The sequence below is a fragment of the Epinephelus fuscoguttatus genome, linkage group LG18, assembly GCF_011397635.1.
Source record: "Epinephelus fuscoguttatus linkage group LG18, E.fuscoguttatus.final_Chr_v1".
Taxonomy (NCBI): Eukaryota; Metazoa; Chordata; class Actinopteri; order Perciformes; family Serranidae; genus Epinephelus; species Epinephelus fuscoguttatus.
Genome location: NC_064769.1, coordinates 29,683,557 through 29,827,735, shown reverse-complemented (window position 1 = coordinate 29,827,735; position 144,179 = coordinate 29,683,557). Strand labels below are relative to the sequence as shown.

General features: G+C 42.4%; 2 protein-coding genes and 1 long non-coding RNA gene across 3 annotated transcripts; 2 read left to right on the top strand and 1 right to left on the bottom strand.

Moving 5' to 3' along the window:
* The first annotated feature begins 41,492 nt into the window (after nt 1-41,492).
* On the top strand, nt 41,493-47,972 carry barhl1b (BarH-like homeobox 1b). Its single transcript, XM_049603522.1, has 3 exons — nt 41,493-42,784; nt 45,219-45,441; nt 46,720-47,972. Exons 1-3 carry the CDS (start codon nt 42,334-42,336, stop codon nt 47,018-47,020), a joined length of 975 nt encoding a protein of 324 aa, XP_049459479.1. The 5' UTR covers nt 41,493-42,333; the 3' UTR covers nt 47,021-47,972.
* Nucleotides 47,973-89,938: 41,966 nt separating this feature from the next.
* On the top strand, nt 89,939-102,722 carry gtf3c4 (general transcription factor IIIC, polypeptide 4). The gene is made up of 5 exons (XM_049603493.1): nt 89,939-90,280; nt 94,628-96,358; nt 97,853-97,983; nt 98,415-98,503; nt 102,521-102,722. Exons 1-5 carry the CDS (start codon nt 89,966-89,968, stop codon nt 102,583-102,585), a joined length of 2,331 nt encoding a protein of 776 aa, XP_049459450.1. The 5' UTR covers nt 89,939-89,965; the 3' UTR covers nt 102,586-102,722.
* Nucleotides 98,513-120,643, bottom strand: LOC125905530 (uncharacterized). The gene is made up of 6 exons (XR_007451665.1): nt 120,569-120,643; nt 119,537-119,618; nt 118,786-118,905; nt 116,330-116,391; nt 105,644-105,738; nt 98,513-98,660 (listed from the first exon to the last, which is right to left on the bottom strand). It is a non-coding gene; the product is annotated as an uncharacterized LOC125905530 (long non-coding RNA).
* Nucleotides 120,644-144,179: the final 23,536 nt, after the last annotated feature.

Genomic DNA, 144,179 nt, shown 5'->3' with positions numbered 1-144,179 from the left:
CTAAAGTACAAGCACTTAAATAGCCCGTGGACTTTCATTCAACATTATTTTGTCAACTTTATAAGAACGTTCCTGACATTAATGTCATCAAAGTTTTTACTATGCTAAAAACAATAATATACTACTTGGAGACACACTCCTCTCCTGCTAATGAAGAAGATGATACCTCCACAAGAAACATTTATCCAGTGCTTGGAGCTTTATTGATACACTGAAAAAAGTGTTCTCCCATGTTCGGTTTGTGCTGCAGTCTGGATAATCATGTCCAGAATAAATCTGACTGGCAATTCAAGTTGCCAATGAGCTTGACACGACTGTAGTCTTGATCTGTCTCTGAGCTATTGTCCTGGGTGGGGGTCAGGGTCTTAGAGGTCGATTTTTAAAGGCGTCCCCAGATACCAACATTGCTGTGCGGTGGGGCTGTCTTCTCTGCGGCAGCTGGTGTCTAAATTAGCCAGAACTTTAAACTAGCCAATCTCAGCTGGCTATTTTCGGCCACGGTGCAGAATTAGTAAACAGCTGAAAGCAGCTTCCATTAATAAACTTCCAAACTAACAATCTGGGGCTGGGCCTGTTTCTTTACAGCTAATTTGAGAAAATTTAAAAAAAAAGCCTTTTAGTTTTTTACTTGACTTGTGGTAAGTGAAGCTTTGAAGATTTGAAGTGGCTCGATAAGAAAGACACCTATGAGGATGGCAGCAGAAGACATGTATTAGATAGCTCTAGATAACTGGTATTCCATTATAGTGGGTAGAAAGAAAAAACAAGAGCAAAGACTCGTATTTAAAGCATCAATAAATAGCATTAAGAACACAACGAGCACCTTAGTAATAGGAGTGAGTGACAACCGAATGGTGCAGAAATGAGTCTTGAAACCTGATAAAGTGAGCTAGCATTTTAAGCACTCTTGATTCCCCTTGTCTTGAAGTCATTACGGTTTTTAAATGGGTTTTCGGTTAGATGCCTCAAATAAGGTCTGTGGTTACAGGCTTAAGAGATTCTTCCCTTTCATTCTACGGCATAAAACACACCAGTAAATACCCCACTTGTGAATTTTGAAGCTTTCATGTGTGAAAATGGGAAGTATTTGGTTGGAAATCCAGCTATAGTGACGATTGGTGTCTGTACAGTCTGTCTGCAGCTGCCTATTGGGCTGGTCCCACTCAGGCTGCCTGCTGCCTTTAAGTGTCCGCGAAGGGCAAAAAATGCCCAAGAACATACCAGTCACGCCTTTTTGTTCACTGAAAGACACATGTTTGTAGGTTGATGCCTGTTTACTCAGTTGTAGTTCAACTGGTGTTGTTTTCTTTAGTTTATATGTTAGTTTACATTTTTATTAATTGAAACAGAAACTGCAGTTTAATGTAAGGTATTGTGAGGAGTGACATGATCAGACTGTGGAAATGTTACGACCTGGGCACCTTCAAAAATGAAATAAACAGACCACTGTAATTTAAATCACTTAAGATACTCCCATGTTATATGCACATTTTATGTTAAAAATATGAATATAAAGCCATCAGTATTTAACTTATAATTCTTATTTATCACACTCATATTATCTTATTATTCATAAATTATGAAATACACCATTGAAAGCAGATTTGCAGTCTATACATGCTGATACCAGTTTCAACAGTTTGGGAATTGCTACAGTGTTTTGCTGTTTTTTGACCAATCTATATCTGTAAGCCTCTAAAGTCTTAACACCAACTATCTCAGTGACAGAGCCATTGGCAGTGTTCAGGTGGCGGCCTGCACAGAAAATCCAGGCAATTCCAGTAAGTGTGATTATCCCGGGAAAGCGAAGGGACAGTGGTGGCTCTGCATGTTGGAGTGGCCTAGAGCTCCATCCCATCTAATCCTCTTTTAATTAGGGTGAGAGAAAATGCGGGACCCCTCCTGGATTAGTCACAGCACATTGACAAAGCACCAAGCTGGGACCAGTGTACAGGACTGGTGGCCAGTGTGGCCAGTTAGGTACAGCGAGGACCCTCTCAAGCGTGAAAAAATGCCCTCTCGTCTCCCTGCGGCTACCTGGAGCCTGGCCTGCCTGCTTCCATAAACCAAAGTGTCTCTGGTCTCTGGTGAACTGGGAGGATAAGTTACAGCGTATGATTCACTCATCTCCAGTCCTCCCCCCACTTTTCACTCTCACTTGATAGGCTACTGTATCTACGGTCACACTTGCTCCCTATTATCCACCCTTTTTGCTAATCCTACAGGGTACTTTGCCCTGCTCGTTATCTCTCCCCATCCCTAACTATCTCTCTTCACGCTCTATCTGTCCATTTCTCCATCTCTCCTTCTTTTCTTGGTCAATAATGGAGGCTCAGCCTCATGCTGATGGGGATTGTGGTGAACAAAAGAATCAATTAAGAGCCAAATAGTCTGTGCTGCCTGCTCAGATCTTTGAACATGTACAGATACGACTTACACTAGCCGGTTTAATGTATCAAAGTAATACAGTAAATACTAGATTACAACATGCAAAAGCATCTAGATGCATGTAAATGTAAAAGAAGACACAACACTGGAAAGATTTTGGGTTCACAGATTTGCTCATTAACAATAAATGAGCATTAAAAAATCAATTCTTTGGTGCTAATTGAAAAATAGACAAGTGTAGCTAGCATGCATATCCTGATTCTGTTAATATGGAATTTGATGTCACTGTGGGCGCTGTTTTCTGCAAATGCACATAGATGTTTGATAAGTGATGGGATAAATGACCTCTGGGAGTCACTGAAGTGATTCCAGTGAGTTCTCTGCTTGTAGTGCAACTAGTAGCAGACTTAAAGGGATAGTTCAGTTTCTGAAGTGAGGCTGAATGAGGTACTTATCCGCAGTACATGGGGGCTGGCACACCGTCAGTTTGGAGAAGTTCGACAAAGAAGCTCACCAATGTACTAGGCTTGGCTGGTATCAGTGGATAAATGTATACTTTGGTATTTAGAAATCTCAAAAGGTATGGCTTATACCGTCAAATATACAGATGCTCCTATTTCTATTAAACTGATACAGAGATGCTGTATTGAGCTAATGTGTTGTAGTGCACTACATGCACCACCAGAGGTCAGTCTGCACTTGTGGAAGAGGCAGCTGAGCTGAGAAAGAAGTAGTGGGGTTAACATTACAGGACTAGTAAATAAGTAAATGCCTCTGCCCCTGTTTGGGAGTACTGCCACACATAACTTTATCTTGAGATGATTTCTTCCAACTATAAAAGCAGTTTATTAGCCACATGATTTTATTCAACACATCATCATGTGCCAATATCTGCCACAGCAACAGGAGTCACCAGGTCCTCCAGCAAGAAGGGCGATTTTCAATCTATTTTTACTCTATTGGCTATATTTTTTGTCTTTTAAATTGTATGCCCTGCTTTCATTTTGTTTTTTTGTGTTGTTTGTTTTTGTGCTCAGGGAGACTGAACAGGCCAAAAGAGAGAGATGTGTAGGCATACTGAAGTTCTAGGGGTGAGCAAATGCAGTGCCAAAAGGAAAACGCTGTCTGACAGCGAGGTAAAGTGATCAATATATTCTCAATATAGCATCCATTCGAACTGATGTTGAGTTTTGGGTTTGTTTTTTTTTTAAAGTGTTTAAAATATGTTTTGCAGCTGCCCCCATCCACAGCAGCGCTCTGCTTAAGACTAGCATACTTTCCTCAAACTAGCAAATAAATTACAGCCATACTCCGTGAAAACAGATGTGACCACAAGTGGGCCTAGAAACAAATGATTAAGTAATAGAGCATGTAGCCTATGCCATGGGGACTGTTCTGGGTTTCATTCTACTGTGGTTATCACTCCATTATGGACAGTTGTGAAGATGTGTACATGTAAATAATACTGATAAATTGAAGGTGTCAGGAGCTACATAGCTGCAGGTGATGCTGCAAGGTTTGTGAATTGATAACATGACGAGACAGCAGTCAGCATATAAATTCATTCAGTTCATTTCTCCATGAATAATAACAGTCCAAGACAATCCATATAAACTATATCACCTTATTTCCAGCTGTTTATTTCCCTACAGGGCCAGCAGGTGTCATTCTGAATGTGTGAATGCAGGAGTGAGATGCAGCAGTTCCCAATAGGTTGTCAGTGTTTTTCAGTGGCACATAAATGACTTTGACCAGTAAGTGTAACATTAAAAACAAGAGATCCAGGTGTAGCAATGATCATTCAGCCAAGTTTTAGGCATATATTTCTTTCCAGAATTTGGTGAAAATCTCATCAGCATCATTTAAAATAAACAAAGTGTGATGTACAGAAAATATGACCTGTAGATCAGTGTAGATGTGAAAATCTTGGAATAAAGCAGCAGGCACATGCAATTTTAAAGTCAATATCATAATGTGTATAAAATACGTAAACATAGCCACTGTGACAACACTTATTGGTTTTCGGACTACCATTTTGAAGCATAGAGGCTAGCATTTTGGCTGTTTTTTTGCAGCCAGAAGTGACCATATTTGGATGAGAGGGTTGAACTGTGAAGGAGCGCGGGGTGGATCTGACTGAGAACCCCAGGACACCGACTTGTCAATCAAACCCCATAAAACCTACCCTGCATTATCGTCTATTTTACTTTAAATGGGACCTAGCAAAACTAGCAATTGAGACCAATAACTCATTAGAAAAATGTTTTTTGAGGTAATAAATACAGTGAGAGAAGGGTGATTCATGCATAGACTTTGCCCCCTGCTGGCCATTAGGCAGAATGCAAGCTTAAGGCACTTTCGATTTTGGCTTCACTTTTCAGACTGAAAGATAAAGGCGTGCAAGAAAAACAAAGTTTTCACAAATCCAAAGTGACGTTGTGAGTAATTAATATGCAAATAGTCATTTGTGAGTGAAGTATTCTTTTAAAAATGTGGTTATTTAGGTTAAAATTTGAATTTTCATGAAATCATTTGGTTTCTTATAAGAGCAACAGTCTAAGTGGTTCCTAATCGCTGTACCAGATACATATATAACATTATCATCTGCATATATCCTAAAACCTGCTCAATGGCATGTTTCTGGTAAATTATTTAAATATTATCTAAAAAAGAAGTGGGTCAAAGACAAAACCCTGTGGAGCTCCTGTTTTACTTTTAAAATAATAATAATAATAATAACACACTTTTTATGGTTACAAAGATAAGAGTTGAAAAATCAGAGTGTTTTGTCACAAAAGTAAAATTTGGAGAGTTTACGATGAGATTATTATGGATTAAAATGTCAAAGGCCGTTTTATAATGCAGAAAAACTGCCCCCGCAACAGTTGCTTCTTTGCTTTCTTGCTGATAATTATATGAAAAGATCAATACCTCGCTCATGTCTGTATACTAAATGCAGCTAGAACCAGCAGGAGGTTATCTCAGCATAAAGACTGGAAATGGGTTAAAAACAACTACATTGGCGCCACCAAAGTTTGTTTGTTTTTTTTTTAAATCAACCTATCAGCACTTCTAAAACTCTCAAATTAACAATTTATAATATATTTGTTTCATCCGTATCAAATCCAAAATGTAAAAGTTGTTGTCAGTTGACACCGAGAGGTCCCTCTGGTCTTTATGCTAAGCTAACCTAATCACCAGCTAAGGTGAGAAATGAGTGGTTACCAATTTTCTCATTAAACTATAGTGTATTTCCCCAAATTTTAAAACGTTTCTTTAAGTTGTTCTATTAAAAGTAATTAACACGCCTGTAGAATAATTAGGACAAATACCAAACTGTTACAGATGGAAATAATTACTTGATTTTAGATGATTTAACAACTGGTGAGCCACATTTTTCAAGGCCCCCAGGAAGTGTGCTGGGCTTTGAAGCCAATTTTTGTAGAGGACAAACTGTGGAATAACAACTTCTGGGTCTGTCACGTGAAGCCATGGGGCCCAAAAGACATTTCCCCATAGACTTATATTGTGAAAGAGAGATGTACAAATCAGTGGATAATTTTTTTGAGTGTCACAACCCTCACAAAATGATTAGTTTCACTATCCGTTCCATCCAATGACATTTTGAAAGTCTAAAAGAGCAATATGATTAAATAATTTTTGTCCCATTTAAGTTAGTGGAAGGCTAAACTGGAATTTAGCTGCTTGGCCAGCAAAGCCTGTAGTGCACTTGCTCTGTGGGCCCATGGATGAAGAAGATCTTAGTAATTTCATACACTGGAAGTCAAACTTTTTTGCCATTGTGCGCTAAGCAACTTTCATAGGAATGAACGCGGCTCTGCCTCAAACAATGATCCAATGATCCAATGATTCAACATCTGGTTCTCTTAATACATCCATTATTTTGTCAAATCACTACAGGTCAACTTCCTCCCCATTTTCATCCTGAGTGCTGCCCACTGTATGATAAAAGGAAATGTGGCAGGCTATAATGCTGTGTGTAAGAGCATCACAGGCTGATAGTGATTCTCATGTTGTTTTGGTCTGAAGGTCAAGAGAGATTTGTATATGCCCAATGAGCTTATTATCTGAACTCTTGGCCTGGAGCTTAAATGCCTGTAGTGAACAAAGTGAGGCTCCCTGAGCAGAGTATTACACTCAGGAGTCTTTCATTTCCCTGTGAATATTTAGCTCACAGTGGTGGATACATCTCACCATCAGTTTCTCTGGACTACATTAGCATCAGACAGCGTCATTAATGCCGAGAAGGATGATGTCTGGTATCAGAAATGGACAAACTTCAGTATACTTCAGCTCTTCCTGCCTCTCAACCTGTAACACTGGGTGGCAGTGTGTCCCTCTAAACCAAAAATCTTTCACCTTCTGTCTCCAGCAGAGGAGCTCAGTCTGTGAGTAGACAGTCTCTGAGGTTCCTTTAGAGGATTTCTCAGCCAGGTCTGACCAGTCTGAAGATTAATGGGAGTGAAATATCCTTAAAAAAAAATAAAAAGGACTTTACCACTGTGTAAACCACGGGTGAATATTTTTATTCACTGATGTGCATTCAGATAAGAGTTGTGCATCAAACTGAGCCCTCTGGATGGACTCAGACAGGTGCAAAATATAAAATTAAGTGTCCATGCATTTTTTAAAAAAATGACTGAGACCACATGATTACATAAAAATGAAAATTTAAAGTCAGTCACTATAAAGTTTTGTTTGCTTTAATGTACCAAAAAAAAAGGAAAAATAAATATAAATTCTTTGCTAATTGCTTTGAAATGAAAGTGGTGTACTCACTATATAAATATCATTTTTGTAAAGCTGCAGTGGGTTCTGTTTATTAATTTAAAAATATTTTATATAGACAAAAAAATCTGATTATTTGTAGTTTGCCTTCTTTAAAAAAAATTCTGAAAGAGTTCATACACTACACTTTGTAGATTTTTAATCTTAATTTAAATTCAAATAATAAAATATGCTGTAAACTCAAAAACCTGACATTTAAACTGCTTAAAAAATAATTTTAAACACCTTTAGCTTTCAGTGTTTGACCCTAAAATCTAACTAGACAAAATGCTAGTGGGTACTTTTTATTTAGTCGTTTTTACTGACCCTTGATTAGCATTAGCAGCAAGCTAAAGTATTAACATTACATTTTGTATTGATGGCACATACACTTCTTCACAATGCAGCTGTTGCTCTGTTCACAGTGTCTTCCATATATGCTGTGTTTTATAATCCAACAGGCTGACAGTCTGAAGGATTTATCAACTCTGTATGAAGGACCAAGTAGGGTCAATTATAAAATCACACAATATATTTTTTTTGTCTTGATCCAAGCGCAGCTCCACAGTAACCAAATGCAACATGAAAAAAAAAATCAATTTCCATTATTATATATAATACCAGATTATCCTGGAAAAGTCTGCAACAACTGCGAATAAGCCTCCAGCATATGATTTTACTCCAAAAGTTGACAGTGAAGATTGAGGTCACGGAGGTCACGGAGAAGATAAGCTGAGAACTTGTAAATCCTGTCAATCTGTTTTCAAATTACTGCAGTAACAGCATGCGAGGTGTTGTTTCCGTGTATTATGGTAATGTAATAGCTGAGGCAGGCCTTGGTCTGCAGCTCCTGTTTGTTCGCAGGTACTGCGCTCGCTGCGTTTGGCATTCTGCTCCACTTCTCCCACTGAAATGAGTTCTCTCTCTCCCTCTAAACTTACAGAGGATGCGGCGCCCACACAGCTGTTCTCCCCTGAGCTGGCGTACATAAAACATAAAAGGCGAGCCTATATGAAAAATGCACAGAGCGCTGGAATATAATGTGCTTGATACCCTGCTGCTGTCGGGCAGGCGAGAGATAAAGAGAGAGGCCTGCCCTGGATAGATTCCTTTTCTGCAGAATTCGTTTGACTGCAGGCTTGGATGGCTGCCTGTGCAAACATTTACTCACCGCGCTCAATCCGTGGATCACATTACAAAGATTGATTGTTCACTTGCCTCTCACCCTCCACTGTTTCATTGGCCAATATGAAATCAAATGGGACTCTTGAAAGAGGAGAATCTGAGGGGTAGAGTTGTTATGCACAGAATAAGTGACTGTGCTTCTCAGGCAGACGTGAACGAGCCGAATGTGTGTGTGAGTGTGAGCGAGTGTTTCGAGCAAATTCCTCCCATTGTTCTTGTGTATTCGAGATGAATTGAAATGCTGAGTGCCAGGCAGTGAAAACAAATCAAAATGATTGTTACAGTTGAAAGAGTGGCACATTGCGGCGTGTCTCTCTCCCTCATATCGCCATGTAAATTAGCAGAGCTGCCGTGTGAACTTGCAAGGCAATTAATTCGCGACACACAGGTGCCTCGCTACCTACCGCCGTGTAATTGCAAAGTTCACAAAAAGCAAAATTAAACAAGGGAAACACTGGATTGCGTGCGCTCTCTTTGGAGAATTTGTAGTCCAATTAAAGTGGTGGGTTTGAATTGTGGTGGCGCAGACACGGCATCCTGTGGTCGTGCCAAACCTTGGCTCATAATCATCATTTCAGCTCGAGCAATTGCCAAATATTTACTCAGTTGTTTTTAGGGCCTCTGGGTACTGTATCTAGAAGCCTAACTAAGAAAACAATTGTTCAGAAGGCAGAGCGAGGAGCGAAAACTCATAACGAAACAATCCCAGTCCCTCGGTGCGCCGCCGAGAGCCAGATCGAAACAGACATTACTCTCAGTTCAAGGTGACCCACAGCTTTTACCCCAGGCTTTTCCGGCCAACTACACCAGCCAAAGCGAATCACATCTGCAACATGTAATTCTTTGCAGCAGGCAGCTCGCGTTTTAATCAATAGAGAAGTGAAAGCAGGTAAAATAAGCACGGATAAGGACGGGAGATGTTGGTGTTGGTGTGTCGAAACTGCTCACGTGGAAGTAAAGAGGCAAGATCAGGTGCTTTGACCTCAGGGACAGAGGGTCAGCACACGGGACGCTGGTGCTTTCTCCTCAGCTAACCTGCTTTCAAAATAACCAAACTGCCCCTGGAGACCCCGAGCAACAACAGATTAGCCCCCCTCTGCTGCATCTTGTCCTCTCCTGCCAACACGCTCGCGCTCTCTTTCCCATTTCCCCTCGGTGTCTTCCTCCCATCATCATTTTCCTCCTCTCCTCTCCTCCCCTCCCCTCTCTCGCCCCCTCACATCGTTAGCATTTAGATAGTTGAGAGCAGAGGAGCTTGGGTAATAGGCTTTTCCCTTCCCTCCATCCCTCTCTCCCATCTTGCTCAAATCAGCTGAAGTAAGAGGGATTAAATCAAAAGAACAACAATGATGATGAGAGCGACAGCGAGGGAGAGAAAGGGAGAACCAGGGGGTGGCGGGGGTGCTGGTGCATAACGCTTGATCGGCTGTGAGCTCATTAACCCGGGCCTTGGCAGAATTGATGTTAGAGGTGATTGGAGATTATCACATTTAGGAGATACTTCATCCCCTTATCTCACTCAGCCCCCCCACCCCCCCCCACCCCCCCCGTCCTCCTCCTTCTCCTTCTCGCCTTCACTCTTTTTCTCTCTCTCCGCAGTTCTCTTTCTCTTGATTTCATCCAGGTCAGCTGTCCCCCGGTTCGATTCCCCAAGCGCAGGGGGCCTTGCGGATACCATCAGCAGCAGCTCCTGTGTCTGCTTGATCTCCTAATTCTGCTTCATTTAAACTTCATCAACTGTTCCACTGGACCGGAAGCGGAGAAGAATGAAAACAGCTTATGTGGAAACAGCTTTCTCTCCCCCGTTCCTCTTTTGTTGTTCGATCTGATATGATATCCCCAAAGCTGCTGCTGCACCCCAACCAACGCCCACACACACACACTCCAACTCCCACTTTTGCACATGTATACACACTTGCACTGCAAAAAATGTCCACTGACATTGAGGTTTTTTTTATTTGGCAAAGTCCTAAAAGTTATGTTTTCTTAAAACATGTGAACAAATCTGCCACAGCACACTGACATATTTCAAGAATGTGTGTGTTGGTATCATGAAACAAGACAGAATAAGACACTTAACCCTTGATAGTGATGTAGTACTCCAGACAAGTCTTGGTCTCAAGACCAACTTTTGAAGGTCTTGGTCTCGTCTCAGATTTGACCACATTTTTTACTCTGTCTTGACTTGGTCTCAGATAAACTCTGGATTTTACTTCAAGACCAGTCAAGAACACAACTGCAGGGATTTCACTAAACTGGCTGTGCAAAAAAGGAGCGTTGAACAAAGGTGGTTGAGTGGATTTCAGTTCCTCAGTGTTAGTTTTCTTTTTGTTTGCCCGTAGAATACAAAGAAAAATTCCCACACATAAAATTCACCTCTGAAATTCCTTCTGATCATTATTTATAAGGAAATTCTCATGGTACACCTACACATACACTCACATATACAGTATGGCAATGAAAGAGGCAAATGAAGAGGAATCTTTGTTTTCTGTGTGTGCTTGTATGGGACTGTGAATATTGCAGATCAGTTTGAGGAGAGCCTGTGGTTTGCATGTTCCACTTTTCATTATATGTGTCACGCAGTGCAAGACAGCACAGGTCTTGGTCATGACTTGGTCTTGGTTTAGTTGTTCCTGACTACAACACTGATTTGTGAATCAGTCTCTTGAAACAAGACAGAATAAGATACTCAACACTTGATGCAGAGGCTTTCCAATGAAAACATACTATTGAGTTGCATTATGGGAACTGTGGTAGCCAACATTTTTTGGAGTTTGACCCATACTCGCAGCTAAAAGTCAGGATATATGGATCGTAATAGTGATTTGCTGAAGTGGTCCTTTATTTGATATCGGTGGTTCTAGCCTCTCATATCTTTGGGTCACTAGGCCATTGGCTGGACAAGACAAGTCAAGACAGGACATTTCGAGACGTCAACTTACATTTTTTACAGATGCAATGATTACTGGATTGATTAGGGGAAAATTAACATATCGACTGGTGTGAAAGTACCCATTAATTGTAGCCTGAATTCATTTTAAAAAATGAAAATAAGTTGATTTGTATTGGGAGCACATTAAAATGACTTAACTTACTACACTTGCAGCTTTTTTCATGTTTTTTATAAGATAACAGGGCAAAAGACCTGAGAGGTCAGACAATCAGACACGTGAAAAATTCCTTCAGCCAGTTTATCTAAACCACTTTATTTGGACGTCAAACTGAAAGTGAGCACACCTGAAATGTTGGGAATAGTCCCTTGTTGTCCAGGAAAACTGTGTGCGCACAACTATGCCAAGTATGGTGGGTCAAATTTGAATCAGGGTCAGGCACATGCACAGATAGACCCCTGCCCTTTTACCCTCTGACTAGACCATTTTTTCTGTTTCTTACTAGTTTATGACTGCTGGCAGACACATAGAAACCTCCTGGCAGGGCATGATTTGCAAGTGGATAACAAAACAAACATTCCGCCTGGCCGCATGCAAAACATTTTTATGGAAGGGATGCCCTTTTTTTCAGTTGAGCACCTGCCGCACAAAATGTCTGTGCACGGCACTGATCAGGGTATTATACTGTGCAAAGGTGTAGATTTCGGGGGGGGACAACAAGGGACACTACCTCCTCAGTACTTGCAATAAAAACATGAAAGTGGTAGAGGACTTTAACGTTGATTAAATTAAAAACATTCATTCATTCATTCATTCATTCATTCATCCTCTTGAGGGTCGCGGGGGGGCTGGAGCCTATCCCAGCTACATCGGGAGAGAGGCAGGGTACACCCTGGACAGGTCGCCAGACTATCGCAGGGCTGACACATAGAGACAAACAACCATTCACGCTCACATTCACACCTACGGACAATTTAGAGTCACCAATTAACCTAGTCCCCAATCTGCATGTCTTTGGACTGTGGGAGGAAGCCGGAGTGCCCGGAGAGAACCCACGCTGACACGGGGAGAACATGCAAACTCCGCACAGAAGGGCTCCCACGCCCGGGATCGAACCAGCAACCCTCTTGCTGTGAGGCGAGAGTGCTAACCACCACACCACCGTGCCGCCCTAAATTAAAAACATTTCCATTATAAAGTGATGTAAAAAAAATCATTAAAAAGCCGGAAATTGTGGAAGCAGGAAGTGTCTGACGCTCAAAATTTCCTCAGGTAGGATCCCAAACCCCCAGTTTCACATGTCCCTTTAAACGTTGAAAAACAACCTACACCTTCAGGTCTATAAACAGACATTTTGGGCACTAATTAAACTGTTAGCGTTTATTTCCTCTTCCATACAAGTTTTTTTACAACCCATCTGATTGCCCAACTGCTTGTGTTTGTTGACCCTTCTGATTTCTTCTTCATTAAGTCACTGCATTTCAACTGAGTGAGTAAATCATAACCAAATGAATGATGGCCTTAACTATGAAATTAACACCAAAATTGTAATTAACCTTGGTCAAACTTTAAGGAATCATTAGCGACAAAATTACTTGATAAAATGGACTCTTTTTTTTTTTTTTTTTTTTTGCAGTGTGCCACCACTACAACCCAACAAACTCAGACACGCACGCAAGTCACTAATCCTGCATGCCCTGGACGCCATGCACCCCCCTCCCTCCTCCCTTCACACTGGGAAATTTAGCATGCCCCCTCGGCTGAGGCAGAAAATGAGATTACTGTATTTAAATGACTATGGTAATGGCGAGCATGCTGCCGGGCCCCTGTAGGATAAGGGATTTCTCCTGTGCTCATTGTTAGCAGTTTTGCAAAGTGCCATCGTCCTGCTCGGGCTCACAATGGGGATGTCATTTAAAAGACATTTCTCTTTCTCTCTTGCTCCCCCCTCGGTTCTTTTTATGCCCCTCTGTTCCCCTGTCAGTCCCGTGTACTAGTCCCCAGGAGGGCCAGTCAGTGTGTGTGTGTGTGTGTGTGTGTGTGTGTGTGTCAGTCTTCCCAACCCACCAGTCCAGACATAAGGTGAATATTCTTCATTCAAAGCCGCACTAGAGTGATTGGACACGGTCAGTCTGTTTGGGAAGACATAATCCAATCTATGTTTGTAATGAAGTGTACTCTCTGAGGACTGACACCATGTGTCCGCTGTAGAACGCACAGGCCAGGTGGCCAGCAGGTCAAGTGTTTGGCCGTACCTGCACGACTCTGAACGCCAAGGTCAAGAATTACTCCATTGTCTTACACGTCAATTATGGCTGCAACTAACGATTATTTTTATTATCGATTAATTTGTTAATTATATTCTCAATTAATTGATTAGTTGTTTTGTTTATAAAATGTCAGAAAATGGTGAAAACGGCAATCAGTGTTTCCCAGAGACACAGATGACATCCTCAGATGTTTTGGTTTTGTCCTCAACCCAAAGATATTCAGTTTATTGTCACAGAGGTGTAAAGAAATGAGAAAATACTCACATTTCACACGCTGGAATCAGAATTATGACTTTTTCTTCTTAACAGATGACTCCAACTGATAAATCAATTATCAAATTAGTTGCCAATTAATTTAAAAGATGACAACTAATCGGTTAATTGCTGTAGCTGTGATGTCCACCACTGGATGGAGAGGTTTGGTGTAAATATTTTGGAATCTCACAACTTAGTGTGATAAACACTACACTTACAGTAGCTTTCACAAAGCTGGAATGAAAACAAACTGGGACTTCTTCGCATTATTTAGTTCAAGTTACATTAGTGTTGAAAGAATTAGTTGATAAATCAATTAGTTGATAAGGGGAAACCATGAAAAAGCATTTGGATGATCAATAAATGGATGTTCATGTGTGCGTTGTCTCAATGTTTTTCATTTATCAAACACATTTTTGCTAGCCTCTGGATAGTTTACACAACATCGATATCCAGTGAAGGTCATTAAGTCTGGAAACATGGTAAATCTCTCTTTATTCTCTAGTTTTAGCCTCTGAAATGTGGAGATTTGTTTTAATGCTTTGTAAAATCTTAAGAGTTTTTGGACTGTTGGTACATGTGATAGTCACAATTTTACACCTATTTTTATAGGTTTAAGAGCGAAATTCAAATAATGTAATTGCTTGCGGTCATAAAGGTGAACAAACACTGTCTCACAGACCAGTTTAAACATCTTAATACAAAGTGATTTACACAGTGTCAGTGGATGGCAACTGTTAGATATTGTTCATTTTCATCGATGTCCATAAAATGCATCAGCCTCACTTGGTCACATTTCTATATTGTTAATCAACAAATTTAAAGTTGGCTGTAAAATATAACCTTCAATGTTGAAACAAAAACACTGTGTCCAAAGAGTCGCCACATTAAGAAAAAGACATGCAGAGCTATAACAGCTATAACATGTCCACATCTCTTCATTCCACCACCTTGCATTGTGGCATTTTGCTTTCATTGGTACACCGACCTCTCCACCTCAACCTAGCATAGAATCTGTTTTCCAATGTCCTGTGTTTTCACTGAGACACACTTCATGTTTTGACCCTTGCTCAGTTACTGCTCAATATGTGTTAACTTAAGAATTTAGCCTGAATATAATACAGTCTGAAGTTAGAAAAGTTTACAGCAAGTTCTGTCTGCAAAGGGACAACATAAATAACTTATTTTCTGGCTATGAGTGTTCTACAGTAATGTAATACTACATGGTACAAGTTTGTCCCCCACTTTAAAGTCAAAACTGCTCCGCCAAATGAAAATCTGCTCAAAGATTGTTGGTCAACCCCTGGAGAAACTCCACGTATCAGCCTACCATAATAACGCATTAAGACTGGCCAGCAGCTTTGTCTCTGACCCCAATCATGTCCTGAACAGTGAAGATACAGGGTCCCATATTATGATAAGGTTAGACTGAAGCAGTCAATTCTAAAACTAAATATGGATCTTAATTGCAGATCAATTGCACACTGAAGTGTCTTGAATGTTGTCAGAGGCATCTGTGTTTCTTGTCTTAAATGTTTGTTTTTTGATGATGATGCTGTGAGGCAAGAAAAAGTTCTGACCTGATTTTAATCTGTCGATAGTCCAACAAATCTGAATTTCGCTGTTTGTATTTGCCCTCCAGGGTGAAACATAAAACCGTTTTCTGCAGCCCAGTCACCAGAAGAAAATGTTGGCATTGTACGTTTCTGCAAACCACAGATACATTTGCACATTTTATATGTATCATATCAACATTTCTAAAATGACATAGTATATGAGATTATTAATTTTTCATCTGGAGGTGGTGGAGAGAGGATGGTGGACAACACAGCCATCTAGCCTTTGTAGTCATCTGACCACTCAAAGCACTTTTTACACTGAGTCACATTCACCCATTCATACACACATTCACACACTGGTGGCCGAGGCTACCATACAAGGTGCCACCTGCTACTTTTTTAACACACTCACATGCTGGGGTTCAGTATCTTGCTCAAGGATACTTTGACATGCGGACTGGAGGAACCGGGGATTGAACAGCAGATCTTCCGAAAACTGGACGATCCGCTCTACCTCTGAACCACAGCTGCCCCAGCAAGACCACTGCACTGCTGCAGACCACTGTACGACACCAACAAACAGCAAAACCAGTTGTGTTTTTCACCGCTTTTCCAGCAGCCCACAAAACGTGGTCGTTTTTAGTGACCTGTTTTTCTACCGGAGATAGTACCATCTCTGCTGCCAAGACACTTGCCATGCTCCAGACCAGTGTAGGGGACAACAAACAACAAAACCAGCTGTGTTTTAGTGACCAACGCTGCCTTTCCTGTGGCTTTTTAGGCACCAATCACGCATGTTTTTCCACTGGGGATAGTGCCATGTACTGCTTTTTTTTTTACAGAGACATTGCTGCATTTACTGTCAGGATAATGCCAAAAGTGGATATTTTAAGCCAAAGCATTATATTTTCCTGGCCAAAACTAAATGTTTTTTTTCTGCCTAAATCCAACCACATGTTCACATCTACAAGGTTAACTGTTGAAAAATAAAGAAACGTCAAGTTTCATCCACTCGATAATAATAACGTACATGTGTAACTTATCTGTGCATTCTGGCAATACATCAGTATGGTTCAGGTTTGGTCAGGATAGGGGGCAAAAATAACTTGGTTCGGTTAGGAAATGATCCTGTTAGTGGTTGAGAGAAGGGAGCTTTCACTGTTGGTAGGAAACAGGAAGTGAACGGTGGTCTACAATGATCAGTGGTTGATGTTTTGCTGACCCATCAAACCACCTCAACTTCTTCCCTCTGCGGCCTTTGTGGCTCTAAAACAATGTCTGACTATGTCGTCCTTTGCTCCCGACAGACAAGAGCAACTGGGTAGGAGTTATACTCATGACTTACTTCTGAATTCCTGGCTACAGCCCTGCTCCATTTCAGAGCTCACTGAGGCTGCTGATCCGAGCTAATTGTGGAAATTATCCCTGTGCTAATGTTAAAATCCAGTCCTTCCGGAGTAACAGGGAAGAGCTTTAACAAGAGAAGGGGCTATTCATAAAGAAAAAAGATGAGAGTAACAGAGACTCAGAGGAGGACACTGGAGCGAGGGCTGCACAGAGATGGAATAAAGGAAGAAAGAGGAATGCGCTCAGAGGGACGGCAGGACACCGACTGCGAGCTGTAATGTTGCTGTTGCTTTTCCTTTGCGTCACAGAGCACTTCATCATAGGTGGGTTTTTCTCCAGGTCCCCTCCCCTCCCATCCCATCCGGCCCCCCTACCACCATTCCCATCCCCTGTCCCTCTCTGCCTCCCGGGCCCCCCGCCGCAAGCCTGATCTATTGGTTTTCAGCAGCGCGCGGAGCGATAAATCATGGGAATGGGGGCCGGCGATGATTAGGTTGCGGGGTGCAGAGAGAGAGGGAGAAGAGAAAAGAGGGGACGGATGTATTGGAGGAGGAGGAGGGGTGAAGGTGGGCCCAGCAGCCTCGTGTACAGCAGACAGGTTACTGATGGTGTTTGTTTCTCCCAGGCCTGTACCTGTGCAGGGGGCAGATTCTCCTGGGTGTTACATAAAGGAGCTATGGGTCTGCCGGGGCCCGACGCAGCCTGGAGGACACATAAACTGAGCTGGAATTACCCAGGCACTGAGATATATATACAGGCACCGCAGCATTGCTTATTCTGGCCAAGCCCATTATATCAGCCCTGCTCCTGAGATGAAGAGCAAGAAGAGGAGGAGGAGGAGGGAGGAGGGAGATGCAGAGCGAGATGAGCCCATGGGAGCGAAAAATGTAGATTAATACTGTTGCATATTTTACCACAATTAAAACTTCATTTGTCTAAATGTGTGGACTTTAGCCTCATTTAAGCCTTGGTGGCTCAGTAGTTTTTTAACGGGAGAAATTAAGAGGTTGACCAGAAAACATTTACAGCTCACCAGGAAGAAATACTTCTGTTTTCCTTCTGTGACATTTTAAAAATGGATAGTTACACCTTATTCTGCCCAGCTAGCGGAAATTGAGCTCCCTGTCAATTATTGATACCCCCACCACATCGGATTATATAAATACTGGGAGGAATGTTGATGAGATTTGTCTGGAACTTGAGCAAAACTTGACTTTATTGCCTCATTGACAGAGATTTGCCAGTCAAGCACCCTTTAGCCTGTCACCTTTTCTCAAGTAACAAATCCTCCACAATGCACCCAGCCGCCATGTCTGGGGCTGAGGAGTCAGAGGAACACAAACACGAGCAGGGATGATAATGAACAAGCATCGTGTGTGCGACTGAGAGCGGGATGTGCCACAACAAGCCCCCCTCAACATTGTACAACTCGGTTTCACCGCTCGCCCATTTAATGGCTGTTCTCTGTTACTGTATGTTTCATCAGCGGCGCAGGGTGGCAGGTGGGAGGGATCCTGCCTTTGGAGGAGCGGAGAGGGGCTTTGTTTGCTTTAGTTTACACGTTCGCTCTTTGTTTGTTGCATGTTGGCGCGCCAGCTCTCTGCCGTCAGCCTCGCTATCATCGAGTCTGACAGCTCCGCGGCCATGTTTTGAAGGGAGAGGAGGAATTAAAAAATAGAGATGGGTGGGAGAAAGGAAGAAAGGATCCAGGTGCTCACCTGCTAAGATCTTACTAAACTGATTCTCTTTTTAGGATCTCTGGTTTGAGGTTCAGGGCGAGGCTACAGAAGGCACCTTTACAGCTAATGTGGGTGATTCTCTTCTTTTTCTTGGGTGCAGGAGGAGAGGAGGGGGGCCCGGGATTACAGAGATGATCCTGCCATTCATCCTAGCTCTAAACAGAGCCCCGTCTTCCCTCCCCAAACCCTGCTAATTCCCTTTTGATGAGGCGTGCTAAATAAATCCTATTTCCACGCCTTTATTCCCCACCGACTCCTGGAGCGTAGATCAGGGACGCAGATTTTAGGGGCTTCTGCCGCCGTTTGGGACCCACAATGGAGCCCGTCTGCATGGCGGCCCACTCTGTCCAGTCAGCCTCATTATGCTTTCACCCCAACACATGCCCAGTGGCCCACAAACACACACACACACACACACACACACACACAGACACACACACACACACAAACACGGGCAGACTGACACATTTACACATGTAGTTTCACACAAATACGCCATGATGGCTTTGTGCAATTGCTGGGACAAATGCCGGACATCATGTCATGTATCTCAAATTTGTGGTTGGAGTATAAGAGGATACTCCAGGTGACTCTGTGTGTGTGTGTGTGTGTGTGTGTGTGTGTGTGTGTGTGTACTGTACATCTCCCTCCTGTCCTGTCGGCCCTTCCACTCTCACATGCTGAGCCCCTGCGCTCGGCTATGACGCTAACAAGCTCCTCCGTCTCTCCTGCTCTGTCTACACCGGGGCCCTGTTATTAATGGGGACCAGCTGGGAGTGGTGAAGGTACATGCACAGCCAGACAAAGCCCCATATATAATCATAAAGTCATAACAAACGACCTGATGTAAATGAGGATGGGGGTGTTTTGAGGGAGGCTGCGTTTGGAGAGAATAGGGCCACGGATGCTGGGGTGCAGTAAATAAAGAACCGAGGTGTCATCTGCCATCTAAATGGCCAGTGCCCTCTTGGATGGCTGGCAAAGACCTGCCAGCCTGACCTTTGACCTCCCCCTGGACATAGCAGACTCGGGGTCAAGCCTCAAGAGGCAGTGCTGAGTGCCTCTCCGACGTCTCTGCTGATGGGGCAGTTAGCCTGAGAAAAATGCTGCCTCCGTACGTGTCCAGGCAAACAAAAGACAGCTTTCCAGACTCTCTACGCTGATAGCTCGGCCTCTTTGACATATGGCACCTTTATAACACACGCCTTAGGACCCAGCCAGCTTGCACAGTCTTGCAATAATTTTCATTCTGAGATGAAATGATGATTATGACGTTACGTTGCAAGCGGTGGAGAATCCCGGGCCTGCTCATCTGCGGTGTGTCTGCATTGGCGAGGCTTACCCAGACACATGCTTCCAATTAGCTGGGCTTCTTCATGTAAATGCTTCATAAATTATCCCCCCTGCCCCGGGATTAGGTGCTCATAAAGAGAGTTAGCATCTCAATAAACAACAAAGGTTGTGTATGGAGAGCAAATTAGAGGGACAGTGGGAGGGTAAAGAAAGAGGTGGAAAAAAGGAGGGAGGGTGATACTGTGAGCTGGCAGTAGGTGTTGTTGGAGTCAGGGTGGGGGCGAACTCTAAACAGTCCAAACTGTATCTATAAAAACTGCAGGAGGCTGTGCTCCATCACAGCAATTTAAAGGTGTCATGTTACAGAAAAGTATCTCCTGGAGTCCAAACTCCTCATATTGTTTCAAATTTGTGGCAGCGGTTTGGTGCAGCGGGGTGACCTGCTGGTCAAAGATACTTAGACAAAAAGGAAAGGTCCTAATATTCCATCTTTTAATACTATTAATAATATCTATAATTGAATAATATTCAACAATTAAGTCAGCATAAATAAGACGTAGTTGAAGTGCTCAGAAATAAATGGAAATCTGACAAATTACATCTGCTGATGAAAATCACACAAGAGCTACTAAACAGATGTGGTGAGAATCCTGTGTCGATATTCAAATAATATAATGATTATCATTAATATTCCAAAAATAATCTAATGAGACTAATTAATGACAATAATTGAATCATAATAAAGACATATTATCAATATTATTTTACACACAATAGCAGTGTTTTCACCCAGTGTTCGTACTTACACATACAAAAAGTAATGCACTATAATTTGCATACAACACGTGATGATGAGTCTAGACGCTGTGATCATGTGACCTACGCGCTGTAGGCCATCAGGAGCAAAGGACGAAGTCAGGTGACAAAGTATGAAGACCGACACAGTCCATGTGAGGAGCGGGTCAGGTTGGATGGATGGGTTAAACAAGCACAGGACTTTGACCCAGGAGATCTCATCCCGTGTAAAACCAAAAGTCAACAATGAGTTACTAGTTGGTACATAATGTCACGTTGTCACATTATGTTAGGTACGTATCATGATGACAGCCAACCATGATTCTTTTCCTAAACTTTACTTCAGTGGTAGCCAATTTGCTTTACCTAGGGTGGCGAAGGCATGACTCATTCTACTTTGCCTCCGATGCCTAAACCTATCCAACCCAACCGACAAAGGCAATGAGCATCATCCAGTCAGAGGGAGAATGGGGCGAGTCAGGCCTTCGCCATCCTAGGAAGCACAAATTTGCTAATGCAGTAAGGGCACTGATTCGTAAGACGTCAAACCATTGTATGAGAATACATTGCATACAAAGGTACATGTAAGTATACACTGCATATTTCAATTGGTAATATGAAGAATATATTTGTAATATACTGTACATAACATAATATTTGGCTCCGTGTGCTAAGGAAGCTTGGAAAAGCCAGTAAGTGGACTTCAAAACTTACTTTCTGTTGTATGTACTGTCCCTGTGGGTCCCTAAGATTACATTTTATATGGGTTCATTTGTACACAGAGGTGCATAATGTGTATTCTACAGTATATGTGTGTATTTAAGTTGTTTATATTCATAAATTAATGGTATACTTGTAAATAACTAAACAATAAATAAAAAATCTTATCATTATTTAACTTTATTATCATATGCTCTGAGTTACTTTCAAAGCAGTGTCAGGTTGTAAAGTTAGAAATAAGATTTTAAGAGAAAAACTTAAGACATCAGGCCTCATCTAACAGTTCATTTGTGAATATAATAATGTGTTGATTATCGTTATGAATAGATTTTCTTCACAGTCCATAAAATGTCAGAAAATAACATCACTATTTCCCAGAGCCTGAGGTGACATCTTCAAATTGGCTGACAAACTGTCTAAAAACCCAAAGATATTGAATTTACAGTGACATTAAAAATGAGCTAAATTGTTGTTGATTACTGTAACCCTCTGACTGTCTGTCTGACAACTCACTTTAGTCAGACACAAATTTGATGTCTGTCATTTCCAAGCTGAGGCTAAACGTCTCAGTGCTCAGATATATAACAATAATGACACCAAAGCGCCAAACTGCCCACATTTTCGAGAAAATAGTGATGCAGAGCAACTCTCTCCTGATACAGGCGTGATGAGTCAATACATCCCCACTGCGTAAAACCACAACTTCTGCTAAATGGCAGCGGCTGTGTGTGAAATACGTGACAGGATCATTTGATAAAGCAGCGCGCCTTCGTTCAATCTTAACAGATAATAGCCAGGGCATTACGCGAATTAGGCCGTGTGGTTTGTGCGAAGGTGTGGGGTGAGCAAGGGCTTTTTGAAATCTGCCGGGAACGTAAAGCGTCTGTAAACACAAATCACAAAGAGCCTTAACGCACTAAACCTCGGGCCACACTGGCCACACAATGGACTGTCATATTGAATTGGCCCGGAGCTGTGGGAGAGAGGCTGTTTAAGAAAGACGCAGGGTGGGAGTTAAGCTGAGAGAGAGCCCAGCGTGACAGACACTTGTCCATGTAACAGCTCTGCAGAAACTCACACCGGGCTCTCAACAACACTCTGCTTTACTGTCGATCACCAAGACACTCAGCAACACCGGCTGTCACCTATACATGTAATATAAATGCAATCTCACTTTTTCTCTGTGATATATATCGACCATCTCTGAGGGGCAGACAGAGACTGACACACATGCACACACACACACTCACTTTTGAGTACAGCACCATACAGACAGTCAATAACAGAATGGGGTGTGAGATTAAGCCTAAGCCCACCTTCTTTTCATGTGGCAGAGCAGCCGCTGCCCCGAGATCTGGCACCAGATGGCGCTGTGCTGGTCGGTGCCAGGAGATAATCGGGACAGATCGGGCCGCATTACTACCCATTATCTTCTAATTATTCTTGTGTGGAGCGCTGATCCTGCCGTTTGTGTAAGTGGATGGCACAGAGAGCCTGTCGCCCCCGGCAGCACGAAAATCCTCCCCACTCTCCTCACCCCCTCTGGGGATGGAGGGAGAGATCAGCCGGGGGAGGGAGGGAGGGAGGAGCTGGTGGGTAAGGCAGCCAACCTGATAGAGGAGAGATATGCCTTTGTGAGATGTCCAATTTTCATAAAGCGACACCAGTGATGTCAGACTGAGGAGATCCCGCTGACCTTTGACCTTTGTGTTGGTGTCACGTAACACAACATCTTGTTCCCCGACAAAAGCTGAACGTTAACAGCGTCTTTCTCCTCTGATGACTCTATAAAAGTGTGATAAGGATACAGTTCAAGTCTCCCAGGCTTCATTTGTACAGTGCCTGTGTGGAAACGGGCCCCAACCCCCCTACCCCAAAGGATAGCGCTTACTGCGCAGAGGCATATGGCTTACCATGTGCTGGGTCCCACGTGCACACTCTTAAGCGCGATTCTACCCAGAACATCTTCGCTTAATTATCAGCATTTTGTTCAGCATCCTCCTATTTTGCATATTAATATCTGTCAGCTCAGTATGTAGTATGAGGAGATGAAGGCTTAGGCTACGCTAAAATACCACCGTAAACACAGGCTTCACTGAGCGAGAATATACATGCTCAGTCCCGCAGGGTGCGGAGTCCAAGATGATGTGTGTGTGTTTTCAATACCTTTTAACCAGGTCTCAAGTGTGCACATATGCATATATGTTTGTAAAGTGTCAAAATCTGCAGGCGACGCAGGAGCTACGTGCCTGTTTTGTTTGTGTGTGTGTACCCGCGGTGTGCGCGTCACAACCAACACGTTTACCCACCGGTATACTTGTTCACATGTGCTAACACACATGTGTGCCCATGGCGTGTGGTAACCAGCCCTTCCGACTGACACGTAATAAAACACGGCATTGTTGATCAATCTCGCCAGCCCACGGGCCGCACAGCGAGGGCATGTACATGCAAATGAGAATAGCTAAATGCCACTGAGGGGGCGGGAGAGGGAGGCAATCACTTCAGCTGACAAACTGCGCAGGAAGGGGGGATGCAGTTGGAAGGAGGGAGGGAGGGAGGGCGGAGGGGGGGTGCTTGATATCCAGGGGGAAATTTTTAATGCAAGGTGATCCAAGAGAAATAAAGACAGCAGGCTTAATTACAGGAGGCGCTGCGAGAGATGAGTTTATCTTCACCGCAGTTTAAAAGTACAGGTTAAAGAGAATCATCATAGCATCCACTGCGCTGATCATTTTGGCGAGTGAGAGAGAAAAAGTGCAGTGTGTGTTTCTGTGTGTGTGGTGGCGACAGAAAACCACAGCGCTGTGATTAAAATGTAAGAGAGGCTGCGGCTAAGACCCGAACCATTCTCCGCCAAGCTGGGGTCAGGGCAACTGATCTGGGGGCCACTTGGGCAAATCCCAAACACAAACACAGCAGAAGAAAGGCACAGAAAGCATGAGGAGGCTGGTGGTAAAAAGACTGATAGAACGCGTCCATGGGAAGATGAACAACCAGGGAGATCATGAAGGGAGAGCTGATTAACTGGCTTTTAGATCTCTGGGAAATATCCGAAGGATTGTGCCTCCAGCTCCACAAATCCTGACCCTTAATGCTGAATCTATCAACCCTGGGAGCCCCTGTGCAACAATGAGAAGTCTATAAGCTGGTCCAAGCTGTTCCATTGACGGTTCATTAAGCAACAATGAGGACAGATAACCACTGCATTGCTGTATTGGTGGCTTTCGCTTTACACCCAGAAAGAGGTTTTTAGCTTACGTCAACCCAGCTTTGAAGCAGGGGGCATTCCCCTCATGCTAAGCTGGGGTGGCGCATTCAAGACATGAGAGGCAAAGACTGAAGCAGGTGTTTTTCTTCTCAACATGTGGATGCTGCGTTGCATGTTATAACTGTCAAACGCGCCACCGTCAATCTGTTTTTATCTCCCCATGGCGATGAAATGGACTGGACGACATCAAGAGGAGAGAGAAGGAGGGAAGTTGGATATTAAAGCCGGAGCCGCGGGCTTCATCCCACTTCAGAGGGCCTTTCCCCGATCAAAGATAGAGCAGTAGGTCAAAGATGACAGAGCAGCTGGGTGGAATACTGGTTACAGAGAGATTGTCCAGTAAATGAAGGCTGCAGGTTTGATCCCTGTAGTAGCCAGCATACCAACACTGCTGTTGAAGTATCCCTGACGTGCAGAACTGTCAGTGTTGTTAAGCATCAGCTGCTAATAGCTGCCATAGTTTTGGTGATGTGTCCGGTACTGTTGGCCTGTATCGACATCTCTTCAAATGAACTGGTTTTAGAGGTAACTGGTGGCCCTGTGCGCAGGCATTTGCAACTGATTGCAAGACGCAAGGTTCCTTTTGTGCACTGATATGGCTGGAAAGAATATAGTTCCTACATAAAGCTGCTCACACCAAGGTTTGTAGATTATCTTGAGTAACCAGGTCATGATTTCTGGAAAGAGACACTGCTGTTGAGTTTTTCAAATATATTTTCCTGGTACTTTAGGCACCACAAGCGAGTGCCATCTAGTTTCATCATATTTAAGAGAAGGCAGCAATCTCCACTGCTGATAACTCGAACACTCGGCAACTCTCACTATAACAATCTAGATTGATGAATAGCACTACAGGTAAAAAAGGGAAAATGTGTCTTTTTGATTTGGGGGACAACTGTCCCTTTAAGGTTAGACCATAATTGGCTGGCGGCATTTCTGCAAGCAGCAACACAAGTCAAAGCATTTGGGTTTTGCGAGGCAAAGCTGATTTCTTTTTAATTATTTAATTATTCTGTATGAGTGACGATTGATGATTTAATTCGCAAATGTCTGTGCATAATGTGGACGAGCTCTCAGACTGGCTGTTCAGCTTAGTTCACCTATGACTTCACCCATATAGCTCAGTTTCTCCTCCTTTTTTTTTTTTTTTGCCTCTGCCGTTTCCTTTATTCCACAAGCTGAGGACCGCAGGCTGACATCACCAGAGTAAAGTTAGGTAAAACTTTGCAGTGCCAGTAGCAACTTTTTTTTTTTTTTTTTTTTTTTAAAAATGACATATTTCTCAATTTGTACTTGGAACACATGACAACACTGTGGTACATAGTGGCATGGAGATCGTCATCAAGTTTGTTTTGTTTATCTCTCTGTGGTATTCTTTAGAGCACAAGTGCAGATTACTTATATTACTAGTTGTTTTCTCTTACTGAGGATCAGAACGGACACGCATGTTGGTGGTCAGATGGTCGCTAGCAGCAACAAGTGCAAATTCAGACACATGACGTGAGTTGATGTGAGCCAGAGCAACAGTTTGTCTTTGTTGGTATTCGCTCTTTAAGGTAGCTTGGTGTGCAAAACGCTACAACCTGTACGTGCTCATCCTGTTCTTATTCCCAGGGTGTCAAGCTGGCAGCTTGGTCAGTGGCTGTCGGAGTCTGATTTTGACGCATAGGACATCCTTTAGCATCTGTATGAGATGCATTGGACTTTCAGCTAACTCCAGTGTAAACCCTTCAATGGCAATGATGTAATGTAAGAGCGAGCAAGTCCAAGTATGGTGGGAGGTAGGGAGGGCTGGTGGATGGTTTAAACCAGTGATTCCCAGATTTCTCCGTAGTCATTAGTTCAAAGTCCCACAGTTTAATACATTCAGCACCATACTAGCGTTTGGCCATGTCGCTGAGCTAGTATGCCCTCTCTGTCAAGTAGCTGTTTGTCACTCATTCTACAGAAGAAAATGGCACTTCATAATAAAAGCTCTATGCTGGAAATTAACTCAACTTAGAAGTGTTTTTTTTTTTTTTTACATATAAAGTTGACACACTTTCGAGTCACAGAATGGGTTCACAACCGACTTTTGCACCGTGACCCACCACTTGGGAACCACTGGTTTAAACAAAAAAAGGATTTTCACCCAGGAGACTGGTGTTTGCATCCCATGTGAAACAAACATTACTATGTTATGTAGTTTACATAACATGGCATATGTGATACATGACGTCACGTAACATAGTCGCAAACTTATTGAAGTTACATTACAAAAATACTTATTTTAACCCAAACTATGATCTTTTTTCTAAACCTTACGAAGTACTTTCAGTGATGTGAACATGGAAGTTTCTTTTTTAAAAAAAAACCAAAACAACAACAACAAAACACTATGTATGTAACTAGTGGAAACTGACATGCCGTCCCTAAGTGTCCAAAACTGATGCTAGAGGAGTAAAAGGCCACTGAACAAACTGTCGTATTTGACAAGTTGGGAATGAGAGCATGTTGACCTGCTTACACACTCTTAAGTAGGATTTAACAAAATGTATTTGTTGCAGCCAATCAGTATCTAAAACTTGGTCTCACTAGCAACCCATCGAATACAGACGCTTGGTCAGTGGTCCTCGGTATCAAACTTCAGACTTTCACTCAGGAGATGGCTGTTCATGTTCAATGTGAAACCAAAAGTCAATCAAGAGGGGGGATGACATGCAGCAAAGAGCCACAGGCTGGATTTGAACCCGGGCGACAGCCTTGTACATGGGGCGCCTGCTCTACCACTAAGCCACCGACGCCCCAAGCATACTTATTTTAAACCAAACTGTGACATTTTTTTTTAAACTGTAACCCAAATTTTGTTGTTGCCTAAACCTAAGGAATTAAACCTGTAAACAAAGTTTGTAACGTATATCCTGAGTTTATTCTGAAAAGGTACTGTATGCATTTAACAAGCGGACACTGTATATTTTCTGTGAAAATGGAAGTTTATTTTGAAAAAACACTGTATGTAACAAGCGGAAATTGACACACCATCCCTGAGAGTCCAAAACTGATGCTGGAGGGCATCACAGTTTGACATGTAGGGCCACTGATCAAGCGTCAGTATTTGATGAGTTGGGAGTGAGAATGTGTTTAAAATGCTCACTCAGATTTGTGATCTTGTTCACTTATTCTTTGTCCACATAGTAAAAATTTAATTCAGAATGCTGCCAAATTTTTTTAAGGCAAAAGTTCTTGAACAGCTGCTGGTGTTTAGACAACATTTAACATTAAGAATATTTGCCTTCTTCTGTTGTTTTTGTTGCAAAAACATGTTTAATATCTTATCTTCAGATATCATAAAACATATTCCTTTGGTATTTGAGCACAAATGTACACAAGAAATTTTAAACAATACATCGCCTGCTAAGCCTTTCAAAATAAAAGCACTATAAATGCAAAAAAGTGAGCTATTCCTATGTGTACGTGCACTCATTTGTGGCCCTGCCATACATTACACACTCCACTCTTTGATTTCAGGACCCTGACCCCAACTCAACACCACACAATCGTTCACCAGACACCTGTGCGTTCACCTTCAGCAAAGGAGGTCAACCTTCCCATGAGGCTTTGTGTTCACTCTAAAGATCAGGGTTCAGTGGGAGCGTCGGGGTCCACCTCGAAACAAGAAGTCACCGCTTTCTCCCTCTTTTTTCCCGCCTGTGAGTGTCAATCAGTGGCGAGTCACGACCCGTGTGACAGTAATCAAAGTGAATAGAAGAGTGAGCCAGGTGGTAATTGTGTATTATTCAACTTGCGGGGAGCATGCCACGCTGCTTTAGCCTGTTGATTGCTTATGTATAATTTAACGCAATCTGTGCATGTATTATAAATGAACAGGGTTTGCGAAGTGGCAAATAGAGTGCAATTAATGTCTCAGAGCTCAGAGTGCGCAGATTGACTGTCTTTAGCCTATTTTTCCATTGCTCATTTCTCTCCTTTCGTCCTTTTTATCTCCCTCCCTTCTCTTTCACTTCCCTCTTTCTCTCCCCTGTTCCCCAACCTCTGCTGTCTCCCTCTTTCTCTGGGAGTCAACTTTATAAAGGAGTATGAGTGAGAGTGAGTGAGTGAGCACTCTGGAGGCAGTCAATACCTTATCAACTCCTGCCGAACGCTGACACCTTGACGTCCTTGACAGCAAATTATTACTTTTTCATGACGCAACCAGGTGCAATTACAGCAACATCTTTGCGCTGTATCCTGCTGCTCCTGCAACTGTCAAAAGGCGTTCCTGGTGGGATCCTGGAGGAGCTGAGACATCAGTCTCTCAGTCCCTCCCAGATCTCTGCAAAGACAGACTGACAGACAGGAGCGAGGCAGGGGGACGAAGTGCAAAGAGAAAATAGAGGGAGCCATTCAAACATGCCCAAAGATTCAGTAAATAGTTGCATTCGACTCAAATTCCTTTTCTGGGAACACTAAGAGGTTTGTTTAGAGGGCTGTTGACTGACAGCGAGAACGTGGCAGAGTTTTGTTGTTGTTGTTCGCTAGATGCAGGTAGCGAGCTAGCTGCTGCTGCTGCTGCTGCTAGCAGCCCGGTAAACAACCGTGTTTGTAATGTCATCACACGCTCCTCGCTCTCCTCGCTTCACACTGTAGACCCTGTAGGCTTGATTATAAAGTTTAACCACACTTTAACACACAACAACAGTGAGGAAAAAACACCAGGTAAACCTCAATTAAGACTTCAGAGTGTCACTTTCTCCCCGTAGCGCAGCAGCAGAAGAAGAGAACACAAAGAGCCCACAAGCCTGTGATGCCACCCCTGTGAATATGGGGATGCTGGGGTGGTGGGGGAGAAACTTTGCCATCCTGGAGGTGGATGTTGCCTCATGTCTCTTTGTGTGTTTGGTGTGTCCCCTGGTTGGGAGCAGAGGGGGGAGACATGAGGGTGGCGGTGGCAATAGTGTGTGTATGAGTGTGTGTGTGTGTGTGTGTGTGTGTTTGTTGCTGTATTATGTGTGGAGAAGAAGGACAGGTAAGAGGAACAGAACAAACCCTGAACGTGCTACAGAGACACCTGAGTCTCCTCTTTCATCTCAGACTCATCATCCACTGATCCTCACCCCTTTTCCTTCCTTCCTCCCCCACTCAGCCAATTTCCTCAGTTTCCTTTAATACTCCATGTGCCTAGCAGATATTTTTTTTCAAACACACACACACATCTGACTTATGTAGGTAATGACACCTCAGTGAGCTATTGGTTTTCCTCGGCCCTCTGTATGTTTTTTCTCTCCTCCTGTCGCCCTCCCTCCCTTCCTCCCTCCCGTCTCTCTTCAAGCGCTGCCTTCTCTCCTTTACTCCCTCAGGCCTCCCCACTCCTCCCCTCTCTTTTTTTCCTGTGGTGTCAGACACAGATTTATTCTGCCTGTGATGCGTGTAGAGCAGAGGAGTGTGAGTGAGCGGGGAGGTGGGGGGGGGCAGGGTCAACAGAGGAGGGGGGGAGGTGTGTGTGTACAATAAGAGATAAGATCATGGCTCCCCAGGGGCTTGTTTGGCCCTGTACTCGATCCATCAAACGCCGGCTCCAAGTGCCAAGGTCAACTCTAATGAGCATTTTCTGGGGTCTTATTCTCCACGCTGAACACCAACACACACACACACACACACACACACACAAGAACATGAGCACACACTTTCTAAACACACCTCGGACATACCTGCTTAGCTGTAGGATGGATGGCTGTGACAGGAAATGTAACATGCTTGCATGCATCCCAACAGGTATTTTACTCAGAAATCAGACATCACTGCAGGAGAGCAGGTGCTGAAGAAAGCCGGCCAAGGTGAGTGATCCGTGTCAGGTGTGAACGGTGGCAGGTGCCGGGATGAGAACCCAGCCTCAGTATTTTTTAACCACAATGTGTCTGCAGCATCACCTGAAAGCTTGGTCAACTGCTCACATTTTAAGTCTTGTCTACTTATTATTTCAGCAGATGTTTCCTGATCTAAATCACAACTTTGCTATTTTTCTCCATGCAGGTGATGTGTTAAGACAACATTAATAAAGAAAACAGGCAGGTGTGTGAATAGCTGTTACACTGATGCATGCAGGTTTTTAAAATATAGAAAAGGCTTTGTAAAGAAACTAAACTCAAATATCAAATTGGCAGTAGTATAAAAAACTTCAAATAATACCCAGGCTGAGGCAGGTCATCTCATCTACTGTTGGATTCCAGGTGTGACACCCAGAAAAACCTTCCCACCAGCTCACCCAGCTGTTCCCCCTACTTTCTGTATCACCAGGTTAGGAAGCACACTCGGACAAAAATGGGCCACAGCGCCAGGTAGGTGGGCTTTTAGCAGAAAGAGTCCCTCATCATCCCCTCATCACGCACTGATCTGCCAAAAGTTGTTAGGGTTCGCGGAGCGTGGGTGTGCGGCGGAGCATGTGGAGCATACTAATGAAGCAATAAAAGTCACTGCGGGAGGGGCGAGGGCGGGGGGTGAAGGCATGTTGGAGGGGAAGGTAGCGGCGAGCAGAGGATTGGGAGCCTCTGACAGGAGGTGTGATAATTGAGATGTTGCGACCCCACATATTACCTGCATATTGGCCAAATTAGGAAGCGGGGAGTTTAAGGCCAGGATGGAACACTGGAGCCCCCCTGCCATGATCCACGCTGTGTGTGTGCATGGGTGTGTGTGTGTGTGTGTGCGTGTGTGAGACAAAACTAGAACAAGGCCTGACATTTTTTTCTGTAACAACTGCTCAGTTTGGTGTATATAAATACAAGTGGAAAAAGTCTGTGGTAGTGATGAAAATAAAAATTCACAGTGACGTATGCACTGTAAATATAAATATAACTGTTAGCCGCTGCCCTAGAGGAGCCAAGGCCATCATACTAAGGGAGGACACTGGTTTATTAACAGTTTTCCGCAGCATCTTGTCAAACATTGACTACGTTTATATGCACAAAATATTCTGTTTTTTTCGCCTTTATTTTGAAATAAACAATATCCCAACTAAACTTTTTACATGGCTGAAGAAAATGAATATTCTTCTAACATTCCTGTTTAAATGTAACCGTGTATATTCCGATTAATGTGCCCTAACATCGCGTTTATCACTGCAAATATCTAAAAACCTGTTGATATCCAAGTCTTTCATAATGTTTGAAAGTAGGTGTGTCTTTTGGGCATGTATCTCTGCACCAGCCTTGCAAACTGTTGGTTAGTTGGTGTATGTACAGCACATCCATGAGACACACAGAGCTGACAGTGAACAGGCAGGAGGCCGTGTGTCACAAAATGCCGTAAAAATCCCAATTGAGACGCATATTCCCAAAGCTCTGTGCTGCTAAAACCAAAAACTTTGAGCATATCTCACTTAATCAGAAAATACTACTTTTGGAAAAGAGCCTAATAAAGAATATCCAAACAGAATATGCTGTTTATATGACCCGTATCAAATTCAGAATATTGTGAATAGTAGAGGAATATTAGCTCATGTAAACATAGTCAGTGCTTTCATTACTCTTGCACATATGTGTGTGTGGGCGTGTGTGTGTCCTGAGTGACACTGCTGATGTGATTCATGGACGTAAGCACGGCCTCTTCCATGCCCCCACTTCCCCACATGGAGGGAGAAGGCCAAGGGCCCGGCCCGCCTCGGCCTCCCCTGGCAGGGTAGAGGGTAGGGGGCGAACCTGGACCCTGTGCCCTCCCCTTCTGGAGGAGCAGGAGCTGGAGGGGAAGTCTCCACGCCGTCTACCAGCTTGTGTGCGTCTCCCTGTGGCAGCTGCAGGGGACCCCCCGCCCAATGTGAGCCCACCAATACACCATCACTCAGGGGGAGTCTACATGACAGGTTAACATTGAACTATGACACCTTGCGTGAGGAAAACGACTCTTATCTTGCACTGGTTTGGCTGCTGAAATACAGCTATCACTGGGTCCAGCTTCTCAAACGGAAAAAATGGCTATTTTTTTGTCTTAGAAAATTGAAAATCTTTTTTTTTTTGTTAACTAAACAAGCTCTTTGAGGAAGCCATCTTGTGTAAACTTTTGATGGGGTTTTTTCAGATTCTCAATATATAGAATAAATGCCTAAAAGAAATATTTGACAGACTCATGAATAATGAACTGCTACTTGCAGCCCTATTCTCAAGTAATACTAAGCATTGGATAGCCAGATTTTATCTAATTCATTTTTTAAACTTATTTTCTAATTACATATTTTGTGACTGAACTTGTAGTTTTTCTATTTAGATAGTATTTTGTTTAGAAAATGTTATTGAACAGCTGTTTGTGTTAAGACAGCAGTAACATTTTGAACCTTTAAGACGTGTGGCTTATTTTGCTGGATGAAAACAAAAAAAATGTGTTTACATTTCTTAAAGCAGAAGACTAAAAAATATATGGATAATTTAGGTATGGTATTGGCCAACTGGTCCTCCAAACGAAACAACAAAATACGCTGCCATCCAAAATTACTTAAATACATCAGTCGCTTCCATATGTATAACAGATGACCTGTGTTGTGCAAGGAAATGTAAACAATTACTTGTTAAAAATGTAAAAGTGTTTTAGTCAAGACCACCTACACCGAGAGGGAGGAGTGACATGCAGAGTCCTCTCCGTCTGAGACCGAAACAAGATGAAATAAAAATGTGATCAAGTCCATAATGAAACTGCCAAAAAGTAGTCTTAAGGTCTTGAGACTGAGAACAACACTGCTAACAACAATCAACAGCAAAAGTAATTAGTACGTTACTTGATAGATTACTTTTGTTACTCAGACCAGTTTTGATGTAGGAGTTTCTCAACAACTCCAGAGCCAAAACTCATGCTGTTATCTTAGCCCCAGTTACTGACCACATGCAAGACTGATTTCCCATCGTCTACTGCAGACAAAGTTACCAGTGGTTAGCTAGCAGCTATGGAGACACAACATGTTAACAAGACAGCTCCTCTGTCATAGACAGGCACATTTCTTCTCTTTTGGTAGAGGCTGACTAACAGCTCACTACAACTGCAGCTTTTGTCGTCTGTCAAATAGCTGTCATCTGTCTGCAGCATCACATGACACTACCCACAGCTTGGATTAATTTTTTACAAAAAAACATTTCATTCTTTTTTCAGTGGACCCTTACTGACTAAGGAAAGGTAAATAATCGAGAAATGAACACATACTTGGACTTTGGAAACACTTCAGAGGTAGGGAGTCACCATTGTTTCTTCATCTCTTGTTTACCATGCCAATGTTGTATCGAAGACTGTTAACCTATCGATATGTGTTTCCCCCTACCTAAACCTGAACAAAACCCTGTCCCTATGTCTGACCACTGAGGGGGGCGCTACGTATTAACAGGAGGGAAACACAGTTCCGTCGGAGAGAAGACTTAAGTATAATACCAGTAAATCGCTGCTTGTCATTGTGCCTTTACAAGCTTCAAAACTGTATTTATCATCTAAATTTTGTGGTAAAAATTTCATATTGTGAAAGCCAAGAGTTTATCTAAAATCAAGCAAAACCTAAAAATGACCAAAAATGGACATGTTGTCTGAAATAGGTTAAGAAGGAAATGAACCATGAGTGGTGAAAGACCCCCCATATAGGCTGAGTTCTTGGCAGCGGCTCCAGTTTGATTCTGACCTGTGGCCCTTTGCTATGTGGCATACCAAACCGTATGGTGATATAGGTTTTGGAACATACTGATGATATCAACCATCCATGAAACTGCTGGTAAGGAAGCAAACAAATTAACCCCCCAAACTGTTCTAAGTTACTAGGTTGGAAATCAGCACCAGCCATGAGCCAAATGCTGGTAATGTATGCAAGTGGCTGCTAGATTTTCTTCTCATCAGCCAAAAGAACAATGGTAAATTTTGGAATCCACCAGCAACAGTGGCAGGTGGCCATTTCCAACCATGAACTTACCCCTACTTATGAACTTACATTTATACATGTGTCGTTTTGAGGCATTTGAACTACTGGGATGACAGTGTTGCATTGGGAATAATTCAACTAATTGGTAATTAAAATAACAATCACTTAAAGCCCTGCTGCTAACTAAAACACCTAAAACTAAACCCACAAATCACTTAAAGCCATACGCCCTCCATCTCACTCCTGATGGCTCTAATCATCCTCTTGATTTAAGCCCAAGGGGTCAAAGGTCAGAGAAAGTAGCGTTGGCCCTAGTTTGAAGGAGCTGGCATATCTCATGAGATACGGTTATGATGGATGGTTGTAGGTCCTCATCCTCCCCCCTGCCCACACCCCTCTCCATTGGCTCCTCACTCACCTCTCCGCCTCTTGGCACCGTCCCTCCATCCCCTCTTATCCTCTGACCAGATGTGTTCGCTGAACTCTGTCAAGAATAATAAAACACTGGCTGCAAGGGGCACGCACGCCGGGGCCGACAGCGCAGGACGGGAGGGTAGGCGCATATTCAGACCTGCAATTATAAAATACACACACATTAGTCAAGAGGGCCAACAGAGGCATCTTAATCATTATAACTATTAATTAATTCTGGTCTTTACTGCTTCAGTGTTTAATGGTGAAATAGTGAAAAGAGGTGACATAATGAATCTTATCAAACTACTGAATGGCTGATGGTGCTTTGTACAGTGCCATCTAGTTCCATTATATTGGAGAGAAGGCAGACATCTTTACAACGGATATCTCCAACACTCTGCAACTCACGCCACAACAATCCAGACTGATAAATAGAGCTATGTATTTTTGATTTAAGGGTGAACTGATCCTTTAACATCATTAAAAGTGCTACATGTCTACAGTATATTGTGTCGTTTACACAATAAGACACATCAGGACAGTACACTCATTAACAGCTGTAGATATTTCAGTCACATGACATTTGGTTGACATTTCAATCCAAACACACTGTAGCACCACGAGTGCAAATATTTGCTAAAAGGTGTAAGTGGCCCCGAGGGAATCCAAATGTGGGGCGTTAATGAGCTTCACAAGCTGAAAACTGCCACGAAACACTGGGATCAGGTGCTGTTTTGGATCCAGTTCCACAGTACGTTGACTTTTTCAGTTCCAGAGTCAAACTCCCTCTGTTTTCCACATAGAAATTATCAAAACACTGAGGTAATCAGTGTTTTGATAATTTCTATGTGGAAACACTGAGGTAATCATTTTGCCATAAATTACACTCCTATGTGATAGCTGAACATGTCATTCAAAGACCATGAGCATGAATCTCTCATCTGGTTTCATGCTTTCCACCAGATGTTAGAGCCTGGCTGCAGGGATTTGCTTCCATTAGAGCATTATTGAGGTGCAACACTGATGCTGGGTGATAAGGCTCACAGTCAGTGTTACACTTAATCCCAAAGGTGTTGGACAAGGTTGAGGTCAGAGCTCTGTGCAGGACAGTCAGGTTCTTCGACACCAAACTAGGGAAACTATTTCTTTATGGACCTGACTTTGTGCACAGTGACATCGTCGTAATGACATAGGAGATAGTCTGGTGCCACAAAGATGGGGGTGCAGTATTGTGTTACATATAATTGTGTGCTGTAGCATTTAGACTTCCTTTCAGTGGAGCTAAGGGGCCAAAACCACAAGAAACAGACCCAAATGCATTCCACAGCTCTCCCCATTCTCTAAAAAAATTGTAACAACCATCATAATCTTCAAAAAACGTTCTTACTAAAATTTCTGCTTTGACTTGTAGGAACAAACATTTCTGGTGTAAATACCCTTGTATATAACAACGACATGTTTCCGGCCCAGTTCAAATGAACCAAAATAAAAAATAAACGGGTGGCTACACGAGAAAGATTTCAAGAGTTGGATTTAGATTCAATAAACTACTCCTGAACCCAAACCTGCTTTCTGTCTTTATTCGTGCTTTATCAGTCCATCCATAATTTTGGCTTTTGGGGGGAATGTTGTGGCCTAAAATGCCTCATTTCATAGCAGCTCTTCTAAAAAGTTGTGATGCATGTTGCAACGTTTTTGGGCTTTTGTTTGTTTTTTGGGGGGAGTTGTTTGGCAATGAAATTGTTGAGAAAGTCCAAAAATTGTAAAAAAAAATAAAATAAATAAATAAATAGTTGCAATTTTTAAAATATAATTCATTTAAAATCAAAGGCAACTTGTTCCAGGGAGAATGAAACAACACTGTTTATTCAAGGGGTGTGTTTTGCAGTTGAGAAATTGTCGTCAATCGATGCCTTTTTGTTTGTTTTACCACAACATTGCACACAGTGCGAAATGCGACGCATCAAGGAGTTGCCTTCCACGGTCTTGAGCAATTTTTGTTAGTAAATCGAAGACATTCACATCGCACATGTCTGTAGCTTCACAACCAGAAACAAAGAAGTGAGTTTGGTGACGTTGTGCGAGAGACTGCTATGATTAGTCAAATTTGCGGAAAAGTTGTGATGATTGCATAAAGTTGCAAGGTTGGTTGCATTAGCGTTATTTGTTGCAATCCCAACATCCTGGAGGAGCTGCGTTAAACTCCATTTGCACCTTAGCATCAATTATTTTCAACTCCACCATCATCCAGCAGATCCATCTCTAACGAGCACAGCTACATGGACATAAACCAAAAGATACAATAGCCTCAGTGTGACATTTGCTCTCATGGACAGAAAAGTTTAGGATTCACTGTTTCCTCTGGTCGTATGAGTCTCAGTCGACAGAGGAGCATGAGAAATGTCAAACATTGCTCATCCTGTTTTGAAAGGCTGGCATCTGCGGCAAGAAGCCAACTCTGTTGATGGAGGATAAAGAAAAGGGGAAAGATGAAGAAGATTGAGAAACTGTTCTCCGCTCTGATGCCGCTGCTCATGAAGGCCTCCTGGGATGGAATCAAAACCTGCCTCCCCTGAAACCCTCTCACCACGGGCGGCCGGTGACCACTGGCCCCCGAAGAGCCGCCGCATGAGAGGCAGCGTGAGGAGTGATGGCAGAGATGGAGGCAGGGCGAGCACATTGATGGCAAGAGTGATGATTTCCTTCACACACACAGACACAAATGCCCCCACTCATCCTCACACCTCCTCCCACCTCCCCCTGGCCCTGGCCCTGCAGGCAACACACACACACACACACACACACACACACACACACACACTTTCTACCTCACACACACACACACACACACCATGGTTAGGCCTCCAATTAAATCAAAAGTGGTTTGTTTTTATTGGTCTTTTGCGCTGACAAGTGGGCTATCATTCTGACGGCTCTACCTGTCAGTGAGCAGCTGAAAATCCTCCGTTGACAATGCCCAATGCTTCCAATTAGGGGAGAATCAGACTCCTGGCGCGCTAGCCATCTTTCCACCCTCCCCCCCAGGCCCACCTTCCCTCCCTTTTTCCTCTGCACTCGCTCCGCGATCCTCTACCATTCCCCTCTTTCCCTCTCACTCTTGCTCTCCTCCTTAGTATCTCCCTCCTCCTCCTTCTTCCTCTCCTCCTCCTCCTCCTCCTTTCCTCTCTCTCTCTCCAGGAGAAGGGGGTCTGTCTCCGCTGCAAATTACCGACACAAAACGAAGGTGGTGGCGGCGCTGGCGCTGGGAGCTGCCGGTCCAGGGCCCTGTCAGCATTAATGAGACGATGAAGGTTTATTTCGCCCGCATGCATGTGCTAAATTCTTTCTTGTGTGACAGCTGACTGGGAAATGTGAGTGTTAACCTTATAAAAGATTCAGCGGGTTCTCATTATTTTCTGTCAACTCCAGTACCTGATGGTGTTAAGGTGCATCATTTGCATCCCTGACTGGTCCAGGGTGCAGCACCAGCTCCAGAGCAAGCGCCTTTTTCCTTTTCTTTTTTTTTTCTTCTCCTCTTCGCCTGCCTTTTTTTAATGCTGTTTGTTTGTTGAGAGGAGTCATCTTTTTACATATATCCCCCTCGAAAGACACGCTTTACTCGATGTTCCAAAACGATAGAGATGCCAAAGTTTATTCAAAGGCGACACACATTTTTACAAAACATATCTAGATATATATTTAACACACCTGCTCAATCGAGCAAGTAAATAAAATGTTTTCTCTTTTTTTCCTCTCGCCCACAAAAGCTGAGGAAGCTGAGGAAGCCCAGCAGGCATTATTAGTAGTGAAGCTTATGGACAGGATTCCAATAATGCAGAGAAACAAAATAAAAACTAAATAAAGCAGCACACATAGATTATTAACACTGACAGGTCAGTATGGACTATTATGATGAAACTTCACCTGGAGCCAGTTAGACTTGTTTGGGCTTTAGATTATTGATATTTTAGCAAATATCCAAAGAGTAGTAGCCTGATCAGAATAGAACATTATTATAAATATTGCCCTTTTAATACATTAAATTAAACTGCACAGCTGTCAGCACAACCACGGGGAAAAACAGGCAACTTTTCGTTGAAATGGCCCAATGGTGTCAACTTTGTTTTGGTAAAAATGTGAGTGGAAGGTGTGAGGCTTTTTAATGTGGATCAATAATGAAGTGTGATTTCGTCATGTGATAAAAAAACAGGCAGAGAGACAGACATCCGCTGACCATTTCCTGAAAACATCCCTGTTTCCTCTCTTTAACATGGATCAATAGCGTCCTCCCACAACACCAGTGTGTGTGTGTGTGTGTGTGTTTGTGAGGGAGAAAGAGACAGAGAGTGTGTGGATTTCATCATCATCGGGGTAACAGTTGCACTGGCCCTCAAATTCAGAGCACTTCCTGGGGAAAAAAAAGAAAAAAAAAAAAAAATCAAGCCTCGCTTGACCAGAGGGACACTTGTCCAAAATCAGCAGCAGCATGAGCCAAATCATTACACTACACTACACACTATACACACATGTACACACAGCTATAGTCTAGCTGAGTACTATACTGTCTTCTGCCAAGAAAAAGAAATTTCTCAGATTTTAAAAGGGTTTTTAAATTTCAGCAGGAGCCCATATAGTTATGTTTAATTGCGCAAAAACATTTTTAATACAACTGCACAATCAATTTATATTGGTGTTAAAACAATTCGTTTAATCTCTCTTTTTTTTCGCAACACAACTAAATATTTTAGTGAGTTAACGAGGAAAAATGATTCACAAATTCTCCAGTATGAGGATTTGCTATTTTTATTTTTATTTGCTATTTTTATCATTTTGAACATTTGGCTTTTCAGCTATTGGTTGAAGGAAGCAATTTGAGGACGTCACTGTAGATTCTGAAATTTGGAAATTTTCTTCTTGTTTTTCTTAATTTTTCTGACATTTTAAAGACTTTTAAAAATTATCACAAACTTATTTAATGTTTAAAATAACCCCATATAATGTGAAATTAGCTCGATTCCCAAATCTGCTATGTAAGTAAGTGTACTATGGCATGGTGTTTTTTGAAAACTCTTGACATTTAATAATAATTACTTTTAGCTTATTTTTTCCAATTATCTACTAGTTGTAAAAAACAAAATAAAATCGTTGTTGGTGTAGTTATTGCAATGTCAGAATTTTTGGTAAAATAAAGACACAAACTCGCAGCAGCTTGGGTGATAAAGAGTTAAAATTAAAATCGAATAAATTAGGGACTTTTAAGAAACAAATCAAAATAATTAAAGAGTCTGTATAAGTTTCTCAGGCCATGTGATGATCACAAAGAGGAAGTTTAATCACCTTATGATTTATTTACTGCGATGGAGCTGGAGCTGTGGACACGCGGCACAGTGAGGATAAAGAGAAGAAGACAAAAAAAAACTGTGAGAGCATCAAACCACTGCTCCTTTTCATGCACCAGCAGAGGAGAAAGAAACAGCTAAGTCAGGGTGGGTGTGTGTTGCCTTATATCTGTGTTGTCCCCGCCTCATATGTGACAGCTTGCAGCCGTGATGGGACCCCATGGGAGCGGGGAGCGGATTCACTAACCTGCCGGTGTCTGAGACCGACGCGCGCCTCCAATCTGGTGGTCACATGGGGTGGAAGAGTAGGAGGAGGAGGAGGTGGTGGTGGAGATGGAGGGGGTGTCGATGATGATGAGAGGGGGGTTAGTTAGATTATTAGGGGCTGTCGGGGCCGTCGCGCGGGGCAAACTGTTGTGCAGAGTGGGAGCTAGGACTGCGCACAATGGTATTTCACGCGTGTTAGAGGTGAAAAGTGCGCACGGTGGCACTTCACGCGCCTTGAAGTTTTGCGTCACGCTGCTCGGACTATTGTGTCCAATTAACAGGGACTATTAGATAGTTGTTATGGTCTGAATGATGGATGTTCAACCTCCAGACAGTGTTCCTGCTAAGAAACAATACCTATATTTTATTACACTTTTCACCCTTTGTTTTTCTCATTTTAAATTGATATTAAATTATCTTTTGAAAGTGGCCACAGTGTGTTTTGACTGAAGATTCAATGTTGAACTAAAAATAAAAATTTAAGAGTTTAATTGTGGTAATATTTTTGCAACAATACAAAAAAATAGAGGCCTCTAACAAATTAAAATTATTTGTAGGCTAACAAAAAAATCACCACCACAAATACGGAGACATAAAAAATTCTATTATAATTTTAAAATAATAATAATTATTGCTAATTTCTGATTTTGTCAGATTTGTCATTTAATTTTGCAACATAATTGCAGCATTAAAAATGTTACATTTAATACACCAATAATTTTTAAAAAAAATGATATTATTGATTATAATAAAAAGTAAAATGTTTTTTTTAAAAAAAGGAAAAAAAGGGAGCTGTGGAGGTGGGAAATAAATCCAGTCAAAGAAAGGGAGTGGAGAAGAAAAACACGGAGCCGCTCCACATAATAACCCCATTATAAGCCTCATCAATGATGTAATGAAAGCAAACAGTGTGAAAATTGCCTGTAAACAGTTGGATCTGAGTCTCCTGATGAATTCAGTGTCTCTTTTATCAAAGTGAGGATGAGCCAGGGAGGAAGAGGGGGAGGATGGGAGAGGCAGGGAGGGAGGCAGAGTGAGTGGGCGTGTAGGGAGGTCCACTTCCAGCTCCCCTCAGCCAATGAAGGCTTGTCACAGGGGACTCACGTGGACGAGGCGCTCTTAAAACCTAGCTCCTGACTTTTCCTCAAGTTCAATTTTTTGGGATTCCCTCCCACCCCCATCGCATCTCGTCCTTTTACTTGCCAGTTGTGACTATTTAACCCAGTTTACCTCTCCTTTTTTTCGCTTCTGCGGCGCGCATCGCATCGTCCCGCGTCTTCCTCCTCTGCTGCAGCTCTCCACTCGGACTCCTCTCTCTCTATCTCTCTCTGCTTTTATCTAAGGTTTTATTGTTCTACTTTAAAGAATGCGAACATTTTTCATCTGTCGCCTGTGTGGCCACATGACGAGCTGCTCCTGAACATTTTGCTTCGGTCTCTCTCAGGTCTGACGCGCCTGAACCTGTCCATGGTGCTGAAACCGGTGCGCTGCTGCTCCCAAATTTCCACAAATACTTTTTTATTTGTGCGTATTTTCGCGCTCTGCAGACAATTTCAGCAATAGCTGCTTCATCTTCCCGGCGAGGCTTGTGAACTCAAAACAAAAGGAGTTGGTCCTAAAGGAAGCAGAAAGAAGAGACTACAGCGGCCGCATCGATTTTCAGGAGGACTCATCTTCCTAGACTTGACACACACACAAAAAAAATCGGATGCATGGACGATTGTTGTAACGCAACTTAGCCTGGAGATATTTGCTCTCTAGTTGCGGAGCTGGAAATAGCGGATCTTCATTTGTAGCGTATCCAGAAACATTTCTCTTGGTGCGGGGAGGGGGGTTGAGTCTTCCTGTCTCCTCTGCTGGATCAACTTCGACTTAAACAACCCCCCCTCCCTCCCTAAAATAAAACTTGTCCTGAATACCAAATGGTAGTTTGAGGAGGCCTCGATCGAGACAATGGAGGCGTCCGCCAACGGGTCCAGTTTTGGCATCGACTCGCTGCTGTCCCACAGGCCTGGAAGTCCGGTGTCCAAGGGGGACAGCCTGGTCGGGGAGTGCCGCTCGCCTCTGGAATTCAGCCCGCGATCAGACGTGGAGAGCGGCTGTTCGTCGCCTCCGTCGCCGAGGAGGGAGTGCGTGGACGAGGTGGCCCAGAGGCAAGGTCACGGCGTCGGCCTGCCGCCGCACCTGCAGCACGCGCAGATCTCGGCGGGGTCGCAGCAGAGGACCGTGACCTCGTCGTTCCTCATCAGAGATATTCTCGCGGACTGTAAGCCTCTGGCCGCGTGCGCGCCTTACTCCAGCAATGGACAGCCGACTCAGGAGGCGGGGAGGCTGGCGTCGAAGATAGCGGAAGACTTTATGGAGAAAATCCACAGCAACTCGTCGTCAGACAGTGAATACAAAGGTAAGGATGGAGAAGTGTGTGAGGGAGCTGCTCTGCTTTGGAGATTGGAGGTGAAACTGATTTGGCCTTCTGCTTTCATGCTGGACTTTTGGCTCCTTATTAAAAATTACCTTTTAAAAAATGTGCCAATAATTATATCTGCAGCTCGTCCTTTTTGTTTTTATGTTTTGATTTCTAGAGTTGCATTTTTGCATGTTACTCAGCTGCAGCTTCTCTGCTTTGGTGCTTCTTTTTATGTCTTTAAAAATTCATTTAAAATGTCTAATAACCTCAATAAATAATAAATAAAAGCATCATAGACAGGTGTGGCACAAAATTAACGGTGCAACCTAGAAACATGAAATAGGGCATTAAGTTGTGACAATAAGCATTTAATTAACTTTTAATGTAAGCCGAACTGGTATTTAAAATATCATTTAGCCATTTAATAGCAATATGTGATGATGCAAAAATTTAAAACCTAAAGACGTGTAAATATAATTAAAATAGGTCATTTTTTTTAAATGTGTTTAGGCCTTTTTAGATTTTTTTTCTAATAGTAATATTTAGATTTATTGTTTGAAAATAATATTTTGTAACTCGGCCTGCATAATTTGGGGCAAAGTAAAATAAAAACAGTTTCATAAATAAACTGACACGTCATTTCATTAGCAGCAGGCCACCGGAAGCCATCAATGAGGCAAAATCTACCCGATCCTCTGCTGCTGTATCACGGTGGAGGAAACCTGAGATTTGCCCCTCGCACGGTGTCAGGCTAATGAGTTCATTTTCATTAAGTTTCTACATTTAAAATCAGCGGCTGTCTGCACACATGCGTGCATGCGCGGCGCGTTTCAAGCTTCAGGATATCCAGAAAGCATCTGTTGATGTCAGGGAGGCAAGGATGGGAGAGATGACAGGGTCGCCTCCAGATAAATGCCATCAAGGGCCTCTCTGTTTCCAATCATGTCAGCCATAACAGACATGTCACCTCCATTGACAGTTTAATGAAGCGGTGCCTGGAAAGACCGCTGTAGGCTATGAGGGGAGATATAGAATGAAATCATATTTAATATATCTAAAATAAAGTTTATTTTGTTCACTTACAGGCTCACCCTCCACATTCACTTTTCTTGCAGGCTATTGATACAGCGTCACGTCATCAATCCGTGCGTGCGTGTGTCCGCTCACGTGTCACAGTGTGGATGGAGATGCTCATCGACGCGCTGATTGATTGAGGGAGCCGCGGGGCCCACAGAGCGCCTGCACGGCGGCTTTGATTTCCACGAAGCCGCCTCCTATAATATTTCAGGGATTTGATGCAATTTGTCCCCGGCGCTAATCAGATTTGTAACCACGCAAGGCCGCCCGGCTCTTGATTTCCACTCATTTCCACGGTCCTGTGAAGTTTCTCCGGTCGCGGTTGAAAGGCTCGTCCTTCCCTTGTGGCTCAATTAGGCGGATTATTGTGCTTCTTGAGACGATTCAACTATTCAACTACCAAAGATCTCTCGCCTCGCGCGCTTCTCCCCCCTTTTTGCCTCTTTTCTTTCCTTTCTTTTTTTTTGTGTGCAGAGAATTGACTATAAGGACTGTATATCAATGCTCGCCCTGACATGACACCACGCAGAAAGAAGAACAAAGACAGCGGGTCTGCTGACGGGAGAAATATCAGATTGGATGTGCGGATATATTGGAGGAGCTTTTCATAACAATTTAAGACCAAATCAAATAGATCCGTATCGCCCATAGGCACTGTTTCCATCGCACACAACACTCACTGCCTCTCAGATGCACATAAATAGTTATAAAACAGCAAAAATCTGACGTGTTGAAAAACCAAACACTTTGTTTTAAGCTTTAAAAATCGCTTCAAACAAATAATGTGCGTTTTATTAAGCTGGTGATTTGAAAATATTCAAAATTAAATTTCCGGTTTTATTTTGTGTGGCAACACTGATGTAAAACTTTGTCAAATTAGATTTAAAAAGCAAATTAAATGCTGTATAGCTCCAAAACTGGGCTTTAGAGAGGGACGGCAATATTTATTAAATTATTGTTACTATAATAAAATATTTTTATTGCACATTTAGCACAGGATGTGCAGCTAAGAGTGTTTTCCATTAAAATCAAATTTTAAAAAATGCCATTTAATGTTATTAAAATTGTTTCCCTTATTGATGTTTTGCCTTGCGCCAGCTAATTTATTTTTTATTTTCTCCTGAATGGGATCTGGTTTAAATAAGCAGCCTCACACTAATGAAAAGCTGCAAGGCCATAAAAGTAACCATTTGTGATCTATTTTTACATTTTACTTGACAGTGATATTAGTTTTCCTCTCATGATGCTGCTGCACTGATTTCTTTGCGCCTCCGTGTACCGAGCGTCCACACACAGATGGATGTCTGAGGCCTTCTCTGTTTTCACCTTCCTCTCATCTTTTTGTCTTCCTCAGTGAAAGAGGAGGGGGACCGGGAGATCTCCAGCAGTAGAGACAGCCCTCAGGTCCGGCTGAAGAAGCCCAGGAAGGCCCGGACGGCCTTCACGGACCACCAGCTGGCGCAGCTGGAGCGCAGCTTCGAGCGGCAGAAGTACCTGAGCGTCCAGGACCGCATGGAGCTGGCGGCCTCCCTCAACCTCACCGACACACAGGTCAAGACCTGGTACCAGAACCGGAGGTAAAGACTCTGCTGCTGCTGGTGGTGGTGCTACTTAAGAGGGAGGCGAGGGGAGGGGGGGATAATCTGGTTTCTCACGGCTGGCTCATGACTGCATGGACCCAGGGACGCCATGTTTTCCTTTCACCCTAAAGGTGGCATGAGTTCACTTCACTTAGCTTCACATGAGTCACTGCCACTAGGACTGAAACCAAACGCTGGTTTAATTATTGATTAATGTGCCGAATCTCTCTCGATTAATTGATTCATTGTTTGGTCCACAAATTGCAATATTATGGGGGACAAACCTCCAGCACAGTTTGACTGACCCAAAGAAATTTAGGCAACAGTAAATACTGACAGTGATGACGTGGAACATTTTGGCATTTTATCTTCTAATATTAGATTAATTATCATAGTAATTTCTTATGGAATTGTCAATCAACTACTCGATTAACCTTCAGTTAGTTCCAGCTTAATCTGTTACTCAAAAATGCGTTAAATCTCGGAGCAAGTATTGATTGACAGCTGATTAATTGGACATATATATTATTTTAAGCGACACCAACTTGTCTGGGAACTCCTCCATGTTTTAATTTGTATTCTATTATTTTATGCACCGTTATTTATTTCGATTTTTGAGAAAAACCAACACTACACGATCATATTTTCCATCCATCACCACAAATCTGAGACGCTTGTCAGCCCTGACTTTATTTCCTCACTTTGCAGCATCCTCATGCAACAACATTACTTTTTTTTAAAGACTAGCATCCGATTTAATCGCAAACAACGACCCTGCAAATAGCTTGAAACCCGAGGCGTCGATGTTTTGTAAATAAATAAAGCTCCACGCAGTGGTAAGAGGAACCGTCAGTGTTAAAAACCAGATTTCTGCAGTCTTCGGCTGAATTAACTTGAGCATTTATTTGTCTGCAGCTTTGACTCTCAGGCAGCTAAATGACATAAATAAATATAAAAACAACACTTTGGAGTATGAATAATGCATTGTTGCATGTGTGCATATCAATAATTCAAACAAACCACTATATCTACTCAATTATCTTTATTATGAATTATTCACCTGCGTGGAGTGCACACTGGCAATCTAGCAGGCATCGTTGGGTGTGAATACAAATGGCAGGTTGGAGATTTGGGTGATTTAAAAAAAAAAAAAAAGCAGATGTACTCCTGACTTCTAATTGGACCCCAGGTAAACATATGGGAGTTATTTTGGTGTCATGTATTTATCGATACACGCGTGCTGAAGGCTAAACCAGCGTCTTTTCTGTCCTCCAGGACAAAGTGGAAGAGGCAGACGGCGGTGGGACTGGAGCTGCTGGCGGAAGCTGGAAACTACTCCGCCCTGCAGAGGATGTTCCCGTCCCCGTACTTCTACCCGCAGAGCCTGGTGTCCAACCTGGACCCCGGAGCGGCCCTCTACCTGTACAGAGGCCCCTCGGCGCCGCCGCCGGCCCTGCAGAGACCCCTGGTCCCGCGGATCCTGCTGCACGGCCTGCAGGGGGGCAGCGAGCCGCCGCCTCCGCCGCCTCTGCCCCCCATGTCCGGCGTGCTTCCCCGGCCAGCTCAGCAGCGGTGAGCCGGCCCCTGCAGATTTTTTTTTTTTTAAGTTGTTTTTTTTTTGTACGCCGACCCTGGCAGCTCGGGACTCACGAGGAGAAAGAAAGACAGACAAAATAAAAACGGTGACGAACAAGAATAATAAAATAAAAAACTGCTCGAGGCCTTTATATGGTGTGTAATGGCCGGTGTGGGCTGAACTCTGTGGACGCAGCTTTGTGACTGAACCTGTCTGTGTGGAGGGACTTTTTTCTGTTCTTTTGGGACATGAGCTTTATTTATAACTTATTTATTTTTCAATATGAATCAAAGCATCTAAGTTATGTATTTATTTGATCCAAGCTTCAGTATTTTCAGTGTTCTCCACAACAAAAGACGCAAGTGTTGGTGGCACTTTGACCTAGAGTTGAATGCCAATTACACCCCCTGTTGGCATCATTATTATTATTATCATTATTATTATCATTATTATTATGTGGACATCCTTCCATGTAATATTAACATAATGTACTTAGTGGATCCAAAGGAACAATTTTTCTTTCCTAAACCTGTCATTGATTTTTGTTTACACGTGAACAACAAGATGATCAGCAGTCATAAACCTGTAAATAAGAATATTTTGCATTTTATTCGAAAGAGACTGTTTTAAAGATTTTCTTTTGTTTTGTTGGTTGGTTGGTTTGATCTACGAGTGCGTCTTTCTCAGACCACGGTGATCCAGTTTAACATAATAGGCTAGATTAGCCATCAGAAACTTATACAGGCGACGAGTCAAAAATGAAAAATAAACCTTAAAAAAAAATGTGAGGAAAGAATGCCTGGACCCACATATAGGCACAAACACGAGAGCTACGGAAAGAAAGAAATCTATATAAAGTCTTTTTCTTGTTCTTAGTTGAAGTTTTAGCGGAGTAAAAAAAATGTCAAGTAATTTATAAAAAAAAAAAAAGCAGTTTTATCCCCGCAGAGGGGGACATGGGGGACGCAATCACCTCAGTAATGTTTTCATTTTAATTTTAATTTTATTTGATTTTATCTTCCAACAAACAAAGCGATCGGACTCGGGTCCACGTGCAGGTGTAACTGCCTGTTGATCTGTTATAGATGTATTTGAAACAGACGTTGTGCATTATACTTATGTTCCTTCATATGAAGCCGTGATAAACCCTTAATTGTTATACTCTCCTTTTTGGTGAAAAATGTATATTGCAGATATCAAACTTGTGGAGTGGTTCTCGTATATTTCCTGGATCGTTTTTTTATTTTTCAATTTTTATTTTTTATTTTTTTTTTTTCGTTCTTCTAGCTTCCCCCAAACTCTCTTCGTGAAGTTTTATTTATTTATTTTTTTTTTGTGAAATTCACAGCAACAGTTGGACAGAAAAGGGGGGGGATTTGATGTAAAAGAGAATTACTTTTATAAATGTGGAAATAAAAGTCTTTCATTTAATCACGTGGCTGCTTGAGTGTGTGTGGAAATGCCACGGGGGGCTTGTCAGGTGGAATCAACACGTGGGTTTAAAGTGTGATAGGTGGACAAAACAGCTGCAGCACCTGGGAGTGTGGTGCAAACGATATCTCTGCAACAAATGCGATATTTTAGAAATGTAGATGTATCTTAAAGTAGTTTCTGAAGCTGCAGTTTGTCGTGTTGCATCACATTATTACACATATTTAGTCTTAAAGCAACAAAAATAAAATATAATGGCACAATTTTGACCAAAAAAAGCACCAAAAAATGGAGAAAATTTTATATTTTAATTGTGGTTTAGTGCGAAAATACATGCAAATCAAAAGTGTTCATATCAAATACAGAAAGTAAATTTAAAGTATACACAGAGGCCTGATTTTGTGTCAGAGTGCTCGACTGCCCACCGTGTTTTTATCATGACGTGATATGAACACGTCAGTGTCAATGAGCAAAGGTTGAGGACATGGCTGGTGTCGCTTTAATTAAAACATCCCCACTTTCCCGGAAGCAGCTGGAAAATAAACACAATTTTAAAGGCTCGCGGGGTTTCTATTAGAGGAAAACGTGTTTGAGTGAATTTAACATGTCTGTCAAACGACTCTCCCCTCCTCTGTTTGGTTTGGTGTCGTTGATTTAATTTGTTTAATGTTGAGATGAGGGCGTGATAAAAAAAAAAAGAAGTTAATAAGAGTGTCACCAGTGGAGCAGGTACTTTAACATCCCGTTTTCTTAACCTTTTCAAAAAGAAGAGCGGAGATTTGCATAAAGATTTTCACAACTAAGTTCAATTTAGACAAATATTAATGATATGCTGTGATAATTACTGTTTACTTTTGTCCCTTTTCAAAAAGACATAAATGCGCGAGCACAGGTTTGATTGGAAAATAAGGAAAAGTGGGAAAAGTTGGACTGGAAATTAAGCGCGCACACGCACGATTAACCATCCTCTCTCTGTCTCTCTCTCTCTCTCACACACACACACACACACAAAAGTGCAATCAAAGATCAATTCCAGCTAATGTCTTTAGAGAAGGGCCAACAAAGCAGAAGGGTGTTCTGTCCAAAATGGAGCCCCTGTCCTGCTCACCCCTCCTCCTTCCCTTTCTTCCCCATTCCCCTTTCCTAAATTAACAGCAGCAACTCCAATTCGTTTTCCATAAACAATGCAGGAGATGAAATATTAATGTTATGTGCGCAATTGTTTAAGTGCCCTAAATGATCCCATTTGGAAATTGATTGTTTCCATCCTTCTTTTCCTTGAGGGTGCTGGATGTGCGCTCCTCTGCCAAACGGCTCCAACAGCTGGTGACCGGGCTGGAGCTGACTGCAGACCGGGGATCAGCGTGGGGACAGCTGGTCAGCGGCTCCACCAACCACCACCACCACCACCACCACCACCCCCCTCCTTCCTCCATACAAATTTCACCCATGCACCAACCCTCAGTCTCCCCTCCTCCAAAGTCTGCGAGGATCCCAAGTTATCCGGCCGTGGCGCGTTGGGGGTTAAAGGAGTTCAGGCTGACGGACACGACTTGGCGTGTAGGATGTTAACGATTAGACAAAAGACTTTAATAGGTTTTAATTGAAAGTCGATAATGGGTTTGATAGCCAGCTCCCCCTGCTGTCATCCACGCATGGCACCTGTTATCTGGGGCCTCCACTTAGTGGCTGACCATGCCGTGAAATATCAGACTGACGGCCTGATAACTGGCGCGTTTATGATGCGTAAAATTGCATTAAAAATACAGTGGGTCGAGTTTTGGGAAAGTGAAGAAGAGGAAGAAAAAAATCAAACACCTCCTATAAGTTGCCAAAAGATCATTATAGTCCCATCATGAGGATCCGTGACTGATTCAGATAACGACGACCCTCTTTATGAGAAGGGGGTTATTCTTGCAAAGTGCACAGCTGATTATATAAGGACAAGCCCCGTGTGTCTTGTTGGGTGACTCGGAGAGCTTTTTTTTTCTGTCTTTGCATGTGAAAGGCTGGTGGTAAATCCCCCGGCTCTTACCGTGGATTGTCCCCGGCTCAGGGTTAATGAAGTGCGGATGGAGTCTCGTTGAGCTCCCGACAGACAAAAAAAAAAAAAAAAAAAAGGCTTAGACCCAGAGGATCAGTGACTCTGCTTAATCCCATGGACTCCTAATAATAATAATAATTCAAAAGGGGGGAAAACTAAACAAAAAACAACCTTTTGATGAAATTAAGAGTGAATCAAAGCGTCATTTGCATTGTGCTCGTGGTGTGAAAGCTTTTATATTTGCTTTCATTCCTTCCAGTGGACCAATGAGGCAAATCTGCAGCCTGCATTAAGATGGTTTCAATACACTTGCAGCGTTTTGCTTATATAAAAAAAAAAAATCCGCGGGGGAAGATGAAAAATAGATCAATTAAAATGTTCAAGAAACTCATGGCCTATTTTTCCTCAACAATGGCCATAAACGAAAAGAACTAATTTTACAGTTTCATGCGCATAAGCGAAATGCGCCTTTATATGGGCTATTATATCTGCTGTTTGTCAGAGAAGGAATTACAGCAATTTATTCCCACATGCCTATAGCCTCTATATCCTACATGTATTTAGGGCATTTTGGAATAACCTTTGAAGCCATCATAGCACACACAAGTGTTTCAAAACGGAGCAAAACTATTTTATTACACACATACCCTCATGTGTAATGCTCCAAACAAAGTGTTTGACTTTGACTCTTTGAAATATGGCTGTCTGTTTTAAATAGGATCATGATGCTTCAGCATATACGGTAAATATAGGCTGCAGTTGGATGCACTTATGTTCAGTTTGCTGTATTTAGAGTCAGTGCAGCAGGCGGGGGGGAAAGTAGGACAAATTGTGTGTACTGACCCTGGCAGAGTCATCATTTTCCCAAATTTATTTTTCATATTAAAATCTAAAATTAAAAAGTCAAACAGATTCATGCTCATAACCAACATTTGTATGGTTTTGGAAATGAGGAGGAGAAGAGAGAGGCTGGTGTTAAAATGAATCTGACTCAGCAATGAACAGAGACATTTAGAGAGATGAAGTACGTGATGAAGTATCAGCAAATGTAAAAGGGGGGGAGAGTGTAAAGGAGCAAGCAGCCTCCCGGTTAGAGATCCGCTCCTTGCCTGGAGGTACGGGGGGCCGCAAGGAGGAATGAAAGCCTCGTGGAGTGGAGGGGAGATAACCCCACTAATCATTTCCCCAATATGACGGGGGAGAACTACAAACTTGGGTCAGGGGCGCAGGGATTGACATCCCAATCTCAGCAAATAATGAAAGCTTTCCTCTCGGATCAGAAGGAGGGTTAGGGAGGAAGACAGGAAAGGAGAGGAGAGGAGAGTGGGAGAAGGGGGGATAGAGACAGGGAAGAGAGAGGTGGGGCTGCTGCTTCACAACCACACACAGAGCCTGCACTTGAAACCTCTCATGCTTTCATTTCTGCTGGACTGCAGAGGACGGTGAACGTCCTGATTGACTGACTGATATTAGCATGTGACAGCTTTCAGATGACCCACACAGGCACCCTTAAAACAGCCAAAAAACTCACATAAAATAAATAAGCAACAGTACTTTGAGTAAAGTTTTCCAGAAACAACAAAACTGTCTTTTGAGGCCTAAGGTCAAATTAATAAATAAATAAAATCACTACACACTATTTTATTTCATTTATTCAGATGGCATAGCTGAGCTAGTTAAGCTAACAATGCTAACATTAGCGGGCTAACTAATGCTGAATTCAATTTTAAATTTTAAACATAGTGAACGCACATTTCCAGTTACCCCTGTATTAGCAAAAAAAATATGACCATACAGGCTAAATTAGAAGCATTTGTAATGGCAAGTTAACAAAAACAGTAAAAAGTGTAGCTTTAACTGCTTTTAAATTAGCCACATTGAGCACACTAGTGTTTATACTAGGTTTTATTTACATGTAACTGCCAGTGATGATGGCTTGCACCATTTTTTTTGACATTTTAAACATCATAGCTGATAGAAATATATAGTATATCCCACTCTGGATTGGTACAAGGAAGCTGCAGTGGACAGTTTTCAACACCTGGCGGCTCGTAAACATTGTCGTAACTATAACATGAATGCTACTTTTTAAAAAAAACTTTGAATTGTTTACCAGTAAAAAGGACATAGCAGCACAGTTTCATATTTCTGAGTCTATAATCGCCAATACTGAATCAAAGAAGAGGTGAAAAAGAATTTGACCAAGCATTTGGTGCTAACTTTTGGTACTAAATTTTGACAGGCCTATTTGGTACTAAAGGCACACGTCAGCTGATGTCCATAAAATACTGACATTCAATACCCTGTTCTGAAAATGCCACGATAAATCACAGCAACAAGAAATCCATGATCCCCGATAAATTGTGGCTCCACTCTCGAGAGCTTGGCTTCTGCAACCTCACATTGTGCAGGGAGAAGGGAGGCAAGTGTGTGGGAATCACCAGAGGCCCCATGATACAATATTATCACGATACTTAAGTCACAATACTATTACGATATGCAGAGTATTGCGATAAGCAATATCTTACAATTTATTCCCTTTGTTCAACTGCAAATAATGCCCCCAAAGGAAAACTATGTCAACATCTGTTTTATCTAACAAGATAATTTCAGTCTGTTCATCTCTCAGTCATTTTTACTGCAGCAAAATGTTCATAGTGGACTGAAAAAGCAATTGATTTTATTATTCTAGTCGGCAACAAAAAGTTTGATTTGTATTTGCAATATTCAGAATTTATTGAACAATAAAAAATAAATACTTGGCATCTGTGTATCGATACATACTGACACAGAAAATATCGCAATACCATATTGTTTCTATTTTTTGCCCATTCTCTAGAGGCACTGTTGTAAATATTAGCACCACAAGTAATTTATTAATTCATTATTCAAAGCCATGATTGTTTATAGGGCTGATCGTTCAGTAGAATTGCCAAATAGTACATTTAGAGCACATTTAAATATAAGAAATATAAATCAGTCGACTGCCGTTACTAAGAGAGTTGCAGTTGAGGTGGCCGGCTGGTGAAGGGGAGTATTATGTGGTATACAATGAATATAATCCCGAGGGGAATTTATACTATATATAATTATTTTTTCTATAAGTGCTATGAATTACACTCAGAAATAATTAAGCACAACAGCAACTCATTTATTGACAAACAAACTGCTAATTCCCTATTCATATGATTCGCCTCGTCTTTTCCCAGGGAGAGATGAAAGCTGTGTGGCTCGCAGCAGGGGGTCTGTGTAAGCCACATTACTATCAGATGACACAGAGATTATTCAATCAATACCTTGTTGTGTTATAGCAGGCGTCGCCGCCTGCCTCACTGCGCTCTCTAAGCAGCCACTTTGGCCACATGACATAGCAAAAAAGGAAAAAAAAAAAAAACACCCCGAGGCCCTGACCCCCACCGGCCAATCAGGCCTGGAAATGCCTCTGGGACCAAACGACAACGTTGAGCAATGAGTACATCTCACACTGATCTGTAAATGACTTCCAGACATTCATTCACTTCCAGACAAGACATTTGCAGAGATGGCCATAGCTGCAAGATCCCAACACAAACAGGCCATTTATTTCAGAATGAAAATGCAAAGTTATTCATCTGTGGTAGACACAACGTGATAAATTCAGCGAGAGCAAAACAAGAGACGGACTGCACAGACTGAAAAATAACCCTTCTGTGTGAAGACACAGACTGTTTGATGTACAGATATGAGCTGCTATCTTGTGATTCACACTGATGATAAATGCATCTGACGGACGATGAGAGGCATTGCACGACTGCATATTAATTGACGTTTTTGTGATTTTCACATTTCTATAAACTGAAAGGTGACACGGCCTTTAATGGATGGAAATAAGTGGTTGGACTATTTAAACACACATTTTAATCCCATTATACATCCAAGGTCAACAACCTCATAACAATTCTGACTCTCCAAACACTGAAAAAGCAGACTCCTCTTGAAACTACACAGTTTTCAACACAACAGCAATTTACTATTTATAAGTGATCCCTGCATACAGCTTATAAATGTGGAAGAGCGTCCGTGATCTGGTCTCATTTGAAAGCCGGCTAAATTAAAGGGAACAGGCAGTTTCTTGGACATCCCGGCGGACCCTGGGGGTCACTGACCAGGGCCACAGGGAGGCCTCTCACCTCATAAACATAAAGGGAGGAGAGGCCATCAATAAATGATGAGGAGTGGTATACATGTATTTTTAACGGTGCTTCCGTGTGATGTCTGGCAGCTCTCTCACACTCGGTCTCCTGGTGGAGGGCAGAGAGCAGAGAAGGACCACGCATTTTTTGAATTAGGCCTTCCTCCCTCCCTCTCTGGGTGTTGGTTGGGGTGAGGAAGAGGAGGGGGCTGAGTGTGGGGGGCCAGGTGGTCTTTTTAACAAAAATGGGAATACAAAAAAAAAATTAAAAAGGTATTGATGGCTAACAGGTTCCAGCCAGCAGAGTCATTGTTGTCAGTGTGCACGTCAGCGTAACATGAAGTAAAAATGGGGTTCAATCATAAAGCCATTAATTATGGGCATCATGCAAACACTTGACCAAGACGAATGTTAGTCGGTCTGGGTGACACATAGGGCTGCATGTAGCAATTGCTGTCATTGTTGATTAATCTGATGATTATTTTCTCGATTAATTGATTAGTTATTTGTCTATAAAATGTCAGAAAATGGTGAAAAATGTTGTTCATTGGCTCGAGAAGCCCAAGACGACGCCCTCAAATGTCTTGTTTAATCCACAACCCAAAAATGTTCAGTTTATTGCCATAGAGGAGTAAATAAACTAGAAAATATTCACATTTTAGAAACTGTAATCAGAGTATTTTGACTTTTTTACTTAAAAAAATCACAATTAATCTATTAAAACGATTAATCAGTTAACAATTTAGTTGGCAATTATTTAATAGTTCACAACTAATCGATTAATCGTTGCAGCTCTGGTGTTATGACTGAAATCAAGATCACTGTATCAGTATTCTCCTGACATCCATATACATCATATTGTGGCAAATATGTGACACACATCAGACAACCTCCTTCCCGTGTAACAGAAACCTTAGGGCTGCAGCTAATAATAATTTTCAATATGGATTGTCAAAAAATAGAAAATAAAAGCAGCAAAAACTCACAATTGAACAGTTAGAACCAGAGAATATCGGCCATTTCTATTGGATCAATAACCTACATGATTACTAATCAATTAATCACTTTATTGACTTATTGTTGTAGCACTAAGAAACTTAAATAACTTTTTGAAATTATTTGTTTGGAATCTAATTACTCCAACTAGATGGTAGGACAAAAAAGGTTTAGTTAAATTGTAAGAGAACGTAATCATAAATATCACGATTCAGTCAGAGCTGCAACAATCAGTCAATTGATTGACAAGTTGATTGAAAGAGACAAAATCGTTTCAGTGACTTTCCAAGCAAAACTGTCAAACACTTGCTGCTTTCAGCTTCTTAAATTTGAGAAATTTGCTGCTTTTCTTTGTCACTTATGACAGTAAGTGAGGAGTCTTTGGGTTTTGGATTGTTGCTTGGACAAAAGAAGCAATCTGAAGGGCACTGGGAAATTGTGTCACAATTTTTTGACATTTTATAGACAAAACAATTAATGGATTAATCATGACAGCAGTCGTTAATTGATCATGACAATAATTGTTAGCTGCAGTCCTATATTCAATGCAAATAAAAGCTATTATCACCCAGCTCCACATGTTAGAGAGGACGTGTGATGCTTTCATTCATGGAGGTCGAGTATTACACAAATAACACACTGATATCCGAGGCCTGTATTATAGCATTCAACATGTCAACACGCGTAGTTTTTACAAGCTGCCAAAAATAAAATAAACTGTTGATTTTCTTTTTACAATTTGGTTGTACTGAGTGTTCGAGTCTCAGCATCGGATAAATTATGGGAAAGTTGCAGAAATGCCAAGGGAGCAGCGCTGTGGTTTCTGGCAGGAAGGAAATGATTGATGTTGCTTGTAGCCTACGGGGGAGCAAGGCAAGCACACGACAATCGATTCAATCAGCCATGGCAGGCAGGAATAACAACACAGCCTCGGTTTGATTTACATGTACGAGATTTCACAGAGTTATTGTCATTATCAAAGTATGGGCAGGCTTTAGACTACTAATGTACAGTAGACTCTACCAGCACATGCTACCATATTAACACCTGGGAGTGCATACAAATTAACACAATGTCCGTTTTTATATCAGTTCACAGCTACTGGAGGATTTGAGAATCGTGATTGGACAAGCAACTCGCTAATCAAGTCTGGTCAACTGCAAATAATGGTCAGAAAAATCAAAACTTATTGTGGTATTGCTAATTAGCCTCTGCAGCTGCAGGCTCTGCATACTGAGCGATGCACCAGACTTTGAACCCGACGACTCGGATGCACCAGAGTGAGGTATTACTTCAAACAACGGTTCAGCTAGGGCTGATTATTGTCATTAGAGATTTCTCTGTTAATTGTTTTTATCATTAAATAGTTCACTGTTCAGTCTATGAGTCATATAATACTTATAACAAGCCCAAGGTGACATCTTTAAATTAAAAACCTGAAGATATTCCATTTATATGAAACAGAAAAGCAGTAAATCTTCACATTGAGAAGCTAAAACTAGTGAATGTTTGGACATTTTGGTTGTTAAATAACCTAAAAGACCAACCAATTATCTAGATTTCAACACAAGGTATAACTCACATATAATTTTACATGGTTTAATTTGGTAGTTTACATAATTATTATTACATAAACACATACACAGCTATGTCCATAAACTACTAATTCATGTGCATCAGTGCCTACATGCATACACTGACAAGAACACTGCTATTTTGTGTGTGTGTTTGAGCTTGTTTGCCCACACACAATATTTATGTGTACCTGTGCTCTCGCAGGGTGTCAGGTGTGTTCATCTGGGGGCCAGAGATGTTGGAGTATCAGTCAAGAGTGGACGAGTTGGGGACTTAAAGGGGGGCCAAAAAGCCCCTAATTGGACAAGTGAGACTGGTGGCAGTGAGGCTGACTGTGGGGAAGACAATCTACCTCAGTGACCACTCCTTGACATGCCATTTGCCTCCAAGGACCCCCAGGGCTGGCCGAGCAGCTGCCCGACAGAGCCATAACTCCAGGCCAAGGCGAGGACCTCGGGCTAACAAGCCGATAACGAAAGACTGGTGGAGTGTGAGAGGGAGAGACAGCAGAGAGCGGTAGAGCAAAAGTAGGAATAGACCGAGAAGTCAAGAGGAAACACAGATGTGCTACGACACTTTTCTGCTTGCAGAAACTTTATTCTCTAACACGCACAGAAGCCGGAGATCTCACGCTGCCGAGAGGATGGCTTTAATCGCAAAAGAAGCGGTGTGGTTTCCCTGCCTTGCTCCGGATCCTAATGCTCATTTCATCATCAGACAAACTGACACCGATATATTTACATGGAGCAGGAACGGCAGAGGAATTTGGAGGCATGTTGCCTGGGAGATCAGAGGCCTGGTTTATAGAATGGAGGCAGCACAAACAAACAACAGTAAAGGCCCCTGGCTCTGCGCGCACACACACACACACACACACACACACACACACACACACACATATAAACACAGACGCCCACAGACACCCACACCTTATATACACCTGAGTGGAGGAAAACACACTCTCCCAGGTTTGAAGTTTGTCTGGAGTGGCAAGCCGAATAAAGCGTGTGAAGCGTGATGCCAGGTAGGAGAGAAAACCAGCTTCAAACGGTTATCAATACAATTGGCTGTGCCAGGCGCAGCAGTTTAACCTCTTTAGCGCGCCGGATGTCTGCTAACTGGATGTGACGCTTTCTCTGGAAGGCGCCTTCTGTGGTGTCGTCTTCACAAAGACTCACAGGGGCCTGATGGGTACTGAGAGTCCCAGTTTAACTGTGCGGCGCCTCGTCCCTTTGACAGTCCCCAAACTCAACCATAATAACACCCCAAGAAAACACAACAAATTCTCCCACTTGCCAGAGAATAATAATAATAAAAAAAGGGAAAACACAGGTTGTGATGTGCAGTGGAAATTTGCAAAACAGTAAATAGTGATTCAAGTGCTTCTCACAACAGATGTCTCAAGTTAGCCTGTTTATGGGAATCAACTTTTCCTGACTGCTCTCATAACACTTTTTCCTAAGAATATCAACATCCTCTTACACACAGTAAAGGACAAACACCATGAGCCATACAAAATAATTCTAACATATTTGTAAACATTGACACGAGTACAAAGATAAACAGGCTCCCTATAAAAATCCACCACATCAAACATTTTTCTACACAGCACTGCAGCATGATTTACAATCTGCATCTCCATCTTGCTTGTCGGCTTTTATACATTATGCAATTACTTCCAGTGTAATTACCCATAAACACACGGTTTTAGCAGATTTAAAGGCTGAGCGGAAATCACGTCTAATCGCATGCCCACTGGTCAAACACCATCATCTGATGGCATTAATGTATGTCGCATATCCTGAGGCGTGAAGAGGAAGAAGCAGGAATAAAATAAATTCAGAAGTGGAAGCCTCCGGTTTTTGCCAAGACGAAGAGCTGGGAGCGAAAAGGGCAGGGGCGCCGCCTGCCAAGGATGTGGCGGAGGCATTAGGGATTGCAGCTGGCGTGCAATCAGGCTGGCTGGGCGCGGCAGCAGCCCCTGCACCCCTTGATCCTACGCAGAGGCAGGTCTCAGCAGACCTGCGGGTGCCAAGACACCGCCATCCAAACCTGGAACCATCAGCCTCCACATGGACACATGAAAACAGAAAAAAAAAAAAAAAAATGCACAGAGCGCACAGGCGTCTGCAGTATGTATATGCATGCAGGCACACAAACATGTCCTCCTTCGCTTTGCACACACACACACGCACGCATACACACACACCTCTGACAGGCCGTACACAGATGTTCCCGTGATAACTATGACAATGTCAACACATACTGCTGCCTAACTCACATCCTAAGTCATAATGAACTAGAGCCACTGAGCCTACATTTCTTCTTCTGGGCTTCTCTCTGACAATTTGTAGACTGCTCCTGGCTCCAGGTTGCATTCTGACCCCCAGGAGGAGAAAGAGGAGCAGAGGGAGAAATAGAAAAGAGGCTCAGACAATAACAGCAGCTGGGTATATATGTTCATGTATATATGGCGAGCTGATCAGGATGGAGCGATGTGTCACTCGGTACCTGGGCTCTCCATTTTAACGCCACGTTGGCGTGTGACCCTGCGGAGCGGCTGTCCCCTTCAATTAGGCCTGGAAGAGGATTAGCAGCGAGGGGAGGCAGTGGGACAGGTGAAGGAGCGGGGGGAGATGGCTCGCAGAGATAGAGTAACTGGTGCAGCTAACTGAGTATTAAAGAAAGGGGAGGTTGAGTCATAAGATGCAGCGGAGGGAAAGGTGAGGAGTCAGCGGGAGGTGGGGAAGATAGACCGGCTGATATGAGGACCCAGGCGGAGCGCGGTGCGGAGGCGCACACGCACACAAACAATACAGAGGAGTAACTATAGCTCAGCTGCATCATGTTCTGCCGAGGCTCCTATAGGAAAGTGACACACAATCATCAGTGTGTGACTGCAGAGGGACAGGCTGGATGTGCAGCGGAGGAGTCTGTCCCTCTGATGCTTCGCTTCCAAAATTAGACAGTTTAGAAAGAAGACTTTTTCAAAATGCATAAAAACAGACACTTTTGAATAGGGAAGTCCTGCGGTGGAAAAGTAGCGTACAGGCAAGAGATATTTGATCCATACCTGCCCAAATGTTAAATGATACATTGTGTAAATTCCTATAATGCTGATAAATCACACATTTTATTTTATAAGACAGAACATACATCTATTTTGGACGTCACTACGCATCTGTGTTTGTGTTTTTTCTCCATTTCATCAAGCAGGATCTAAAGTTCAGAGGACATGGTCAATAAAACTGCTGTTATTTCATCAAAAAAGGATCCCACTGCATCTTCAAACTGAATTTTTTATTAGTTTATTGGGGGGTTTTTTCACACAAGATATAAATAAAGATATAAAAGAATCATTTTTTCACCCCCCAAAACCTTGTTGATGTTTCCAGATTTGGTGTCAAAGCAAATTAGTGATTTGATTTCACTCAGTTCTAGGAGTAATTTTTCTTTTTCATTAGCAATTTCCCTTTTAATTACCCTGTGCCCAATATCTGAAAGTCAAATGAGATTTAATCACCACTTAAAAGATTTGACAAACAAAAAAAGGCTATTTGTTGGATGTTTGAGAATTTTGTTGACAAACAAGTGTGAGGTTTCAAGCATGCATCAGGTGATATTTTTAATATTTTATAATGAAAGCCATGATGTACTATTTGAGCTCGACCTGACCTTTGCCCTTTATTCGAGCCACGATCGATAAAAGGGGCACCTCCACCCTGCAAACCCAACTAAACAACAACACACTGTGCTGCTTTCCTGCTGCTCATCTCCATTACAGCAAGCCTCGACCACGATTACCAACAAGGGAGCACTGCGAGCCCTCCACGCTGAGAAAAACTGGTCTGACAGCTCTACTAAACGAGACGGAGGGGATGACGAAGCGAGAGAAAGCTGCAAAGAACTATTGCGCGGCTTCCAGCATCTACGCACACACAGTTAAATCAACTGCTGGTTTTTATTTTGGATGCTTTTATCACTTTGGATCGCTCACCTGAGCTCCCCTCGAAGCTATTAATTTTAAGCCACAAAGTTTACTGCCAGTGCATCGCCTTACATTTCCGCCTCCGCTAAAAGAGGGGAGGGTTGAGGAGAGGAGGGAAGAGAGAAAAAAAGGCAAAGAGTAACTTATTGTTTTTATATGAGATCTATTCCCCCGGTGTTCTGGTCAATAATGACTTGATATATCAGTGACTGCCTTGCTATTTGCACTGTTTTCGGCATGTTTTCTCTGCCTGTGATTGAGCGGAGCTATTTTCACGCGTGGAGAGAGGTGGTTGAGGACCAGGGAGGCTAACGTCTGTTTGATCAAAGTTTATGTGAAATTTCCCAGGGCCGCCGGGGGAAGTCGCTGTTTATGAACTGTAATAAAAAGAGTCATTTTGACGGCGTGACCCCGGTGCACAGGCGGGAGAGGGGGGGGATTTGGTTATGTCTCTGTTTGCAGGGAGGAGGTGATCTCACAGGCTTTGGAGAAAGAGGAGGAAAAGATAAAGGGAAAGCGAAGCAAGAAGTGAGGAGGATTTTTCTTCCAGGGGTGAGGGGCTGAAAGGACAAAATGCAAGAGGGTGTGAGTGAAAGAGAGATGAAAATGAATAAAAAAAAATTAAAAGTGACGGTATGAGGGGGGGATTACACCCCCATGTTGTCTTAGCAGCCAGCCAACAGCTCTTAATGAAACACTTTGGTTCAATTTCTCATTCATCTCACACAGCGTGATCAGCTTTGTCCCCAACAATCCCCCTCTCATCTGAATTTAATGCATCGTAAATGAGAAATTAGAATGCACACATTTCCTGCAGACAGCTCTCAAACAAGACAAAGAAAAGAAAATGAATGTATGCGCCGTTCCCGCGCCCTTAAGTATGTTATGAGAAAACGGCAGTCGATAAATACGTATAAATAGTAACCTTTGAGAAAATCAAATAATGTTGACCTTTCTCTAAGTCGATAGTGTAATCCTCTGTGCCCCTGGCTGCCTGTGGAGACACTTGAACAGTATCACACTTTTAATGAAGAGATGATTGGTCTCCAGGTTGAAGAGCTTACAGCTGGACTTGGACAGATGCTCTCCAAAAGCATACTAAATGATAGGTTAACGTCACATCCCCCTCGTAGGATGAAATCAAGCCTTAACTCATTCTTTTTTTCTTCTGTACTTGCCTGCTCATACATGGCGATCAAGAGCTATTGCAAGGGTCTTTCTCTTTTTCCTGCACTTTCAATTCAAGAAATCAGTAAAAATTCTAATTGGATTGATCACTACCCTCTCCAATCTTTCAGCTCACATTCAGTGGAGGTTAAATTTAAATATTTAGCAGCAGATGTAATTAAAAAACTAACAGACGTCACCTTACAGTGCCACTCTGCACTGCTTCTCTAAATAAACCTTCCCAGGTCAGCGGAACTGCAGGAGAAATCACGGCGTGATCCAGGGAAGCTTTGCTGTGACAACACTCCTGTCTAGTTCCTGTCTGAGATTTATCAGAGGTTTCGCAAAATCAATGCAGCTCGCTGTAAGAAAGATCACAGCAAACACTAGAGACCCATCAGCAGTAATAGCCATCTCGACACGGACGGGGAAAGAAAGAAAAAAAAACGTGTTTGTCAGAAGTAGCGAATTACATGAAAACACACAAGACAATGAGTTGAAATGTACAACGTGTCATTTTATGACACTTCTATCAATGTATTAAGGTCTTATCTGTGCAAAAAGAGATAAACTCCTGGATTTCAGAGCCAGCAGAAGATTGTGTTTGTGCATCTATATGTTGCACACGCGTGATAGAGAAATTTGTGTAATGTGTCCTGGACTTCCTGCCAGCCCAAACACAAGCACACACATCCATCACACAGCACACCTATGGGTCTGTGGCTGCATGCCACACACACCCACACACACACACACACACACACACACACACACACACAGGCAGGCAGAGGATTATTGAGGTAGTATCAAACAGGAATAATAAAGCAGGTTCTTAAGATTTTAATAAGAATAAAATGAAACAGTAACCACCGAGGGGCCAGCAGGGTTAATCCCTTCTATATTACTGAAAATAAAAAAAGGATAAAAACAGACAGGAGGGCAGAGCTGGAGCCGGAGGAGAGAGAGAGACAGGGAGGGAAGAAGAAGAAGAGGAAGGAGAGGGGGCTGCGGAGATGAAATATAAGAATAGTGGTCGGCTGGTATCAAAAGTAGAGCCAGTTAAAAGGGATTGAAATTAACAAGCGGGTTTAAAATAGCACAAACAGGCTTATAATTTCCTGCTCTTGCTTCTATTACATTCCCTGACACACACATGCAGTCACGCTGACACACACATACACAAAGATGACACTGTTTGACTGTGTTTAGACTTGATGAAAGCTCGGTTCATTCCCTATGCGTTGAAACACCCGTGTCGGTTCAGCAGCATATTTCCAATGTCAAAGCACGTGCGCCGGCAGCAGATGGCATGAAACAGTTGGCAAGAGTGAGCGAGCGTGAATATCTGTTTACTAATAACCCTTTAATTACTTCAGATGGGCAATGGGATCAAACATCCAGACCCACACAGGAATTAGCCTTAAATGAGACTGGACTGAAAATCTAGGCTAACCCCTTATGTTGCCATAAAGACCTTTGCTGGGAGGATTGGCGCTTAGAAAAACCCTTACAGACAGAAAGTAGAGACACTTTGAATATTCTCTTTTCCACTTAGAGGGTTTTTATTTATAATTTATTTATATATAATTTATTATCAAACAACATGGCAGATGCTTTTATGTAAATTTAAGAGGGTGGAAGAGGAGAAACATTCACATCGAGCTGAATTCAATGATTGTTTTCATTATTGATAGATTTGTCTGTTTTTTTTTTATTCATCAGTTAAAGGTGAATTATGCAGGATTTCCCTTAAAGACAATGTATCGACTCATACAGAAGTCATCCTGCTCAATCGTCACTTGTGACCTGCTAGAAGTGTGTGGCAGTGTATGTATCTGCAGAGTCTCTGCCCTCCGCCTGTATTTTCCTCTTATTTTGCCATGTTTGGGATGTTCCTGAACACAGCGCACAGGTGAGGTACGGGACTTTTTATAGATCTAAAAAAATAGTGACAAGGTGCCAGACCTTTCGCAGCAGAAATCCAAGAGGAAGCTACAAAAATCGTGGAACCAGCACAGAAAAAAACGCAAAGATAGTGGGGGGAAACGCCAAGTGGACAAAACTCAATCCAAACCAAGAGTTAATCTGAGGTTGGCTTTCACTTTCACTGGTGATGCCGCTTACCAACAATAACCAACAATTCCTGGATAGTATACCTTCAATTATTTAATATATAAAATGTCAGAAAAAAAGGGAAAAAATGTCTTTCACATGTTCCCCAAGCCCAGCGTCTTTAAATCTTTTGTCCAACTAGCCAAAACACAGATAATATAACACAAAAGAAAAGCAGTAAATCTTCACATGTAACAGGCTGGATCACATTTTGCTTCACAGATGACTTCAGACCTGCATCTAACAATTACTTCAATCATAGATTCATCTGTTAATTATTTTCTGAATTAATCAACAGATCATCTGGCCGGTGAAATACTGAATAACACTCATATTTTCCTGAAGCAAGGTGACATCTTAAAATGGCTTATCTTGTAAGACAAACAGTCCAGAAACAAAAATATCCATGATCACTATCACACAAGACAAACAGAAGCAGCAAATTCCCACAACTGAGAACCTGGAGGCAGAAGTCACGTTGACAGAATACGGTCCTTCATTAACTTAATTATTTTCAATAACAACAGAAAATCTGAGGGCCGTCAGTCATTTTGACAGATTGGAACAGTGAAGATGATCTGCACTGATTTAAAGTCATTAATACACATGTTAAGTTGATGGCATGTGCATATTATTAACTATTGTCTTGTCTCGTCTTTGATCTCACTTTCATGACCTTGTTGTCTAGCTGGTTTAAGCTTGCACACTCAAAACCACTCCCATCTGGGTGAAACCCAAGCTCCCAGGAACAGCACCAACAATTTGACATAGTGGCTAAATGTGGAATTACAACTTCTGTGTCTGTCACATGATGCCATTAGAACGAAAGGACTTTTTCCGTAGACTTACATTGTGAGAGAGACGTCTGTGAACCAGTGGATACATTTTTATGAGCGTCACAACCCCTGTGACTCGTTTCACGATCAGAATTTAATCCAGTTGGTCTGATAACATTTCAAAAGCCTAGAATAAATCACTTTATCCCCATTCAAATTAGCGTAGAGCTGAAGTGGAAGTTAGCCGCTCAGCTATGCTCAGTTGCACTCGGCCACACTCAGCCGCTGTGAGTCTCTAGTGCGCTTGCTCTATGGGCCCCACAGAGCAGAAGATCTGGTTAATTTTACAAGCAGCAAATCAAGGGTTTTTTGGCTTTGTGCACTTATGAGCATACATTAGTGCACGTATCACAAAACAGCATTGCAAAAATGTCAGGGCAGCTGAGTGTCCGAAGATTCTTTAAAAAGCCTAATAATGGTGATGGTGTTGATAAACCAAGTTTAAAAAAAAAGGTACTGATGCGGTAGATTACGAAGGACAAGCAAATGATACTGATAATATTTATCAGTCAGTGGCAGCTGATGTTACAAGTCAGTGTCTCTATTCATCTTACATCTCCATGACTTTATAATTGCGCTATCTATAAGCTTGGTCTGTGCTATTTCATGTCTTACAATTAAAAAAAAAAAAAAGGAATCAAAATGACAAGTAGATGGAATTTTTATAACCCTTATCCGTAAAAATGATGGTCAACGTGAATATCTAATGCAATATCTACCTGGAACAAGTGAATTTTTGGTATTTCTGTATGAAACTGACAAATAACTGATAATTGTTGCTGATTAATTTTCTCACTGACGATCAACTAATTATTTTAGTGCTGTTAGATTCTGTTTGTCACAGTTAAAATCAGAAAGGACACTTTTCTCTTCCGCAATCTATTCCAACAAATCCAACTGATAAAATCACCTATTTCTCTATATCACTAATATATATGCAGTTTGGTTGTAAATATAGATACATGACAAAAACAGTACGGATTTCTTCAGGTCTATTATTTGGTTGTGTTTGGTTATTGTGACCAAAATATGCACTGAGCGGCACATTTAACAGTTGAAAAATGAACTTGTCAGTGCTCTCTGGTGGACAAACTGCGTCTGCGCTACAGTTTCTCATTACTCACTGGCCAATATGTACACAGATACCAAATTATCTGTGATATTCCAAAAACAACTGATTCGTCAGACAGCAAGCTGTATCTTAAAAACTTAAAATCTTTTTCGTTAACCATTTCCCACACACATCTCTGGCTCAATTGGCGCAAATTGGGCAAATTACATCAATAAAAATGTGTATCGTTTCTTTTGAGTATGTGCTTCCTGGAACAAGGAGGCACTTTTAATATTTTGTATGCCTAATGCATATGCCACTGCTCATATGCTGCGTAGCCGAGTGTTATGAGGGTGCTCCCAGGGAGAAAATCCCTGCTGTGTGTAAATGTCATGAAAAATTCCTTCATCTGCCAGAATAACGTTAACCTTCTCCATTTTGTTCCACTGAACCCACCTCTCGGGCAAATGTGTTACAAAGACGTGCACAGTCTCCTCAGCCTGCACCTCGTTCCTGCTTTACGCCTTTCATTATGTGAACGGGGAGCGAATGCAGTTTGCCAGCTGACCTTTTCCGGTGCTGGTGCATTGAGAAGCATACATTTTAATGACGGGACCTTTACTTTTGAACAACAGTGAGGAGGGAGGAAAATAAATTGCTGTTCAAAAGGAGATAATACTCTTGGCATTGTGGGATTGCTGGGGATTGGGCAGCTGTGTGGCGACGACCCCTACGCTGAGACCAACCTGTATAAATTAAGATATAAATAGCCTCATCTAGAGTAGTATTACCAGGGGTGTGCTTGAGTGCTCCGGCACATGCTTAATATATGCATGTAGGTGTGTATTTGTGAGCGTGCACACTCATGAGGGAAGCAGAGAGAAAAAGAGCATGCATATGTCCATAGTACAATCTGGTGGCATGACAATAGTGTGTGTGGGGGCACGTGAGCACACACATACTTGTGACAGAGTGCTGGGGAAACCTAAATCCCGCTCAAGTGTAAGGCAAACAGTGGTGGCAGTGTGTGGTTATTGTATTTTCTTTGCTTGGATCCCAGTAAACACCCCCAGGCCTGCGCTGCCTGCCTGCCTGTCACCGCGGCCATCCTGCTGCCATCAGCGGCCAGCTTCATGCTGTAGCCAGAGCCCTGGCGCAGGCCCCACAAGGAAATTAAAAGGGGATTAAGGCTGGCTGACACTTTGTGGCCGATTACTCATTTATTTTTTGTGTGTGAGAAGCGTAGGGTGGCAGAGTGGGGTGGCATCTTGTCTTGGCTGGGAAGAGCTGGGTGGGGCCTGGAGCAGGATACAAGCAGAAGTGTCATAATTTATAAACTCATCTCACAGTGACTTTAGCTCCTTACTGAGGTAGGAACGCACATGTGCTAGAAATGTTTCCCCTGTACCATGCCTGTGTTTTGGTATCAGTTTTTCAATTTGAGAAATATAAAACGTTTAACTAGAACCTTTTTTAAATATAACAAAAGAAACGTTACATGTTGTTTAAAGACAAGCAACCAAACTTTCTCTGAATTCTACTGGCAAAATCTAAAGAATGTATAAACAAGATCACAAATCTGGACAGACGTTCAACGACCGTGTTTTTATACTGAAAGAAGAAGAGTTGTTCTGATACCAATACCAGTATCGAATATGCCTCTGACACTGCCTAAAACGCTGGATTCAGTTTTCGCTGTGACCATAATTACTGCACACATTATATTTTTGGGTTATTTTCATTACTAAAGTCACTGTGTTATTTATTAATGGGTGCATTATTTATAGTCACGTAGTAATAGATTTAGCATTATTGAGTTACAGGTAAATTATTATTTCATTGTCATTTATAGTACTTGTATATTGTTTCATTTGTAATTTCATGTGGAGTCATGTTGTGTTCCCTTGGCTATGAGCTAATTGGTTCCTACCTGCCCTTGTTTTGTGGGGACGGGTATGACTGATACACAGAGAGAGTCAGTGCCTCGTGCTTACCAGTGTAGAGAAGTTGCTGTAACCCTAAGTTGGAATGTGTTAGTAATGTCTTGCCGTGTTGGTAAAAATTAAATGAAGAGGAAGAAGCAGATGTTGTAGCCCACTTATTAGCCACCACCCCCAAGAACTCAAAACACCAACAAACAAGAGAAGCGGGTTACATTAGCGAGTACGCAACATTATGCACTGATCAAATACCACAGATTTTATTAATAAACTTTAAAGTAGTTTCGCACACAGTTAAAATGGTAGTTTAACTGGAAATCAATTCTTCTTTGCCACCCTAAAATTACAGCAAGCTGCACTGTGCAGCCACCGGCCTCTACCATTTTAGAGCACGGAAAAATAAATGATTTCCTTTAAATCGTGAAATGTTAGTCATCAGTAAAATGGGAAAAAAGGTATTGGAACATCTCTAAAAAGAAGTATAGTGGTTGGATATCTAGCCCTATTTTTCAAGAGTGACAGGGTTCCCACACCTTCTTAAATATCCAATTCAAGGACTTTTCAAGGACTTTCCAGGACCCAATTACCTCAAATTTAAACACTGGATTGTGTAGTACTGAGTATGAGACACAATGCACTGAAACCCTACAGAAGTTTCACACCCAGTTAAAAGGGCAGTTTACCTGGAAATCAATTCTTCTTTGTTGCTTTAAAACTACAGCAAGTTGTGCTGTACAACAAACCAGCCACTATTATTTTAGAGCAAGGAAAAATAATTGATATCCATTAAACAGTGAAATGTTAGTGGTCAGTAAAATGGAAAAACAATGGCATCGAAACATTTGTGAAGAGAACTATACAGGTTAGATACCCGGCACTATTCTTCAAGAGTAGCGGGGTTCCGACACCTTCTTAAACATCCAATTCAAGGACTTTTCAAGGACTTTCCAGGCCCAATTACCTCAAATTCAAAGGCCCAACATGGCGTAAGGTGAGGCACAGATTTGCTTAAGACTAGCTTTCTCACTTGTTTGCAGTTTAATCTGCACTAATCAACTTCAATAAATCATGCGTGCATGTGACCCTTGCCCTTTCTCAAGGTAGGCGGTACGTAAAACAATGCCGGAGACACATTTGCAGCTAGCCAAACATAGCCTACGTATTTACTAACATTACAGTAAAAGAAAATATAATGTTAGAAAAAAACTTCAATTTTTATTCTTGCACAAATATATAAATCCAAGCACTTTCAATGACCCATGTCTATTCATGTCTGTTTTCAAAAACTTTCTTGGCCTTGATATTTTTCTCAAATTCACAATTTTCTAAAGATTTCAAGGACCCAAGGGAACCCCTGCAGTGACGGGAGAAAAATTCAAATCCTTAAAGTTATTCAAAGGGACACCCATGTGCTGCTGCAAGTGGAAGTACTGAATTAGTACTAGTACTTTCTGTTTCACACCCTGTGTCAAAAATGCACTGAGATCAAACTAAAACTGCTTTCCTGAAAAACTAAAATTTTTCGTAAATCTGATTGCGCAACTATAACCTACCTGCAGCTGTCAGATAAATTCACTACAGTGTTTTCCATTGACATATAGTGAGGTATAAAAGTATAAAGTATTCAAGTTGTACTTAAGTAAAAGTTATGTCCCACCTCTGATCTTACAATAGGTCATTTACCACCTCATCCTTGTTAAATTTGGATTTGCCCTTTATGTGACCTCTGTGGTGCATGATCCTGGCATTAAATATGCTTAGCAGCGAGTCCCCTTTGATTGTGATGCACGTCAGGCAGCTCAGGTTTACTGCCTCGTTGTGTTAGAACTCAATATCATCGCTGCAGGGAAAACAAACTGTACAGATGCCAGTGTTTGGTCTGCTAATTAGCAGTTTGTATTAGTAATTAATAGGCATTACCAGTCAACCGGGCTCCTGCTCGGCAGCCTCCAACAGCCTGTGAAGGAGATCCAGGCAGTGCGCTCCCCCTGCAGCGCCGCAGCGCAGTCACTCTTAAGTCAGGACAATGGAGAGACTGTGTGTCCTATCTGACTGCAAACACTGTTTTTTTTAAGGGGATAATGCGGTGTGAAGGCTTTAAAGCCTGACAGTTTGGGCTGGGTGTGACCCTCAGTACTTATTTAGGACCGGTGTCTTTACCACTGAGTATCAAAAATGACCAGGCATAGGTTTTACGTCTTAATTGCCTGTTCTCTGGTCAGCCATTTTAAAGTTTTTGTACAGGTGCTAGTGTTATTTTGTTAAAGTAAAAGAGGAGGGTTGAAGAAAAAGGTAGTCATTCTTCATCTGAGAAAAAAGTATTGTTGTAAAGTCAATGGAAATAAAGTTCTGCATTGGCACCAGTGTTAAAACATATCCAGAAACACAGAAAAGAGACAGAAACTAAACACATCATTAAGTTCATGCATGCGTTTCACGTTTCCACCCTTGCGTCTACTGTGAAAAAGCATTTCTGCAGCGCAAAACAACCTGACAAGCTTTAAAATCTGTACAGTAATGTGTCCACCACTGATTTGGGTAGATGATGAGCCGAGGCGTTGTGGGCACGAGGTGAGGCGAGGTGCGGTGGAGTGGCAGAGTTATCAATTATCCAGAGCGCAGTGGCACTCTGGCTTCCTCCAGATCTGGTGTTAAATTAAGTTGTCAGCACTGTCTCTCCGATTTCCCCCATCACACACGCAGACGGTGATAGCGCATGACGGCCGCTCGCCGGAGCTCCTCGCCGGCTGCCGCCCCGTATCTCGCCTGCAATTCATCAGCTTCTCAGCACACTGGCCCAGCCTCAGTCCACGCCAGCGCACGCCGCGTTGCACTGGAGCCAGCCAGCCCGCCAAGCGCAGTGGCAGAGGAAAAAGGATCGGATCACCTTCCAAAAACCCGCCGTAGAGGACAGGGTGCAGTGGACTTTTGCCCCCACGTCTGGGGCAGGAGTGGACTTGAACTTGAGGGGGTGTTTGTGTGGGTGTGTTTGTTGTGTTTGTGCAAAAAGAGAAAAAAAACAGCATGGAGGGGGAAAGAGTTGAAAACAGTGGAAGGGCATCGTCTTGGGAAGCTCATAGTGCACAATAACGCCTCTGGCCCTGCTGTCCTGTTGGGGCAAGGCCTCAGGTGAGGGCAGAGAATATGGGACACGACGCAGGGAGGCTTGGCACATGGGCACTAGCCACCAGCTCCCTCCCAGCACACTACTGAGTTGAAGGGCACCGGAACATTCAGTCGCAAAAGGCAAAGCGAGGCAGTGAGGGGAGGAGACAGAAAAAGGACAACCAGGTGACAGAAATAATGGATAACTGTAAAGCAGCGGGGTGCTAAGCTCTCAGTGCTTAAGTATTTATTTGTGATGAATAGTAATGACGGCACACTTACAAAGCACTTGTTTAATATGGAGAGGGCTCGAGAGGGGCGAGGATCGTTCCTGCGCTCCGTTAACAGGGCCGGCGTGCTCTGAGGCGACCGCGGGGAGATGCCAAACCCTGCCCAGCCCTCCACCTCCCATCTGCATTCACAAACACTTGCCGTCCCTTAACACTGTCCCTGCCTCGGTGCTGAATAAAACATTAAACACCATTCTGAGATATTAACCTACTTATTGAAAAAAAGTCAGTGATTTATGTCGATTTGGTTGGCTTTCAATGCTGCCCAGCTGTCACCGCCGAGCCTGTAACCTAAATTATCCAGCGATGCTCTTTCACTCCAGTTAAGGGAATAAGCACTCCTTTAACACTTCAAAAGGCCTGACTGCGCTAACTCTTGAGTTGTTGTTTTATTTTTTCCACACTTCTTAAGTTCAGTAATTATTCAATCTGGGTGATAATGAGCGCAGAGTTGACCTTGCGGATAAAGAATATTTTCTTTTATGTTTATGCTTCATGTTTTCCAGGCTAATTTAAGAAAACAGTGCTTAATCTTTCACCAAAAGCAGCAAAACACCGGGCCCTCGGATTCTCAGCGGCGCAGTGGGAGGACCCCTCCGGTTAATAAGCAGCATCCAGGCCCCGGTGTATAACTGGCAACGGGTTCGGCAGCAATGGATCAAACAGTCATAACCTCCTGTTCCAAAGATAAGCTGCAATCAGATCTGTGGGGGATCTTTAACCAGGGAGGAGAGTGTGTTTGTGTGAAAAAGAGGCAGAACAGACGGGGGAAGTAAGCATGAAAAAGAATGTGAGGGTGGGAGGTGTGTGTGTGTGTGTGTGTGTGTATATATATGCAAGCGTGTGTGTGGTTCATAGGGGAAGATGGCAGCCCGCTCATCAGTGACGTGCCTGAACGGAACCCAGAGGGGGGCCCGGACTGAGCCCCTGCGCTTAATTGGGCACTCAAATGTTACCAGGTCCCTTCCCAAACGACTTGGAGGTGACACATGGACAAGCGAGGGAGTGGAGAGTAGCTTGTGGAGAGAGGAAATGGAGCAGAGGGTTTAGCACCTCCTGCGGCCAAGTTTTTTCTCTCCCTCTGGGTTTTTCGGTCGGGACGGCGGACCGCGTGAGTGATAGTGCATTTGGCCTCTCGCTGTGCCAAGGATGACAGAGCAAAATTAACCCCTCAGTGATGGGGACAAATGGAAACGACGCTAGTTTCACTTTTAGTTTGTTGCCGAGTGAACACATTCATCTGTTGCAGAGTGCAAATGTGGAAAAAAAACACATCACCTCGTAAAAAAATCTCATCCCTGAGAAACAAATCTGCACTTTGAGAAAGGGTGTAAAGCGAAATTTAACACTCACACTCAATTATTTGATCATGCGGAAAAGCAGGAAATAAACTGTAGTTTTCGTTTAAAAAGACAAGGACTTCAAACGTGCACTAGAGCAAGATGGGAGCAAATTCATAATTTTTTTCCAGTTCATCAAAGCCTCCACCGGCTAATCCCTTTCTTATATAAATAGCTCTTTTGGTGGAGAGGGTAGCTGCCGCATAGAGCTCTAACCCTTCTGTCCCTGAAGCTACAGCCAGGATAAGCTGTGTGTTGGATTGGCACATCGGGCTGCCTGGGGCCTGCTGCTGCGCTGGCCGCCAGTACAGATGGAGGGCAGGGCTGGGCAATGCCAGCTTGTCAGTCGGATTAAAACGACTCATTTATTCACTGAAGTATCGTGCAAAGCGACCGGGCCAAAGCGGGGTGAGGCGAAAGGGGGAGAGGAGGGTCGAACAGCGGCGAGATGGGGGCAGCTTGGATGTGAGAGAGGGTCCTCTGCTCTCTGGCCCTCAGCCCTCCCTCCCTCTTCATCCCGCTCTCCTGCCTTTTTGCCTGTTACTTATCTTTCTAGGGCTGCCAGAAGCCATTACCGCAGTGTACGGAAGGCGGCCGGCAGGGTGGCATCTCCTAGTGCCCGGGTGACAGATTGCCGCTCGGCATTGGCGGCGGAGGAGGTGAGGGGTGGAAAGTGATTGGCTCCGATGGTCAGGAAGTGGGCACCGAGGGCTGTAAGAGGAGGAGGAGGAGGGCAGAGAGTCAGGGAGAGGATGACAAGACCTGGCTGCGTGACCTTTGGTATTGCGTGAGTTACTTAAAGGGCCACAGGCCCTGCTTTTAAGGGCATGCTTGGCAGTGGTGGCCGCCGTGGTGGTTGCAGGCCGAACACGGATGCCAGGGCAAGAAGAGGTGGCCTCGATACTGACTTCTCTGGTTGTGCCCAGGACCCCGCTGTCTATGCAAAACCTCAGTGAGGATAAGTAGATGACGACTGGCAACGTCTGCAGATTCATCCGAGATAGTTCGCTGTGGACGGACTCACCTCTGCAACTTCCGAGCCACTGCCAGCATCAATCTTAGTCCTCAAAGTCATTCAGTGTTTTGGAAAAGATGTCAGACTCTGACCCAAAAGAGAGACAAAGTCCTTAAACCAGACAACTGTGCTCAGTATGTTGCAGAGGGCACTATATTAAAAAGGATATACACCCCTAATTTCATTTTAAATTAAATAACTGTGCAGACAAACATCTACAATTTAAAAAAGAGAGGTTTAAACAGAACACTCCAGGCCTGCAGCCTTCTTTCTCAAAATGGCACACACTCAGGTCACTGACAGGCCAGAGCTGTGTGTGTGTGCATCTGCGTGTGTGTCAAGGGGGGTGAGGCTTGGAAGGGCTTTATCGGGTCTAATTACTCCCGATAGCTGTAATTTACAGGTTGACAGCAGGGAGAAATCGGCAAGATTCACACTTCTGCGGGTCAGCATCTGTCGCCATTACTGCGCAGCGCACACTGCCGGCCAGTCGGCAAGCAGGAGGAAACAGTAAACAACAAACGGCGTGTGACAGATTAGCAGTGCGGGCTAAAGGACCTTCCACTGACACATCATTTCTCTCGCTCCGCGAGTTTGTTTCGCGGCAGCTGTCACCAATAAAATGGAAAAGCAGGAGATGGGGAGGGGAGGTGGCGGCAGCGGAGGTGGCTTTTGTTCCAGATCCAGAGAGGTGGGTGGTGGAAGGAGAAGGAGGATGAAGACAGGGTGGAGGAGGAGGAGGAGGAGGTGGAGGTGGAAGAAATGGAGGTGGGAGGGAGGGTTAGTAAGAGTGACCTGTTTTAAAAGTCTGGCCTCACTTTTTAATGGAGTATTAAGAGGAAAACCAGGGCAGGGCAACGTCAAACTATTTTTCCGCTGACTGTAATTACCCTCGCTATTTCTCCCTTTTTGGGTCTGCAGTACAAATTGCCAGTGTCACCCTGAAGTGGTAATTTTAGTTCCGTTTGCATCAGCCTGTGTGGTACAGCCAGCAAGGAGCACAGAGTTATTCTAGAGGGTAAGCATTATCTCAGTACATACAGTATGTGAACACATTTGTTAACACTGCAGCACTGCAGACCGCTCCAACGCACTTTCCTCTCCCTCCCATCCCATGTGGCTCTCCTTCTCCTGGTCCCACGCAGCTCAGAAAGGAGCCAGGTCGGTCCGGTGCCAGAGAGGGCCGGTGGGCTACACTGCTCTCCCCCCGTCCACCTCATTGCCTACACACAGCCTATCTGGCCAGCTCCTGTACACGGGGCTAACACCACGTACATCCTGGCAAACTGATTTTTCCTTGACCTCCAACTAGAGGACGTTCTCCAAGTTGTTGGCTCATTAACCTGAACTGTTTTTGTCGACCAGCTCCAGAGAAACAACAGTGAGGCAGTTACTGCAAATGAAGCAGGAAGTCTGACTGAAAACAGGAGTGCTGCTAAATAAAGTTGTGCTGTGTCCAGATAAATTTGGCACTCTATACCATGTAACTGTGTTTACATTCTTTCAGTGAACAACAATGAAAAGGTTGGCCTTGTGTAGCTACTGACGGAGAGACTACTTCTGTTCAATCAGCACTCGCCAAAGTAATCGTGTTTACATTCTTTCTTTCTCTTTGTCATAGAGAGAGAGGATTGCAGTGAGCAGAAGGTGTGCTGTGGAAATGGCATACACAAAATACTGTATGTTTAATTTTACTACAAAGGAGGGGATTATGGAGCCTTTCATCAATATGCTTGATGTTCACTATCAACATTCTTTAATGGCAAACTATTGTAAAAAAAATTGACTGTAGAAAAAACTAAAATCACATTATTCTACTCATAATGCTCATGGATATTTTCAGCCTTTTCTCTCATGATTTTGTTTTTAACCACAATATGCTTTTGAACTAGGGCTGAAACGATTGGTTGAAAAACTCGGCCTCATTTAGCCTATGTAACTATATACATAGGGTGCACTGTTTCGCATAGATGAGTATTACTGACACACAATGCGCTACTATTTGATGGCGCAGAATTACAAAATGGAGAAAGAGAGAGAAAATAGCGAGGGGCAGAGAGATGACACAAGCAAAGAAAACAATAGAAGTGTACAAAGTTTGGGTATATTTCAAGCTGAAACAAAAACTCTGTAAAATGTGTTTGTGAAACCAGACTAGCCTACCACAATATCACAACATCAATGCTCCAGCATTGCAGCAGAAAGCATCCAGTTTGCACATCCCGTCCATGGAGTCGACCTAATGCAAGGTAACCTTAACATCAGCATCTAATGTGAATCAATATGATTGCTGGTTGGGGTGAAGGCCCCTGGTGCCGGGGTTTGACGCTGGCTGAATTCGAGTTGCTACAGCTGCTAACTGAATAATAAAAATAATAATGCATTTTATTTTTAGGTGCCTTTCAAAGCACTCAAGGACACCTTACAAGACACAGTTAAAAAAAAACAAAGCTGCAATGTATCCATAGATCTTAAAATCAAACACTGCTGCAGTACACAATGAAAGTTAATAAACGAAAGATTGAAAAGGTGTGTTTTCAGACGGGATTTGAAAGTGGAAAGGGAGTCAATATTGCTAATGTCATGGTGGAGAGAGTTCCAGAGGCTGGGGCAGAACAGCTGAAGACTCTAGAAGCCATGGTAGTCAAGCGGGTAGATGTGAGCTGGATTGCAGAAGAAGATCTAAGAGTACGGGAGGGTGTGTAGACATGAAGGAGTTCAGACAGGTAGGAAGGGGCTTGATTATGACGGACCTTAGAGGTGAGAACGAGAATCTTGAAATCGATGCGATATTTAACAGGAAGCCAGTGAAGCTGAACAGGAGTGATATGATCTATGGAGGGGTTCTAGTATTGAGATGGACGACTGAAGTATGACATGTGTACACAGAAAACCTGTCTTATTTTATCTTTTGTAAATTTACTACTGCTCTTTAATAAAGCTGATTACTCGATAAATCGGTGGAATTATTGGTGGAATACTTGATTACTAAAATAATCAATAGCTGCAGCCCTATGTTTGAACATGGTGTTTTTGGTATGTCGACATGGAGAGGCAGATTTTAAAGCAGTCTCTGCACTCAGCTGTTGTGCAACCACAACATGTCTGCAAGTTGTTTTCCATACTGTGTTGCAAAATAGAAACCAAATGCTGCCAGGAAGGTGAGGAAACAATTTAAAACCTTTAGGTGATTTGGTAAATGGTTGGCAATAATGGGAAATATTTAAAAATGTATAGTTAATGGAATGAAATACCCCAAAACAATGTTATGGTCCTTGAGGGGCAGATGGAAGCCTCTGGTGCAGGTGTGTCTCTGTTCCCATCAGCAAACACATCTATAACGCTTGGTGGTCGTGAGGTGATCACGTAGGTCTGGCCCTGTCCTGTTTAATTTCTAACGGGAGACTGCCTGGTGACTCCGCATGCCAACCTCCAGAGCCCCCGGTTCTTCTCACAAGTGCCATATGGGCGGCCCAGCCCCATTCCATTAGCGGGGCCCGAGCAGAGGCAAGAGCAGGCCTGGACCCCAGCCCTCCTGGCCTTCCCCTGGCACTGCCACAGGGCATGTCCTGCCCACTGCCAGCTGCCCACACTGGGTCAGAGGACGCAACAGCCACTGCCTACCTGAGTCTGGCAGCAACCAGCCAGCTGCTGGTTGCACTGAAACAAGATGCATCAGTGCAGAGGATCCAAAAAAATCTATTACCAAGACAGAACCAACAAAAAGGAGGGTGTTGCAGAGCCATCTCACACCATCAGCTTTAAACAGCTGTGGTTTAAGATCCTTGTTTTGCATTCACTCACAGCAAACATAAGCAGATCCTGCATCATGGATCAACCTGTAACCACTGTTGCAGTCACCATATTCTACTTCTATGCCTCCAAACAACCTCATGTCCCCTCAGATAACAATTTTATTGCTGCATTAGTGTTGATTTTTGTTTAATAATTACATTAAACAACAGCCTGGTCTCACCCACAGGGCGTCAAAAACCACCACTTGATCAGGGCCCTTGGCGTCAGATATAGACACACAATGCACCTTTTAGCGTCTGTACAAGACACACCAGGCTTTCAACTTACTTCAATGTAAACCCATCCATGTCATTTTTAGATGTTCACATCAATGAAGGTAGCTCAAAGAGCAAGAAGGTCCATGTAGGGCTGGTGGTTCCAACAACCACAGGACTTGACAGTGTTCATGTCCCATGTAAAACTAAAAGTCAACGAGGCAAAATGTATTTATGAATAGTGTAAAATCACAGTCAGACTGCTGTGTCTATGTAGAATCTACTGGAGTACCAACACTGTTATGCTGAGAGTGGAAAGGGAGTCAATATATATATATATATATATATATATATATATATATATATATATATATATATATATATATATATATATATTATAAGCAACACATGGAACATAAGTCCTATATGAGAATCATGCATTCATTACATCTGTATCAGTTAGAACCAGTTAAAATATTATAGATCCCAGATTGGCAAAGGCAAGCCATTAAAACTGTTTGAACCCCCCGCCCTCGTCTGCTTTTACATACGATTACCAGGCCCCAGTCTTTCACCTCATGTATTTGTGAATTAGGTTAAAGCGTTGGGTGCACAGGCATGTAACATGTGTGAGGCCACCTTCCCTAAAGACGTGCAGAGGGAAGCAGGAGGAGGGCGGGTGGAGGCAGAGACATCCAGCACATCACATGGGAATGTCAGCGTGTGCCTCGGCAGTCTGTACCTGCCACAGGACCTGGGGCCTTTTTTAATTAATCATCACACAGGATGAATAATTCAGCCATTATCGCTGGGAATAAATAGAAAGGCTGGTTTTCCTCCTGAGTTCCACCCAATCAGTTTGCATGTTTCACTTAATAACCTACAGATTAGGGCCTGGCCTCAGGTAAACATACCCTCTAGCTAATAGGTAGTGGCAGGATTTTGTAAACTTAACAAATAGTCCCTTGATTCAGCAGTTCGAGAAAGTTACTTTTTATATATGAGAGTCCCGTGGATAAATATTATCATGCAAAATGACCACAGGTGATATACTGCTTGGCCAGTGCTCATCATTTTCCATTGGGTATTTTTATGGGGAAACAGCAGTTTTAAACTTAGTTATACAGAAACACCTGTATGCATATGTATGTATGTATGTATGTATGTATGTATATATATATATATATATATATATATATATACACATATATATATATGTACATATACATATATGTACATATATAAAATAAATAATTTTAACATCATATAGGCAACTAATTAAGGGTTAGGGGTTAGAAAATATCAACCACTTGAGTTTCTCGATATTATTTGTGAAACCTGTGATTGCTTGATAGCAGTATTGTAATCTGTTTTACGATTTGACATTTCCACAGTGTCATATGGCAATATATGAAACTGTGACCCCTGTATTATGATAGGTATCATCTCGAGACAAGATTCCTGCCAATACACAGCCCTACAACTAATAGCCATTTGATTAATATTTATATGAAAAATGTAACATAACTCCAACAGGAAATGTATGCCATGTTACTGCACTTTAGTCGGCTTCCCCCTGGAGTCCAATAAAAAGCCTGTCCACAGCTGTATGCTGGGTAGAAGCCTGTGAAATGGTATGTGAGCAGTACCAACAAAGGGCAAAGCAAGTGTTTGCAGCAGTGTTTGGAGAGGGTGACAGCAATATTCTCTCCTAAACTGCATTTGACACAAGTTATTACGTGAAATCTACCACGGAGTCGCCCTGCAGCACCAACCACTTTGTGGCCTTTTTCCAACAAAGCACCTCCAAACATTGCACAGTGCAAAACAGGCTCCTCTTATGAAATGTTATGTAGTGCTGAGATTTCCACTGAGCCAATACATCAGGTAATCAATGACTCTAAACTCCAAACCAGTATAGTGAGATAACAAACAGTCCCACAAAACAGCTAAAACTAATTTAGCTCATAACATAAAGGCTGAAACTGGTATTCACATTCACGCAAATCAACAGCATGGAAGCATCATAATCCATAATGCCAACAACAACCACCACAAGAAAACAGCTCAGCTGCCACCAGAAAACAATTCATAATTCATGCCAAAACATACACAGCACACAGGTTGAAGCAGAATATGGGCCTTTGTTTTCACAGCAGACGTTTTAACTTATCAAATCAGGAGGAGCACACGTGTTTTAGCATGTAAAATACAGCAGCAGCTCAATGGAATTCAGCCCATTATTAGTTTGTATTATTTACACCTGTGCTTGTCCCACTGTGTCAGCCCAACATGTCTTTCATATAAAAGCCTAATAAGAGCAATAATTTGCACCAGCAAACACCAAGACATTAACAGCGACTGAAAAAAGCTAACATCCGCTCAATATGCATGTTAGCACGAGCGGCAATTAAGATAGCTACTTACTTTGTTGATGAATCCCGTTTTCTGGGAGACTTAAAAATCCAGCTTCCGGTTTGAAGTGACTTTATAAGAGGAAAGCTACATAAACAGCAGCAGTAGACAAGAAGTTACAGTTACGCAGACGTTTTTTTTTTCATAACTTTCATGACTTTTAGTTTCTTAATACGCAGAGTGGATGTTAAAAAAAGTGGGCGGGGCATGTCGTTTAAATAGTCCGCCTTACTGCAAAGGTGCGTTTGATTTATGCTCCTGCTGACTGACAGTGTCATCTATCTATCTATCTATCTTTATACAAAAGTCACAGCAGTGTCTTAAGCCACACATTCACTCCACCTGCAATTAAGATAAATATATGAAAAATGAATTAATTAAAAACAAAGAACACATGAAAATAGTGTTGGTTATGTAACTATAACTACTGCACACATTGTATTTTTGGATTATTTTTATTACTTAAGTTACTGAGTAATTTACTAATGGGTACATTATTAACATTTAAATGGTAATAGATTTAGCATTATTACTGGTTACTAGTAAAATATTATTTCATTGTCATTTATAGTACTTTGCTTATTGTTTCATTCGTATTTTCATGCATGGTGTTAAAGTGGAGTCTTTCTGTTCCCCTTGGTTAGAAGCTAATTGGTTCCTACCTGCCCTTGTTTTACGGGGACAGGTATGACTGATACACAAGATAAAGTGAGTGCCTCATGCTTAACAGTGAAGAGAAGATGCTGTACCCCCAAGTTGGGATGTGTTAGTACTGTCTTGCTGTTTTGGTAATGAATAAACAAAGAGAAAGAAACAAATGTTGTAGCCCACTTATTACCCACAGCCTGGAAGAACTGGGGAACACCAACAATTAAGAAAAGAGGGTTGCACTTAAATTAGCCCAGAGTTTGAAATATCTGTGTCTGAGATTCCTGCCTCCACAAAACAATGGAGGTGAATAGCACTGAAAATTTATATTCAAAAATTCAAAAGCAATGTGTCTTTCCACAAACAGCTGCTGTCACCACTCTGCTGTCTTCAGTACAAATGGGTTTCACTGTAAGGTGCTTTATACCTAATTCACATGACTTTTTTCTTCTGGTCCAAAACAATGTATGTCATGTGTGCGTATTTTGTCTATTAACACTGTAAGCTGAGTAACCAGAGATAATGTGAGGTGGCTATTCACCTGTATCAATCAAAGACCAGTTAGGTTTTCTTTTTATACATTTTCTAAATATTATCTTAAAGTAAATATGCTAATTCTCGCTACGTAAGGTAGATGTCAGAGGTTTCAAATAATAAATAGAACAATGCCAGAAACATAAAGGGAAAGTTCACCTCTAAAATAGGTTACATATTTTTCCTCTTACCTGTAGTGTTATTTATCAGTCTAGACTGTGCAGGTGTGAGTTGCCAGTTGTTGGAGATAGGGTTAGGGTTAGACAAAGACATGCAAGTTAGGTTAGGTGTGAATGTGAGAGTAGTAGCCCTGTGAAAGTCTGGCGAACTGTCCAGGTTTTACCTCACCTCTCATCCAGTGTCAGCTGGGATAGGCTCCAGCCCATCACAACCTTGTTGTGAGCAGTGTCATGAAGGAACTATTTTCTTTCTATTGAACTACACCTGCCAGCTGTATCACTGCCCGGAAGGAAGCACGCATCTACTCATGAACAAGAGCATTGAGCTTGTGGCAAGATGAAATGTACTGTAGGCCTGAACATGAATGCTGTTGTTCTTGGCTGAGCTGTAGCGTGAGCTAGCTCAGTGACGCTAGGTGAGCTAGCAGTAGATGCACACTTCCTTCTGCGTGGTGATATCAGAATCAGAATCAGAATCAGAAATACTTTATTGATCCCCGAGGGGAAATTATTTATGTTACAGGTGCTCCTTGCAAGAGAGGAAAGATACGTGAAAATATAAGAAATTTAAACAATAGTATTTACAAATATATAGTTAAATAAACAGGAATTATTAACAAACATAAACGTAAATTAATATATATATATATATATATATATATATATATATATATGTTGTAAATTGAACAAGATTATTTACACAAACAGAATATATACAGTCAGGGGGGTTATTGCACAAGTTACATTGGATTATTGCAGTGTGTGAAAAAGTCTCAGGACTACTCAGAGGGAGGAGTTGTACAGTTTGATGGCCACAGGCAGGAATGATTTCCTGTGGCACTCAGTGGTACATTTTGGTGGTATAAGTCTCCCACTGAAAGTACTCTTGTGCCTGACCAGCACATGGTGGAGTGGGTGTGAGACATTGTCCAGGATAGTTCGTAGCTTAGACAGCATCCTCCTCTCTGACACCACCATCAGAGAGTCACACTCCGTTCCCATAACGTCACTGGCCTTGCGGATCAGTTTGTTGAGTCTGTTTGTGTCCGCCACCCTCAGCTTGCTGCCACAGCACACAACAGCATAGAGGATAGCACTGGCCACCGCAGACTCATAGAAGATCCTGAGCATAGTTCGGCAGATGTTAAAGGACCTCAGTCGCCTCAGAAAATAGAGACAGCTCTGGCCCTTCCTGTAGAGAGCATTAGTGTTCTTAACCCAGTCCAGTTTATTCAATGTGTACCCCCAGGTACTTATAGTCCTCCACAATGTCCACACTGACCCCCTGGATGGAAACAGGGGTCATCGGTGTCTTGGTCCTCCTCAGATCCACAGCCAGTTCCTTTGTCTTTGCCACATTGAGCTGCAGATGGTTATGCTCATGCCATGTGACAAAGTTATCCAAAACAGCCCTGTACTCATCCTCATCACCCTTGGTGATACATCCAACTATAGCAGAGTGGATATGGTTAGCAAGTGGAGAGAAAATAATTCCTCCATGAAACTGCTCACAATAAGGTCTGTGGATTATCTTGAGAAACTGGGTCATGATTTCTGGACCCTGCTACGTTTTTCAGATGTGTTTTTTTTTTGAGCACCACAAGCCGAGTGCCATCTAGTTCCATTATACTGGAGAGAAGGCAGACATGTCCAAGCTCGATGTCTCCAACACCACCAACTCACCCCAAAACAATCTAGATAAATAAACAGCACAAAGAGGAAAAACATGTACTTTTCATTTTGGGGTGAACTGTCCCTTTAAATCACATTGTATTCAGACACAAATACACCCTTGGCCCTCTGGTGTTATATTAAACCAGTGATCACTGATGTCCCTCTGACCTACAGTCTGTTAACAGTTCCCAGCATGTACAGTTATTCCTGCACTGAAGCCCTCCCTCTGATCTGACACACCATCACCTTGACCTTTAACAGGTGACTGCACATCCCTGAGGGGAGCTAAATAAAACACCAGCACTGTGTTTCCTGCTGATGTCACTGATGTGATATCAATACTTCCTCATTGAGAGGGGGGATTTACTGTTTCTTTTGTGGTGTATGGAGGCCAGTTAAAGGCTGTCAGGATGAACAAAGGGGGAGGGGAGGCTTCCTTGTCCCTTCCCACTCCAAGGACAGCATGGGAGGTTCAGGAGAGCACTGATTGAGAGCAACACCTGTCAGGTGAGGCTTTTCGCAGTTGACGGCGCAGAAGGAGCGCCAAGTCGACTGCTATGACTGCTAATCTCTGACGTGGCAACCTGCCGGGCTCTGCGAGTCTCCAGAGGGGGAGCGCCAGGAGCCCGAGCGCAGAGGCTTTTCCAGGGCTGCAGTCCTGCTAATGTCTCCCCGAACAGAATGAACCACGCTGATATGCTCTAAATACATTTCATTATCATCGTCATGATTATATCACTAATTGTGTGTACTCGGTAATGTGCTGCAGCAGCCCCCTCTTGGGAGGTGTCTGAGAGACTGAATGATTAAAACATGTACGATGAACCATGCATCAAAACGTCCCTGCGGGCTTCCTCACAAGATACATGTAAGCAGCTCCAGTGACACTCGGAGCAAGCAAACAGCAGAGGATGAGGTCTACTGAGGGTTGAACGGCTGAGGAGGAACCTGCAGGCAGTAACAAGACAGCAGGTGGATATTAGAGATGTGGGGGATTGACCTGAGCTGACCCCATCCATATCCATAAACCCACATGACATAACCTGTATACCTTCAGACATGACTCCTGAGCAGCCTAAATAATTCCACTACACAATAAGTAAACCAAAGGCTCAGGTTCACATTATGGCTGGGCTACTCTGGCCTGCGCAGGGGCCTGTTTTCCGTCTTTCTGTATGCTTGACAGGAGAGAGGATAAAGTTTTTGTGACAGCATTTGATGAATGTTTAATCCAACATTCATACATCCCGGGCTGGGATTGGGTCCCCAGTCAAAACCCACCAAAGACACACAGCAGGTGTGTGAAATATTCATTCACTACACGCTTCATTAAGAATGAAACATACCATGGTCCCCGTTCATTTATTCATTTCGATTATCGAAACAAAAGACAGAAAAATGAGAGATTAAAACATGGTGGGCGCGCTATTCTATATTTGTCTCGCAGATTTGTAACAATTTGTTTTGTGACAAATAACTCTGCCTGTTGAAATCCCGCTGTCATCTTGCTGAGAGTCAGGCAGCTACTGCGAGAGGAGCTTTCATGTGAGGGGGCTGTAACAAATCACTGTCTGCCTGGGAATCCCCAGCTCTGCATCTGACTGCAGTAGTTTGACCTTTGACCAGTCCAGGAGCGTCCGTTGACTCGTCGCAGAAAGCATGCTGATATGCATCTGAGCCATCAACTGTGGACGGGATAGTTTTCATATTTTTATTAATTAACGATGAAATATGACTACTAATGATCTCTCTCGGTGACGAGTGACTGCACTCGGACGGATGAAATGACTGATGTCGTGCCTGTCAAGGATTGGGCTCATTCTTCTTTCCTCTCAAAGTGCTGAATATGTCATTGTTGACTGCCAGTGCTGCTTCAACATAGACCTGATCACTCTGAGTGAATGTGTCACATGGATTGCAAAATTTCCCCATGGAGCACATTAAAGTTTCATCCAATCTAATTTAATTAAAACGAGGATGTGCAAGTCCTGACACACTGCCCAAGGCTGCATGTGTTTTGTTCTGAGACATTGTGGCTTTGCCAAAATACAATCTGTATTCTACCTAAAACAAATATTAAAACATGTTTAGTTTTCATTAGAAATTTAATAAATCTGTTTTAAAAAGAAAAATATGCCAACAAGGGATGTCACTGTTGTTTAGATGAACCTATTGGTGAGTATATGAACTAAAATATTATAGGGAATGTGCTGTCATTATAACAAAGAAATCTATGGAGATAAATATTCCACTGCAAATATTGCAGGATGCAAACACATTGAAGGTTTATTGGCACGAATATATGATTGTTGGATTTTCATAGCTGTGATATGAAAAAATAGCAACAAACAAATACATAACCATTTTCATATTCCCCTTACTTAATTTATTTCAAATTATCTGCCATAACATGCCTGTGATAATTCATAGGTTTTTTCCATGTTCAGGGGCATAAGTTTGGTTTCAAGATTGGGAGGACACATATGAAATGGGTGGTTTGGTGTTGTATCAGAGGAAATTTTGAGTGTCAAACAGTTTTGCCCCATTTCCAACAAACACTTTCAGTATGGTACCTTTGGAACCAAAAGTAACCCTTAAGACATGGTACCTAGACAGTAGATCCACTAAGTGTTTCCACTGCAAGAGGCAGCAAAACATCCTTTCACTTTACATTTATAATTTACTAATATACGTAAAACTCTTCACAGTATGAACAGTGGTTACATGAGCCTCAAAACCAGCCACAACTCAGCCCTGAGCAGAGTGACCGTCCTCTTTTGACCAATCAACAGACTGCAGTGTTCACAGCTCCACCTTTTAGTACCAGATCTGTGTGCTAGGTACCCCAGCAGAAGGGTGAGCAAAAATGGGGAAGACACAGAATGGTTACATTGGCACCATCCACAACTTTTCACAGTGGAAACAGAAAAAAAAGTGTACAGAACTGAACTGAACCGTACCCTACAGCTTGGTGGAAACAGACTTTTAATTTCCTGCCTTCTGGTGAATTTTTTGCACAAATTTATACTTTTTCTGCATCAATTTATGGTGGAAACGTATTTGATTCTGTCAAAATAAAAGTCTTCTGCTACTTTTTTGTTTTTATATTGGAGGAAATGTTCTTAATATTGAAAGGGGTGTATCTACCCTTATGTCCATGTTTTTATATCCCTGTTGGTGGCTCACAAAAAGGTGATGCAAATGAAATAACAACGAGACAAAACCATCATTAAAAACCAGTATAGAAAATGTATAAATTGCTAATATGCACAGTGCATATGGGCAATGACAACGCTCATTAACATATCTGAGCAAGGCTATTGATTGTGATTACTTCAGATGCATGCTGACAGTCTGTCGGGGGGTAATGTCAGACTGATTGGCACTCAAGTGAAGTGGAGAGCTCAAAGGACATTTCAGAGATCAGAGATAATATCTTTCACATTTGATCCAATGCTAGTTTTTCCTGATAGCTACAGAGGGTTAAATGACAAAAACTGCAACAATCACCTTGTAAACAGAAATGATAAATCTCTTTTATATTTTCACAGTATCATACCTACACATCTCTTTACTCATGAAACAGAAGAAGCAGCCGCCCAGCACACATTTATCTGCTCCTCACATGGAAATGAGCTGAACGTCTGCCCTCAGGCAGCATGTTTCTTGTTTATTGCTCAATATAGAGGCTGAGCCCATGATGTTTGTTGTCTTGATATAGACCCATGCGCTAAACATTTAAGACGTTTAAACCAGTTCCAGTTGAACAGGATAGGATTAGTCTTCAATTTTCTTAATGGTTTCAGCCCAGGGCTCTTATAGTCCTGGCAGAAATTCTGTGGATCTCAGTGACTGAAAGCTCTGTGTGTGTGTGTGTGTGTGTGTGCGTGCGTGCGTGCGTGCGTGCGTGCGTGCGTGCGTGCGTGCGTGCGTGTGTGTGTTTGTGTTTAATGAAATGTATTGATCTGGTACAAAATTAACATGTCATGGTTTCTAACTTAAGTCCCTTTAAGACCTCTTTCCAGCAGCAAAATGTACATCAAAGCTCTAAGTTAAATGGAAAATCTCATTATGAATCAGGCCAGTGAGCTGACTTGTTTAGAATAAAATATGATGTCACAAATTATGATGGAAGATGGGAACATATTAGTTCCTTTGCATCTCTTTGAGGTCATATTGTGTTTTTTTGAGGAACATTTGTGCCTTTTTGCTGGTCATTGTATGTCTCTGTGTAGTCATTTTGTGTCCCTTTGTAGTTTCTTTGCATGTCTTTGTTGTCATGTGTCTTTAAATGTCAAGTTGTGTCTCTTTGAGGTGTAAGTTGGTCTTTTTGGTCACTTTGTGTCTCTTCGTAGTTATTTTGTGCCTCTGTGAGATAATTTTGTGTCTCTTAGCAGTTTTTTGTGTCTATTTGTAGTTCCTTTGCATTTTTTGGAGGTTCCTGTTGTCTCTTTGAAGTAATGTTGTATCTTCCGAGGTATAATTGTGTCTTTTTTGGCTGTTTTGTGTCTCTTTGTAGCTCCTTTGTTGTCATTTTGTGTCTCTTTGTAGTTCCTTTGCATATCTTTGTGTTCGTTATGTGTTTCTTTAAAGGTCAATTTGTATCTCTTTAAAGGACAACTTTGGTATTTTTCAACCTGGGCTCTATTTCCCCATGTGTATGTGTGCGTATGATTCATTGGTACCACTCGTTTTAAAATTGGTTCAGTATTGAGCCGCGAAATGAGCTAAAACGGTAATGGGGGCAAATGCGTCCCGTATAAAAGTGCTTTTTTCGCCACTGACCGGTTCAGATCGCCAGTGTTATCTCTGTAAATAGCATATGGTGGTGGCCTTGGGGCAGTGGTGAGTGTGAATGAGTGGAGTCAGCTGTCAGTCAGTGTTGAAGCAGAAAGGCGGAAGTTGTCCCCGCTCGGTATTGTAAATGAGTATGTGTGTGTGAAGTGTGTGTTACGCTAGAAGAGTCAGAGGATGGAGTCTTTTACGTGTTACCCCCTGGAGCGTTACCGGAGTTTTTTGGAGCGCTCAAATAAACGGGCCTTTTTCCCGAACGCAAGAACAGGATGTCGCGCAACACCCTGTACAGCTTTCATAGGCTGCCTTTGTCGGATGGCGAGATGCTGAAGTTGTGGCTAGTTGTGCTGCAAATGGATGCTAACACTCCTCTCCAGACACTGCGCCTTGCAGACCATCAGGTCTACAGTGCTCACTTCTCCCAAGATGACTACTGCCAGCCGAAGAAGAGAAGACATCCAATCCCGTAACACCTCTTCCTCAAGAAAACGGCTGTCCCACGAGTAGAGAGAGCTACAGACACAGTGGCGCAAAGCTCGTGACATCACACAGCCCAGAGGTAAGGGAAAGGCTAAGTTAGCATGCTATTTACAGAGATAGCACTGGCGATCTGAACCAGTCAGTGGCGAAAAAACACACACTTCACACACACATAGTCATTTACAATACCGAGTGGGGACAACTTCCGCCTTTCTGCTCCAACACTGACTGACAGCTGACTCCACTCATTCACACTCACCACTGCCCCAGGGTCGCTACCATATGCTATTTACAGAGATAACACTGGCGATCTGAACCGGTCAGTGGCGAAAAAAAGCACTTTTATACGGGACGCATTTGCCCCCATTACCGTTGTAGCTCGTTTCGCGGCTCAATACTGAACCAATTTTAGAACGAGTGGTACCCATGATTCATACGCACACATACACATGGGGAAATAGAGCCCAGGTTGAAAAATACCAAAGTTGTCCTTTAAGGTGTAACTGTGCTTTTTTTGGTCATTTGATGTCTCTTTGTAGTTGTTTTGCATCTCTTCAAGGTAGCCTACTTTTGCATCTTTTAGGGACATATTTGTGTCGTTTTGTGTCTCTATGTAGTTGTTTTGTGTCCTTTAGTAGTTCCTTTGCATGTCTTTGTTGTCATTTTGTGTTTCTTTAAAGGTCAAGTTGTTAAGTGTATTTGTGTCTTTTTGGTCACTTTGAGTCTCTTTGTCATCGTTGTGTGGTCATTTTGATTCTCCTGTTGGTCAGTAAGGGCTTGTTTGAATAACATTTTGCAAGTGTAGGCAAGGGGCCCCCCTGACACTTTGGGCCCCTGTGCCCATTCAGTATGCCATCCATGTATGGCAACAGATCAGTTGCCATTTAGACAAAAAGCTAGCTAAAAGTAATGTAGTCTAATGCAACAGTCCTGCAATAAAGATAAATTAAACATAAAAACTACATTTCGTTTAAAGGGTTTGAGAGCTGTGTTGATTCCACTATTTGGTCATTTAGGAGGACGTAGCCTGTGTAAAAATAAACTTTATTGCTGTTGACATCATACTCTGTGCACTATTTAACTCCGCGGAGGAAGTCCCTCCTTGCTCTCATCCCGCGCTCGCTGACGTCACTTCCACCACATAGAAAACATGGCGGCCGCCAGTCCGTCAGATCCAGCGCATCCACTGCCCAGAAATGTCGTCATCAAGACCGAGCCCGAAGCTGAGGATGGGCTGCTCTTCGGCCCGGAGGATGTGCCGGTTAAACGGGACCCCGTCGTCCCGCTCGTGGCTCCGGTCAGCGGGCTGCAGCCGCTCGCCTGGTCGCAGGATCACCGCCTGGCTGTGTGCACCACCAGCTCCATGTCGGTGATGGAGCTGGTGTGCGATGTACACAGCAACAAACAGGACCTGACGCTACACAGGACCTCCATCCCCGTCCCGACCGAAGCGCTAAAACTACGGGTAAATATCCACCTATGTCACCTGTTTACTCCTTAGTAAGGAAACAGATAGATCCAGGGAGCACTGTAACGCAACAACTAGTAACGTTAAACAAGTAAACACTGAGCCTGGTAGTTCAGCCTGGAGCTGACAGTGTACTGGATTTCCATAATAACTACTGAGTAGCCCACATGTTTCAATAAGGAAGTAACCGCTGCAGCCGGCTGCTGAGCTTTGAGCACAGGACTCTGTCTAGGCTGCAGAGCAGGATCAGTTAAAGGGTAATGCCACCAATTTTCAATTTCCACACCTACCCTCTGTTCATCTTAATGACTAGAAGAACCTCCAGTCCTTGAAAAAAATCACAGTTGTCTTGCAGGTAGTAAAAGTAAGACTGTATTAGACTGTTAGAGATGACAGAAACATACAACGAATGCCTCCTGAATACGGGAAACCATACTCACATTTTGATTGTTTCTTCCTTAATGTATATATAATTGTGTCGTCTGTATGATGTTACCGGGATGTAAAATCTTTGATTGCTTCAAGGGGCACAGGTATTGCTGAGATGTCAGCTGTCATGTTGACACAATCAAAAACTTAAAATATATTACTGAAGCTTCTAAAACAAGTATGAGGCAGAATCAAAAAGCTGAAAACATACCTTGTTCAAAATTAATTATCATTGTAGTGGAGGCCTCAACTTTCCACATGACAGTTGTGTAAGTTGCACACTGGACCGTGTTTGGCTTCCAAACTAGTTGAGACGTCACAAAGTCATGCTTGTCAATTCATTCATTCATTTAATGTAACTGCTTACCGTGTTGGGGGTCGGGGGGTGGCTGGAGTCTATCCCAGCTGATTGGGTGAGAGGCAGGGTACACTCTGGACAGGTCACCAGACTATCACAGGGCTGACACGTAGAGACAGGCAACCATTCACTCCTACGGTCAATTTAGAGTCACCAGTTAACCTGCATGTCTTTGGACTGTGGGAGGAAGCTGGAGTACCCAGAGAAAACCCACGCTGACACAGGGAGAACATATACACTGTACTGAAGGGCTCCCCCACACCAGGGTTCGAACTCCCCACTCTGGGTTTGAACCAGGAACCCTCTTGCTGCGAGGTGTCAATGCTAACCACTGCACCACTATGCCGTCATCCTTGTCAATACACGTGCCAAAGCCAGAAATTTGAAATATGAAAACAACCTTTTAGCGTTAAACTGAGCACATATGTCATTCTGCACAGTTATGATCAAACATCGTGTGACAATTTGCAAATAATTTTCTAGGGGAGGACTTTAATCTTCAGCTATTATGGAAAAGTATTGAGTTGACCATCTCCAGAACCCAAAACATTTGCATTTTTTAATGGCTGGCATGTCCAGACGTAAAAATATCAAATGGAAGATTTTTTTTTTTTTCATACTATTTGCACCAAACTCCCAGTAATGAGTACGGTTTAAAAAATGCTGTCTACAGAAGTTCATTTCTGTCTCAAATGTCAGCTGTTATGTCTGTAATTTTTTTTTAACTAATTAACTGCATGCATGTGTTATTTATTGCAGCTGTGTTATTTGTGGGGTGCCTTGGACTGACCCGGTTACTCCACAGACCTTGTTGTGAGCAGTTTCATGTAGGAACTATTTTCTTTGTACTGAACACACCAGCCAACCGTATCGTGTGCATCTACTCATGGACGAGAGGCTCGTGCTGTTGACAGTGGGAGATGTAAACATTGATGGCATCCTCCTTGGTTGACCTGTATCGTTAGCTAGCTCAGTTGTGCTTGGTGAACTAGCAGTAGATGCAGTTCTCCTTCTGCGTGGTGATACTGCTGGCAGATTTAGTTTATGAGAAAGAAACATAAAGGTCTGTGATTATCTTGAGTAACCAGGCCAAAATTTCTAAAAAGAGACATTACTATTGAGTTCTTTAAATGTGTTTTTTTCTAGGGGCAATATCTCCAACACATGGCAACCCACACTAAAACAATCTAGCCTGATAAATAACACTACAGCTATGAGGAAAAATATGTGTTTTTGATTTTGAGGTGAACTGTCCCTTTACGGTAATACTGTACCACTGCTATTAAATAACAAAAGTGTGTTCAAAGAATAAATAGGTGATTACAAAATGACATCTGTGAGTGTATTGGAGTAGTGTTACTACTATTTGTATACTTGTTAAGCAACCTGTGTAAACATGCCTCAGAAACACAGCCAAGCTACTATTCACTTGTGTGCTATTAGTTTGGCAGCGGTGGATGTTCCTGTATTTTCATTATTTACTAAACTGAAAGAAAGATAATTAAAGCGATGGAATACAAATGTTGATGAAAAGAGAAACTGAGAAACAATTTTTGCCGTGGTAAATCTGTCTCTGCGCAGCTGCTCTGGTGTATAAACATGATTGTTTATAGGTTCGTCTCCACTCCAAAAATCCACTTGGCAGATAAAATACTGGATGGAGCTGAATTTTATAATCCACTAGGCGCAGTGGCAGACAGGCAAAGTAGCTTTCCTGCTGTCATTTGGAGATATGATTAACTGCTTGTAAATAAGAGGGCTCCTGAGCAGGGAGCAGTGGATGATGGCAGTCAGAGAGGCCAGGTTCTATCTGTCTGATGATACTGCTGCAGCACCCATCCATATGTGGGCTGTCTTTCCATGACAGGTGTCCTAAAATCTGAACTACTGCATGTATGACATTTTCAGATTGCTTGCCATTTCTCAGTATTTTAAAAAGGTGCTCTTAAAAACTGTATGATTCAGAGTATTTTAAATGGCATATTGGGCCGGATGTAGTAACATTCTCTTTAGAGCTGCCCCCTGAAAGTCGAAGATATGAACCACAAGTTTAAGACCCTTCAGTCGACTGAGATTCTTCATGTCAAGCTTTTTTTAGGCCAGTCAGTGTGCAGTGTACTTTAAGGGACCTTTCAGTCTGCGAATGTCTCTGGTACAGGCAGCTGCAGACCCAAATCGAGTGAGAGTGAGGCAGCTTCCCAGAAGAAGAGAGCATTTGCCTTCTCAGACTCAGAGATAACTCTGAGAGGTGGTGACAGCTTACAGTAACTTGATACGATACAGTCTGTCTTTTGTTTGATGTCTAATGTTGGCAGAAACCATTGCTGCACATTTCCGATCTGTCGTTAGCGTAGTTAGCCTGCATTAGCACATAGAGCTAACCTGGCTTGTCTACTATATTACGTGAATGTCACCCTGTGCGTCCTGCTGAACCACGTCTGTAAGAAGAACTTCAGCAGTAGTGAAATCGATGTACTGTTAAATAAACTAAAGGAAAACAGATTTTCTAGAGCATCAGTACTGGTGTTACAGATAAATTTAAGAAAAACAGTAATGGCAAAATATTTGTTATGTTGTATATGCCATGTCAGCTGAGGGACACACACACAACCCTTTTCCAGCAAATTAGCTCTGACGGTTCTGTTCAGGAATCCGCCTGCATTTCCACCAGTTTTGAGCGGAAACATTCAAGGATGTGTCATCAATAGAGGACCTTGCACAATGCACAACAGAAGTAAACAATAGTAGCAAAATGTTGGAATGCATTGATTACATGTGAGCTGTTGATCTGGTTTTACTGATATTTGTTTTTATCCAAAAACAAGCAAGGTCCACCAGTTAGTGAGACTACTACCGCTCTTTTTTTGTCAACAATTTCTCACTTGACTCCATTGTTGCCTTCTCCATCCTCTTTCCAACCCATAGAATATGACACACCCACCGATGTCGTCACAGTTCGTACTTCAGGTCAAGGACAGCCTGCTGTCTTTTGGTTCCAGCTTGGAACAAACATTTTAGGTTTTGAACCAATTTATTTTGGGTCAAAATACTTTTGAATAGTTCAAAATTTGGTGGAGGAACCAGAATGAAACCTGTTCCATGTTTTTAGAAAAGGGGTAACAGTGACAACAACAACAGTAAAATCTAAAGAAAATGGTTTGACATGAAAATCTAAACAAAAGAATACTGGGTCTTAATTTTGACCCATGGACCAACAGTATTTCTTTAGCCCACAAATGTAATAATCCAATCAATACAATTAAAACAGATAATAATCAAAATTTTATTGTGTGACATTCATGCATTTTTATCCTTATAGTCATTTTTTTTTCTCTTAGCCACTTGTAAAATTTTCTCTTAATCTAAGAAAATGGCAAAAATAAGAAAACATAATGGTTAATCCTGTAAATCAGTGGGTACTAACAAAACAAGAACAACCTATATAAAAAGTAAAAAAAGGAAACGGCCATTGTTTCATATGTAGTGTGGATGTTTGCTGAGGTGACCTGACCTTTAATCTTAAATATTGTTTTCATTTGTGTTTTTTCACTTTTAAGGTGGGACCAGCAGCAGAGCTCGCTCAAGCCACAGAGAAGTTCTCAACACATCCAGACCCCACAGTGAGGCAACTTTTTCTAGCCGACAGAGTGATGAACCCGTCGCTAGGACTGCACAAAGGAATAAAATATGCCAGCTGGTCGCCGTTAGGCTGTGACTCAAGCGGGCGCTGTCTGCTCGCATGCCTAACACTTGACCACAGACTCACCATTCATAACAGCCACAAGCGTCTCGAGTGGAACATGCTGGTCAGTCTCACCAAAAAGTACAGCGAGAGGCTAAAGGAGCGAGGCTACTCCAAAAAAGACAACAAGCCTCCGCAGGCAAACCTGCTGGACTTTGACGAGCTGCAGCGGCGCTTCCGTATGCAGACTCCTCTGAGAATGGAGTGGTCGAGCGTTTACACGATCAAACAGGTTCAGCCAAACAACACATGCAAAGACATGGAGATGGTGCTTCTTGCTGTCTTAATGGAAAACGGTGACCTTGTTTTGTGGAAGTTTGTGTTGCCCTTTTTAAATGCAGCAGATGTTTCATTTTATGACATCATTGAGTCAGGTGTGACTCGACCCAGTGACTTGGCGTGGTGGGAGTATGAAAGCTCAGATCGGCGGATGAGTGGCCTGATTGTTGGCAGTGAGGTGGGACCTGTCAAAATAATGCCGGTCAGCCTGTCTGGAGTGAAGGGCTACTTCACCCTCCGACACCCCGTCATCCTCTGGAAGGAGTGTGACGAGATCGCAGTCGAAAACCTCAAATGTGTCCCAATGATCCATCCGATCCAGAAGTCCAGCTGCAGCCTCATCGTGGCCTCACGTGGCTGCTACGTCTTTTGGTGCCTGCTCATGATTTCACCAGCCGGACTGAACGTACACAACTCTCATGTGGCTGGGCTGCACTCGCTCCCTGTGGTCTCACTAGCAGTCAGTCAACATGGCGTTGCAGTGTACACATGTTCTGTAGACGGGTGGATAAAAAAGCTGACTCCAACATTTACAGAGAACACTTTGATTTTCAAACAAGAGGACATGTTACGACCTGAAAACCTAACGGGGAGGAGGATACACGGGATCGCTGTTAGCCGCAATGGAGCGTACATTGCGCTTGCTAGCACACAAGGTATGGTTGGCAGCTATCATCCAATTAACAGGACTTACCAGGTTCACTTTGTGACCCTGAAAACGCCAGAAACAGCAGCAGCACTGCTGCTCAAATCTCCCACACAGAACTTGTACAAAATGTCTGACCTGCTCGATCTCGTCAGGTGGCAAATTCTGAAAAACAAATCCATCCCTGCAGCGCTGCTGGAAGAGCTTGATCAAAAGATCCAGGAAGTAGACTCGCCATACTTGTGGCGATTCAAGCTCTTCTTGGTGCGTATACTTTACCAGTCACTACAAATGCCTCCCACAGACCACCGCTGGAAACCCACATACGACGAGAACAAGGTGTATGTAAGAGATGAGGATGAGGAGGACGAAAAGGACGGAGAAGATGGTGTGGAAAGCGATCCTGGTGGAGTAAAACAGGAGAAGGAGGAGAATCGGGAGGAGCAGATGGCGGAGGTGCAGGCTTGGATCAATGCTGTAGAGACTCACATGATGAGAGAAAACATGAAGAAGGTGCTGGGGGTGGTGTACCTCAACACCTGGATCGCTCAGAACACCAGCATACCCACCTGTGGCCTGGTGGAGTACCTCTCCAAAGACACTAACGACAGAGCTTCAGAGGTAAAACTCAGTGTCTAACCTCATCGCTATTCACTGCAGCTTCTTAAACAACAATGTTGTGATCTTTTTGTTTAACCACAAGTCACCCTCAAATAACTAATGCCACCAGACTTTGTTTAAATTAAGTTATTTTAGCATGTATGGAGCCAGCATATAATTGCATCTAACTGGCGTATTCTTTGTGAATACTTTGGTTTATTTCAACCAAACCAGAGTTGGTGATTGTCGATGCAGTGAAAACAGCAAGACTGTTTTTGTGGGTTTTATTTTGTTTCAGTCAACTTTGAATGAAGTGTGTTTTACAATGATGAAATTACTGTTTATTTAAATGGAGTCTGGTGGGTTTTGCCATAGCAATTTTGAGGCTGTTTTGGAGTTAAACAAAAGGGCATTTCTTTTAACAAAAAGATCTACCTTTGTCGGGATTTTACCATAATGTTGTCAGACACTTGTTATAAAAATCTGAGCCTGTCGGTGGCAAAAACAAGCACTTCTAGTAGATGGAAATCAACAGCCAAGAGAGGTTACATTGCTGCCACTGCTGACTGCAGTGCTCTCTCTCAATACTGGACCAATTTAAATGTTAATCCATTAGCCATTTAGACACAAAACATGGAAAACAGAGTCCAGGTTTGAAAATATATTAGTTACCCTTCATAGGTTCCATGAAATAATCTCATTAGTTCCTCAATGTGCTGCATTTGCTGTTGAAGCAGATCAGCGAGGGTCAACTCACTGTATATAGAGGGGAAGGCAGTTTGCTTACTGGAAAATATCACAGCAGCATTCTGAGGAAGATATTAGACTTTTAACTTACAGAAACATTGTGTGCAATAGTCCACCATCTTTTTTCTTCCTCTGTCACTTTTTCTCTTGTACCCTCTCAAACACACACACACACACACCTTGGAGAGCGCTGCAGCACTGCAAAAATTTGTCCCTAACCCTTGTCTTGCACTCTCATTGACTGTAGCTTGCCGACAAAGTCCCCGACAGGTCCAGATATTTAGCACGCTAGATAATAATTCATAGATAACATAATTTTTGCCATTTAGCATATGTTTTAACAGTGGCTGCTGTTCAGCAAAATTCACCCATTTTATTGGTTTAATTGCTTTTTTGTTTTTAACAAAATTAATGAAATATCTTACATGGTTCTCACTTTTATTAATAAAGAATGAACATGTCTTTTTTTCTATCAAGGAAGCAGTTGCATTTTTAATTTTTAAATGGCTTCGTATTACAGCTATTTTAGTTTTGTATTGCTGTCTGTTCATGACATAGTATTATATGTATCAGGTGACTAACTTTGTGAAGTTAATGCTGCTGGTCATCTCTAATATTAAGTGTTTTAGCCTTCTTGAGATTAGCACTAACTCTCATTCACACTGTCCTCTCTGATTCCATTAACACAAGTTAAATTGCTTTCATTGACACCCTCTGGTTCTGTGTGTGTGTGTGTGTGTGTGTGTGTGTGTTTATCGTCCTTCTCAGGTCCTGATTGGCCACATCAAGAACAAGATGAACAAGCAGACGTTCTTGGAGCGCTGCAGCCTGTGTCAGGAGGTGTTGCCCTTCTCGGACCACAAACAAGCAATCTGTAAAAACGGTCACATGTGGCTCAGGTATGAAGATCATTCTCTCCCGCGAGTTCAAATCGAATCCACTAAAGATGTTTTTTATTAGCTTTAGCGTCAACGCGCCTGACGGGACATGAATTGAATCTTAATGCCAAATGCCTTCTTTTGACGGTTTATTTATCTTCACAGAGCCGTAATCAAGCTTCCCACCTTGTGATATTTACCCATGCACCACTCTCGTCGTCTCATAAATATCGTCTGTCAAACATCTCTCCTGCCTTCTCGCTAGCTGGATCGTGGTGCCTCTGGTGGGCACTGAGAGGGAAATCTGTGCCCGTCAGTTGTACCTCAGTGCTGTTCCTGCTCTACTTTTGTGTGTGTGTGTGTGTGTGTGTGTGTGTCTGTGTGTATATGTGCATGTCTCTGTCCCTGCCAGCCAGCCAGCTCTCTAATGCCTTTCTCTCGCTCTCCTCCAGGTGTGTGTTGTCATACCAGGCCTGCCAGACGCTGACGTTCAGACGTTGCCTCCTGCTGGATACCATCGCCAGACTGCCAGAGCCTGAGGGTAAGCGCCACTTTCCATCTCTCTCCACCTCCATTTCACAGTCGCTCTCTCGATCAGCCATCTCCTCCTGTCACCTTCAACGTCGGCCTTCATCCCGCTCTGCTGCTCAGATCGTCGCTTGACATTTCAGATTTGGAGTTGGTCAAAAACTTCATATCTGAAACACATGAATGATTGTAGAATTTAGCTGATGAATTTAGAATTATTGTGTCTTTCTTGGGGCTGATTTACAATCATGGCTGTCTCCTTAAAGGGGAACTATTATGCTTTTCCTTATTTTCTGTCATGTATCTAATGTTAAGTGATGCAGTGTCAGATGTTCATATTAAACATGGCCAAAGTTTCAGATAATGAGGTAAACATGTAGAAGTAATTCCTGTGAGCAAAAACCGCATCTTTTCAACTTTTTTATTTCTACTTTTGAGACAAAGTGACATCAGCTCGTGACATATTTTTTTATATGGTCATTTCCTGAAGGCCTGCTACTTACAAGAGTGTACATTATGTAGCCTACACTGCTACATTTAGGTACGTGCTAACGTCAGGGAAACATGTAAACTTGGTTGCCAATGTTAATTTCACCCCGATTTCAGATCTTAATCCTGACGGATGCATGTCTGGTTGTGAAGATTTTGGTTTAGAAGCTTTTCATGGTGGGTTTTTTTATGGGAGAAAAGTGAAAAGTACTCCATTACAGTCATTCCCTGGCTGCAATGACAGTGCAGAGACATTAAGAAAGGAAAACCCATAAATGTTGACCAATCAGAGCAGACTGGGCTTTTCCAGGAGCGGCACTGACACCACGTTTACACATAGCCGGGTATTTGGAGAAACGAATATTTTCCCCCCCTCCGTTTTCAATAATAACATCGTGCACACAACATCGTTTTCAAAAATGTTGTCATTTACATGAACTCGGATAAATACGCCGTCGACCGCCGTCATAACTATGCCAAACCTATGGGTGGCAGTGTAGGGAGAAGGATGAAGCCATGCAAGCCAATCAGAATCCTCAGAATCGACAACAACAACAACAACAACGCATAAGACGTGCGACTTCCTGTTCCTTTCAAAACAGTAAACATGGCGAGAGGTTCGTTTGTGTGGACTGACAGTGAAGTGGAGCTACTCCTAAATGTCGCTTTAAACGCCGGATTTCCACTGGATGCGTGTCCATTGCGGAATGGCAGCGCTGGTTATCCGCTGCGTGCTCTGCCATCCGTCAATACCCACTGGCTGCGTTTGCCGTGCGGAGCGGTGCAGCTCTGCCGCAAGACATCTCGGTGCACTGCCATGATTAATATCTCCTCGTCCATGGTGTTCACGGGGTGAAATGACGTCTGAAAACCTCTGACCTGTTGACTTCAGGCCTGCCTCTGCCCATTATGTAGTTTTCAAGGTGTAGTGCAGGGAAATATGATCCACCGTGAACACTGTATTTTATTTTGTTTGTGTGCACAACTTCCTGCCACGCACGATCTGCTCTGTGCTGAATTGCTGCGTTGTGCTCCAGTGTCCGGCAAAAATAGAAGTCCTGCGTGTCTGTTGCTCTGGAGTGCCAGAGCTGAGATGGAGCTGGAACGCAGCACAGCCGCAGCTGGTGGAAACACACACATTGACAAGAATTGAATCCTATTGGCTCCGCTGCCGTGCCGGAGCGGAGACGCAACCGACACGCATCTGGTGGAAAAAGGCCATAACAAAGCGTTTGCACAAACGTCGCTCACATGACGTCAAGCATTTGCTGGCGCATGCTGTGATGTTTCAGAACCTAAAACCCTGTTTCACCCAGTTTACACGGCAACACATAAACGGCGTTTTCAGAAATCTCCACTTTGGCCGGAGTTTTTACAAATGATCATTTTCCATGAAAAAAACTCTGTTTGCGTGTAAACAAGAGGCCAAACTGCATGAAATTGTGCGCGTTTTTCCTACGTGTAAACGGGGTATTAGAGAGACAGGCCTGAAAACAAAGCGGGGTCAGTACAGGTGTTTCAGCACAAACAGTGTTGTAAAAGAAGTTTTTGAACATTAAAACATGTTCTAGTGGAAATCCAAAATAAGCTGGTAATCCAAAAAAAGTTAATAGTTGAATCATTGGTCCATTTTTTGGTTGAGGTGTTTATTCCCATGTTTTACAATTGTAGTCTTGCTCTGAATGTCTCAACGTTTTAAGTTCGGTTGCACTCTTAAAGGCAGTTGAAAGTAAAATGCAACTTTAGAAATTTATGAGAATTTTAATTGTACTTGACAAAAACAAACATGTACTTAAAACAAGTGTGTAGCCCAGTGGTTTTCAAACTTTTTGTGCCCACAGTCACACCTGTATTTATATCTGTGCACAGTTGCTTCTATAATGTGTGTAATCATTCTTATCACGACATAAGACAATAAAAATAAGAAAAAATAAGACGGGTAGCTTTCGTGATACTGTCTACTGACAGGTTTTTTTTTCTCTTTTCTTTCGGTGGTAGGTCATCTTTGCTGGTGCTTTGTTGTAATTTGCTCTGTAGAATAAATCAATCCATTGTCGTGCTCACAGCTTTCTCCTTTTAAATGTTATCATCCCTCACACTGGCTGCCAATCAGGGCTTTAGATGTGTCACACACTGGTAATTCCCAAGCACGAAAGGCGACAAATAGGTCCCGTGTGAAGGTTTTCTTAAATTAAATTAAATTAAATTAAATTAAAGTACATTTTTTAGCTAGAGTTTGCCTCTTTAGTAGGAAATTGGTGCACACAACACACTGATACAGTCATTAAAAAATTAATTCATAACTTTTTGTATAGGTCTAGTTGAATATTGAATAATGATGTGTGGTTATCAGAAAATCCCACGGCACACTTGGATTGGCATCTTGGCACACCAGTGTGCTGTGGCACACCATTTGAGAACCACTGGTGTAGCCCAATTTCAGTCATGCCATTTGGGCAGATGCACAAAGGAAAGATTGCATAAGCAGGATTCAAATTGGCTTTTTACATCTGAGCATGTGCATGAGAAAGACTTCGACGGGAAGACGGGAAAGATCAATACACTACACATAATGATATGTACATCCTTGTGCTTGACATAATTCCATCCACAGTCTGCACTACACCAACCAGGTTACTAAAGTGCATGCAAATGCACTGTCCTAACACGTGATCGGACAGTGCATTTGCACTGTCCTAACACGTGATCGGTCCTAACACGTGATCGGACAGTGCAAATGCACGTGTTAGGCCATTTTACTCTGTGGATCCAACCAGACTGATTTGATCTGATATTCGGGGGGGGGGGGGGGAAGCAGGTATATTAGTGAAATATTAATTTTCATTAGGTATATAAACAGCCCAGCAGCAGTATTGTCTTTTTTAGAATAAGGCCAGAACCACAGTTTTTGTGCTGTATTCAGTAAATGCATCATCATATCAGTGCAACATCAGTACAATCAGATCCATCCTTATGCCAATAGCATACATTCATTATGATTACATATTGAAAATCCATTTATCATGATTTTATGTGGCACTTTAACAACGGGTCTAGTGTCAGTAATCAGCACAGTGGCTCCTGCAGTGGGAGAGAAAAGTTGGGAGAGAAAAACATTGTCCTCTTCCCCGTGTTTGAGAATGGGCTTCATCTGGCTGCAACATGCATCCCAGGTCTTTATCAGTGTTGAGCACCTGGGGCACGACTCCTCTGGTCATTCCAGCCTATCTGGGCTGCAGACTGACAGGTCTGTGCAGCTCTGGCATCTGTCAGAATCAACATCATCCCAGCACCTGTCTCAAAACATCTGACAGATTTTACCTTCTTTTATATTTGGTTTTTAAATTGCGTTGGCTTTGACAGTATTAAAACGTTTTCAGAAGTAGCATTGCTGGCTTCATCTATGAGTAAAAATAATGGCTCTTGGGCTCTGGAGCACAGGTGTTTGTTACATAAATGTTTTGTTGTGGCTATATACTTTAGAATCATTTCATATTTAGAAACCTTCAGTACAAACACAACTTGTTTTCTCTCCCCACAGATCCAGAGTGGATAAAGAAGATACTGCAGGCGCCCTGCACGCTCTGTGACTCGCCAATGATCTAGAGCTGAACGATCAGAGGAACCTCAGGGTTTCCCTGCGACCTTCAGAGCTTCCCGCTCTGACGCAGGGTCCACTTTTGTCAGACATCCCTGCTGCGATTTTTTATTTTGTGTATTTTGTTCATATTTTTATTACTTTATATGGGTTTCTTAAAATTGCAAATAAAAGCCTTTGGTTATATGTTCCAGCTTTTCTTTCCTCACTAGTGTAACCTACAGACAAACTGCTTTCCCCCGCTGTGGTTTTAAATTAATATTTTACTGAGGTAAAACATTTTGGACTCAAACTTTACAGATTTCTTTATTTTCTGCCTTCTAAAATAAATTCCCAGTCAGACACAGTGTTTGCACAAGGGTGCAAAGAAACAAAGTTTAAAATGTGGTTATATGTGGAGGCTTCTATTATTCAGTAGGACTTCAGGGCACCATAAATAAGCTCCCTCATTTTCCTTATGTTGACTATATTTCCAAACCTTTGGTGTAGTTTTTATTGCAAGTAAGTGGAACTTACTCCGCTAGTCCTATTTTAGTGAGGGATTTTTTTTTCTTCTTTTTTGAGCGCAACAAATAATACACTCTGAATAATACATACTCTGGAAAAAACTCAACATACCTACTTTAATTGGCACTGTAAAACAATTTCCAAGCTCTGGGAGGAGGAGGGTGGTGGGTGGTGGTGCTCAGTCATTCTCTCAGATGAGGACTTCCGCTAATGTAAACGCAGAAGAGAAGGAGCGGCGAGGCAGATGAGATGAGCAAGAGGCAGGAAGAAAGCGAAAAGTGTGCTTAAAAACCCGGCACGGTCTCTCCCGCGGGAGCGCGTTGTAATGAGATTCAGCAGTAATGAGGGACAGAACATGGCGCCAGATGTGATTCTAATTCTAATCAAGGAAGGGAGGGTGGTGGTGATGGGGGGGTTAGAGAGCATATTGTTAAATACAATTAACCCTTTTTTTCATATTTGGAGGGAACAAGGGCTGAAGGGAGGGGATACAGGCTCAGCGGCATGTTCTCGGCCCCGGTTCCTTGTTTGGGAGACATGGAGGTCGGTGGCCGGTGATCAAAGACGAAGCTGGACCTGTGAGACTGGGCCAGCAGCAGAGCCTCCTCCATCCACCACTGCCTCTCATCCCTTACATCAGCAGGCCCGGCAGAGGTGGGGTAGGGTCTGCCCTCCCTCTGGTGTCACTGGAGATGATAGCCTGCCCCGGGGCGAGGAGAGAGGAGGCAGCTCGGCTCCAAACACACAGGACTTCATGAAAGGGGAACTTTTTTTTAAGTTTATTTATTTTTTTAAATCCCACATTTCTTTACCCAGTGGTGGCATTTATTGGCCCGAGACTCAGTGAAGATTCAGTCCTTTTGGGGAAGAAAGGAATGTCTCCCACTTTACTAGAAAGTGAATCATTTATCACATTATCATGTGCAGGAGGAGACTGGAATGTTTTGGACTACTGCAAAGATCAATTTTTAGAGTACAGCTGCAAAAATCATCCATAAGTAAACAGGGGCTGAGGTAAAAACAATACCAGTAAAAATATCCTATTAAGTAAATTTACTACTTGTTAAAATACAGTGATAATTTATGAAACTACCAAACGTTCTGGAACACTGCAGTGCTTTTCAAGATTTAATCCTAGATGTGCAAAAAATAGTTGTGTGGACTTAAACATGGAATTTTTTTTACAGTACACACAACAAAAACTTACAAAGCCTTATATATTTCTAACAGTCTTATAATCACATCTCATGAATTTGGTGAAGTATGCTCAGTTTCTGAGCTAATAGAAAGCTAGATAGTGGACCTTGAGTTTTTATGATGTCCTTTCACTCTTTGCAATAGCCTTCATGATTTGCTGTTTTTTTTTATCTTAGTGGTGTAAAAGGCTTAGCTTAGTGAAAAAAATAATGCAGTGGAGAAACTCCCATGTCAATAGAGGAAGATATGAAACTGTTGGCCTCTAAAGGTGCACAAAGTGGAAATGACTGTAAAAATATGGTCTAAGTGATCAGCGTTCTGCATGAGCGGGCACATATTTTGGTGAACTGCGAGCTGGACCGTTCAGTTTTCAACTTATGAACTTCGACGTGAGCACCATTCAATCTTGCAATATTTTTCCATCACTTGGCATACTGATGCAAAACCTATGTTGCATCGAAGTCTGTTCTTCCCAGTGTTGCCAGATGTACGATAATTTTGCTCTCTGTATGATGAAAGATCAATAATGCCAAAGAGAACCATAATGTAAAATTATTTAACCATTTTGTTACAATTAGAAGTTGGTTTTATCTGTGGCCTCTCATTTTAATTCATTTCCCAACATGATCAGGAGGGCTAAATTTGAATCCTGCATCCCGCCAGTCGTGCTCGGTGTAGGCTATGATGAACCTGACTCATAAGTTTGTACCTTCTCACTAAGGTATGCTGTGTTCAAGCTGTTTTAAATGCACCAGTAAGCCCAGTTATTTATTCATTTTATTTATTAAGGGGAGCGAATGGCCTTAACTGTTCTCATGCAGAATATGAGCAGGCCTTCAGTCATATTGTCTCTTGATTTAATTTTGTAATAGTAGCCGATTGCAAAAATTGTCAGAGTGATAGATTTACAGACTTATACCCCTTTCAATGTATCATAGCTACATCAGCTTGCTTTAACAAAATAATGTGGTTGGATTTGGGCATGATACAAAGTTGTTAAGCCATTGCTGGTTCTACCATCAAATTACATTTCCCTCCTGTTGGCTAGTGCTAATGACAATTGAGACAACACAACTACCAGTACTGCTGATGCCAGTTCATATGAATATTTGATGGACTTTTAAGAACAAATCGATCCAGATTCCAATGGAAAAAAAATTGCACATTTTTAAACAAACTGTGCCTTCTGGGTCTGGGTCTGAAAAAACAAGCCTGAATGTCAGCGACACTGGCAATGAATTTGAAACGACGCATTATGTTGAAACATCCAACTAGTCTTTGGAAATAGCTGCAAGAAATGATGATCACAAGATTCTATCTTAATCTAAATAAATATGAAGACAAGGGTGACCTCTAGTTTACCTGGTAGAGTGTGCAGCCCATATTGGCTGAGGCCTGATTCCAACCTTTGCTGCATGCCTTCCCCCTCTGTCTTCCACCCCTCCTCTTAAGCTGCACTGTCAATAAAACCCAAAATTGAGAGTGTTAGTTCAAACTTAGTTCAAAATTCAAATTGTGAACTATAAATGTGAACTAGTTAGTTTTAAACCGGGTGAACTGAACTTTGAGCTCAGTGATTATCTTGAGTGGTGGCCACAGTATCTTTTATAAGAACGCTTTCTCTCACATTTTAAAACAAAGGAACATAAGTTCAAAGGAAAACATGAATCCTCCTGATTGTGCTAAAAACAGCAGAACTGTAACATGGCCTCGCTTCTGTGAAAAAGAACTGAGTTTAGCACTTCATTAAAAACAGCTTAGGTTTAGTTACCAGTTTTAGACAGTGCTCCAAAAAGCACGAGTTAACAGAGAAGTTAAAAGCGTTGTAATGAGCTGTTCATCAGCGCGGACTGTGGGAGGTTTGTAGTGTTTGGCACCTCCATGGCTGCCAGGTTTCTTTTTTCCAGCCTGGGGATTTGGTGCTCCGTGTTATAGTTTGTCAAGTGGAAGTGGCTCCTCAGGTTGTAATGTTCCTGTCACTGATAGGTGGAGACCAGCACTGTTACAGAGGTTAGCTGTGTTTGGTTGATCCTCCTCCCACTTTAATATAATAATCCGTCAAAGAGCAGCTCCACGAGTAATTACCTGCTTCCCCTCCCTTTCTCTCCCACTGTCTTTGCTCTCAACACTTCAAACGGGGGAATTTTCTCTTTGCATACAATATTTATATCCTTTATGTCAGTGGCTGGATGGCATAAAACATTCATGGCACCTTTTCACACCCTTAATTTCATGTGATATTCCTTTTGTTTTGTTTAGATTTGATTTTGAACATGATGTGTCCCACCGTATTCTCTCAGGAGTATCTATTCACGGTGGCACTTCAAGTTTACATTGTGACATGTGACTGTGTCACCTGGTGGGATCACCACATTGTTTTATAGACTGGCAGCGTTTATGTGTCTCCTGTTGATTCTTTACACATTTTGTCACATTTTTGTGAAAAGTTGGGGAACAATTTATGATGATAAACGCCAAGGGACAATACAAATGCCAGAGATAACATTGTGGGCAAGTCAAGTGCTATGGCAATACTGAATATTCATATGATCTTTGAATCAATGTGTTATTTGATTTATGCAATTTTCAATTTGCAGGATTAGCCAAAAACAGTTTCTCAGCGTGGCTGGTGGCTATGCTTCCTTGTCAACACAGTGGGTGGCCATTATTGCCAGTAACCACTGTATGAGGTCAGTGAGGAGCAGTGCCGATTAGCTAGCCACTGGGATACACACATAAGCCCTGTTTCCACCAAACACTTTCAGTATGGCACCTTTGGAACCAAAAGTAACCCTTCAGACATGGTACCTAGACCCTAGCTTTTCCACCACAAACAGTACTCTTAAATGTGGGCAGGGTTGTTGTCACTCACTGCTCCGTCCAGCACTCACTGTATTTCCTCATTACTGGTAACACAGATGGAAGTCTGCACTTTGTCTATCGTCCACAGAACGAAGCTGCACGCAGACAATTTCAGAACAAAATAGAGCAGGCTGCAGTGAGAGTCTCTCTCCATGGGATATTTAAAAATAGTGGGTTTGTGCATTTAGTCCTTCTCAGGCAAGCTCACAGGAACGATGCTCTTTGAAGCTTTTCTTTCACTGAGTGATGATTAGAATGTAGGTAGTTTACATAATCCTGTCAAAATTAATACACATAAATGCTTGAACATCCACTCATTACTAAAAGTGTATGTCATATAAAAACTAAAGGAATGGTCAAAGTTGTTACAGTGAAATTCAAAGTGTGCTGATGGATTCACATTGTCACCTCATGCATTGAGTAACATTACAAGTCATTCCCCCTTAAAAGTTGCCAGCAGTCAGCCCAGTGAATTAAATTATTTTTTTCTCCAACTCCAGCTGCTGCGAGAGGCAGCAAAACATCCTTTCATTTTATAGTTACAGTTTACTAATAAAACTCTCCTCGGTATGAACAGTGGTTACATGAGCCTCAAAACCAGACACAGCTCAGCCCTGAGCAGAGTGACCGTCCTCTATTGACCAATCAACAGACTGTAGTGTTCACAGCTCCACCTTTTAGTACCAGATCTGTGTGCTAGGTACCCCAACAGAGGGGGGACCAAAAATGGGTATGATACAGAACGGTTCCATTGGTACCATCCACAACTTTTCATAGTGGAAACAGAAAAAAAAATGTACTGAACTGTACTGCTCGGTGTATAATATTAGTAACTATATATATTTGCTCTATTGCTCAGCCCTTAGTGACAAAGCCTAATGACTTGCTGAAAAATGTGACTACACACCAGGTACCATAGAAATCGCAGAAGTTTGATTCAACATCAGGACTGAGTGGTGGGATTCCCAGACAGTTCTAATCCAAACATGCATGTGTGAAATTACATGCTACATGCAATCTGCCCCAGTACCATATATGCCTAGCACGTGCGAGAGGTGCCTGCACCAGCCCGCCCAGAACATATATGCTCACAGCTGCAGAAGTATAAATTAGGCATGACTTTGCCGTTTCTTTATGGTAATTGTGTTTGTGTAGCATCCAGACAGGAAGCAGATAGTCCTGGCTGTGTGTAAAGTTAAGTCCCAGAAATACACCACAGCAAACACTGCGACCCTGCGACAATCCAGAGTTGCATCATTGCACTCCTGCAGCCGCTGACTCCCTCCACCCCGTGAGACTTCTGTTTCTAAACTCTTCTTAACTGAGCCGCATCCCCCCCAAACTTGTCAGTGCTAATGAAGTCAGTATGCAAGGTTGTCTTCTGCTCTCTCTGAACCGACGGGGTGAACATGGTTGTCTAACTGGTTGACTCCCCCGCTCTGCCGCCCCTGGGGAGCAGAGAGAGGGAGGGAGGGAGAGCGGTGACCCGAGACCAGCCGTGGGGTTGTGTGAGGAGGATAGAAGGGGGAGGATGTATGTCCATCATTAGAGTCACTATTTGTTCCCGGCTTTGAGAGCACTGGAGTGGAACTAATACTGAACAGCAGAATGGACATGGAAAGGGAGGGCCACTTTTTACTGCTACATTAATTAAGCTCATTCTCAACATGCTCCCTGTCTCCTCGTGTTCTGCTGTAATTAAGTGGAGGGCCATATCTACCGTTAACCTTTTCTGATGTTTAGTACTGTATCCCTCACTGGTGAGAAACAAGTACATTTACACAAATATTCTGCTTTGATGCAGTTATGAGGTACTGGTCCTCTGAGTACCTCGATTTTTGGAGATTTTCTTCTTTTCCTTACAACATTTTATAAGGAAATTAACTCATATATAGGGCTGGAACAGATTATGATTTTTGTCATGTATAAATTAGTGAAAACAGTGAACAGTCTCCAAAATGATGTCTTCAAATTGCTTGTTTTTCTGACCAAACCCGAAGATATTCTTCTCACACTGGAGAAGCTGAAACCAGATTATTTTTAGTCTTTTTGCTTGGAAAATGACTTAAATGATAAATGGATTATTGAAAAGTTTATTAATTTGCAATTAATTTGTTGTTTGAGCACTACTTTTCACTCCACTACAGTTACAAGTAGAATAAATAATAATAATAAAAATACCACTTGGGGTTAAAATGTTGCCTCTATAAAACATCAGCATTACAGAAATACACAAAACCTGACAACTTTGCTTTAGCTCAATGACATACCCTAATGCCAAGCACCAACCTCTGGGGCTTTAAAATGAAGCCAACATAGAAGCACCAAAAACTGCAGTTCCTCTAATGGCCACTTGAGACTGGCTCCGAGCAAGTCAATCACACCCATTTTAAAATGCCCAGCTTTACAGCTCTATAGCTAATTTCAACATTCATGACCGTCATACATGTATGGTAATTTTTTATTTTTTTAACTCGCCTGTTTGAATTTTATTTAGGCTTAAAGTTATGTATAATTAACGTGCTGATTAAAGGTGTGACCACTTTGAGTAACAGGTGAGTGCCATCTGTTGTCAGTGTTGGTTAGGTAAAACATGGTGCCCAAGATTCACAGACCATGGGTGCAGCCGTAGCTGTTGCTATTTCAGTGTGTTTTCAGTTGATGAAAGTTTAATTGTAAGTTTGGTTGCCTAAAAGTCTTTCCAGTAAGTTTTGTTTTAATGGTTTTAAGCCTGTTCTTTGCCAGCGAACATAAGCATTAGCATTAGCATTAACATAATTGACCAACCATGCTAACAAAGCTAGCAGCTAGCGTTAGTTCAACCATCTCATCCAAATATGGTCACTTATGGTGCCAAAAAATCCAAATTGGCGAGGGCCAAACTGCCAAACTAGAGGCTTCAAAATGGGAGTCCACACGCCAACTAATGACATCATGGTGACTATGTCCATTATTTTTATACAGTCTATGCATGATGCACATTAGACATCATCTTGATAGTTTTAGTGAATTGTCTCAGCCTTTATTGGGGGATGTAATTGATCTGAAAGCATCACACATAGTGTGCTGAAAAACCGTTTGAAGGATTTTCATGTTACATTACAAAGATGGATAGTGTATGCACATCCCAGTGTTTTATCATGTGTAAACTGATGCTCCTAAAATGACTGAGGGCAGCTCTAACCAGGGCTGATAACCAACTGGGCAGCGCAGGCAGCTGCCCTCCAGGCCTCCACACCCTCAAGGGGCCTGAAGGTTCTGGTTTTACCATGTGGCAATTAGTTTGTGGGGATTTAATTAATTGCACATTTGTTGGCTAAAGGCCCTGAAAAGATATTTTCCTGATCAGTGACTTACTGTGAGAGATGGAGTTTAGCAACATTTAAATCAATATTTTGTTACGTTTGTTTGCTTATTTTTCCAGGCCACTGTCAATCAAATCTGATGAAACCACAGACACACAGTCCTGATGGAGCAGCCGAGTCTCTGAGTATTAAACTTTGAATAGATAATAACAAAATGTGTTTTTTGCCTCAGACCTTTGATTGTTGCTTAGTCATGAATATTTGATGTTATAGAGAAACACTTAAGATTTAAAAGTTGTCTGTATCTGCCAATAAAGCACAATGAAAACTGGAATGACAGGGGCCTCAAGTAAGTAAAATATCAACCCAATGGCCAGATTAAATGTTGGCACTGAATGTTTCTGCAAACCATGGATACATTACATTTGCATGTTATTAAGAAGCTGACACTTTACGTTTCTTTACATTTCAACAATACTTTGGTTAACATTGGTTATGGTTCAGCACAAAAACCACTTGGTTATGGTTGGGAAAAGATCATGTTTTGGCTTACAGTACCCACTTTTGGTGGCACAATCCCAGCTGGAAACACAGTTATGTCTCGGTAAAAAATAACTGCTTTTCATGGCACTACCCCAGCAGAAAACGCAACCACTGGGAGCACAGCAATGGATTCTTTAAAAAAACAAAACACACCCATATTTGGTAACTTAAAAACGCTGAAAACATAGTGATTGATCACTAAAAAATAACTGGTTCTGTTTTGTTGGTCTCGAACAGTGGTCTGCAGTGGTCAGCAACTTTACAGCCATCTTTGCCTTGGTGTCATGCCATCCCCTCCACCTCTTGATGACAAAGTCACCTCATATATTACATCACTTTAGTAATGTTGATATGTAACGTATGAAATGTACTAATGTAACATATCTGTGAAACATACAATGCCAACTTTTGTTTTTTAAAAGAGTGCTTGTTAGGATACTTTTTTTAAAGAATGAAGGAGGCTTTTTTGTTTTCAAAAATATCTGTACATATAGGCTAGGCTTAAGGTGTCACAAGATGATTAAAGTGATCATCAAATAACATGTTTGAGGGGTTACATATAAATATAGGTTTGTTTTAAGGGGGCACAAACCAAAGAGGTTGTAAATTACTAGTCTAATTGAGCACATTTCACTGCCAAATTGGATCTCCAGTGTTGGAGATTTTTAGTCCTGATGCCTTAACATCCACCCATAACTGAAAGCTGTGACAGGAACAGAACGTTTGATACTTAAATGCATTTTACAGCTAATAAAGTAGCAGATTTAAGTACTTCTCAGTTTAATGAGATCTGTGTGATGTAGCTCTGAGTGTGATTGATGGACAGTTATTTCTTCATCGTCTCAGAACCATATTTTCCTTTTTTCCTTTAAGACGACAGGGATGAGTGAACAAAAAGCACTCGTGGCTGTGCCTGAGCGTGTCTTCCGGCAGATCTTAAGTGAAACATACTGTTCAGCGAGGCCTGCAAGACATCAGGTAGAGTGTTCGTAAACGTGGCGGATGATGGATGTCTGTCTCCATCAGCGCTGGCACCGTGAAGTGACAGCTCTCTGTAACGGTGACAAGCTAAGGTTCCAGCGGAGACAGATTGCCTTCAGGTGGCTCCATTTTCAAAATCTCACCAAGAATGTGGAGCGCTTAACTTTCCTTTTGAAGGCTGAAGGGCTCTCAGTGCCTTTTATATTCCACATTTCAGCAGGAAGAGAAAGTAGGGAGGGAGGGGGGGAAATAGCTCATTTGAGAGTTTGCTTTAATATCTGTCTTTCAGAGATCAGAGGGTGTCATATTCTCACACCTCATATTTCATGGCATCAATCACAGGCCATGTAAAATTCCTTTAAAAGTGCATTATGCAATATAATAGCAGGTTTGGGTGACATTTATCTGCCAAGGGGAGGAAGGCTGGTTACAGACCTATTGCCTTTTACAAAAAGGATTTCATCACACAGGGAATCTTTGTGAATTTCTCCAGTTTGTCTTGCGATTGCAACCGATGACTGAAATTAGAAATGAACTTTGCGCCTCTCCCATAGATAAATATGTTTTTGCACGTGCAAATAATTACACCTTAAAGCAAACAGCAGATGTTTTTGGGAGGGTTTTTCGTAATAGCTCTGGTGACTTTTTGTTGAAACACTGTCTGAGCAGTTGATCTAGATAATCTTTGTGCAGTCTTCTGTGCATGAGAGTGAGAGAAATTATTTCAGGGCCTGGTTATGCAGAATTCGTAATGAGTATTTTTTTTTTCTTTAAGGAAATACCGGTAATAACTATGTGCAAAACCATTAGAATGAATATTTATGTTGCTCGTTATGAAATATTCATTAAGTCGGTATAAAAAAAGAACAAGGAATGAGACTGGGGAGAGAGATTGTGTGTTTATTTGTGTGTATTTGTGTGTAAAATGGGGGCGGCGGGGCCCTCATCACCTATTGCACAGGAGTACTGACAAAACCACTGGATTGAATATCTGACATATCTTAACAAAAGCAGCAGCAGTAGCATCTTCCTCCCCTTGTTTGTTTTGTAATATTTTTCCCCTCTCTACAATCCTCTCCTTCTTTCTCTTTTCCTCTGCCTGAGGTGATACGAGTCTCTCCGTTCATCCGATCTCCACTTCTCGCTCTTTCTCCACCTTTCATTCCCTCACTTCCCCTTCGTTCCATCTACCCAAATTAAGAAATTAATGAGGGATAGGTTCTTCACCAACTGCCCCCGCAATGTTTACCACTGATGAAATTATAATGTAGGCCCTGCTGTATTATTTATAAGCCAATTAGGGGAAGTGTTACTTGATTTGATGGGGAGCCGACACACAGAGTACATTTAACTAATGGAGACCAAGAGAGTAAAGGGAAGGAGGGGAGGGAGGACAGCTGAGGCGGACTATTCCGTACGATGCTCTAGGATTACGTGGCTAATTGCCCTGCTTTATCTGTCTGTCACGGATAGCCATGCATATTTTAGCGTTCCCAAAGACTTTGATTGTTTGCACTCGTGTTGGGGCTGTAACAAGTAGAGCAGAGGCCAGAGTGGAGTGTAGTTAAAAACTGGCAGCAGGGGAGGCAGGGAGGGGGCGACGGAGAGGAGGACGAGGAGGGGAGTAGGACGGGGGTGGGGGCGGGGGGGCGGCCGTGCACAAAACTCAGACACTGTGACAGGTGGAAGAAGAGTTTTGACAAGGAGCAAAGGGGTGTCGAGGTGGGAAAATGTAACAGGGAAAAAAAAGTCGAAGCCGTTCATTGAGAGGCTGCAATTAGATGGCAGCACAAACAGTAATTAATTTCACTTATTGTAGCCTGTAGCCAAATGCGCCTCTCTGACCTCTTCTGCATATTGTTAAGAAACAATTTCATAATTCTGTTGTCTCATTTGCATACCTCATTTGCACAGCGGCATGGCAAAGCAGTGACATCCAAGGAGACAACACGGGACAAAAATCCTTCCCGGGAAATGTTGGTGCACACCGGCAGCTGCAGCACTGTGGCTAAAAACTGAACTACACATAAGGTGGCTGACTCAAAATGAATTACGAATTGTGGCAGAATTATTGTTTGAAGTCTTTTAGCCAGAAAAACTGGAGAACATTAGCATGTTACTGCCTCTCACATGAGAACATTTGAAGCTCTCCATTTAATCTCAGTTAAAATTTGTGCTGAAATGGTTAGCTGATTAAACAGTGATTTGATCGACTGCATAGGCGTAAATTTCCGGGGGGACATAGAGCCCCTGAATATTTAGAACATGTGCATTTGTCCCACCTTAAAAATCACACATTTTGTTTTGACAAAATAAAGGACATTTATACTATAAATTGATGCAGAAAAGACACAAATTGGTGTAAAAAATTCAACACAATGCAAGAAATTAAGTGTCTGACACTGAAACGAAACCTACGCCCTTGATCGATTGCAAAAATGCCTAGAAAGACTGCCTCAGTTGCTCAAATGTGAGGATTTGTTTATGTTTTCTGTTTTACATCACTGTAAATTGAATATCTTTGGGCTGGGGAATATTGGTTGCCAAAAAACAAGCAATTTTAAGACGTCATTTTGTGCTCTCATAACTTGCGAGAGACATTTTCCACTATTTTCTGGCCTTTCATAGACTAAACAATTAATTAAAATAACTTAATTGTAGTCCTGATGGAAATGAAGTATTCAGAAAAAGCAAGTGATCTATAGACGTCAGCATGTGATGGGCATCTGTCAATATTTTCTGACAGTTTACAAATTAAATGATTCATTATGAACTAGATAGATAAATGGAAATATTCATTAGTTGCAGCCATGCAAAGGTTACTCATAAAATAAACTCCAGACCACAAATTTGTTCCAAAACAATAACTATTATTGATCCTGGAACTGTCTCTTTGCTGTTGGCTGTATCTATCAGAATAATTGATTTTCAGCAAATTTATTTGGGACCTCCAGGGCAACCCCCAGGCCAAGACCCCCTAGCACAAGGCTGGACTCGGGCAGACACATCCTGGAGGAACCTGCTTTAAGCCCCTGGAGTGGAGCTCTGAGGAGCAACTCTGACTGATGAGCTTTTTGAAAGTTGATCAGACACTTATGCTAAGAAGGGGAAACTGGAGCAAAGGCATCCTTAATTATCTGATGAGGGGAAGCTTATCTGAACGGTTTCTTTTTCTCTCCTCTTTTATTCTGCCGGATCACATGGCAGATCTTTACATAACAAAAGAGCTACCTGGCTCAGCCGCCTCATTTAAAACTCCATCACGATCCAGAGACACTCAGCGTGTGCGAGTCCAGGTTCTGGTCTGAGGGTGATCCAGTCTCTGCTTCACAGTATGTACGGCAGCACAATCTGGAGTCCCTGAAATATTGTACGCTAAAGATTTCAGGCCTGAGCATATTGGAACATTTATGGGTTTTCTCCCTGTGATGAGTGTGTAATTAATTCACGATTAAAAGTATTAGTACAGGCTTTGTGTGGTGATTTATTTAAAGGCTGGTACTAACGCTGGCTCGGTTTCCTCCTTTAGGAAATGGGTAATAAGATCCGATGCCAGGCCTTCTTTAGCATCCCTCTCTACGCACACACATCCCATATTAGTGTGTCTCCTCCATTAGAAACCCACACATAAGCACAGGAGCCCTGTCACCACCGCCGTCACAGTCACCATGTTAACTTATTCATCCCTGTTAAAGCCCATGTAACTGGATAGCTGTTAATTAATATAGCTGTCGGGTAAATGGTTGCCGCCGGACCATCGCCACCATCCATCAGTAACATAATCTCGGGCTTGTTTTCATGCCAGGCCTCGGGCTCAATTAAGATAATGCTATGCAAACGAGGTCTCTCGCCATTAGCCTCATCACTGAGGGGCCATTTATTGGCATAACTGGGGCACTCCAAAGAACAATTACCATGGCGCCTCCTCCCCACCTATGAGATCAGCAATCATCTGCGAGCATGACTGAGGAGTCACAAGTCGTGACCGCCGGGCGACGAGTCGTGGCTGCAGATTGACCCGGGAGGTCCAACAAGAGCAGCTGGAGAGCACAGACGGTTGACTGCGTCCAACACTGCAGGTCTGTGACCCGTCTGATGGACTGTAATTATCACCAAGTGATGCATTTACGTTGAAACTGGTGATGCTCTTTCTCATATAACTTAAATGAGCAAATATTACAGCCCAGTTAACATGGTTTTGGTCAGTTGCAGGTTGAAGGACTTGTACGTAGAGCTGTTTCCATGTCTTTTGGGATGAGTCCAAGTCAAATCTCAAGTCCTTGAGGACAAGTCATACTGTGTCAGGTGGTCCAATAAAATCTTGGTCTCAATCTGTGTGAGATTGTGTGATAAATACCTGGTGAATAGAGTGTGCCAGGGCTGACGTCAAAAGCCGGAAGTTCAGCATCGCGCTGGTTCCTGGAAGAGAAAGTGAATGTGATTTTTGCATTGCGTTTTGGATTATGTCAGAAAATAAACTCTGTGGCTAACACAAGTTTATGATACTTACAGGTTTTGTTCAGCGAGATAATCTTCACATATGAACACCTTTCATACCGCATTTGAATCTTAAATGCGATCACCAGAAGTTAAAAGCTAACGTTAGGCTTTAACGGACTACATGACTACTCCACGGTCGCATGACTCTTTACGTCACCGCCACTAAGCTTTCAACTGATTTCGGCCACTTTTTTTTAAAAACATTGTATAATGGGGAAATCGGACTGTTTAAACTAAATAAGAAGCTGTAATGTCGGACTGCCAGCACTCTCGCCTGTTCAGGGGTGATGACGCTTAATGTCCCCGACAGGGTTTGTAGTCATATTGAGCAACTTGTTAGCAACCGCCTTTTTTACGACACGTAAAAGCTTCAAAATTCACAAGTAGGGTATTTACTGACGTGTTTTATGTCGTAGAACAAAACCTGAAACTCGCTTAAGCTTTTGTTAACCACAGACCTTATTTGAGGCATTTTACCAAAATCCCATTCAAAAAACGTATTGACTTTTAGACGAGAGAACCGGAAGTGCTAAAAGCGCTAACGGAGTTCCGGGTTTACTGGCACGCTCTATTTAAGCACAACATTATAAACAGAAAATAAATATTAGCTTGTGTGTCATCCACCTGCACCACTCTCACTGCTAGATGACGTATATGTTTATCGGCACTAAAAATCGTGGCTAGTGCATTCTGTATCCTTTAGTGGCATACTCTGATTGGTTGGTTTATACATGTGGGTTGTAGCAGCAGTCACGCTGCAAGAATATAGCACAAGTTTTGTTACACTGTCAGAATTTGGATGCTGATGTCTGTCTTTGGTTGAAGAAGCTGTAAGGCAGGCATAGGTAGACAATCTAGGAACACAACTTTGGATACAGCACAGAGAGCTCACTGTGTTTTTCTCACTATTGCCACTTTAAAAATCACACAATGAATAGAAAAGTAAACTGTTGTTTTTGACCACTAGCAGTGATTTGAAGCAATGGTTTCACAAGTGAGTCCCTTTTTAGTTGTATAGCGCACAGATGCACATTCTGCCGTTACTTTCTAGTTATTCTGCTGGGGGACGGTCCATTGTTCTGACAGCTCATAATTTTATAGCCCCATTAGCTGGAAAACGTGCCATTGCACAGAAGGCCTAGTATTCTGAAAGACATATGTGCATTGCTCTGAAGGGCCACACACTTGCCCATACGGAGACCCTGTCTTACTCTGAAGTCGTCAAAATCTATCGCTTGGACAGTGACTTGTGGCATTAGAAATCAACGAAGAAAGGTGGTTGCCTTCATAGTTTAATGGTGGTGGATGGATGGGTCCAACAAACAACGACTTTCACCTGAGAGAGCAGTGTTCATGTCCCGTTAAATTCTATAGCCAAACCCTGTTCTTTTTTCCTAAACCTAACCACATGTATTTGTTGCCTTAACCCAACCACATGCGTTAGTTGTTGGAGGAAAAAAAAAACCTCAATTCACGTCGTGTCGACGTAGTACATTTAAATTTTGAAAGAGACTGTATGTAAACAGTAAATTTCCTGTGAAAACTGAAGTGTATTTTGAAAGAAGACAATGCATGTAAGAGGCAGAACTTGACACAGCGTACCATAAGGTCAACAACCAACACACCCAGGGTAGCTTTCATGTTGTATGTGGACGTGGAAAGTCCATGACCAAAAGTCAATATGTGACGAGATCGGAGTGAGAATATATTGAAACAGAAGCACATGGCTAAATATTATGCAGAATGATGTCATCTGATCTGACTACTATGAAAGTGATTGTCTAGTACTCGTTGCTTTTGTTGGCTGGATTGGTTCAGTTTAGGAATGAGGAGTTAGACTGGTTGGGGTTAGGGTAAGAATATCAAGGTAAGCCAGTTAGAGGCAGAGTAGGCTGGTCTATTTGGTTTTCTTAATTACGAGCTGTCCCAACAATGGCATGACCCCAACTGCTAGATAGTAAACATGGATGTAAACAATGTGGAACTTAAAATATTGATATTAATATTAAAATAGAAAATGGCTTTGCAGATGTTCATGACACTGAAATGCACTCATCACATTTGTTAGGCCTCAAGGATTCACAAAATGTGTTTTGGTGAGTGACACAGAATGTAAATGTGACTTTTGTTTGTTTACAAGAAAATTTACACAGGGCACCTTCAAGTAAGTCAAGCCAGAAGTATTCACAAGAAAATTTCAAATCAAGATGAACATCTTGATTCAACAAAGTTACAACAACATTTATGTGACTACTTCAAACACTGTTCACTTGCCCACCATATTTAGCCACTTTCTAACCTAGACATTCTGACCTGATAATCACCAGGCTGACTGGGACGGGCAGGTGACCGAGGAGCTGGATATGAAATCAGTGACACAGGAAAGGTGTTTTTCAAATGTGAGGAGGGGGTGGCAGTGGTCGGATGTTGGTCCTGGAGGGAGGAGACAGGAGGTTGATTTTGGCAGAGAAGTATGGTGATGGTGAAGGTCAGTGTTTGTGATGTGATGAGAAGAAGTTTGACATGAATGTACTGCAGGAGCCAGTGAACTTTTTCAGGACAGGGGTGACGTGGTCTCAGGAAGGGGAGTGAGTGGGAGTCGTCTGCCTCTCACAAAAGTTTGTTTCTACATACGTTTAAGGTGGAACTATAATACAGTTTTAGAATGACATCATGTATTTCTTTTTCAAGGGCTGACACTAGCTGTTAGCAAGGTATAAAAAGGGTACTGAGGTTTTGTTAATTTGGAGAGCAGTGAGTTTAGATCGTCTATGTAATTGGATTAATTTTGGCCACATTTAATGGTAGAGTGATGCAGTAATTTAGGAAAAAAAGAGGATCTATTATTTTGAAGAATCGTTTTTTTATATTGGTGCTTTTGTCTTGTAACTATGAACTCTCACAGGGTTTTTTTTTTAATAAAATGACAGCAGAATGGTCCTTTAATGAACAGAGGAATTTTCTTGTATTACTTGATGGAGCAATATAGAGTTGCCAAGTTGGATGAGCTGCTGGTTTTCCCCACTATGACTTTTAATTTAAGCATTTTCTTTAAATTATTTACCTTAATGGTCCTCAACATAGAAACACGGGAGTCTCCTGGATACAGTTGCTGAAGTGAAATCACTCTGACTGGCAGCTCAGCTCTGTGCGCAAGAAGAGAAATGGAAGTGAGGAAAGCAATTAAACAACTAAAGTCAAGAGGGCGTAAGATCAAAACAAACATGTTATATTCATGGATGCATAGAGGACAGGATACTGCACTTGAGGCGGGGCCCTGATCATTCCTAAGTTGCTCAGTGGCATATGAAGCCAAAAAAGTTTGATTTCCCAGATGTAAAATAACCGGTTTCCACCAAGAGCACTACAGACTTTCACAAGCTGAGCGGCTAGCGTCTGCTAGCCAAGTGCCTGAATTCTGGTTTAGTGCTCTGCTAACTTGAATGAGGATGAAACGATTTAATAATACAGCTCTTCTAGACTTAAAAATGGCGTTGAACTGCATGATTGATTGATAGTCATTTCACAGGGGTTGTGACGCTCAAAAAAATGTATCCACAGACATCTCTTTCACAATGTAAGTTTATGGGAAAAAGTCTTTTTAGGCCCCAAAACATCACGAGACGGACTCAGAAGTTGTAATTCCACCGAATGGCCACTAGGGGTCCTGGTTATATACGTTTTTTTTAGTTGTTGAGGTCTTTAGAAAAAACAGTTTGTAATTGTTTGTGTTAGTGTTTATTAGTGTGCGGTAAATATCCTTTCATCATCGGTTTGTTGTTTATGTGCTAACTGGCTAACTAGCGTCCTGAATCCGTCCTGTCGGTCTTCCAGTTTTCTTTTTTGAATGCAGAATACAGACTACTGCCGCTTGCTGGTGTGGAGAGGTATCTTTTTTTACGCATCTACAGAACATATGTGCTTGTTGGTCATTGGCTGTAGTCTTTGCGGTGTGTTCAAGTGCAATTTTTTGGCCAAGTCAAAGGCAATGTTATGTGGCGCAACAGTCGGCCTTTGTTGCCACGAGTTCTTTGATGCTGGTTTGGTGTGTTTGGGCCTTAACGCTGCTTATGGAGAAACTGAACGGGAGATTTACCTCTTGAACCATGAAAGCCGGAAACGACTCCCTCCAGGAAAATCTGCACCTTTTTAAGACTCCTTTGAACAGGCTGTTACCCTGAAAATGAGCAAAACTGAGATCATTATTCCAAAGTAAAATTTATGACTGAATGTAACATTCTGAATATAGCATCGGGCAAAGTTTCACAGTCCTTGCACTGTGAACCTGCCATCAGAAATTGTAAATTTCCAGGAGACTTTCTGTGTGCTGAGTCACATTCCCACACATTTCCCTTCACGGTGCGTTTGTTGTTGATTTGCAGGTTTTCTCCCTTCAGCTGGAGAGACAAAAGACACATCTCTGCAATACTGAGGCCTTTCCCATCTGTTGTCTGCTCACACCTCCACTTTGCTACATGACTCACACACATACACACACACACACACACACACACACATACACCATAGGCGGGCTTCAGCACTAGCACTAGCTATAATGATTCCTCTGACACACATTGGGGCACATCATTCCACAGCACAGCACAGCTTTGCAGCTCAAGGCCCCTAAACCTTACTCACACTTCTCACTAGCAAGATGTTTTCTGTGTACGTGTGTGTGTGTGTTTGTGGCCATACGGCTGAGAAGTGAGCGGCTCCTTGGGAATTTTAAGAGTCAAGCCCCCCTAAATCTTCTTGTTTCAACTTTAGAAAATCAATAGGATAAATATCCTGTTTGCCTCTCTTGTCCTCAGCCGCCCACCTCCAGCTCACTCAGGTTACCAGAGCGGAGAATCTCGCTCTCACCTCAGGCTATGTTTAAAACAATCCCTGTTTTTTTTTTTTTTTCCCAGCTCTGAATGGCCAAGGATCTCAGGTGCCGTTTTTTTTTTAAACAGCGAGCAAGAGGGAGAATCATGTTAACATATGCCATTGGAGAGCGCCACCGGCTAAGTCCTCCAATCGACCTGCTCCGTGTGTGATTAGGCTAGTGAAGCTGAGCCCGGCCCAGACACAGATCGAAGAGGGTACACTCTCAATATGGATGTGAGCCGTGCCTGCCGCGGCCACATGCAGCTGCTTCTATTGATTTTTCTGTCCTCAATTATATAATAGAAGCTCTGTTCTGGATTTGAACTTAAATCACATAGTTTGGCGAGCGAGCATGTCCCATAAATCAGGAAAACATTTTGACTCATATGAAATAGGACTTTTATCGACTGTATTTGGCAACCCCTCTGGAGAGATTTGCGTGACTACAGTGTGAATGTGCGATACGAAAGTGTCTGTAGGTTTTTCTTTTTTCCCTCCTCTTATGTGTTCCAGGTGATTGAACTAAAGACAAGGAGGCACTGACACAAAACTTTGAGTGTACAGTTCAGCAGGCCACAACTCAAGCTCTCACAAATCTGTTTTGAAAAGCCCCTTGGATTAGTTCTCCCAGTACACAGTTGACTCATCTAATTGGAAGACACCCACTTTTTTACCCAGTTGATCCATTGGCAACTTTGTTGAAATACATCCCTACAGTCTTTATCCTCCCAGGCATATCGATATTGATGGGAAGATGCAGGTTAGGTGTCTGGAAGTGAAAATACAACTGCACACTTAACCCAGTTTCATGGCAAAAAGAATATTCAGCTCAACCTAAAAGCCATTAAAACTTCCAGTCCAGTTAAGGAACAATCTGACCTCTTAAATAGTACCAAAAAAAAATTAAAAATCTGAATTCATCAACCAATATGAAAACATGTATCTTCTAGTTCACCAAAACCAATAAACAATAGTTCAAATAATTTTAGGGTTTATTTGCGTTCTTGCAGAGAAAGGCAGGCAATGCCCAGCTTAGCCCAACACGACGACTAGAACCTGAGGGAAACTGTTAGCCTGTCCAGTGATAAAAAAGACTCCCACCCCACCTATTAGAACCTTGTTCAGCTCACTGATTAACATTTTGATTGTTTAATCCATCCAAAAACATGTGGCTCTACTAGAAATTAAATGCTATATCAAGCTCATCATCCAATTCTCCTCAACCTTATTTAGTTTTATGAAACAGCATGTCTGCTATTTTACCTTGAAGTCACATTTTCCAAGTTCTGTTCTTGCGCTTGTGTTGATTATTCATTTATCTTGTCAGAAAATCCCTCTCCTTTCATGTATAATGTGAAGATAGTTTTGATGACTCATCCTGAACTCAGGGGAACTACGATTAATTTATCCAGTCGAATGTGATTTGGGGCAACTAGCTAAGCATAGTCCATCATATAAAAGGGACTTCCCATTGTTCTGATAGCCCAAAATTCTGACCCCTGAACGGAACATTTTTTTGGACTAATTGTGCTGCGGCATTTCCAGCCGTTGGAACAATGACATGGCACCCACATACAACTGCACTTGATCAAAAGCTTGTGGGTGGCTAGTGGAGCATATTAAGGAGGTGTGTATTTGGATTTCAGCTGGCAAAATCTTTGGTTACATCAAATAAAGAACTCATTTCTGAACTAGCTCATAAAGCTACTAGCTTGTCTGTAGATCGGGGCCCCATCTTACACCCGCAGCAAAGAGGCGCACGACGCAGTGCAACTGTCATTGCTGGTTTCAGACTGACGCACCACTCTGTGTACGAAGCAAATGTGCGCGCCCATGGACGTGTAGGTCCTAGAACAAGATGGGTCAAGCACATTGCTATTTTGAGCCAGCAGAAAGCGATTGCGCCACTGACCAGTGAAAACTTGGTCTAAGGTCAAAAGTACTTTCCTGGGGCAGTATTTTTTCCTAAGGGCGGCTTCTGTTTGTTCTTTGAGAGAAATACACATGATCAGACATTTTGTTGTTTGTATTACTGAATGAAAGTTCTGCTGTTATGACATCTCAGTGGGCCTATAGTATATGAATTACAGATTCATTTTTCATCAAGGTCGCCCCCATTAAGAGAGACTCTGTTGGCATTTATGCATGAGGAGCAGCATAAATTCATTGATTATTTCAGAGGCTAAAAGTTAAGTTCTGTTTCGTCTGTCAAGTTTAAAACTGCAGCCCTTAGTTTTGCTTCTTAAATGTCCCGTGATATTTGCTGCAGTGACATTACTGCTCTTACTGCATTACTCTCAGGAGAAAACTGCTTGCTTCTTCAGTTTGCCAGATCTGCCATGTAAATAGCAGTGCACCAGGTGCAGGTGCACCTGGCTGTTTAAGGGAATGGGAGATGACACACTGATTGGTTGAATTCATGTTACACCCGGAACACACCTATGATTAATTAAGGGACTAAACACAACCCCTTTGCCCTCTGTGCCTTACTAGCTAAAGTGGATTTGGACAGCCCTAGTGCACTTGTGTCATGCACTTTAGACTATGTGCTATAGATCGTTTACAAAGGGCGCTTAGTCTTGTTTTCTGATGAGGTGGCTCACTTCTGTTATAGACTCCAGAAACCCTGTAGTTTACTGTAAATGAGGTCTGCTTGTGATAAGCAAAGCTCAGAAAATCTATGAACAATAGAAAGTGAAAACAAAAATGGGTGAAAAATCACAAATGAGCTTCTCATTATGCACCAGTCTTACATTTAAAAGTGTTTGCATTGCAAATGGTATTTTTTTTTAAATCAATTTTCACACAGGGTTTTGAATTATTGATTCTTTCAATCAGATTTTTCAGCCACTTTTCAGTATTCAAATTAAACACCCAGACACAACAATGATGACCCCTTCAAATACAAGATTTGTGCAGCAAACAGACATGAGACACAATGTCACACACCACCACATCCATTTCATACAGAGGTTGTTCGGCACTGAGCGATATGACTGTCACTGTAAACCCAAGTATTTCATGCCCTATAGACCTGGTAAACTGACCCATCGTGCTCCGTTCATGGAGCACAAACATCGACCTAATTTCAGACGGCCCGTCCTTCCTGCAAATGAGAGCACCGTCATTATCACTGAGTGCCATCAGACACCTGGAGGAGGAGGACGGTGGAGCGACGGTGGCTGAGGATGCCCGGGGGTTCGGTTCGGTGGGAGGGAGGGTAACCTGAGCCTCAGATGCTAATCTTGCTACGCTCAGGCATTTTGGGGGATAATTGTAGCCCTGGCTGAGCTCAGGTGATGATGCAGGCGATCCGCTGGAGTTAAGCCTCGTCGTTCTCGCCAGTTTGCTCTTCTTCCCCTCACCTGTCCTTCTGCCTCTGCTTGGTCTTAATCTCTTTTCCCTTCCTATATTCTCCCCTCCTCCCTCAATATGAATATTCCCCAGAATGCCTGACAAACCAGCAGTAAGAGGCGGTGGGAAAGGGTCGTGGGCGTAACTTTAGCTGGAGTAATGAGGCCTAATCCCCTGCTGACTGGGGCCTGTTTAAACAGCTCCTGGCTGAGCCACCCAGTAATGGAGTAATTAACCCCAGCGCCCTCTTCTGCCCAGAAGCTCCAGTCCTCCACAATGAACGCCCCCTGTATTCCACTCTGGATGCATTGCTGCTCTGTCATTGTCCTGTGTGTGATAGGAAGGAAGACTGGAATTGATGGAAAAACATCAAATCAGTGCTGATGGGAAATAAGCTCAAGATGGAGTGCAGAGTAATGCAATGCAGCCTTTCACAGCCTATTGCTGTACTTCCCTGACATTGTCTTTGTAGTGACTTGCCTTTATGTAAGGAAGCAACATCATATGTGCTGTGTGAAGAAACAGTAATGGGAACAGTTCAAGGGTCATTATAAGCGCCTGCGAATCACTCGAAGCAGATAGAGCGTTCAGGTACGAAACATATCTCTCTCCACTGATCTGATTTCCAGACAATCATACACGGCAGATTCTTTGTATTTGCTTTAGGTGGGCTCACGAAAACAATCAGCACAATCAAACAGCATACACTACACACAGGCATCCCATCAAGCCAATAGGAAAAGCCTTGTGTGTGTTCATGTCCCGGCTCTCGCCGTCTCCAGCCGGCTTAACGCGGAGAGGTGCTGAAGCGTTTGAAGTAAGCAGCCACCACACATTATGCCAGATGAAATGCTATCATGCGTGGTCGCTGAATGGTTTGTGTCATTAAGAGAATAAGGCAAACAGGGAGCAGAGCACGCTCAGAACCTGCCTGCTCGCATGCCTTTTCTGAGGGGAAGGCAAGATTAAGGGGATGCTCAGAGGCTCTCGTCTGTCAAGACTTCAAAGATGCCATCGACACTCCTTGTTTCTGCCGGCACAGCGACCAAATCGCACACACTCTGCCGCCTCTGTGGCTGTCAAAGCTCCTCTGACATCCCCTTTATCAGGTATACAGGCTTTAATCCAGACACAGATAAATAAATCAACACACAGGGGTCCCGCTCTTCTCAGCGCCTCCTGGTGGCAGGGTATCTGCACAGCCAAGAACAATATCAAGAAGTCATTAGTCGTCTGCTGGGGACAACAAAGGAGGGCCAATTACACAGTGCAGAAAGGATAATTAATGCACCATTGTCAAATACAGACAAGCAAAGAAGTAAATTAACCAATAACCAGTGCATTTTTTCTCTTGGCACCCACGTCAGATGATTCAGTGCAGATAACAAGCAAGAAATGAAATCTGCAGTGGCATCAAGGCTCACACATGCTGAATTGGGCTCATCTCCTCCTGCATGCCTGAATTGAATTTCAAAGTGTATCTATCAGTTTCTACAAACAGAGAAATGTGTTGCTTTCCATCTTTTTTTTTTTATGGAGCCGAGATACATTTTGACACCCAGTGCAACATCTGGAGCAGACAGATGAGAGGAGAACAGAGGAGTTTGAATTAGAGTTGACACGTCGACATGCAGGCAGACACACCGCACATCAGAGCCAGCCCCGCGTGCTGGGATGGACACATCAGTCTGTTTGGATATCGGCGAATCCTGAGTGCTACAAAAAAAAAAAAAAAAAAAAAAAAAACCACAGCTGAGCGGGACCGCAGGAAGCAATCTGAGATATCGACAATGAAATAAATACAGACGAACAAACCAAAGAAACAGCAGTGTGTACCCAATATGACTGCTTTAACTCGCAGAGAACTTCCCGGGAAGAAGGAAAGAAAAAAAAACACACACACACACACAAACTGGAAAGGCATAGTGTTGTACCTGTCTGGGTGTATTTCCGTTGGTTCTTTTCATTTTATTTTAACAGCAAAAGCGAGGCAGACAGAGATCACCACAACAGAAATATGATGTCTGAACTGAGAAGAGAGATCTGTTGTTCCATTGTTCTGTTTGTTTGTTTTGAAGACCAGTCTGGCAGCGGAAAGCACATCCCTTTCAGAATACAAAAGATGCCTTAGAGGCAACATAAGTGAAGTTTTATGCTGATGACTGACTGTTTGACAAACATCGGGGGTGAAACTGCAACTCTGTTCAGTAAGGAAGAGGAAGAAGGCTCTGGGAAGAAAAAAAAATAACAGGGGTACCTGGGTAATGTGTAAAAGAATAAGAGAAAAAAGGGGTTTAAAAACTGAGGGAGTGAGAGGACAAAAAAACTAATTTATATCCTATAAGAGGAATGTGAGGCACCCAGGGGGGCCCTGTAAGTTGTGAAAAATTAAAGGAGACGGATTCAAACTGTCCAATTTCCACATCAAACAAACCCCGGGCTCCATGCTCCTGGAGAGGCTGCCTCATATCCAACACATAGCCTCAGAAAAAAGGTGCCCCCCTCCTCCTCTCCTCATCCACCCCCTGCCTCTTCATCCCCTCCACGAGTCCACCACTGCAGCCGCCACGTTATTTTATTTTTTTTACCGCTACTCTCCATTTCCTCAATAACCCCGCTCTCTAATTCCCCTAAGCACTGTACTGGTTACACTAGCCACTGTCTCTCCCCTGCCTAATTATACCCTTGTGAGTCTATTAATCAACTTGTGAATTATTTAAGAAGGAGAGCTCTTCTGCCTGTAACTGGCTTTGACAGTGTGAAGGAGAGACGAGAAGAGAAAGGCAGCGGGCAGGTGGGGGGAGGCTAAAGCAAAGGGGGGACGAATGTTAGGAAGGAATGAATGAAGGAAGGCGGTAGGTGGGTGGATGGAGGGAAACGGGAAAGAAAGGAAATGAAAAGAAAAGAAAAAGGGGAGATGGAATCAGGGTCTTCTTGCATATGTCCCCTGAGGACCGGGCTGCCTGTGCTGCGCTGCACCCAGACGAGACAAAACCCCCATCAACATTCACCCTGTTTGTTTTTCTTTTTTTGTTGTTGTTTTTGTTTTTTTCCCCCTTCCCACCCTCTATTTTCATGCATAAGTTTTCATGATAAACAGGAAATTCATGAATATATGGAGTGATACAGTGGGAAATGGAGGAAGGGGGGAGATGGAGGGGTGAGGTGAAGGAAGAGAAAGAGAGAGTGAACAGTCAAAGCCAAAGAGTGAGCTGAGACTGGGAGGGAATTATGTAGACAGCAGGATGCGCGCACACACACTTGCATACGCAGGTACACACACAAGCAGATGCAGTCACATATATTTACACACACACGACTTTGCATTGCAGGTGAACCGGGGTCCTTCCGCTGTTTGACAGGAGGCAGCGTCTCCCCGGAGCAGCAGGTACGCGTGGCGATGGTGATGATGATGATGGTTGTGGTTGTTAGCGTGCCGCAGTCTGTCCTCCTCCCGCTCCCCTGGTCCCTCCTGCTGCAGCCGCTTCTCATCAGTCGAGAAGAGAGCCCGACCCTTCTAATGACTCCCATCGACACTGACGCCCGCCATAAGCAGCCGGGGCAGGAAGAAACAAGCGTGAAAGTGAGATCATTATTATTTTCATAATGTTTTGTGCTCTCAGTCGGACCCCTGGCGCATCGCCGCGCTGCCCGCAGAATCGTAATGAACTCGAGACTGAGGAGTGTTTCGAGGGCAGAAGAGAAGAAGTTTATTTCAAAGATGGCATGCCACTTTAAAGGTTCAGTACACCCAAATTACAAAAAACAATCTCATTTTCCTTTATTGGTATCAAATTTGCACAAAAGGCTCTGTACAAATGAATAAAGTTTAAGTGTAACCATGCTGATAGTTTTGGCTTTCTTTGCCCAAGTTTGGAGACATCCACCTCTAAGATTTCTGCCTACACCCCAGCACAATGTAGGTGAAAATTCCGCAGCAATATTTCTTTCTAGAAAGAATGGTACTCTCCATTATAATCTATTGAATTACAATAATTTAAAGCGACTAATTCTTTGGTAGAAAGCAGATCCAAAGAAAAATGGTCACTGCACTCTTCTCGGGTAAACAGGACACTTTCTGGAAAGACTAAAGGCCTGTAGACACTAGTCTGTATTTTATCATATGTGTATTTTTAATCCATTATCCAACAAAAATCTTCACGCAGAGAAACCTTATTGTTTTATTCATTATGGAAATTTGCAATACGATGCAAAATGGAAAGACACACTTGCTCCCTTGCCTCTCACCACCAATGTTACCTCCCTGGCTGTTGCCACTCTCCGCCTGCGTCTGGCTACCATGGCTACCTGAGTTCTGAAAAATGTACTGCTATTAAATGGCATTCTGCTGTAAGCATCATCACTGCTGCTGTGCATTTCTAGACAGGCTAATTTTATACTCTCTTTGTCAAGAAGGACATTGTTTCCACATATTTCCATGTCTTTGGTCCCCTGACCCCTTCTGCCCTCTTCCTCTCCCTTGTTGCTGATGTATCTGTCCTACAGGTTATTCCAATTTTCTTCACTGCTGGGTCAAACAACTCTCTACAGGATTTCGACGGATGCAAAAAAACACAGAAAATTGAATCTGTTCCGAAAACTTTAATGACAGATGAAGGTTTCTGAGTGAGTGTGCGGACTTGATTGACATATTGTGAGGTCATAACACCCAAAATACAGACTTGGTGCTCAAAGGCCCTGGAGTCCCCATGCAATGAAAAATGCATTTTCCGTGTTTTAACCTTGTGTCCCTGTGTTAATTTTTCATTTATCTCTTGTTATATACCAAATATGTGTCAAAAATTTGTATTTTTACATCAAAATCCCTGTTTTTCCTATTCATGTAAAACAGTCTCAAATGTCTGATGACTCATCCTGCACTCAGGGGCGCTTACAAAAGTTCATCCAATCAAATGAGACTTTGAAACTAGCTAGCCACACCAGTCATATAAAATTGCACGTCACAGTTTTTGGGTTGTAGTAGCTAATTAACAGATCAATATGGAGAGAGATCGGAGGATATGTGTGTTCAGATGTCAATGGGCAAAACATTTGTTTTTATTTCCAAAACAAAATGGTTTAAGGTCTGAGCCAACAGTTCGTTCAGCAGGAGACTGCGCTGTAGTTTGGTAAGCGGCTCGGTAACTTTACACCGTTTAAATATTCTGTTTCACTGGGAAATACGTCACAGTACAGAAGCTAAAGACGTTCTAACTTCCGTGGGACCTTAGGGTTGGGTTAACTTGAATACCTTGAGTATTAAAAAGTGACAAGTATCAAAATTTGATATAGACTGCCTGGTCAGATTTTTAGGATTTAAGATATCCACCTCTAAAATATCTGCCTCAACCCCAACATACTTGAGGTTTATAGAATTCAAAATGAGAAATTATGTAAGAACCAACCAGCAACATCTGTTGTCTAAGACTAGGTATTGATTACATGTGACAATATCATATCTATGATTCGATTCAGATACCAAAACAATACTTTTTGTGATCTCAGGTTGGGGAAGCGAAACATGTAATGGCTTTTCTTCCCATTTTATGAGATATGACAGGCTGCTCAGTGCATCAGTGTTGAATAAAGAATATTTTCTGAATTACATCAGGAATCATCTGATTAAATAATGTGTACAAACTTAAGAATCTGTCCAAGCAACTTGTAATACTTAACACTTTTCCTTACACGTTGTTTGGGACACATTTTAGTTGGTAACCAAAAGTATGGTCAATACCCAGCCCTACTCCAGAAACTATGGCCTAGTAATAATTCACATTCACTTTCATTGTACTGGGGTGGCTGTAGAAATCTCAGAACCAGTTATCTCAAAACTTTGGTGAATAAAACCAAAACTACCCTCACGGCTTGACACCACAATGGAAAGATATATTTTCTGCAATTTAGGTGAACCGATTCTTTAATGCTCTGGCCTCTGGGTGGCATGCTTGTGTGTTTCCAGAAAGACTGTGTGCACATTTGGTGTGTGTATATGTGAATATGTGTGTGTTTGAGTAGCACATCTCATTAGGCCCGAGCGGTGCTGTTGTCTGCGAGGGTACATAAGTCCACACTGCTCTGTCTCTGTGGGATGTTTATTAAATTAATAAAAAGTTGCTCAAGGCGAGCTGTACCAGGGAATGCCCAGGGCCCGGCCGTGATTGGCACTCTCCGCCGCCCCGCGTTCTCTCCAGGGTCCGCCTGCGTTTGCTTTAACTAACTGGCCGTGACTGAGGAGAGAAGGCTGACATGAAGCCCCGCTCCTCTCCCCCTCTGTACTCCCCCCCCCTCCTTCCTTCCATCCATCTCACCCTCCTCTGTCTGATGGGCCTTGTTTGCTTTGAATGGCGGTACTGGGAAACAGTGAAAGGAGACGCAGCCATTTCTTGTTTTCTTGTTGCTGTTCATCTGCTGATTTGAAAAGTATCAATTAGCCAACCTGAAAATTTGACTGGGTGGGCTCTCGGTAGACATCATAACAAGTAGGCAGAACATACACCCAAGTTTGAGCGCAAGAAGGCGACGTTTTGGGCAGATTTGTCATGAACTTCATCAGATTCTGAATGCATTTGTAGTGAAAAACTGGTCATGCTTTCATTCCATACATGCATTTACAACGCCTAGTTTAAATATTAGGTTTGGGAGGGATATAATGATCTCAACCACCCAGTGTTTGTTGACTGCTCTGCCTTCCTCAGTGGATGTTTTTCAGGCTAAAAACAAAATGGGTACTAACCTAATCCACATGCTTTTATTTCCTGAACAGATCTGGGTTTTGTTTTAGATTATGTCTGTTTTTCTTCTGTTTCCATTTACCCCAATTCATAACTGGTAGCTTAGAGTGCCTGGCGATGTGATATCAACACTCAGCTCCTCTGCGCAGGAGGCCAATGCCCATGGACAAAAAAAAAAGAGGGAACCAGACAGAACAGAGGTCATGGAGAGGAAACGGTATTTATATCGGAAGAGTATAATCAGACAGGCAGGCGGAGGAGAGTCCTGAGGGGAGGATGAGTCTTGTTTGTTGGGTGAGAAAAAAAATTAGTCATTATACAACCATTTCTCACTTCACACAAACACTTTATTTAGACTACCGGCATTATGTTCCAATTAAACACAAAAGAAAAGTCTGGCATTTCAAACTCTTCAGAGAATCTGCATATCGCCTTTCAGGAAAAAAAAAAAAAAAACAAAGGGAAAAATTAAAATATATTATCATCTTTTAAAAATCCTTTTAAAAATAAACAAGACAAACACAAACAAAACACAACAAAAAAGCCCCACTCTGTCTCTTTCGCTTTATATCTCTCTGTCTATCTCGCTCTCTCTAGCTCGGCTGGGCGACTCTCTGAGGAGGAGGAAGCTGAGAGAACTCATTTGCATATAAACTGTGAGAGGCAGGGATTGTCATCGGCGGCACATTAGACGCAAGGAGCGCGAAGGGAGAGGATTTTCATGTGCAAATTTCAGCCTCGCCAACTCCATGCATTATTATTTCATCAGCGCCTAAGAAGGAAACCCCTCCGATCCCCAAACCCTGCCATCATCCCCACGGACACTTCAAGATTCAGACCAAATCCCCCCGCCGCGCCTCTTCCCCAGAAGGCCCCACTACTGAGTAGCTGTTTACACCGGGGCCCGCGAAGCAGGAGGAGTCAATCCGCCTCTGAGACGGGCGTGAGATCAGATAAGAGGGAACCGCAGGAAGAGGGAACAGATATACACCAGTTGTGACCAGCAGTATTGGTGTTCCTTGCATTAATTGCTTGTAAACTGCGAGGCTGGAGGCTTGCTGGCTTTCAAGTTTAAAAAGGAGATTACAGCCAATTAGCAGGGCCTCTGAAAACCCTTTACTGCCTGGGGAATAGCAGCTGATCCCTAATGTGGGACAGCTGTGTGCAACAAAAGAACAGTCGCAGTCCTGCTTTTGAAAACACACTTGCAAGCGGAGCACTTTCAAAACACACACATATTGTATGCACTCACGTATATTATCTCACATGCAAACAACCCCCCCCTTCCTGATTGATAGCAATAGCTGCAAAGAAGTACTATTACAAGCATGAAAAATGAATGAGTATATAAATGCAACCATGCAAACAGACATAAACGTGCACAAAGTACGCACACGTTCCCAAAGTGACAAAACGGGAACAGAAAGGGAGGTAAATATGTTTTAAAAGGTGAGGGGGAAAACGTTTGTGGGTTGGGGAACGTATTTCATCCTTTTAAATCAATTTGTCAGGTTCTTCTTAGAGACGCGTTACCAAAAGAGCCGAGTGTTTCCCTGTAAACTGCCATCTTTAATTTCTTTGTCTGACATGCTCCACTATACCACGACACACCAGAGACCGAGCATGAGGTGAGCAAAAGGTTCAAAGCCCAGATGGGAGCAGAGCCTGTGTACCCCTGAGCACAGTGGATTACCTCATTCACTCTCATGTCAAACAGAAGGCAGGAAGAGGAGGAACACAAGTCAAAAGATCTCCACAGGCTCCGTAATCTACGACGATTTATGCCGAGCCCCGCGACTCCCACTTACGAGTCTCGCTCAATGATTTCCTTCTTCCTCTTTATCTTTTCTCCCCGTGTTTCATTCCACTTTCTGTCTGTTTTCTGCCTGTGTACCTTTCTGTCACATTCGCTGTGCACCTGCACATCCTCAGCTGCACCCCGCCGCCCTGCCATCCTCCCCCTCCTCCTCCTCCCTCGTACCCGCACACACATTAGCAAAAACAGCTGTCTGCCAACTATTCAGGATGCTCCATATGTAACAAACACCATCACCTAAAAAAAGTTTGTGAAATCTAAGTGTGTAAGATACCTTCATGGTACCAAATTTTTTTTTGTTTAGCAGGTAGACCTGTTCGGGTGTTAAGAAATTTTTGCAAAGGTACAGCAGATTTTTCTCCAGATGCCTTCACAGTCTTCATGCTGTGGATTTGTAATTATACAATCTGTTCGTTTTAAACTTTACCCTAACTGCCCCCATAGGAAAAATTAAAGATATATACACAGCCAATGTAAGCATTGCTTATTACAACTTGTACAAGTTGTTAATATTTCTTAACATTTTGGAATATTGCTTATATTCTGTACTTATATTGGTTAGATTTTGTCGTTGAGTATTTATTATCTCTGACATTTGTGCCTTACTCTATTCTTTGTAAATATGTGTGAAGTTATAATAGTATGCACCATTTGAGGACGATGCATTTGCAATTTTACTATACTTGGATAATGACAATAAAGCTTTTGAACATTAAATCGATGACCAGTAGCTTTAAGAGTGCTGCAGGAATGAGTCCTAAAACCAGGAAATGAGTTAGCACTGTAGCACTCCTGGTTCCCTCCTCTCAAAGTCAATGGGATTTTAGATGCCTGAAATAAGGTCTGTGGTTCACATTTTGTTCTACCACATAAAATACGTCAGTAAATATCCTACTTGTGAATTTTGAAAGTTTTATGTGTCTTAAAAAAAGGCATTTGCTAACAAGTGGCTAACTAAGACTATAGAACGTCATCACACTGAACACAGCTTTACAGCCTCGTTGTGGTAGGACTGTTCAGTCATGCAAGTGGTGTAGTTTGCCACAGAGATTATTTTCCACAATAATCCAAAGTCCAATGGAAAAATCCCACATGCTTTTTGACAAGTGAACCAGTAAGATGCTAACTTCTGCGTCCGCATACAGAAAAACATCATCCCTGGAGCACTCTGTTAGCAACACCAACAAACTTTAGATACATGTTAACTACAGTATAACTGACATTACTGAGATGGCTCCCTGACGTCATGCCTCTTCGCTACTTGTGCTACTTTTAAACAATGTTTTAGTTTGTCACAGATTTCTTATTTTGTCAAAAATGCTGCCACCTCAGAGACACTGTCAGTCCTCAACAGAAAAACTACAGTATTGATTGTGTTTAAATTCTTGTGAGTTAGACTGTTTGTCTAACAGATAGCACACTCACTGTTTTCTGATTTGATCCCTTTGCTGTGCATTGTCAGTGTGAGCTGCAATAAAGTCTATTTATCAAGGAGGATGGATACAGAAAAGGCAACACATCGCTAGGGATGGGAATCGAAAAACAGAGAGCCAGTTCCAAATTGTCCCATCCATCGTAAGCTTTTTCATTGCTTTTATAAATGCCGGTGTTTTTCTGACAGTTGCGGACTGCAAAATAATGATGTCAAACTCGTGCGTCTATGCTGCTGGGAAGAAAGAGCAAGAAAGAGTCATGGCTGAGAAGAAGAAATGGTCCAAAGTGTGCCTTCATTTCACAAAGAAAGATGACATCAGTGCTACGCAAAAAACTGGTCTGTGCAATGAATGAAATTACGGCAGCAGCTCCTGTGTGTAGAGCTTTGTGCTGCATGTGTGCGAGACAGACACACTTGTTTGTGTGAGGTGAGGGTTTGTGTGCTTGTTTGTGTGTGAGGTGAATTGATGGTGCATTGCTATTTTACTTGGTAGTTGTACTCTATCGTGACACAGTGCCTGGATAGGGACAACAGATGTGTTTATAAAATTGCAGCACGATGACGATACAGACATGTCATACACGAGACGTAGCCTATATAACGTGGCCCTGCCAATACACTGTCTGTAGAGAATCCAGTCTGCAGTCAAGTTAATACTTCACTGATAACCCAGAGAATTGAACAGTAACACTGGACTTCGTGATCAAACAAAGTCTCTCTCTCTGTTTCTCTGTATCCTATATAATAACTATACTTTATCGCCACACAGGCTGGCTTAGCGGAAAACCTACACTAAAATGAAAGATGCAAAAATAAGATAAAAACTATGCGATTACAATTTCACTTTATTATCAGAAAAAAACTGATATTCGTCTCCCATCCCAGGATATCATGTGATACCGGTTTTATATTAACAGTAAAAAAACAAAACTCAACATGTAACCAAACAACAAAACTACTACAGATGCTACAAATCACATCAGACATTACAAAAAGTTGTTAATTATTCCCTACTTTTAGTGCTCAACCGAGGCACACTGAGACTACTTAGAAGCATAATCTGATTTAATAGGTTGACAGTATGAGGAACGAAAGAGTACCTCAACCTGTTCAACAGAGCCTGTGGGACTCTAAAAGAACGCCTGGACACAGTTTCACAGCTGTGCCGCTCACCAGAGGGGATATTCTAATATAAAATACTTCCTCATTTTATTGTTGCGTTAGAGCTGAGAACATGTGTAGGTCAGCTTTTTTACAAACAGGAAATAGATCAGGAGTCAATAAGGAGTTAGACCAATACACAGAACTGACAATGGTATTGGTATCAATAAAATCTTGTCAATTCCCATCCCTATGACATCGCCCTTTCCCTTTTTTTCTTGTGAAAATTAAAATAACATTTAACTGTTGACTTCTTTAATCTTCAGCTAGGCCGTGATCTTTTCCTGACTTTAACCAGGTGCTTTGAGTTCAATTAACATACCCATAAAAATTTATATTTGTCAAGAGCAGATTTGTGAGGACAAACAACACACAAAAAATGTTGTCATCAGGGCTGTCAAAATAACATGCTAATTATGATTAATTAATCACAGGAAAACATGCCTTGATAAAACATTAATGCTGATTAATCACGTTTTGTGGTGTCCTTTGACCCGGTGCATTATTGAAGGACACAGTGGCTTTGTCACATAATGGAGGCAGATGAGACGATGCTGCTTGGCCACAGGAATAAACATCTACATATAAAAAACGATCAATTGGAAGTGTTGTTAAAGCCTGAAATATCACCTCAACACAAAGCATTTAGCAGCAAACCCCGAGGTCCGAGCTAGCACAGCCTCTGATGCTAGCAGCCAGCCTCGTCAAGCCACACTCGACCAAGCGTTCAGGCACAAACTGAGAAAGTCTACCTCTGACTGCCTAACTAACTAGCTCCCTTACAAAATGGATTGCAATGCACTGCAGACCAGCTTGAGTGTTAGAGGACAGGGGGGACGATTGTGTCCAAAATCCAGCAGCTTTACTATGTTACATCTGCTAAAATTCATTTGAATTGAATTTTTTAAAATACTTTCATGGCAAAAAATGATGGTTAATTTAGATTAATTAATCACAGACCATGTAAATAATTATTTTTTTTAATTGCTTGACAGCCCTAGTTGTCATCCATTACTTTGCTGATATAGTCAGTATGAACACTATGGGACTTAGCAGATTCATTCAGTGAAAATGTTTCCTTGTAATACAGATAAAAACTGTAATCCAGGTAGCATCACATTTCTGTCATAATTGTATATAAACTTTATTTTTAGCAGACAGGGTTGAATAGAGTGCTCATACAAATCATTCTGTGGGCATACTTATTTTGGGACACACACAACAGTATGTCCAAGAATTAAAATAAAGAGACATACAATACCATTTCTTCCCAACCACACAATTCAATCACTAATGTTTTTTAATTCTGTGCTTTCATTTGTTCTGTACGAGTGGCTGTCCCATCCTCTCACTATGCTCAGGGGAGTATTTGTTTATAGCTTGACCCTCTCAGGAAAGTCAACAGCTGTTTCCAGTCGGGCTTAGCGGCGACACCGCCATCCTTCAACATGATGGGTTTCGCCTTTTAATGCATCGCAGTTAACCACGTCCTAATTAGAACTAATGACTTGCTCGTTAAAGAGCTCTACAGCTAATTGGCATACTGAACTGAGAGCAGGGAAACACCGCAAGGAGGTCAGGAAATTTAAAAAAAATAATATGAAAGTTGTAAAACGCAGCGAGGCTGACCAGAGAAAGCTAACCTTCTTATCAAACTGCATTTTTAATTAGAGATAATCAATATTCAAGGCAATGGATTTACCACAGTTTATATATCCATCAAGGATCATAAATACTTAATGCTTTAAAAAAACATCTCAAACCCCAACACACCCAAATTTTTATTCCCCAAGTTTATGGCAATCTGGCAAATCAGATATTATTAATTATAAATTGAACCATTACAGCACGCTTCAGAAGCTCACGTTCACAAATTGCATCCACAACTGGGGTTGAACATGAATTTGCTCTCCTGGTATTTCTGCAGCGCATATGCAAAGTCGCCGGGTCTGATTCACATGCAGGGTCCGTTCTGCACCCTGTAGTTTCATTTAGATCAAAAAGACTCAAATAGACAGAGAATCACAGGATATCCAGAATATCTGATCATTTCCCCCCCACCTCACCTTGCCTCTGAGAATCTCAGCGGCTCCAGAGACGATCTCATTAAATCAGAGATGTAAGAACCAGAGAGAGAAATATACAACTGAAACACTCCCTGCTATTGTCTTTGCTATAAGACACACCGAATCCAGGTTAAGTGCTTCGACAATCCTCCTATTTGGGCCATTCAGGAGAACAGTGGACACTAGTGGAAGCTTTGACAGTCACACCACATTAGTGCAGTAACTGTAAAAAAGGCCTTCCTGGGATTTGTTCCCTAAAAATACTCTCACACCACTGGAAGCTGGAGCCTCTCAGGAGTCTGATTTGAAACCTTGCAGCCTGAGGACAAGGCAAGCAAAGGCGGTAAAATAAATAAAGATAAAAAAACATGCCCCCAAACTGCTCCTATTACAGACACAACATGGCAAACAGGGGAAAACAATAGAGTTATTTCAGTGCAGAGCAGGACGGACAGCGATGGCATCTTGGGGCGCAGGGCTGCAGGGCTGGGTGGGGGCCTCCTGGGCGGAGGTGGAAGGAAGGGTGCTCTAATGGGCTCTGGGAGGCTGGCTAGCCCTGCTGGAGGCCCACAGGAGGCCCTAGCCTGTGGTCTTGCCTTGGGCAGGCCTGCCACAGCAGCAGTCAGGTGGGCTGACAGACTGAGGGAGAGGAGGAGCTCCCCATGTGGCCTGCCATCAACCCCCCCCCACCACACGTCCCCTCCCTCTGCACAGATGCTTGGGGTTTGGGGAGCAACAAGCTGTGCAGAAACAAACAAAGATGAAGATTTAACATCTTCAAGTTGAATCTGGGTAATATCGTTTACAGAATTGCTCTAATTGAGTCGATTTAAATTCAGACTAAAGCATGTGTTGACATTTCTGCTGCCAGATTAAAAGTTAAACGCTCGCTCATGCAACATGGAGTAGACTGAAGTATGAGGTTTATTAATTAATGGTCATTTACAGGGTTGAATTAAACATCAACACGAGCCCTCTGCGTCCACACATATTAGTACAAAGTTTATTTTTGTGCTGTGTGTGTAAAAGAGAAGAAAGGGCAGTCATCAATGTGAATCTGAGCATGAACACACACAAGGCTTTTCTCTCAGCTGTGTTGTGGAGCTGCTCTGTACTTACACAGTCGACCTTTAGCCCCACAGCTCCCAGAAGCCCCATCCATATAGCCCACTGTAGGAGGTAAAGATCAGGGCGGCCCGGCCTGGAGTCTCCCCTTCTGACCGGCGAGGCGTGTGAAGCCTCTGGCATGACTCTCAGCATGGGAAAAGTGCAGCTTTATCACCGCTGCTCAAACATTCATCACACCACCTCTCCTGCAGAGCGCTCCAAAGGGAGACAATAGCGCCTCCATCAACTCCCATCTGAAGCTGCCGATTTAGGCAGAAGGTGGCAGAGAGGCAACTTCAAAGTTTTTCGGGGCCCGGGTCGACGCACACATCACACCAAAGAAGAAGAAGGAGAGGAGAGGAGGGATAGCCGAGAAGGGGCAGCTCTCCCCAGTCAGAAGGGAGGTCATTATCAGGCCATGTTTACGCCGGCACAGAGCACACTGTTGTGTGCTGCTGTTTTAACATTTGGAATATAGCACTGCAGCCATCACTGCAGGCAAAATAGTTTATGCGTCTCTGTTTGTCTATGTATGCATGCGCATGGCTGTTCCAGAAGTCTACCGAGACGACACTTTAAAAGGTATCTGCATCATTTCCTGCATAGAGAGGTGAAGGTCAGTGTTTCCCCAGTGAATATCAACATCTTTGCACAAACAGCAAAATAAATACTTTATATAATAAGGCAGCAGGAGAATACACTGTGAAAGTATCAGATTTAACAAGTCATTTGGTTTTTTATGGACCCCCAAAACTGTCTTTTTTTTGTTATGATTTGCCTATTTTGTTTCTAAACAGTAACACGGGTTGCTAGAAATTCTGGACTTTCGCTGGTGAGCATGTTTACAGTTACTGACAATCCCACATAACAGTCTATATTCTTCATTATGCTGAATAACTTTTAATACAATTTTGACAGTAATCAGTGTTGAGTACTGTTGTGAGGTTTACTCTGTCGAGTTTAATATGTTTTTAGGACTTTTCAGGTTTAATGCCTGGTCAAAAGATTTGTTAGAGAAGTAATCAAAAAGTCATTAAATGTATTAAGTTGCATTACTTTGACGACATAATTAAAATAGATACATTACTCATTACATTTTCGACAGGGTAACTAGTAATCTGTAATCTATTACTTTTCAAAAGCAACTTTCTAGACACTGGTTTTACATAACTATATGTCACAGACATTGTAACAAGGAAAAGGAATCTCTAGTTTTTGTTTCTTTTGTGGACGTAATGCACTTCTGTAGCAAAGTTAACAAGACAAACAGTTTTTGCAGTGTAGAGACAGATGCTTAACTCATACACTTAGTCGAGGCATGACATTGTGAAAATGTTTGGGCTCTTGAATTAACGCTTCTCAAAAAGTAGTATCAGTAGTATCAGTGGTGTGTATCCTAGGCCCGCCCACAGAAATGGGTGGGCCCCTAAAAGGTCCAGTGAATGGGCCCTCCCCAAATCTGCTTCACTCATACCAACGCATGCGTGTGTTCTCTTTCCCAGTTTAGATTACAGACTGTATAATAAGGACATGGCAGCTCCCTTAAAGTGAAGCCAAAACATCTCAATCACCCCCTGGTAGCTGGCTGCAGTATGAGTCATAAACCCTGCTCCCTTTATGATAGTGGAACAGACATGGGTCAAACTGAAAAATCGTAGTACGTCAAATAGATTTTGTTATTTCAGATAGTTCTTAGCATGCTGATGTTTGTTCAAGTGTTTTTTTTCTGATAAGTTTAGTTTGATGCCATAAAAAAGGGGATTTTTACATAATGATTGACGGCTATGTGTGCCAATCAGTGGTGCTGCTCAGGATTGGTCAGACAAGTGTATGAGCAGAAACTCGACACATGCAGGTCCATACTCTGGCTCCAAATGACATCACCAGTGCAAGATGGCAACGGCTGTATACAGGATAATTCTGGCTTCATTTTTGTACAGTAGGGGTAAGTGGAGACGCGTCTTACATCTTTATATAGTTTATGATTTGGATTAGTAACCCCCCCCCATACATATTTTACATAATAAAAACAAAAAAGGAGAGGAGAGGGGTTTTCATTATGAAGCCAGTGACATTTTACTAAAGCAACAATATATACAATGCTTTTTCTGTTGTTTTAATAAGAGATAGTGAATATTTTGGTTCAAAATAATATGTGGTTATCATTGCTTATACTGTATTTATACGATAAACATGATTATTGTTGCCTCCAGGGCCCTAGTGGCTGGGCCCCAGAAAGAGTTCCCCTTTCCTTCCCTTATGGGCGGCCCTGGTGTATCAAACAATTCCATAGCAGAGGAAAACATGCCTGCACACCGACTAACAACTTAGGCTCATAAGATGCTGCAAAGTATCAATTACATATATTGAAATGATAACACTGAAAAAAAGAAAGACAAGTGATTGTTTCAGTCGTAGCACAATCAACACAAGTCAAGTCCATATAATTCTATAAGCCTAAACAGGCCATCAAACAACACAATGAATTCATCCATATGGTGTGACATTGAAAGTGGTATGTTTTGGGAGTGCAGAGACGCCGATTAAAATGTGTAGCGTGAGTTAACTTCACATAGAAGATTAATAAAACTGTGCATTGTCAGCCCAACATTACGTGGAGTAAATTGCTCTGTTTTGCACTGTATGGGCATTAAAAAAACAGTTGGAACCCTTTAAAGAATCAAGAACAATAAATGTGCAGTTATTTCTCTCGGTGGCAGAGATGTTTACAGACCTGCTGTGCCTCTCCTGTATATACAGACCAGTTAACCCATATTTCATAAACATACACTGTGACTGAAAATAGAAAAACAAAGTCAAACTATGCCATATCACTGGTGTCAAGTGAAGTATGATTGCATATTTGAATTGGAAATCTGGCAAAGTGATGATAACAACCTTGTGCACTCTCTCGGAAGGCGAGAAGAGGGTTAAATGAACAAAGCCTTGAAAAAGAGTCCAATTCTCCAGCTCCTGCCCCAATCCTCGCAGTTACCCCCACAAAGTACACAAGAAAAAAGAAAATAGTATCATGCATATCATTCATTAGCAGCAAATAAAAGAAATTCTCTCTAATAGTGCCCCCAAATCCCCGAGCTCCCAGCACCACGGAGCGGGGAACTAAAGAAATGGGGGAGAGAGATGCAAAAGGAAGCCGTCTCCCTCAAGTGCTTGTTAGGCCCAAATTATTATGGCGATGAATAATTTTAAAAATAAATAAGAAAATAAATAAATAAAAAAAGAAACATTTATAGATCTAAGTATTATCAGAGGAGCCGCGGGTCTGTTGCCAAGCTCTCTGGGCCCGTTTGAAATCCGCCTTTGTTTTTCACTTTGATCTTTAACTGCTAACCTATCCATCGCTTCACCTGATCCCCTGTTAGCGCTTCTTCACCCACTTCCTGCCGTTAAACTTTTCTCCACGTGGCACGGCACTGCCCGCACTAAGCGGTAATCATAACCGCATCATCATCATCATCTTTCTCCTCGTTGTCGTCATTAACTTTCTGTTCTTTCACAACAATAATTAACATACTGCACAGGGAGCAAGATTAGGCAGAGAGATGCAGGAGTAAATGAGGGAATATATAGAGGAGCGCAGAGCAAAGAGATGAGGGAGGGAAGCCATGTTGAAGGAAGAAAGAGAGGAAGGAGACATGAGAGAAAGCTGCGACCAGCTCCTCTACTCTTGCTTCCTCTTATCACAATTTCTCTGATTTACTTTCCTTTCCTTCACTTTTGTTTCGTCTCTTTTAATCTTATTTCCCTTCCCATCGTCGACTTGCTATATAAAGTACTTCCACTCCCCTACTGACATTTCCTCTTCTCTGCTATGGGCTCCTACTTGCACGCTGTCCTTTCTCATGTACTTCCTCTTCTCCCCTTTTGATTCATCTATTTTCTCCTTTCTAAATGTCCTCTCTTTCTTTTCCTTTAATTTAATTTCTTCTTCCTTTACCTCCTTCTCTTCTCCTCTCGTCCAATTGTTTATTCTCCTCTCATTTCCTTTTTTCTCAACTCATTTACTTTCCACCTCAGCTGTTTTCTTTCCTTTTCCTTCCTCTTGCATTCTCTCGTTTCCTTCCCTTAGTTGTGATCTCCCACCTACGTTCATCTCATCTCCTTTTTCTTTCTCTTTATCTCATTTCCTTTCTTATTTCTCCCATCTTCATCTACTACCCTTTGCTTCCTCTTGATTCCTATTTCCTTCTCTCTCTTCTTGCTTCCTCTCCTCCTTGTCTTTTCTCTCATCTTATTTTGTCCCCCATCGACTTCCATCTTTATTCTGTTTTTTATCTTCTTGCTTTGCATGTTGTTTCTTAATTTCATGATTACTTTTCTCATCTACTTTACTCTCCTCCTAATCTGTTTCTTTTAATTTCATTTCCTCTTCCCTTCCTTTTTCCTTGCTCATCTCATTTTGTCTCCTCTTCTCTCCCATTTCCTCCTCATGCTCCCTCTCCTCTCCTCTGTCCCTCTCACCGTGTCTCCTCTCACTGACTTTCATCTCCTCCCCTGATGTTTCCTCCACTTTTATCTTGTTTCTTTCCTCTCATCTCATTTTGTCTCCTCTCATCTGTTTTTCTTCCATCTTCTGTCTTCTTTCCTCTCTTATTTCAAAACATCTTTCCTCTCCTCTGTTTTCCTTTCCTCTTGCCCTGTCCTCTCTCATTGATTATTCTCTTCCCCTTTTGTTTCCTCCACACCTTTTCTCGCTTCCTCCCTTCTCGTTTTCTTTCTTCTCCTTAAAACTGTTTCCTCTGTCTTCCTTGGGTCTCATTTCCTTTCTTCTCATCTCGTTTTTCCACCTCTCCTCCTTTCTTTTCTCGTTTTCACTCATTTTTTCTCTCCTCATTTCTCCTCTCCTTGCTTCCTCCCCTCTTACCCTTCCCGTCATCCTCCTCCTGAGGTTTCTGACCTCCAGTGCAGGGACATCCCAACCCTGTGCTCTGTGCCCGGCCTCTGATTGATATTGTAATGAGACTTATCCCAACATCCCTTCCTCCCTGTACTCTTCCCCACCTCCCCTCCTCCCCCTCCACCACTCCTATCTTCCCTGGTACCCTGCTTCGCCCCTTCTACCCCCTTTGCTCCCAGAGCCCCCGAGTGGCTCGCTTCATTCTGTTTCATCACACATCAAACAGGCCTGACGCTCTCCACGCAGG

What these genes read in the sequence shown, in the direction of transcription:
- barhl1b (XM_049603522.1), top strand. Translation starts at nt 42,334, where the DNA reads ATGGAGGCGTCCGCCAACGGGTCCAGTTTTGGCATCGACTCGCTGCTG. An exon ending in GTCAGACAGTGAATACAAAG is followed by an intron (nt 42,785 to 45,218) that starts GTAAGGATGGAG and finishes TGTCTTCCTCAG; the next exon opens with TGAAAGAGGAGGGGGACCGG. An exon ending in ACCTGGTACCAGAACCGGAG is followed by an intron (nt 45,442 to 46,719) that starts GTAAAGACTCTG and finishes TCTGTCCTCCAG; the next exon opens with GACAAAGTGGAAGAGGCAGA.
- gtf3c4 (XM_049603493.1), top strand. Translation starts at nt 89,966, where the DNA reads ATGGCGGCCGCCAGTCCGTCAGATCCAGCGCATCCACTGCCCAGAAAT. An exon ending in CCGAAGCGCTAAAACTACGG is followed by an intron (nt 90,281 to 94,627) that starts GTAAATATCCAC and finishes TTCACTTTTAAG; the next exon opens with GTGGGACCAGCAGCAGAGCT. An exon ending in CTAACGACAGAGCTTCAGAG is followed by an intron (nt 96,359 to 97,852) that starts GTAAAACTCAGT and finishes CGTCCTTCTCAG; the next exon opens with GTCCTGATTGGCCACATCAA.